Source organism: Zootoca vivipara, chromosome 4 (genome assembly GCF_963506605.1).
Source record: "Zootoca vivipara chromosome 4, rZooViv1.1, whole genome shotgun sequence".
Lineage (NCBI taxonomy): Eukaryota > Metazoa > Chordata > Lepidosauria > Squamata > Lacertidae > Zootoca > Zootoca vivipara.
In genome coordinates, this window is record NC_083279.1 from 62,753,834 (window position 1) to 62,898,012 (window position 144,179).

A 144,179-nucleotide genomic window follows, 5' to 3' on the forward strand; every position below is an offset into this window, starting at 1 on the left:
TACCCACCGACATGATCCAAATTATCCTTCGACGCATTCTTCTATGCCAGATCTTGAACCTTCTTCTACATCAGATAAAATAACATCTAACCTACAAATGAACATTCAAAGGAGCTCTCTTTCAATATCTGGCCCACCAAGGGGAACTCGGTCACCCCAACAAACACGGGATGATCCTACTACTATATTACAAGACTTTAGGGAGGATTTGATTGAAGATCCGATGGGCCATATAAATAAAATTATCCAACCTCCAAAGGAAATTCCAGTTAGTGGTACTACCTCTGCTGACCCTTTCTTCACTCCCCTGAGTAATGCCCCTTTACATCTATCAACTTTTTCTGAAAAGCTGATTATTCCAGGCCAAGGAGTTACCTCTAGTGGAACGAGCGTACCAACCTCGCAGCTAAATCATCCCAACAAATCTATTCTGCTAGGATGTTCTGCTCGGTCGCTACCCTCCCAAAGAAAAATTACAGATTATTTGGGGGCTGAAATTCCCCTCAACTCAGAGCCCCTTCCCCACCTGAATTGACTATCAAATAACCAACCTAAATACCCCCCTATGCTATTTTTATGTTGGAACATCGCAGGATGGAGAGGGAAGAAATTCGATCCTGACTTCTTGAAATTTATAAACTCATTTCAGATAATCCTCCTCCAAGAAACCTGGGAAGAGGAGGCGATTGAGATAAATGGTTACGATCTTATTTCACTTCCAGCATGCCCCTCTCCCAAAGGTGGACGTTCTAGAGGGGGCCTGACGATAGCCATCTCCCTCAAACTACAGGCAAAACTCACGCTTGTAAAATCATTTCCTCCCTACGCTATCACAGGCTTGATTTCAGGAGGAAAATTTGAGTTACTGATTACAAATGTTTACTTCCCCCCTGGGGGCCAACTGTCAGATCTCCATCTTAAATGGGAAACCCTCGAGGATCATTTATCTTCCTGTTACACCAAGTACCCGAACGTCCCCTCATTATTGGGTGGTGACTTTAATGCTCGTACAGGTGCAAATTGGGAGGCTCTAACCAAGGACAAGTGGTGGGTTCCCTCTGGCCACCAAAACCTGGACCTATTTCCACTTGCACAGAGACTATCGAAAGATGATAGAGTGAACAAAGCGGGTGTTCTTCTGTATCAACTAATAATCCGTCTAAACCTAATTATTTTAAATGGTAATTGTCCCCCTGATATTCCTGGCGAATTCACCCATTTGAGTACAATCTCAAACAGTGTTCTCGATTACTTAATAGTCTCTAGGGATTTATTCTCAAATTTAAAATAGAAAATGTTCAGCTAAGCGACCACCTCCCCTTGGTTGCCAAACTCTCCTTGGATTGGCAGCCGGTTGAGACTATGCATCCCACACATTTGGGAATAAATGCTGTCGCCCAAGTGAGAGGAATAAAATGGTCCGTAGTCCAGGCCCAAAAATATATGGAATTCTTCCAAAAAGAAATAGTTAAAATTGATATCGTTCCCACGTTAGACTCATCTGAATATAACAATACTTTGAATTTATTTTCCTCATTCATGGAAGATTTTACGTCCTTTTTTACAGTACCAGCACATCGGGTAAATCGGATTCATTTTAAGGCTGGTGCTCCTTGGTTTAATCTACAATGTAAGCAGGCTAGATCTTACCTTTGTGCCATTTATAATGATTACAAGTCATCTGGTGCTTTAGTATTGCCTCCGAATTATCAGCAAGCAAAAACTGCATATAAGCAGGTACAGAAAATTGCCAAATATGAGTGGCAAAAAAATCGATGGCAGGCGCTAATTGCTGCCTCCCGATCTCAAAGTTCACGGGAATTCTGGCATCTGGTTAATAGAAGATCAAAGAAGTACCCTTTGACAGTTATCCCTGCCCCGGTTTGGGAATTATTTCTAAAGAAATATTTTTCGTTGACAGAACCTTCTACTCATTCTTCTGATGATTTAATCAAGCACCTACCCATCTGGCCAAATACTGAACCGGATGAAATTTTAGACTTAATCTCCAAACTAAAAACTGGTAAAGCCCCCGGGCCCGATCTGGTCCCAGCGGAGGCCATAAAACTTCACCCTGCCTGGTGGGCAAAAATTCTTGCTGTTATTTTCGATGCTATAAATGCCACTGGTCTCGTACCAAAAACGTGGAAGGATGCCATCATAGTCCCAATCTATAAAAAAGGTTCCCCAGACGATCCGGGGAACTACAGAAATATCAGTCTTTTGTCAATTATTGGGAAAATATATGCACGTTTTCTTTTAACCAGACTTGTTCAATGGTCCGATGAAAACCAGCTGATTGGCCCTGAACAAGCTGGATTTAGACCAAATCATTCAACTACGGACCATGCAATAGTTCTGTATCATTTAGCTCGGAAATATTCATTCCCAACGCGAGGCCAGCTTTGTGCGGCCTTCATAGATCTAAAGGCCGCGTTTGATAGTATACCTAGAAGGTTATTATGGGAAAAACTGGCACGCTGGGGCATAGATGGAAGGCTACTGTGGCTGATGATTCAACTCCATGAAGGGTCGGCTGCCAGGGTGAGGATCACTCCTGCTGGTGACCTTACAAATCCTGTATCTATCAATAGAGGAGTCAGACAGGGGTGTATTTTAGCCCCTTTCCTGTTTAATTTATTTATCAGTGACATGAGGGCACCCTTAGCCGAATCCCAACTAGTCATCCACGCCCCCCGCCTGGCAAATTATAGATGTCCATTGCTGTTATACGCGGATGATGCCGTGATTCTCTCTTTCTCGAGAGTCGGACTTAGGAGGGCCCTTAAAATTTTTGCTTCATATTGTAAATCAAATTTCCTTACTATAAATCAAGCCAAATCAAAGGTTTTAATTTTTTCAAGAAGTCGGAAAACCTATAAGTGGGAACTGGAGGGGAAACCCATTGAACAGGTTCACAAATTTCAATATCTGGGTGTCTACTTCCAGTACAACATGGGCTGGAAGGCACATATCGCATATACCCTAAATAAGGCCAAAGCTCTTTCGTTCGCACTGTTGCGCTTTTTCTTTTCTGACGGAGCTCTTCATGTCCCATCAGCCTTAAAGGTATATAATGCTAAAGTGATCGCGACAATGGCCTATGCTGCCCCGTTATGGGGGGCCTCTGTAAACCTGATGTCCTTGGAGATAGTCCAAAATCAATTTCTGAGACACCTATTAAAACTGCCCCAGTGTGTGAGCAATTCAGCCATTCGCTTAGAATTAAAAATCCCTTCTCTAGAAAACGCCCTATGGAGGCGTATTTTTTGTTATTGGTTGTCCTTGCGACACAGACTTTCAAAACTCTATCTTATCCAATGTCTCTGGCGAGACAAATTCGCTAGCCCATGGGCAGAGAAGATACATACAAAAATCGTGTCCTATGGACTGTCTCCATCGGACCTATTGAAACTAGATCTCGCCTCGGCCAAAAGAACACTTACGCAAAAACTAGATGAGTTTGATCTCCAACAAAATGTCATAATGGGAAGTGGTACATGCTCACCGCTGAATCTTGGTATACGGCTTACACCGCAGATTCCATCTTATTTGTCATCTTTATCTGTTGCGGCCCACAGATTTGCTTTTACTAAAGCAAGATTTAACGTTTTTCCATCCAACGTTATGGGCAACAGGTTTACTAAAGGACAAATTTCAGCATTATGTGCATGTGATAACAAAACTATAGAATCTCTCCATCATATATTATTCTGTTGTCCCTTGCACACGGACTCCCGGACCAGATTTCTACTTCCCTTAATAACAGAAAGTTTGACTGAGAACTTGGAGTCTCAGTTAACATATCTGCTACAAGACAGCGACCCTAGCAGAACACTGCTAGTAGCAAGATATTTGGTTACAGTTCTCTCATACAAAAGGAAAAATGGTTTACTTCATGATTACTGAAAATCTGTTCTATTACCCGATTTATAGCGGAAACTTGTCGAAACAAACGTACTGTTCCATCTATTTTATCCAAGGAATTATTGCAAATTATATCTGTTTATATGTATTGAATTTTTAAGTCCTTTTTAAACTTTATTTACTCTTGCTTTATTTTATCCTGTCTTGCCCAGTGTTTTTTGTACATTGTGTTGCATAAGATTATATTGTGGGCCTTTGGCCGTAATAAAGATTTCATTTCATTTCATCAGTCCAATTGAAATCATTATGGAAGAGCTCCAGCATACAAGCGATTATTGTGGAGGAACTCTATATGATTCCATTTGGCCATGTGGGGAGCTGCTCTACATGTTACTCTACTGTTTTGTGGAATGGCCACCACACAAAAACTGTTGCATGTAGCTTTTGGAAGGTCGCCGTTTCTGCATCCCTGAACTACACAAACACATTTAGTCCCACACAGCTTTGCTCTTTAATAACAGACAACAATGACATAACTGTACCTACCAGGATTGGGGGTACTGCCAACAAGGGCATCTGTGGTTTCACAGTGGTCTCCATTAGGAGGACTCTTTGGTTCTTCACTGGAAATGGCAGACAGGGTTATCCCCTCATCCTTTTCATCTTCTGTTGGAAAGCATAATGAGAGACTGAAAGGGGGCAAATCAATTAATCAATTAATATGGGTGAGGTAGAGTTTCGGCTTTGTGGGTATTCCTTCACCAATGCTAATTGCTGTCTACTAAACTGTACCCGACCTCTCCATAAAACACCCAAATCACCCCCCAAAAAATTCCATGTACAATTGCATAGTTATTGTCTTCAAAGGTTGCCATGCTTCATAGAGCAAAATAGCAGGTGCCCTATTTTACATCAGAGGTGGCTAACCTGTGGCCCTCTACTGGGTGACATCTCATCCAAGAGAACATTGGCCAGGCAGGCCGAGGCTTTGGGGAGCTGAAGTTCAGCAACATCTGGAGGGTCACAGGAACCCCGCTTTCACCTGTGGGTTTGTTTAGGATTGAGGAATTGTTCACATGTAGCTAAACTGTTGATTATTTTTATGAGGATGACCCAGTAAAGGGCACTAAGAGAATAAGAATTATAGGCAAAGAGGAGAAGAAAACTACCAAAATGCATACAGTGAATAGTGGGTATAAGCAGTTTATTTCCAACTTGTATTAACTCTAGTTTAAGAAGGGCAAGGTCTCCAGGTGGTCTCCTGATGCCCCGTTGGAATAAGATCAGTAGGTCTGGGTTTTCCCCCATGTGGATTCTCCTAAACTTCAAGAGCAAATTGTGGAACAGGTGCCTCTTGTTCTGGTGATGCCAGAATTGAGTTCTTTCCAGAGGCCTAATCATGCAAGGAAACCTAAAAAAAAGTGACACTTTGATGCCAACATTGCCATCATCGTGATTTGTGGTGCCTGTAGGCAAAACTTATCATGACGAAGCCTCTGTATCCCTTCTGTTCCCATGGCATATTATGAGACCATTTCTAGTTGCAACAACTTATGCTAAGAGGAGTGTAAGAAGTTAGGGTGACGGATTTTGAAGAAATATCAGGTAGGCTTGATAAGAAATTTGGAAGATAGATCCCAGGTGCAGGGTCCCTTTCAACAGGTCTATGATTCTATGTGCCGAAGGAGCTGCATACCTAAAACATAGGTTAGGGATCATATGAATAAAATCATCTAAATGATCCTTGGTCCCTAAAACAAGAATGATGTAACCTTATGAGAAATATACCTTTGCAGAAATGCAGTCAAGTGTAAAACCTGAGAGGCAGGCTGGGATGTGGGCAAAGGAGCCATGGAAAGCAAATATGAGCTTTATTCTGGCTGGTTGCAAAATCTGCCTAACTTCAGAATTGTCACTTTTGTCACAGAGTGTAAACAACTGCAGTTATAGGAGGAGCTTAGATTCATCTATAATAACCTATTTTTTAAAAAAGAATGTAACTGTGGTTACAGGCCTATGCATTGCTTACATGGGGAGTAAATGCGGCTGGACTTAGTAGATTTCACTTCTACGTAAACATGCAATAGGATTGCGCTTCAAAATGCAATGCAAAAAAGAAGAGGGAAAACTGCTACTCACCCGCAGGCACTGGGGTGAAATGATGCTTGCTCTTCATGCAGCAGCATGTGATCAGTGAGGCAATAATGGCCAGAAGGAGAGCACCCCCTCCACACGCTACCATAATATACAGGAAGTGCGGGTGCTGCAGCAGATCTCCTGATTGAAAGAAACAAGGTTGTTCTTAAGCAGTAAAGAAACAGGAGCAACCTAAAGACAGGACTCAGGGTCACCACGATGTTAAAGGTGTCTTTGCCTATAATATGCAAGGTGTGTGGTTTTTTAATGCAAATAATGTTGGTGGGGAGAAGACCACTGTTAGTTATCAGAATCCTACCAGGCATGGAGAAGTTATGTAAGGATGCTTCTAGACTGCTACTATGGGGGGGGGGGGCAAATTCAGGTTGCAGTCACACCCATATCATACATTTATAGCACATCTAAAGCATATGACTTCCCCACAAAGAATCCTGTGAATAGTAGTTTGTTAAGGGTGCTTTAAATCACTGGTCTTCGGCTGATGGGTTGGGACCCACTAGGTAATGAGCTACCCTTTGATCCTTCACACCTCATTTTACTTGAAATAAAATTTACTTACAAAAGAACATGATTCACTCTGCCTCCCACTTCACTTAGATCAAACTTAGGGGAAAAAAACCCACTTAAGGCTGGAAACATTCCATTGATACATAATACAGTAATCCACTTTATAGCCTAGTATGCTTTGATTCCTTTTTATATTTTAGTTCCTAGGAATTGAAGCGGCTTTCAGTCACTAATATCTACATTTATTACTATTAAAAAATATTCTTCTCCCCGCCACCACTGCTTTTGGAAACCAAAAGGTTCCTGGGCTCATTCTGAATTATGGAGTGCCAACAGGATTTTCCAGACCTGGTCCACTCAGTGTGGATTGCCTGCTGTGCCCCATCTATCTAGTTGCAACAGTACCGGCCCTTCCATTAGGCAACACAATTTGAGTATCAACAAAGGGCAACAACTTATTAGTTATTTAATTTGTTGTCATTGTATTTTTACAAAGGACCGGGGTTCTGGGGTTTTCTGTCTCAGGTGACAGTATAACTTGGATGGCCTTGGGGATTATGTACCTTGCCTTGGTAGGAATTCATGGCACCATTTTCCTGGTCAGCTGCAGACAGCAAAATGTGTTGTGCTGACCCAGATATCCTCTATGCTCCATGGCTGAGGGGGGGGGGGTTGAGCTTTGGGTCTTTTGTTCTGGACCTTCCTTTTTTTGAATTTATGGGTATGTTTTTTTACATTTGTTATGTAAAAAACCATACCCATAAATTCAAAAAAAGGAAGGTCCAGAACAAAAGACCCAAAGCTCAACCCCCCCCCCCAGCCATGGAGCATAGAGGATATCATCATGAGATGCATAGAAACTTATTCAGACAGACATGTAGTGCCCATTTTAAACCTTCACCACATCAGGAGGCCACTGTTTGCTGATTCTTGCGGCTGCTGCTACACCTCTCAAATCTGTAAAGGTTGGAGAGTGCAGAAATAGTTCCCTGTGACTGAGGGGATTGAACTGCAAGGTTACTGCACCATAAATATCAAAGCCACGCACGACTGCTTGCAGTTAGCAGTCTGTGAGCAACCCATTGACTGCAATCCATTCAAAACATTCAGGGGGCAATAGGTATCCGATAAATTGCATTCTTTGTTTGCTTGTTTTTATTTCAACTGCCTGGTCCAGGACACAGACATTAAAAAGCAAAATATATTGCCAAAATGATGAATGATTTACCCTAACTATGAATGTCAGGTAAAGGAGATTTTATTGTGAGCTACTAATAATTCTGGTTATTTTGCAATGAATATCTAGGCAAGAATCACAAGATGGGGCCAAAATGGAAGCTGAGCCTTGGAGCATTCAGCTAATTATTCTGAGGACTGCTGTGTCAGATGTGGTGCTGGTAATAGAAAGATTATTGCATCAGTTTCAGATGTCTCTCAGTGATTTTTTAATGCTGACAGGCCTATCCTATGCTGTCTAAAATGTTCCTTCAGCAGCCAGTCATTTTAATGATTGCTTTGTATTGCTTTTATTTTTATTTTACTTTTATTTTGTCATACACTGCCCTGATGCTTGTGAGATGGCAATGTGTGTGTGTGTGTGTGTGTGTGTGTGTGTGTGTGTGTGTGTGTGTGTGTATTTCTGGGGTACATATTCAAATATGTTGTAAGATGTATTCAGACATGTTTTTCCCACTTTAACATTTTCATTAAGTTTTCCAATATACAGAGGAACAAGAAATAAATAAAAAAAAGTTTCCCCCCCCAAAAAAAACATCATGGCCTGCAAGAAAAAAATGAGAATGCTGTATGGAACAAAGTAAATAACAAACCATCATTTTCCAGAGGGCCTTTCACCAAAAGTCTTTAAAATAAGCATGGGGAAAAAAGGAAGAAATCCCCTCCCTTGTGTGTCTGTTAACTATTATCTATTAAGGTCCAGAAATTATATTTAATATCTGAAAGCTTTACAAAATCCCAATATTTGCGTATGTGGATGGGACCAAATGTCCATGTTCTTTCAGATTAGTGTATAATATAAAGTCATTCCACATGGCAAAGTAATGGTCACTAGTGAATTGGCCTCCCATTAGCCCCAGTCAACATGGCCAAAAGTCAGGGGTGATGGAAGGAACTGTCCAACAATGTCTGGAGAGCACCCAGTAGGCAGGGAGCTGCTTCATGAATGAAGGGAAACGATTTTGTGTTGGTGAGTCAGAGAGACAGATCTGCTGATATATAAATTCAAATAACACGTTGAAAACCCATAAGAAGAAGGTAAAATATAACTTACGATCATTACCACCATTACATGACAGCTCAATGGAGGAGCTGCTACGAGAGTCTCTTCTATGGCAAGCCAGCTTTCCCTGTACCCCTTTCCCCAAAATAATGTTCTTGCCACCATCTTTCACACAAGCATCAAAATCATTTATTCTTCTCCCATTCCGAGTCCAGTAAACTCCATAATTGAATTGGCCATCTGCTTCACAGGACAAATTTGCTCTTCCATCAGGTAGACAATTGATATAAACAGCTGGAGGCTTCTCTAGGCAGTGGAACGAGAACAACAAAACAGAGAGAAAAACGTTACCATGACAGGACAGTGGGAACCATCATCTGAACCTTTCGTTGTTGTTTTTTTCATTTAATCCCCTATTACCTCCTTCAACTATATATAACATTCAATGGATCCTAATGGATTTTTCCTGCTGTTTGCCTCCTGAGAAATTGAAAACCCCTCATGGTCCTTGTAAACAGACCTGCTCCACTACTAAAATTTACCATCTTCTAAATTGGGATTCCAGTAATCTTCAAAAGCAAATCACATGGATTGCAGGTTCCTATTAACTTTGTTTTTAGGGGTACCAGCCCAAGGGCAGGCAATTAAGGTGCAATCCTGTATTGAAAATACAGTACAGGGGACAAGCACACTTATGTTACTTCAATACGTTGCCATGCCCATGTCAATCAAACTGCTTCACCAAACCATCAACTTAATGTTGACCATCAACTTCATCATGTCAGGAGCCACTAATGGTTGTGTGAAGTTGGTTCATATTAGCTCCAGTCCAAAGAACGTGAGCCCTCTTGTGACTTGTTGAAATCAAGCATACAGGGGAAAATATGGGGTGGTGATTGTTGTTGCTGTTTTCCAGATCAGAAGAAATATATGGAAAATCTGAGTCACAATGTAGAAGCTGGGCAAAGGAATATTTCTGGCCAAAACATTCCCATACAAAATGTGATTCTCGCAATTCAAGCATGCATTTGAAGTAATGAAGGAATTGGTGTTTCCTTCTTCCTCTTTGGCAAGTTGTATCTTTGCTATTTAAATCCCACTTACGTGTGTACCCAAAACACCATTGCCTTTGCTACATCAGTTGCAGTTCTGCCTGTTTGCCTTTGGGTGGCACTTAAGAGTAATGTACTTAAACACTTGAATCATACATGCATACTTTTCTTATGGCACTTTCTTATGTTTTAACAAACTGATCCGAGAGCGAACCGTGTGCATTTATTACACTAACCAGAATAAATTAGCTCCCTCCTTTAACCTGTTGTATACCAACCCGCATCTTTGAACGAAAACCAACACTCCCATTGATCAAACCCTGTTTAAAAGGGATATGGTAGTCCCAAGTCTACGATTGCAGCATGAATGTTGGAAAGAGCCTTTGCATCACCGTAGCTCCTTGTCTGTAAAGGGTTTACTTGTCTTCTGCAGCTGTTAAAAGCCAAGGATCCTCTGTCCATACAAGATGGAGAACATACTCTCCAACATTCCTCAGATGAAAATAGGGACATTTCTCATTTACCCTCCTCAACATCCCATTTTTTGACACGCCCACCCTGGCAGAGATTTCCTATCAGAAGAAGGGCAACAGGGAGCCCATGGAGGGGCAATGGGATGCTCCCTCACTGGTGCTCGGGACAAGCACCAGCTCCTCCTCCTCAAGCTTGAAGGTGGCAGCACTGACAGGGGAAATATGGACATTCTGGGATCAAATCAGAAGTCACGGTGGCTTTCTGAACTCCATGACTATCCCTGGAAAATCTAGACACTTGGAGGGTATGTGAGAACGTCAGAGTACTTGGGTTAAAGCAGACTGGGGGCCTTATTATTTGTGGCCTTATTATTATTATTATTATTATTATTATTATTATTATTATTATTATTTTATTCACACAGTGAAATGAATTATCTGAAGCACTTGCAGCAAGCACAAATTAAAATTTGGCATGCCGCAAACCAGTTCACTTAAGGGAGATTTCTAATGCTGTGTCAAATCAGCAGGCCTGTTTGCTACATGCAGCGTCTGTCAGGTGGTGGTAGTTATGAATGCCAGATGAGTGTGAGAGGTGATGCCCATTGGCCTCTAGAATAGTCTCCAACTGCCCCGAAAATGCCGGGACAGTCACGGAAACCCTTAAGCCATCACAGCTTCTCACTTTGTCATGCCGAGTCCTGAATGAGCTACACTAACTGGAAATGGCTTCACGATGGGGGAAGCAAGAGGAAGAGAGAATTGCCAACTGAGTCACTTTCTCCTTCCCCCCCCCTCCTCTTCTGCTGCCATGCCCTTTGCTGCTGCTCCTGGGAGTCATAGAAAATGGAGTGGAGTAATAGAGAAAAGTCTTGTGCCAGGTCCAGGGGAGGGAGCCAGGTAGGTCGGCTGGCTAGCTGGTGGAGGAGCAGTAGCAGGAAGAGGAGGAAGGAGTGAGGCAATGGAGACAACAACGGCAATGTCAAAAAAAAAGTCCCCCCCCCTCCCCAACAGTGATATTGAATAGAATACCTCATTTTATCTGAGGCATGTTGGAGGGTACGCTTTGGTCATTAGGCTGTGACTCTCCAAGTATTGCTGGACTACAGCTGCCACCATACATGTTGCCTGGGACATGTTTATGGCCCTCCAACATAAGCTGGAGGGCCACAGGTTCCCCGCCTGTGTTTTAGGCTAAATGTCACTGAGTTTAAGCTTAAATTAAAGCCCACTTATTTGTAGATCACAAACTAAGGCTGCATGCTTCCTTGGAAAAAAAACTCCCATTGAACACTGGCATCTATTTTCTGAGTGAGTATGCTTAGGATCACACAGTCCGTTTGAAGCAGAACCAGCAATTAATCAACCTCTTAGATTTTGCCATTGTCGATTCCCAAATAAGGATGCTGACCGCAAGGAATGGATAGAATTTTGTCAATTTCAGTTTCTCTCAGCTACTCATTTTTCCCATCTTAAATTTAGTTCTCCATATTTTCACATCAGTTTGCCAACACTTTTCGAAAGGACCTCATGAAAATCCATTGGCATGTTGATACAAATTTCTCTTTTGGGTAAGAAATTTCTGCAAGCAATTTCCCCTGATATGCCAAGCAGTTTTGCAAAGCAATTTCCCTGAACACAAAGTAGTTTTGTATGTTGATTTCACTAAGATATGAATATATTCTGGTATATGGACTTTTGTGCATACATTACCTGGCTGAGGAACTGCTTTGCAAAATGAAAAGAAGTGCAGATTTTGAAGGATGGCTGTGTTTTGGTTCATGCATTGTTTCAGAAAGTGCAGATTCGGTATAAAATGCAAACAGGTATTAGATGTAAATGAAATCAGTTCCCATGAAAACTGATCCCAATTTATCCCCCATCCCTACTTACCACACACTTTGAGCAAGAAAATTTCGCTATCATTTCCAAAAGCAAACGTATATTTCCCCTCGTCGTTTTCTGATAAATTCGTCATCTCTACAACCCCGTTCCTCAAGCACAGCCTTTTGTCACAATCATTGCAACAGTTCACCGTAAAATTCTCCGGCTCAGAACAGTTCGTTTCTTTCATTACTTGGATGTCACTTAGATTTTTAATTTTCAAAGGGAAAGAAACATTGCCACCAGTGTCACCAAAAAGCCGTTTGAGGTTCATACAAGTCACACCTGCAACAGTAATAAAAGATTTAAGTTGATTTTTTAAAAAGCAGTTTATAAACACTATTAAATAAATAAATACATATTGAAAAACGTAAGTCTAATCAAAGAGGTAACACTGTGGTCACAAACAGAAAAAGATGAGGAACCTCTCAGTTGAAGAAAACATCTGAGAACTGTATTCTTCATCCCCCCCCCCCCCTTTAGCTCATAGCTTCATTTTATCTGAGTGAAAAGTCAGGGTGGGGGGGACGGAATCAACTTAATATTAGTTACTAAGATTGAAAGCCTTAATTCGTGAAACAGTGCAATTCATACATTTATATGAGAACTGATCATTTCGAAGGGTACTTGCTGAGCAATTGCTGTAAATAAATGACCTAAATGTAGCTTTTAATTCAGGTAACATTTAATATATTCTTGCAAGAAAGTATGCGGTTTGTCAGTTAAATAGTGTTGTTTTTCATGTAGCTTAAACTCTCACCCATAGTGTGTATGTATTTGAATTCATTACTCATTGGCCTCAGAAAACATTCAATGATTTTATATGGTCCACAGATTTATACTGATTACACTATAGAATGTGTTTAGAAATGGAAATAATTACCACCTACTTAGTTGTTTTTAAAAAGAAAGAAAGAAAGAAAGAAAGAAAGAAAGAAAGAAAGAAAGAAAGAAAGAAAGAAAGAATCTAAGCAGTGTTTGCAAAACTGGATGAATTCAGACTAGTTACTTTCCCTCGCTCCAATTCCCTGTCTCCAAAATTATGCACAGATATTGAAAATGACTTGGAGTATTGTTTTCAAAAGAATTTTAAACTGGAAACCTATGTACATGGGACTTGGGCCCCTGAATGATTTTGGGGTGTTTTCATCTAGTATTCTAAATTATTTGCTCAAGGTCACACCGAGAGACAAGAAAAAAACCCTGGAATCATTGTGTTGACCACTACCCCTCACGGAAAGCCTCACAACCTCTTATTTCTCTTGCATTTACAAATGCAGTACATCAGGAGACACGGTTGCAATTAGCTTATGAGAAAATCTGTCTTACTTTGGAGTGACTGGCCATTTTCATGCTTTGGCGGTTATGACACCAGTATTTCCCTGAGTCCCGTAGACTAGCCTTCCTTTAAAGGAGAGGGGTGGCGGGGGTGAAATCTGAACGAAGAGGATAATTTCTGCTCACCTAGGCAAACCAATGCCAATTTGATAAAAGAAAATTCCCACTTACCATCAGTAATGGTCAGAATCACCAGCACGCATGGCAAGGGAAGAGAAAAGCGGAAATCCATTTTAAGCACCTTCTTGCATCGTGTGCTGAGAAGAGGATCTGGCTTTGCTGTTAAACCAACGTACTAGTCAGGAAATGATGTCAGAAGCAGGAATTTAAAAAAAGAAAAGAAGAAGAGCATATACTGGAGGGATACAAGACTAATGTACAGTCAAAACAAAGCAGAAGGGTGTTTGGTTGACTGACCTCATGCTTTAGCCACATCACCTTGATGATCTATTTCTATGGCCCTGTATGCAGGAAGTGGGGTGTGTAAGAATAAGATTCAGAAGGAGAGATGAAATAGTGCTCTAAGCAAGTTCATCAGAGCCAACAGGACAGAGCTAGCAAGAATCCCAAGCAAATCCTGATAGTGTGCTACTTTTTCCTATTCATTGAAGCCCTTTGTTGACTGATATAAACACGGGAGTGCAAAATACAACATAAACAACCTAATCCCAATAACAGTAGTCTTAACTTAATCATACTGAGTCGTATTCAACTACTGTATGTCATACGCAGAGGATGCCCACTGAAATCAACTAACTTTTACCCAGAGTAGACCTATTGAAATTAGTGGCCATAACTAAGTTAGGACCATTCATTTCAATGGCTCCACTCTGGGCTGGTGAGGTGAATCCTGCCCAACAGAACAAGCTAGATTCAACCAACTGAATTGGATTCAGACCAAAAGCTGCAGCACATATTGGGAGTGTGTGTAATTACTCTATATGCTTTGAGCATCAATGATAGCTCAAAGAATTCTGTACCTTTACAGATGCAACCAGCAGGAACAAGCCCCAAATGCACGAGGTCTTCTTTCTGATGACAAATATTCAACCATGAATGAACTGTGCTGTATATGAAATTCATCCAAATCTTTGACCAATTTAGAAAAGATACAAATCTGTGTTAACTCAATTTGATACCGCAGCAGTATAGTAGTTGTAGCATACATGTCGCTGTGGAAGATTATCCTATGCAAATACCTCCGATAATACTTTGCAGATACTCACATATGCCTCAGTTGAGAGGGTCACAATAATGGCCCAATGCATGTGTGATCCCCACCACCCAAAAAGTGCGCTCTCACAAGAATGGCCAGGCCCAGCTTCACAGTCAGCATTCTAGAGAATTCTGCCCACCCCCCAAAAGCTACCAAACTCTGTCTCTACAGGACTGGCTGAAGGTCAGGATAACTATTCTGTCTCTACACATTCTGTAGATAACTATTCTGTCTCTGCACATACAGCGGGACGGGGGAGGGGAACCTCGCTGTGATCTAAGATGTGACAAAAATAGCCTTCTGTGAGAAAGGCAGTGATCTGAAACTTCAGACATCTGCAGGCCAGTGGAGAGAGAGAGAGAGAGAGAAGACATCTGCAATTAAGAAGTCACCCATGGGTGCACTTGCCCTTTATATTTTTAGACCAGTACCGTGCAACTGCAACCTATACGTAGACCCCACCATCCTGCCCTAAGTGAATGCACTTGATTGGGGAAAGGCTCTATATTGCATCCAATAATAATTCTGGAAAGCAACTGAGGAATGAGGAAGAAACCAGCTCTCACCATTTGGGAAATATCAGATTTATGCTACTATTTTTTCCTGGTCATTTCTATGTGTTCAATATACATTTTATTCATGTTGCAAGTCAGATGCTAAGTTGGCACTTTCTCTGAACTTTCACTTTCTCTGTCCTGGTTCTAGACTTGCCTGGTCTTCTTCCTTTAATTTCCTCCCATGGCCCAACATATCAATCTACATATGTATTTCCGCCTTCCTGGGATTGTCTCATCTTGGCATTCTTTCCAGCCTGACTTTTGCCTGGCATCCCTTTGGAGAGGAACCAGGGGAATAACCTTGAGAAGGGGGTGCTGAGTGAGATGTAGAGCAAGGGCAAGTCTCCAATCAGGATTTGAGGAATACCCATCACCCTCTGGTGAGCTTCCGTTGCAGTGGTAGCAGCGATGCTCCAAAGATGCTCCAAAACTGTCATAGTAACTAAGTGCTGACACTTTGAGCACTGGACCCAGAAGAAAAATCAAGCGGGTTCCAAGGCAGGCGAAAGCAATGGGTCCTGCCATAGTGTTGGGGCCCACAACACTAGCCCAAGGATTCCAGGGACCAGCGCTGACCATGCTTGCACTGCCTTAGGTATCCTGAATCTGGTGTCCTCCACATATTGTTGGACTACAATTCCCACCAGTCCCAGCCACTACGTGCTGGAGGACACCAAGTTGCTGTGGTGCAACACAATCCACTTTCCCCTCTCTTGCAAAGCCTTTCTCCTGTCTCACGTTCACCATCATCAGCTTGATCACCCAATCAAGTCTATCGCTTCATCCACCTCCAAGTCTAACACACACTCCCTTTGGTCTTCCTCAGCCTTGCATGAAATGGTCAAGGTGACACCACTGAGTCAGAGAAACATGAAGGAAGCAGTGTGTGGCCAATTCATCTCACAGTCTTCCTTGGTCCCTGCTGGACTACCATCCTAAGATACGTACCCTGAGCTTACTCTAGTTATTAGTGAAACCCACGTCCCCACCCCTTCACCCCCAAAACACTTCTGGGGCAGTATAATGCACCCATCTGTCAAGTTTTGAGCTCTCTTCTCCACACTTTTTTGAGTTCTTGTTCATTCACTTATTGCATTTCTATCCCACATTTTTCTCCAAGGGACTCAAGGTGGCGACTATGATTCTCCTCTCCATTTTATCCCCATGACAACCCTGTGATGTAGCTTAGGCCAGGAGGCAGCAACTCTCCCAAGGTCATGCAGTGAGTTTCATGGCCGAGTGGGGATGTGAACCCTGGTCTCCTAGGTCCTAGTCCAACCCTCTACCCACTACACCACACTGCTTCTCACAACTGTTAGAGCTCAAAAACTCAGTTGCTGCAAAATAAATCTCCACTTTATGAAACTCTTTCATAGAGAGATGCTTTATAAAAAGGAGTGGGAACTGGCAGATGCAATTCTGTTTAACACTCTGAATAGGCCTCAGCAACTGCATTTTGCATCTCCTTGTTAACTTTCCTTCTGGGAATCCTGTGTTGTTTCTCACTCTGCTGCTGAAAGGTGAGGAGGTGTTTGGATGGCAGGTTGCTTGAAAATCTGCATGAGTCTGTCTACCTGGCCAGCCAGATAACAGAAGTCGCTTTTGGGTGGATTCCAGCAAGGGAAGTGAAACAACCATGCTATCACTTTCTTTGAGATTGAAAGTGAGAAGCTACGGATGATAAGATTTCCCCAGTTGCATTTCATTATTGTGGGCTGACTCTGTCTCACACTCTGCTCTATGGTCTCATTTTGTATGGGAAATTTCTAATTAATTTTGGGAATTGCATGTGCGTAGTTTGTCCTCGTTCATTCATGTTAGTTTCTCTCTAGCCACATGATCCATGCCCATAAGTTTGTGACTGAACGTGAGTACGGATCATTTGAAAAGTTGGGAATGTGCACTGCCAGGTACATCAGAAAGGCATACTCTATATTGACCTTCTTGAACAAAGATTATGATTAAAATGAAAAAGGTGGTGAATAACCCAAGGCAGAGAGAGACATTACTTAAACACAAATAAGATTTATTGAGAAAAGAAAAACCGAAATTTGGACTTATAGGAAAATCAAAGAAACATAAATTATCTGTTTCCTAATGACTTATGATACGACCCTAAACATTTCTACTCAGACACAAGCCCTATTGAGTTTAATGGGGCTTATTCCCAAGTAACTGGGGTTAGTTAGCATTAACCATGAATTACAATGAGCTACTTAAAAAGTGTAAAATTTCACACAAAGTACTGAGTGACAAATCAGGGGTTGAAAGCTAAGAAGTGCAATCTTTTGGCATCCCCATCCAGATAGGCAAGAAGGTTCAAACTAGATTTCCAAGGACAACATTTATAGTTTCAAGATGGCGGTTATTTTGGTTCACCTACCTTTTGATCTGATGCAAATCTGACGGGCAAGTTAGCAGCTTCTACGTTCAATGTGACTATTTATACGGTCTAATGTGGCCTAAGAGCACAGTCTGCAACCATAGTTCTATATCTTGGTCATTAATGAATGATTCTGAAACACTTTATACTTATAGGTTTAGTACCTAGCAAGGGGATGTGTGTTTAGGTGTGGTTTAGGCAGGAAGCAGAGTAAAAGCCAGTCGTACACAAATCTATTTTCCATTTGGGCTGAAACTTTTGACGTGAACAAGTCAGCAGGGTTTCCTTTTTTTAAAGAAAATAAACTTTTGCTTTTTAATGCATACACTTTTAGTAACTAAATTACAATAAAACATGTTCATATGCCAATATATATATAGAAGATATATCCAGTCCAGTCCCCTTGCAAAAGCATAGCTTCAGCTTCTATAGTCTTGGATTAAAAGAAACCTGAAGAATGACAAGTCTAGCAACTCATACCAACAGCAGTTTTAATAATGCATCCCCAATAGGCATAGACAAGGATAATTAATGATCAGGGACAATGCAAGAGGGGAAGTTGGATGATACACAATACATATTAAACATTGCTTATTTTAATCAGGACAATACAGTACAGTTGGGTCTTAACAGATTACAACATAATATTGAATCTATACATAAAACTCACCCCATTTGCTATCTATGTAATGACAATTTGCTGAAAGAGCAGTTTCTCATCACCTCACGAAGAGGTAAAATGGCCTTTTATTGTTTCATATTTGCGAGATTAAAATTAGTAATAAGATTTATTTTTTTACACTTTGAAAGCCTCTGCCTAGCTACTAAATGAAAAGCATCTTCTGACAAACGAGATAGCATGTTAAATAGAATTGGGTCTCAGATGATTTCAGAATTCCATTGTCTCTTTTCCCATCATGCATGTGTGCTGGGTCACTGGAAGAAATGCATATTTATTCTCTTAATTCCATTGCATCATCAAACCTCTCACAGAACACAGTCCACAAGATCTGGAAGAACACAGCTGCCATCCCAGCAAACAGAGTTGTCACTCCTCAGTAGACTAGCACTACAACTCCTGACATTCATACACAGTGGTGGTGATAAAGTGTTTTCTTTCTCTGAACAGAAAAATAATATGTATACATCTATAAGATATTTCTCACCCTGTGGTCTCCAAACTTTCCCGGCTTTCCTGCATTGCAGGGGGTTGGACTAGATGACCCTGAGTCACTTCCAACTCTACGATTCTATGAGTCCTCCTAAAACACTAAAGTACTTATCTCCCTCTGTCTAAAACTGGGGTGAAGATCCAACAACTGAGATCCAACATCTGGATCTCCAGATGTTGGCGGAGTAGTACAACTCCTATAATTCCTGACTGCTGGCTATGCTGGTGAGATTTGATGCCCAACAACATTAGGAAGCCACACATTCACCAACCCTGGTCTAAAATAAAGAGTTCGTTTTCTCTATACAAGACTTGTCAGAGCCAGACCACAGATGCGGTGGGGTTGTGCTTTTGCCATAGCTGCCAAGTTTTCCCTTTTCTCACGAGGAAGCCTATTCAGCATAAGGGAATTTCCCTTAAAAAAGGGAGAACTTGGCAGCTATGGCTTTTGCCTCGGGTGGCAGAAGTACAAGAGGCGGCACCCCATCTGCCCCACCACTTCCACCACCACCAAATTTTAATAAGAGAGAGACATTCCAGCATGCAGTGCTGCCACTCATTGGGTGAGAGGGGGGCAGGAATTGTGCAGGGGCGTGGCAGGGGCAACAGAGGGGGGACAGGAGACAGCACATTCCCATTTCACCTCACGTGGTGAAATGAGATGCGCCACATCTGAGACTTCCCTATTTTACCACAGCTCCAATTGACATCTGGGCAGCGACCATGCTACAAATGCTGGACATTTCTGCTGCTTTCACTGTATAGAGAGAAATTCCACCTAGTCCAGCTTTCTGTTCTCGTAGTGTCCAACCAGATGCCTATGGAAGGCCCAGGAAAGTTCTGTTGTGCTCAAGTAATTCTTTCAGGCTCCCCACAGGCATCAGGTTGCACACTATGAGGAAAAAAAACTTCCAAAATTCACTTTTGTAAGTGTCCCCCAAATTTCATGGAGGCTCAATCACTTTTAGCATATTTATATTTCAGACTTAAGCTGCTTTATGTGCTAGTCATTCTCCTTCTCCAGAAACCTGATGTGCTATGAAGATGGCCAGAATAATCAGAGAATCCTCAGCACTTTTGCCTAACTACAGTTCCCAGGAGGCTGTGGGGGTGTTAAACCAATATAAAACTTAATATGTTTGCAAGATAAGTATGTCCTTAGATATTTAGCCAAGCAGTACAACCTCATCTGCCTATTGCCTTATAACTAGAAAAGTCCTCAGGATGCTCAAGAGATGCTCACAGCTAAACTATTTTAGATAAAAATGTGTCTTTCCTGTCTGCAGTGTGGTTCAGTTTTGGTCACTTACCTTGAAAACTAGAGATATTTAAAAGCATGGGGTTTCCTGTGTTGGGAGCTGCTGCTGCTGCTATTGCTGCTACTGCAGTCTCTTTTTCATTCCCAGTTGAAAACCATTGACCTTCTTCTCTGGTTTCTATAGCCTGTGGTTTTTGTAACTCTGGACTTGCAGTTGCTGAGCAAGAAAGCAAAAAGCATGGAAAGTAAATGCTGGTTCAGCACAACATTAACATATAAGCATGTTGTAACACAGGAACAAACAAAAATTACTAAGTACAGTACTCTATAGGGGGAATAGGTTTTAGCATCATTACACAAGGTTTCTGTATACTATGGGGCTCACTCCCAGGTAAGTAGCCTTTTCTGAAGACCATAAATAGAGGGTCCAAAATCTGCCTTGGGTCCTTACTGGAAAGAGAGAAAACAGATTAGAAACAACAAGAAGATGCTTGGGAAATGTAACTTGCGTAGGTGCCAAGTTCTGGATCGAAAAATTTGGGATCAGCAGTGCCACGGCACCTGAAGTCGCTTCTACGCACTTCTGGACATGCATAGAAGCGACTTCCGATGCCGCTGTGCCCATTTCCAAAATGTCCGCAGCGCCAGAAGTCGCTTCTACGCACTTCCGGACATGCGTAGAAGTGATTTCTGGCGCTTCGGACATTTTGGAAATGGGCACAGCGGCATCGGAAGTCACTTCTACTCATGTCCAGAAGTGCGTAGAAGCGACTTCCGGTGCTGGCGCGGCACCAGAAGAACATGGCCCCCGGCAGGAGCTCTGTAATCCAGGGGAATACAGGGTATTTTGCCATTCGGGACACCTGTGGGAAACGGTAAGAAAATACGGGGGTTTCCCGGAGAAAACGGGGTACTTGGCAGCTATGAACTTGTGGGACCTCCTGATAAATACAAAACCATAGTCGCATTTTTTGTGAGCATGTAGCTCAATGTGACCCAGCACACATGTATGATGGGGGGAAAAGACAATGGAATTCTGAAATAATCTGAGACCCAATTCTATTTAACACACTATCTCATTTGTCAGAAGATGCAGTTCATTTAGTAGCTAGGCCAGGGACATCTTTCCCGTTTGGGCAAGCTGGTTGAAGGCTGACTGGGAGAGATGCCTTGCACTCCAGTGCTGCATTGCTGTGGGGAACAAGTCCCTCTTGAAATGACCATGCTGTAAGAGTTGGACTCCCTCCATGCAGACGGAAGGTGTAAATATGCAAATAAAACAGATTTCTTAAAGCAGTCTCCACTACATCTTCGATTCTCCAGGGGAGCTCAAACCATCAGTGAATGCCTGAAACCCCCTGGAATCTTGCTACTGGTCGGCAGTACTTTGTTGGAGTGGAGTTTAATTTATAAGGAAGGAAAACAGGCAGAACCATCACTTCTTTGAGGTGAGTAGTCTCCAAAAAAAAAACCAAAAATCCTTGCTTCCAGAAGCTGATCTGCAGTGCTTCAGAATGTCCTACTTACTAAGTGGCACTGTTCACATGAGTATTCTGCTCGCTGAACTGTTAAATGCACTTGGTGGCAGCAGAACACAGTGTATGAATCACCCCATAATGAATAACAAACTAAACTTGGCAATGATGCACCGACACGACCTAAATGCAAGCACAGTAAAGAAGTTCTGAGAGCTTTCTGGTTTTTTATTTGTCTTTTAACTGGCATGTAAAACCATAAGAACTGCGGAAGAGTCTAGCTAGCTCCAATGAAACAGATTTATGTTATTGTCTATGTATTCTCTTCCATTTATATCCCATCTTTCTTCCACCCTGAATCCAAATATACATGTGGTTGCAGGAAGTCTCCAGTCCAGGAACTGAATCTCATATATTAATTTAGGCCTGCTTCACACATCATGCTAACACAAACTATGTGTGAGTGTGGAGGCTCCCAGAGAGGAGATCACAGCAGCTTTGCTTCTCATCAGTTGCTTGGCTGCTGCACCAAACTGGGAGAGCTAAACCATGAGCCTAGGTTTGTACAACACATCAAGCCATACCATGGAGTTGGAAAAGATTTTTCCCTCAGGCACAACTGGCCCAAGACATTTCCCTCCCCCAGCCCCAGCAGCTGTGTATTTGTGTATTTGGAAGGTCAAAACTGTTGGATCTCACACATGGCTTTGTTGGTGGCCTTGAGCAGAACCTTAGGTTGCAGGGCAGTGCCAGACTGTGGGTACTGGAGGACCCATGGCCTTCTTCTGTAACATTTGGCTTGGCTCATTTCTCTCTGTGGTCTAGAGCTAAGGATTCCCAACAGAATTTGCTGCTTTCAGCTTCTGTGGTCTGAGGTATCTCCAAAACAATTTGTTCCGGACCCGCACACCTTGATTTGCAATAGAAACATATCACACCAAAACCACCTTTGTTTGTTGTCCTCACACAATTACCAGGGAGAAAGGTCACACTCTTCCGACTTCCTCCTGTCCTGCCCTCAACTGCAACATACAGAGGTCTCTAGCAGTTGGGACTCTACAATCACAGTTTTAGATCCTATGGAAGCCTAAACACATAGAGATTAGTGTACACTGGTTTCTCAGCTGTAATACCGTGTTTCTCACATTATAAAACATCCCTACAAAATAAGGCATGGCAGGATTTTTCTGAGGTGGCAAAATATAAGGCATACCTCGAAAATAAGCCATACCGCAGGTCTGTGGCAAAGAAGAGGAAAAGGAAGGGGGCTGCTCGGAACCGGATGCTGCTGCTGCGTTAACCCCCAGGACCCGGCTGCAGCCTTTGCGCGCGGAGCGCGAAGCCCCGGGTCCCGGCAGGACCCTCAGCGCACAGTGCGCGAAGCCCCGGGACCCGGCTACAGCCTTTGTGCGCGCCGCGCGAAGCCCCGGGACCCGGCTGCAGCCTTTGCGCGCGGCGCGCGAAGCCCCGGGACCCGGCTGCAGCCTTTGCGCGCGGCGCGCGAAGCCCCGGGACCCGGCTGCAGCCTTTGCGCGCGGCGCGCGAAGCCCCGACACCCGGCTGCAGCCTTTGCGCGCGGCGCGCGAAGCCCCGACACCCGGATGCAGCCTTTCCACGCGCCGCGCGAAGCCCCGACACCCGGATGCAGCCTTTCCACGCGCCGCGCGAAGCCCCCGCTTGCAGACAGTCACCGGGCTCTAACTAAGGTATGGACTTTTTACCTCAGGCGGGGAAATGGGGTGGGGGTCGGTTGGCGGCGAGGGAGGGGCGGAAGGAATCTGAGGGGTTGCATTCTGACACGCATCTTGCCCCCGCCGCACAAAGCGGGTTGAGGATGTGCGCCCGGCTGAGGTGCAGGCATGGGGGGGGGGAGAGAGAGCAGCAAACGTTTCCTCAGGCGATCCGAAATAGCAGGGTGACTCCCTTGCCTGCCTGCCTGACTCAATCAACTCAGCAAAACCACCTCCGCTCCCCAGCTCACTGCCCGGTGTGGGAGCGAGAGGACACACACTCGCAACAGGACACACAAAACACGATAGCGGGGGGAGCTACTGCACTACCCATGTACTGTAATAAAAATAAGACATCCCTTGAAAATAAGCCATGGTGGGTTTTTTTGAGGAAAAAATAAATATAAGACATGTCTTATAATATGAGAAACACGGTACTCACGTTGGTCTTGCTTTCTCCTATAAACTACTGCATAGTCAGGCACATTCTTTCTCCAACTTGCATGGCGTTGTCTTCTTGTTTTCCAGAGAACTTAAACCATATAAAATAAAAAGTGTGGAAATGGTTTTCATTGAGAACTGAAAGCACATATTACTGGTGCCGTAGTCACTCCTAATAGCCCATCACCTCCTACTATTATTGCAGGGGTGCAGACACAATCCCATTTCTTTCTTTGCCTTTTCTTTTTCTAGAGCAAGTGAAAGGTGGGTCACATTCCTCCTGTCCATTACAGCCTTTATGAAAATTGGCACAGATTTTAAGGGAAGCTTAGAATAAAGTCTTTCCCCAGCAGTAACTGGCTTTCCGGCATATGCATACAGAAAAACCCTCAAGCTATTTTCTTTTTAACCAACTAGCTTTGCACCACTTAAAACATGGCCTGAAATATCCGTTGGCAACTTCCTCTTATCAGGGACCCTATGAAAGCTAAGAGGACAGGAGGCACATGCGAGAAAAGGTGTGGGCGTCAATTAATTGCTCACAACCCATCACGTGCTCATAGCCTTTCAATGCTGGCAGGAGGAAAGGCGATGGATCCAATTCTTTGTATTTTCCCTCTTCAGAGGTTGAGTCTTGGTGGCTAGAGATGGGGGAGTTCAGTTCACATTTAAAGGCAAATCTATTAAATTCACAGAAGCAAAATTCACAGAACCTTCCATCCAAAAGAAAAAGGTAATAAGACAGGGCAGATGGGCTTGATGATAGCATGTATCATGCTGTGTTCCTACGAACTGATACAAGAATTCCCAAAGGAATCTTCACCTCTTAAAATATATCTACAATAACTTGGTTTTTTAAAAAATAAGTGCATGCATATACTTGCTATCAGCTCAGTTTGTATGCCTACCTAGTACACTGTGATTCATGTTAGTAAGCAAACAATTCAACAATGCCAGCAATCCCAAAGGGGATCTTCAGTTGAAAATGTCTTACTTTAGACTCAAGGATGTGGCTCTCCCTGGCATGCGCCAGAGGGTGGCAAAGTCTGCATCCTGGTTTCAGCTAGTCACAGTGCAGGGAACTGGAAGTGACACACTGCCCTGACACACTCACTGCAGCCTGATAAAAGACGGCAGGTCATGCGGGAGAGTGTGATAGACGCACACACAAAGGGGGGGGGGCAAGGAGAAAGGATTATTGGCAAGTGCACAGCAACGAAGGACAGCTAAGAAGCAAGGAGGGGGAGAACCTCTGTCCCAGCAAAACTGCTAGAAAATAATATTAATTGTGAGTGGGAGATGGGGAAAACGGAGAGGAGAAATCTGCAGCTACAGAGACAAAGCAGAGGCAGATTGAGAGAGTTGTGAGAGAACAGCTGTGAAAGAAAAAGAGACAGCTGAGGTTACAAACTTCAGTAAGAAAAGCTGAGTGAAGTTGTATGGGCTGCAGTGATCGGAAACACCCATATGAACTATTCCAGGTCTTTGAGGCCTCCCGTGTATTGGGGGGGGCGCACAGGGGGCTCTTACATGGAACAGAAATCCTGACACACAATGGGTTGTTATGTCCGAACCAAGAACTGCATTCGCTTCAACAAACTACAGTTTAAACTGAGCCAAGATCAGAAACCGCTGTTTCAATAAACCATAGTTTGGCCCTACCCATAGTTTGGTCCACTTCAGATGTAACCAATTATGGTCAGCTTAACTCAGGAAGCAGATGAAGATCTCTTCCTCTGATGCATGTTGGAGGAGGAGAGAGGACAGGAGAATGCTTGAGTCCACGTCTTGAGTAGGCTCACTCCTATTATGCTAAAGTACAGTTTAGCATTATGTCCAAACAGGTGTTATATGCTGACCTCCATCTTGTGGTGTGTGTGTGTGTGTGTGTGTGTGTGTGTGTGTCAGAGAGGGGGGGGAGAGAGAGAGTGATCCCAATGTGCTTGGTGTGCTTGTAAAAAAAAAAGTGATCAGGCTGCACATGGATTTTCATCACCATGAGATGAAAAAGGTTTTATTGAGAAAGTAAAAGAAAGAGTTGCATTAGACAACCATCTGTACCTTTTGAGTGAGTTTCCCCCATTATGGTAAGCAAGGTAAGTCAAGGAAAGATTACCTGGCTTCCTCTTCCATTTTCCAACATGATATATACATGAGCCCAATAGAACAAGAAACGCTGCAACAAGAGCTCCTGCTAAGATGAAGAAGAATATACGGGGCCAACATATTGTCTTCTGTGGATTAGGTTCTAAAATTAGAATGCAATTGTGAAAATAATTACCTGTTTTAACTCACTTCTGACAGGTAGTTTTACAAAGAGCTCTGTTTGTACTTTTAATGACATGCGGCGCTGTGTAAAACATTAATATTACCCTGTCAATTTATTTAATCATTTCAATTAACTACCTTGCTCTTAACTTTTTCATCAATTAACTATGTATAATAAATGTTACATGAACTCAGCTTGACGGAGGGGGGCAGCACACAAAACTATGTATTTTCATACATTGCTTAAAAATCAGCTTCAGTCTTATACAAGCTTTCCTGGGAATAAGCCTCACTGAACTGAATGGGGCTTACCTCTGAGTAAACATGCATAAGATTCTAGACATATCCTACCAACTCTACCAATTCTAAAATCTTTTTACAAGGAGCAATCTTAGCTAAAAACAAGTGAATCTGTTATCAAACTGATAAGTATAATTGTTTAATGTACATTGAATTGGGGGGAAATCTATAATGTGCCTATATTGCACTGTTAAGGACGACTAGAAATTTCCATTGAAACTGAAGAAGAGCCTAACAGGTGGATCATGAAGTGGGGATATGTCTCTGTGCCTCGATCACAAGATGTTTAGCTCACAGTCATATGGAAAGGATTGTATTGCAGATCTAGGCATATGCTAATCTGTAGGCATCCATATTGGGTGGGGTGTTTTCTTTTTTCCAAGCTACTGAAAAGAATGGATATATGAATCTCTGTCTCCAGCAAGCAACCTGAGACTAATGGAGGCTGCAGTGGAGGAGAGACAGAGCTTTGATTTCTAGCTCAGAATACAACATATTTGTAATCTAAGATATTTTGGCTTCTGCTGGGAGAAGTGTAAAAAATATGCATCTAACTGAAAGTAACTTTTATTGTTTTAAGTTGTTTGGAATTAAGTTCTGTAAGTGAAGCTTCTGAGCTATATTTTGGCCTGGAGAATATTTATTTCAATACAAGAGTCGGTTTTTATTCATCCAGCAGATTACATATGTGCAATATTAATAATCTCAATAGGGTTTCCCGCTGAAACATAACTTGGTTTTCATTCATCAGGTTCTCCCTTATTACATGAAGCAACACCTAGCACCGGTAATTCCAGGTGCTTTTTGAAACATTGTGTAAGGAGGAAAAAATAATCTCTGCAAAACTACGGTATGAATATAGGGTTGCCAGACTCAATAGAGAACTGGACTTCTGTGCCTTTAATTGACCTGCTCTCTTTTGAGTCTGGAAACCTTAAAGAGAAAGCAGCAGACCCTTTGCTTGGAAATTAAACAAAGGGTCTGCTGGTTTCTCTTTAAGGTTTCCAGACTCAAAAGAGAGCAGGGCAATTAAAGGCACAGAAGTGCCTTTTTTTTTTAAAGGAGACATTTTGATTAAAATGCTTTGGTTGTCTATTGAGTCTATTGTCCAGTTCTCTATTGAGTCTGGCAACCCTATATGAATATCATTTTCAATTTTAGCTGCAAATCAACATTTCTAGCAGTTTCTTAACAGTGAATGAACCCAATTTCTGTTGTTCCATTTTAAGGGCAGTCTACCACACTGTGGGCACACAAAGTTAAGTGCCTGTAGGTTCTGTTGATTACAACACAGCAAGTCAGTCCAATTGGCTTAGCATGGCCTAAAGGTACATATTGTTGGCAATGGCATTAATAAAAAACATTAATGTCCTTCTATTCAGTAAAAGTACCAAGTTTCTTTTACTCAGAGGTAAGTGTTATTGTACTTTTCTAAAGTATTTGCAGCAGGCTCTGGTCAAAAGGAATGTATGAAAGATACACAGTTACAACAAAATTATGGTATAACCGTTCCAGTGGTTAGCTATTGCACAGATGAACCTTGTAAATACTTGATACTCATCTTTGAGCATGAAAATGCCCATCTAATACTCACGTATAAGTTCCAGTTGAATTGTGTGACTGTACTGATACACACCATCCTTGGTAAACACTTCTGCTGTGTACTGTCCGATATCCTGCACTTGAGTGGGGCACAAGCTCAAGCTGCCATTGTTAAGTATAAGACATCTCTTGGTGTCTATACAAGTTGTAATATTCTGGCCATCCACCTTTCCTATTGTGATATTGCCCTTCTTCCAAATCACATCATGAAGGTGGATTGATTGTTTTGTGGTCTTCATTTCAAGGAGCATACAATCACCAAGTGTTCCTTTGGTGAGACTAACCTGCAGTTTGGATCCTGAACACAGAGCAAAAATATGTGGACATACAATTCACTTCGAGCCTCAAAAATGTGTGCACTAAGTAGATTTGAACGAATTTTGAAAACTTTTATTTCACTGAATTAAAATATTTCAATTTCAGGGGTACATTTCAAATTTCAGCCATGAAACTGAAAGCAAAGTAGTAAATGCAACTCTCAGGGAGCTATTCAATTTAAAAAGTATACTAGCACAATGCCTTTTAGCTGCACAATGTAACTTCTCTGCCCTCTCCCCATCCCATGTGCCATAAATCCGCTCCTAAATGTGTTCCTCTAACTCTCCAGCTGTTCTGACTATTATACAGCTGAATGCTGCAAATGCATGGCACTTATTTTATAGGAATAACACACAGTCCCTTAGAAGAGGGCCTATCTGATACTTACGTGTAAGCAGCAGTTCCTTTCTGTTACTGTATTGAAAGCGTCCATCCTCACTATATGCTGCCACTGTATAATGCCCAATATCGTCCAACTGAGTAGGACACAAGCTCAAGGTGCCATTGTTATAGATAAAACATCTTTTGCTATGGATTGTACAGTTCTGACCATTGATCATCATCCCAATCAAGGCATTGCCTTTCTTCCAAATCACGTTGTGAATGTGGATTGCTGGGTTCCTGTTCTCCAGATCAAGGAGAATACAATCACCAAGTGTTCCATTGATGAGGCTATCCACTTTGGATCCTAAGCATGTCAATAAGATGCGATGGGAAGACATTTAATTCATTAACACCCAAATTGAACAAAGCATACCAATTCACAAAACTGTAATTTCATGAAATCAAAATGTACAGATTTCAAGAGGACATCTAAAAATTTCAGACACAAAACACAGCACAGAAGCAAATTCAAATCTCCATAGTAAGATATGGCTGGTAAAATTCATTTCCCAGCTGTAATCAACATAATTTCAGACTTTTTCAGAAGTGAAATATGACAGCTTTAAATATAGAACATCCATTTTTAGCATTGTTATCTGACATAATTAAACCCTGGGAATGTTTATATCCAATATCTCTTTTGTTTCCTTTTTTGTTTATAATATTTTATCAATTATTCCAGGGTGGTTCACAAACTGGTCTTAAAACAGTAAAGCATCAATAATTAATATCTATCCTTTCATTGTAAGTAGTTGCAGCATCACCAGGCTTTATCCAATTGGATTCAAAGAAACTAGGGGTGGATTGTTCAAAATGGTGAGTGTAGGATACCCTCTTGAACCCAGTAATTCTGTCACTGGCTGCTTCTTCCAAACAGTCACTGCATGTTGAAATAGTCAACCCAGACTCAAGTTTTCCCAAGCTTACGGGTGTGCCAGTATGGTGGGACCACCCCCATAAAATGCTGAAATCCCATTAGTATGCAGTGCTGCCCCATGTAGGCTGAAGCTGTCATGGTTGGACACAACTACATATCTACATGCTCCAGTTTGTCATGGTTGTCTTGAGCATCTGATCATGCCATAAATAAGTTTGACCATGATTCCCCTCTTTCAAATAAAGCACGTATAGAAACAGGGGCATGAGCTCTGGCCAATCCTCTTTGCCACCTGGTTAGTCAAATGATTGTGTGCACGCACTGGGAGATAGCCAACCACTGTTCCTGCAGTACACTAAATTTTTATTTTACATCGAAGCAGAGTTCTATGATAAAAGAGGTTTGCAAAATTTCAAAATGTTGGAAATGGACAAGAGCTGTCTCAGCTAAAGAGACAGGTAAAAATACTTGAAGTAAATAAATAAGAGGCCATTAAGTCCAACTCCTTGCCAGTGCTCATGATTCTCCACACACTAGCGTCCTGACCCCTGAGCTGACAACAAGCAGAGATCAGACTCAAAATGGACAAAGAGATAAATATCTAAAATATTGTTAAACAAGCTATTTACGGTGTAACATGTTCCCTTTTCCAGGCGGTCTCACCAGAGTATTGACTTTTGCGTGGAAAATCAGTAGATTCATCCAAAGCCTTATTTGCTGGCATGGCATCACCAAAAACTGGACCAGAAATATAAAAATAATAACATTAAGAAAAGCTGCATATCAACGATTCTTTCCACCATATGAATAGATAACCATGAATAATACCACAATCTTAAGGCAGAAATGTATTAGTTTTAGTACATGAACCTGGAGGGCAAAGTTCCTGTTTCCTAGTTGCTTCCTCATTTTGGAGTTGACACAAGGCTTTGGACATGGGCATCTCATGGACCAGTATGAAAGCAAGAATGCTGGATTGGATGAGAGTTTGGTCTGATCCAGCAAGGCTCTTCTGATAGTTTTCTGTAACTATTAGAGACCTTACAACCAGCTCCAGATTTTCTTCCACCCCATCACAATGACGGATGTGTAGACTTTAATCATAATTTTCGACAAAAATATGTATCCTCTCTTTCTATAAATATCTGTGCTTTTTTTAAAAAAAATGTATGTTGTTTTTTAAACATATCTGCAATCTCATTGGCTTCAGTTTCTTTCTGTGATATAAGCACCGTTTTCAAAAATACTTTAGCTTATTGTTTTTTTTTCCATTATCTTATTATATTAAAGAGATTTGGGGGAGGGGGTTGACCAATCTTGCAAAATACATTTGATTCCTCTTTTACCAAGGTACTTAATAAGCAATTTCTAACATAAATAGTAATACTGTGTATTAAACTTTTTGGAAATTTAATTATGATTCACCCCATAAAAATGTATCCCATTCATACACCACTTACAGTTCTGCTTGTTGGATTTACACTGCATTTGATGCAATTACAGCAGACGAAATCTTAGTACTCTGATATACGACAGTCACTGTCTAGTCCTACACATAAGCATGACATACCAAGTCACTGACTTCCATGAAATATTTACTTGGTTGTAGTTCATTCACATCCAAGCCAAAAAGAAACTTACCTTGAAGAACAAGTAGGCCTATATAAACCATTGATGGGACAGGAAAAATAGAAAATGCTTGAGAGTTCATTTTGGTAGGATGCTGTAGCAGATATATTAGAACACAATATCTCTCAGAAACATCCCTACAGTAACAGATCTTCCATAGCATTGCCTAGAAAAGATAAAGGGTTGTTCTATCTTGATTTTAAACTCTTCTTCCTAGGTTCAGTGTAACTTGTCAAAACAGAGAAGCATGGGAGAATTGGTTCTTCAAAACAGAAACAAGGCGGTTTCAACCACTGTAAGAAATACTCATGCAAATTTTTGCTAAATGTGTTACTCACATGCCTGAATGTACAGAAATAAATACACGTGAGAGCAAAAAACAGAGATCAAAGATAAGAGCTACAAAGAGCAGAGAGATGTGGACGACCAGTCCATGATTCAGAGTGAGGAACCTGAGGCAAGTGTTGAGTTGGGGTGTAATATTTAATGAGACTTTAGTAATTAATCCAGCCACAGCAGAGCATTTTTACAGCAAATCCAATACATGTCTATAAAGAAGTAAGTCCCACTGAGTTCAATGGGGGTTATTTCTAGGTAAGTAGATATAGCATTGATTATATAGATTCAAACTCCAATAATCCAGTGCATTGTACCCAAACCTTGTTGGCCAAATTGGAATGGTGATGTGTGAAACAGAAACCATATTGAGATAGCTAGAAAATAATGCGATAAAGTCACTGACTCTGAGCAGACCATTTATTTAATATACTTTGAACTCTTCCTTCCTCATAACCATTTTCCAGGCAATGTACAGCTATTAAAACATATTCTATTATAAAGCCCTATATGGCTTAGGTCCAAGGTATCTGAAATACCACATTCCCTCATATGAAGCTGCCTGGGTTTTGAGATCTTCAGGGGAGGTCCTTCTCTTGGCCCATCACCCTCATAGGCACACTTGGTGGGAATGGACAAAAGGGCCTTCTCAGTGGCTGCTCTGAATCTGGAGATTCTTCCTCCCTGGAGAATATAGACTGGCTTCCTCCTTGTTGTCCTTCCACCACCAGGCTTTTGAGAATTGACCGCTTTTTTAAAAGGGGCTGGTGCCATGCTGTTCCTATTGCAATTTTTTGTATATTTCAAACAAGATTTGATTATTTTAATGTTTAATTGTTTTTAATGACTGTCTTCCCCCCCCCCATGTTTTTAGAGATTTCTTGTTTTTATGTATAAGCTGCCTTGGGTCCTGTCAGGGGGGAAAAGCGGGGTATGCGTAAATAAATATTAAATAAATAAGTAGTAGTAGTAGTAGTAAACAATTCCCGTAAGAGGACCATTCAACAAGAAGAGCAGGTTAGACAACCCTAATTATGAACAAATTACTTGATATTCAATTTTTTTAAAATACAGACTTCCATACTTTCAGCAATAAACTAACCAGTTGCAATCCTGTACCCACGAGAATAAGCCCCACTGAACTCAATGGGACTTATTTTTGAGTAGACATGCAGTGAGTTGCACTAACACCAGGCATCCCCAAACTGCGGCCCTCCAGATGTTTTGGCCTACAACTCCCATGATCCCTAGCTAACAGGACCAGTGGTCAGGGATTATGGGGATTGTAGGCGAAAACATCTGGAGGGCTGAAGTTTGGGAATGCCTGCACTAACACTGTGCAAGCACCAGGGCAAACAGGAAAACCTATGAGAAGAGAATGGGTTAAATTAACCTAGGAACACATACAGTCATACCTTGGGTTAAGTACACTTCAGGTTGAGTACTTTCAGTTTACCGGTAAGTACTCCGCGGACCCATCTGGAACGGATTAATCCACTTTCCATTACTTTCCATGGGAAAGTTCGCTTCAGGTTAAGTACGGACTTCCAGAACCAATAAGTACTTAACCTGAGGTACCACTGTACAGTGGTACCTCGGTTTATGAACACAATTGGTTCCAGAAGTCTGTTCATAAACTGAAGCATTCATAAACTGAAGCGAACTTTCCCATTGAAAGTAATGGAAAGTGAATTAATCTGTTCCAGACGGTCCGCGGAGTACTTAAACTGAAGCGTTCATAAACTGAAGCGAACTTTCCCATTGAAAGTAATGGAAAGTGGATTAATCCGTTCCAGGCGGGGCCGCGGAGTACTCAACCTGGAGCGCACTTAACCCGAAGCATGGGTGTAATTGGTTCCGGAAGTCTGTTCATAAACTGAAGCGTTCATAAACTGAAGCGAACTTTCCCATTGAAAGTAATGGAAAGTGGATTAATCTGTTCCAGACGGGTCCACAGAGTACTCAACCTGGAGCGCACTTAACCCGAAGCATTGGTGTAATTGGATCCGGAAGTCTGTTCATAAACTGAAGCGTTCATAAACTGAAGCGAACTTTCCCATTGAAAGTAATGGAAAGTGAATTAATCCATTCCAGATGGGTCCGCGGTGTTCGTAAACCGAAAATTCATAAACCGAGGTGCTCATAAACCGAGGTTCCACTGTACAGTACTTTATATGAATGATGGTAAGATATGTTTACATGGTTGCCATCTAGAGGCCAGAAGGCAAAAGTGTTTTGTTTTGTTTTGAGGAAAAAGCTGGCACTGAGCATGCTCAAGGCCTGTGTTCTTGGGAGCGGTTCCAAGATGGATGCCACAGTAAAAACTGTATAAAATAAACCAAGAAATAAAAGCAGTTCTAGTTCATCTTATCACTGTAGCCTGCATTCACTGTTCTGCCCTGCTCTCCATTTTGGCATACTGCTGTGGCTGCTTCCAGAGAAGCCTTTAACACTCCCTGGCTTCCTCTTGGAATTGCCCCACTTCTGCCCAAGCTATTGCTGTAGCATTTGCTGACACAATTGATTCCTGCTCTGTGTTCATATTATTACAAATGCAGCACTTGCATCTTACTAGCGGTGTTTGGAACGAAATCTAATTTAGCTAAAGCTTAATTCTGAGCATCCCCTGGGGAACCAGCAGTAACTCTGTGTGTCCGTTACAAACGGACCTTTTCCCGTACTTCGTTACTTATTGTAAAGGAGTACAGGGCAGGCTGCCATATTTTGCTCGGCATGAAGGGCACCGTGAGGTAGATTCAGGTGTAGATCAGTCTCAGTAGTGAAGTAAACATTAAACATCTTGAATACACTGGACTAAAGTTGAACCACTAAACACCAGGGACTGAGCTCTTGTGCCTCAACACTGGGATGGTGAATCCTCATCCTGATCTCATCTGTCCTACAGCACTATCTCTTAAAAAATATTGGATTCACACTGTGCGCACACACATAGTTATGTGTATTGGGGGGGTAGTTGCTCTTTGCTTTGGGAGGGGAGCAATGGGGGGCTGGTCTTTTTTTTCTGGGCAGCAACAGCTCCCTGTCTTCTTGTGGCTGTATGGTTCAAAATACTCAGGATTAAATATGTCTTGATACTTTATTGGCCAGGAGGTGTTGGTGCAAATAAAATAACTCCTCAGGAGGGAGCCTCTGAATGCTTAAAGGGTTGTGCTACTTATCATGACTGAAAATATTTCACTGGTTCCCAATCTGGACGGTACCTACACAAACCTGAATTCTGTGTTGTGCCTGTGTGACATCACTTCAGAGCCAGGATCCAGCCTGTCCACTTGCTTGGGAAAAGGTCTTGAGAAAACTCAAGCAGGAGCAGTGTCCCAGGAGACATCAAGTTGAGAGTCTGTATGTTCCGAATATGGCAAGAGCTTTAAGTTGGAGCATCTGACTTGGCCGTGCGCCAGAGGATGCACTCTGGAGAAAAGCTCTTTTAAGTGTACTGAGAGCTCACATCTCACTTGGCCCCTGAGAATTCACACTGGACAGAAACCATATATGTGTCATGAGTGTGGGCATAGCTTCAATCAGAGACCCAATCTTACCAAACATTGGAGAATATATATGGGCCACAAGCCCTGTGTTTGCAACGTGTGGAAAAATAATCAGTGCCAGCTCCACCAGTAGCAAAGGATGCACACAGGAGAGAAGCCATAAAAGTGTCCAGAATGTGGGAAGAGCTTCAGCCAACCATCTCATGTCACTCATCACCAATGGATCCACAGTGGAAAAAAGCCATAAATGTGTGTGGAGTGTGGGGAAAGCTTTGAGCAGGGCTCAGATCTCATTAACCACAGAAGAACCCACACTGGTGAGAAGCCCTATAGCTGCAACCAGCTATACCTCAGTAGGTATTCCAGCCTTATTAAATGCCAGAGAATTCATACAGGAGCACATTTGTATATGTGTGATGATGCAGGAAATGTTTCTGGTTCCAGCCCAGGCATAGAAACACTATGCTTGACATAATTAAATCTGAATGACAAATGCCCTTTGGTGATGGGCAAGGGGTGCTCAGGAAGTATACAAAAACTAGAACTGAAACATAATCCAGACAAGGTAGAGTTGATCATGCTGGGTAGCCCAAGTACCTATAAAGGGATGGAAATGCCAGTGTTGAATGACTCCTCCACCACCACCAATAGATCGAGTTTGTAGCTTGTGAACATTCCTGGACCTAGACCTCTTGGATGGACAAGTCAAGGCAGTTTCATCAGCTTTGACTGATTTACCATCTGTACCCTTTTCTGGGACAGAGGGTCCTGCATACTGTTGGGGGCATGCCATGCCCTGCTAATTTCCCAACTGGAGTAATGTGATGTCCTCTATATGTAACTGCCTTTGAAAGCTGTGCAATTAGTTCAGCATGCGGCAGCCAGATCGATCTCTGTTGTTAAAACTGCATGTAGCACTCCAGTTCTGCAATATGCTGAGATATGACTGAACATAGCACATCTGTGATCTGAAACATTTCTTGCAGAAGAAAACAGGTGGACTAACACTGGGAAGAAACAGGAGGTCAGGCATACTCACCATACTGATCAGCTCCAACAAAAAGCTGGGTTTGTTTCTTCGTGCTAATATGCTAAGTTCTAAAGCTGTGGTGTGGAATAGAAAAATGAAGGTGATGCTCATCACCAGGGCTGCTCTTAATATTGTAAATAACAGTATTGGGGAGAGAGAGAAATTGCTTTATAACTGCTTAGCAAAACTCTTTGAAGTAAAGCCATTATTGTTTCCATTTGATAAGAGAATTATGGCTTCAAGACGGAAGGCCTTTTCACTCGTGTCTCCTCCTGCAATGTGTAGGGATGGACTGGCATCACACCCACTGATTTGCACCTGACCATGAGTTCAGGACCAGTGAGAAAGGCTGCAGACTTCATTCAATATGTGCTCTTAATATAGGTCTCTCAATCGATTTTTAAAGATTCTGTGATAAAGGCTTTCAAGCACCAAGAGAAACAGGGAAGGAGGGCAGGAGGTGGGCCAGACCCCTATCCACATCACAAACACTGGATATCAATGCCCCTCATTTTTTCACCTGGGAATTCTTTCTAATACTACCATAGTAGTAATTTAGCTCAACCCTAGGACAAAATGCTTATGCACTGCATTGTCCGGTACTGGCTTTGAAGCCACTTTAGATGCATGTAGCAATTTCCCCAGCACTTGCACCAATTTTCAGGGCCACGGTTAGCGTTTCTAAGCAACGGATGTCAGGGAAGGGGAAAGGGTAACTTATTTTACAGCTGCCTCTCTAAAAAGCAATGAAAAATGCTGGTGTGATCCAAACTATATATTTACTTATAGGAATGCCGTCTTGATTTCAATGCAATTTACTCTTAAGTAAGTAGACTTAGGATTACAACTCTGTCCGTCATGCTAGAAGCAACGTTAAGATGCCTCATATGTCCACAAGATGGTGCTGTCATCTCAAGAATGTATTCCAACTGTGTGTGATAGCCAAGGCTAGGCAGGAAGCAAAAAGCGTCTTGTGGTCACTGGATAGAAAATAGCCAACATACCTAAGGCATTTGTTGCAGTATTGTATTGGATGAGTGCTCCCTTCCCCCCTCCCCCATGAACTGTCTTTCTTGTAAGCATAGTGTTGCAATTAACGTGAAATGCGATCGCCTGCAACATGGCAGGATCTGCCATACCAAACATATTCTATCAGTTTATGACTAAACTAAATCAATCTGTGGCACAAAAAGAAGACAAGAGCTCAGTCAGGAATAGAAGTGGCAGTGCACAACTGTGTTGTGAGCAGACTCTTCAGGAGCCTGCACAGATAGCTCAGCTATTTTTGTAACATTAGGTTTTGGCAGGATTGAGAAGCTGCTGGAACAGAAACAACAAATGCATTTTATATATTTGTTTTAGATATTCTGCCTTCCTTCCACGAGCACGTTCAAAACAGCATACATAGGTTTTAAATGGTAATATCTTATTAAAGCACTGACCAGACCCAGACCTATTTAGCTTCAGCAAGGTTCCTGTATTACGGTATGTGCTTTCAGCCTATGCCTTGAGGCTAGAATGATAGGACCAGAAACATAAAATGCAACCAAAGGAACCTCCCAAATACTCCCAAACTGTTGACCAACCTGCCTTTCCTGCCTCTTATTGTAGTCACTTAAACTAAGATTGCAGTCCACTAAAAAGGGGTCACAGGTGGGAATATTTGTTTGCAGGAAGCGGACCAAGTGTTCTCAGACAGTGGCGGCCTGCCGACAGTTCCTAATTTTTAAGTACTGTACTCCTTTTCAAGCTGCTGCTGGTCTGAGCAATGCCACTTGGGACTGGCCAGCTTCAAGGCAGTATGCAATACCCTGTTCAGTTTTGTCTTCACTGCTTCCTCAGAAGTGCTAGAGCCCAGGCAGGGGTTACAGCAGTCAGACATCACGCTCAATTTTGTCTACTTAGCCCAAGCATAAAACAAGTTTTTGAGGATCACGTGCCACTTCTGAACTAGATCTGCCTTCCCAGAATTGTGGCAGATTCTTGGGCTATTAACGCTTTAGAAGAACAAAATGTGAACAATGAAGTAACTTTCAAAGCTGGTGTTTCACCCAACCTATTTATTGTTCAAATTTTCTGTTGCCTTATTGAATGGCCGCAGCCAGTTACCAGAAAAGGAGCAATCATAGAATCATAGAGTTGGAAGAGACCACAAGGGCCATCCAGTCCAACCCCCTGCCAAGCAGGAAATATTGGTCCTTGTAGAAGTATAAAAGCCATGGCTATTTTCCCCTCTTTTGCACCCTGATTTTCTCATTCTAGGTCTGTTGTTGTCTACTAGTTGGCTTTATTAAGAAGAAGAAAATCATTGTCGAGAGAGTACTGTCAGCAGAACCGAAGCTTGAGCTCTGCTTACGAAAGGGCCAATCAGCAGAACTAGCTGGAGCCTTTTATGGCTATAGTTCAACTGTAAGGCAATGCTGATACATCATATCAGACAACAGTGAAATAACATGGCACATTCTCATTACAGCAAAAATCTACTACGTTTCACTTTCAAAACAAAACATTAATCTCACTGGTGGCTCCCTTTACTGAATGAGAAGGACATTTTAAAAAAATAAAATCAGGAACTCGAATGTGTTCCTCAATATTACCCTGTCCTCCTTAGTGCAGTGCCCCCAGGTCTCAGTTTTGGATCATTTCCAGATAGGTGTAGAATTCATTTTGCAGTATTTCTTGAAAATGCCATTTCAAGAAGTCTCAGGATGAGAAGAAAGAGCAAATGGTGAGAGCCCCTTGAACCTGTGGCAACTTTCCCTGTCAAATCTAGGGTGCAGAGCAGTACAAGTGAGAAGTCAGTCATATCGGGGAGGGAATATACATCATACAAGAAAGCAGCTCCCATAATACTGTGGGTTCCAAGATGACTGAGGATAAAAATATGGAGACACCATCTTTGCTGGGAGATCAGAAGATTAGCTTGGCAAAAGAAATCTTCTCCATGTTTCATTTCCTTGTCAACTGAGCTTCCCCTTTCCAAGGTGTTGACTGGATGAGAGCAATTGGTTGGAACTAGCTTCTCTATTCACATGATGAAACAGACAAGAGTCTGACTATTATCAGGTGAGAACACACATCTTGTGACTCTGCAGTATCATTGTTTCTGTTTTCCAAGTCCATTAACACAACTCTTCTGCAACAGCATCACACCACGAGGGACATCCTTGTTGGGAACTCATTCTGAGGGGGAAAAGAGAGGCAAACACTGTGAAACATTAAATTGCAAGTCTCATAACATGAAGAGAAAAATGTATCCTCAGCAGGGAACAAAATTTGGGTGCTTGGCTTCTGCTTTCAGAAACCTTAAGAGGCCTCTTACAGTGGGGCTTCCCCACATGCTAACTAGCTTCATGGTGGCATTTTTCAGATCTTTCTATCTTTAACCACCTGCCCATCAATCGCACAACCTCAGTATGAAGGGGCAAATTCGTACGACGTTCTGAAAGCCTGCTGGAAGACCCCTTGTTTTCATTCCTGGTTCAAACCATGCCTAGGGTAATTGTTCATTTAAGTGCTTCATCATGAGCGCAGGGTGCAGTTTCACAAGGCTCCACACAACCTGCTTCAGGAAGGCTTTTGATGGCATTGTCTATATTCAAAATTAACTGCTCATCCAGATTTCCTTTTGTGCCGCACTTTCCATGCACAGCCCCACACTTTAAAGTTCTGTGTCCAAGTGGTGTGGGTTTTTTTGGGGGGGGGGAGTCCCAGTGCTTTCCCTGGGAAAATCCACATTTACCACTGAATTGGAGCAAACGGCAGTCTGCGAAAAACCTGGTTACCATTTGCTTCAATTCAGTTGTAAAACACGAGTTGTTCTGGGGGAAGCACTGGGTAAAAATGAAAAACCACTCGGACCTGGACCTGGAAAGCCAGGACCTGTACCTAGAAATGTGGCACAAAAGGAAGTCTGGATGAGTCTAGATTAAAAACCAAATATCTCACCACAAGTACAAGGGTCACAGTAGCTCCTTGTAAGCTGCCAGATGGCACTTGGGCCTTCCTTTCTCCATCACCCAAGCCAGCATAATTGCACTAACTGATCTTCCTCAGATCAATAATTCTCTAGTTATACATGTGTGCTCTCAGTACATCTTTATGGCCAGAGCTGCCATGAATGCTCTTCCTTTTACTGAGTGATCAGTGGGCAATTTTCTGACTGATCAGACACAAACTGCACCAGGCAGCCTTCTAAATTAATTTGACACATCAGTGGATTATCAGCTAGTGCAAATACACTTTTAACTACTCAACAAGTTATAAGCAACAAGTTATTAAGAAGGAAATACATAGGCCATCAACTTTCCCATCCAACAACACCAGTACACAGATAGTTAACAACTGTTCCAACTGCTCAAAAAATAAGATGAACAAATGCCACTTCCAAACGTTGTCTAGACTCTGAACTTTGGAAACTTTTAAAAGAATTGCCTTTCTACTCAGGTCACTAGGATCAAATCAAGCAACTTTTGCTTTCACCCATCATCAGTTACCCAAAATTCATTTACGATTTACTAAAATTAGATTAGTTTGCTTCCTTTCTCATTATCAGCCCCTAGCCTGACACCTTCTGCTCAAGATATTCCTCTTTGTACTCCTCAGTTCTCCTAATCAAGGCAGATTTTTTTTATAATGCATTTTGTACTCAGATTCCAAGGCCTAAGACTGAAACATGAAAGTGGCCACAATTTTCAGGCTCCCCCTGCAACAGGTGTGCAAGCAGGGCTGAGATCTTTCCCCAGTTGCAACTTGAGTAACAGAACCAGAGTACAAAAACATTGACTACGAAGCGGCCCTAAGTTGCCCCATCAGCCCAGAACCTAGCCACCCTGCCTGGTGATTCTTGCTCAGCCCATTTGGATCAGGAGTGTCAGACATGGCCTCACTGTTTTCTTGGGTTCTTTCTTCCTTTTCTTATCTGAGTTATTCAGGCTAGGTTGCTCTCTGCTTCTGTATGAAGGGCCTCGGCTCAACTCCCTTTCGCTGTATGGCGGCAGAGTGTCTTCCCCTTCCTCTTGCTGTGGAGGTTGCTGTTGTTGCTGCTGCTGGTGGTGCTGCTGCTGCCCTGGTTTGTACGTGGATGGTGGCGACCAAGCATAGTATGTCCCTCCTCTCTGGCTGGATTGTGAGCTAAACTTTGAAGGTGTCCCGCCATGATCACCACCTTCATCATAGCTTCGCGATTTCCTCTCAAGGGCGCTGGTAAGGTAGGAGTGGTCATACTTCTGACTCCCTCCCGGTGTCCGACACACTAGCCTAGGCAAGTGTTTCTCTTCGTGGGTACGCCTCCTGGGTGGGCTATACGTCCAGCCCCGATCCGAATCTGTCAACGGCTCACGATTTCCTGCCCTGTGCTTGCCATAATACTCATCGGATGAGTTTTCTGGGTGTTGCACTGCACCTCCACGTGCTCCCCTGGATCCTGTTCTCTCAAAGCGCCGGGGCTCCTGAGTGCCTTCTGTCCGACAGACGTGCTGACTGTAGGACTCGGCAAAGGCTGCAAGTTCATCCATGGAGACAGCCGGCACTCCCATGGGGAAACTCTTCCTCGAGAGCATTTCTGATTTGCATCTCTGCTGGCTGAAAGAGACGGGAAATGGTTCGTGTTTTTTGTTTCAAATCAGTAAGCCAGTCTTGTAACTGGACTTGCCTGCTCACCTAGGTTGAGCAAGCAATAAACCCCAAGTGAAGCACCTGATATCCAGCAGCCTAATATCCTTCTGCCTAGCAAATGATATATATACACATACATACATACATACATACACACACACACACACACACACACACATGTATGTGTATATATATATATATATATATATATATATATATATATATATATAATTGCTATCACACCCTTTCTCCCAAAGGAGCTTAGGAGAAGAAACAACAAAGAAGTAAAAAGAATACAATTAAAATAAAGTAAAACATATTAAAAACATTTAAGAACAATGAAGAATATTTTAAAGCATGTAAAAACAGTCATATAACCTCACAACAACTAATAATTTCAAGGTTGTTGCGAATAGGATCTTTCACCCGTTAGGTGTTTGAGTGAACAGGTTATTTCAAAAATTCCTCTTCAATGTTTATAATGAGGGAGTGGGGAAAGAGAGAGACGCCTCACCAGGGAGGGCCTTCTCTGGTTTGTTTTAATTCATGCTGGGAGAAAGTTTGGGATAGAAAGAAAATAAATAAAGGAAATTCCACAAATGGGAAACCGCTACTAAGAAGGCCCTGCTGTGGGTCAGCACCAACGAGGGAGCATCCAACGGCAACAGCATCAACCAGGCCTCCCCGCTGATTGTAGGACATTTTCAATCACTTTTTATATTAATCTCTTCTCTGGATGTAAACACACCTGAGTCCTTCAACTTTTATTCACAGGAATTTTTCTCAAAGCCCCTCACCATCTTTGTCACTTTTGACTCTTACTCTTTTCATTGTCATTCAAGCACCTCCCTCTACCCCCCCTCCTAAAAAATTTGGACCGCAATAATAAGAAAGAAAAAGGAGGGAAATCAGGAAAGCAAAAGGCATTCTCCTTCTCCCTCCCTCCCTTCCTCCCCCCCCCTTCTCCCAGGAGCTGCACTCACCTGAGCCTCAAGCTGCCCCTCTCTGCCCTGTAGTCAGAACATGTCTGTGGCCTAGATGTGCCACCTCCACTGATGACTCCTGCCCAGTATTCTGCATCACCATCCATGTCTCCTGAAGGGGGAAGCGGCTTCCTGCGCACCTGGCGGTAAGATTGGCGGAAGTTGGCATCTTCCTCATGCAAGGAGCTGAGCTCTGAGATGGTGTTATTGTCTGGGATGAAAGAAGGCACAGAAATGCTGGAAACCATGGAGATGATAAAAATAACTCAGAATAAACATTGGGAAAAATAGCAATCTAACACTCATGGATTATTGGAGACCCTTCACATACCGGAACAGAATTAATTCATATGAAGGAGTTCTTCAAGAAACACTAGATTTTGTATAGAATATCTAAATATTGTATAATCCTTTCTGGATGGATTATTATCTGTAGAATTTGTTTCTTTTATGAAAATAAACATTGTGTGTGTGTGTGTGTGTGTGTGTGTGTGTGAGAGAGAGAGAGAGAGAGAGAGAGAGAGAGAGAGAGAGAGAGAGAGAGAGAGAGAGAGAGAGAGAGAGAACTACCGGTATATTCTGTGAACCATCCCGAGACCCCCAAGTATAGGCTGGTATATAAATTCAATAAATATAATAAAAAGAAGAAGAAGAAGAAGAAGAAGAAGAAGAAGAAGAAGAAGAAGAAGAAGAAGAAGAAGAAGAAGAAGAAGAAGAAGAAGAAATAAAATAATTATCAATGCTATACAGATCAAATCTGCAATTTTAAAAAATGAGGATACATGACTAAATGACTAAATGATATTTTATTTCTGGATAGGTTTGCTGCAATAAAGGCACTAAAAAGCAGTAATCTAAGACAGTATAGGGCATCTGCCTAATAGGCAGGCAGTTCCAAAGCATTAGTGCTGCCACACAACAAGACAAACTACAGAACAAACATTAAATGGCACTTGTAAAAGCACTAATTCAGGAAAATATGAGGAAAAGAGTGGTTCCAAAGAAGGTAAAAAGGGAAAGGGAAAGGACCCCTGGATGGGTAAGTCCAGTCAAAGACGGCTATGGGATTGCGGAGCCCATCTCGCTTTTCAGGGCAAGGGAGCCAGCGTTTGTCCACAGACAGCTTTCCGGGTCATGTGGCCAGCATGACTAAACTGCTATTGGAGCATGGAGGACCATGGCAGGAGCCATAGTGCACGGAAACGCCGTTTACCTTCCTGCCGCAGCAGTACCTATTTATCTACTCGCACTGGCATGCTTTCGAACTGCTAGATTGGCAGAAGCTGGGACAGAGCAATGGGAGCTCACCCCGTCATACGGATTCGAACCGCTGACCTTCCAATCAGCAAGCCGAAGAGGCTCAGTGGTTTAGACCACAGCGCCACCCGCTCCCTTACAGACCCATAGAACCACATGGCTAGCTCTATGTGTCAGTGAGAGATGTAGTACTGTATCTCACCATCAATAGTCTTTCATGTAAGAAAGTAAGAAGTTCTTGGAAATTATTTTATTTATTTATTTATTTATTTATTTATACCCCGCCCATCTGGCTGGGTTTCCCCCGCCACTCTGGGCAGCTTCCAACAAACACCAAAATACATTAAAATATCACAGTTTAAAAACTTCCCTAAACAGGACTGCCTTTAGGTGTTTTCTAAGTGTCAGGTAGTTGTTTATCTCCTTGACCTCCGATGGGAGGGCGTTCCACAGGGTGGGCGCCACTACCAAAAAGGCCCTATGCCTGGTTCCCTGTAGCTTGGCTTCTCGCAGTGAGGGAACCGCCAGAAGGCCCTCAGCGCTGGATCTCAGTGTCCGGGCTGAATGATGGGGGTGGAGACGCTCCTTCAGGTCCGAGGCCGTTTAGGGCTTTAAAGGTCAGCACCAACACTTTGAATTGTGCTCGGAAATGTACTGGGAGCCAATGTAGGACTCTTAGGACCAGTGTTATATGGTCTCAGCGGCCACTCCCAGTCACCAGTCTAGCTGCCGCTTTCTGGATTAATTGCAGTTTCCGGGTCACCTTCAAAGGTAGCCCCACGTAGAGCGCATTGCAGTAGTCCAAGCGGGAGATAGCTAGAGCATGCACCACTCTGGTGAGACAGTCTGCGGGTAGGTAGGGTCTCAGCCTGCATACTTGATGGAGCTGATAGACAGCCGCCCTGGACACAGAATTAACCTGCACCTCCATGGACAGCTGTGAGTCCAAAATGACTCCCAGGCTGCGCATTTCTAACTTGGCGTGAGGGTCTGCTGCTCAAAAGGAAAAAGTTACAGGGAATCAACAGGACATGCTCCAGCCCCTGAGTGCACCCAAGTAGATTTTTTGGGATTCTGAATGCAAAACCAATGTGAACACTGTATTATTGCTCATAAAGATTTCCATGTGCATTTTTTCACAGGTACTCCTCCATAGCAATAAAACATAGAAGCAACCTACTGTGTGTCAGAATTAAATGCATTCTGTCTCACTCTTTCTGGAGTGGGAGAAAGACCAGCTCTGTGTGATTAACCAAACTTAGCTTTTTAAAATGACGTGTTCTTTCCCTCCCATCACCCCCATTGCCTAACCCACTGCACATAGTGACATCTGGATCCTAGGCATCCCAATCTGGAGGAAACCTTTTTATAGTATTTATTGTGGGTGGAAATGGCAGCATGTTCAGTGATGACTGCTTGAGTACACCATGTAATTTTTTAGTTTTTCCCCTCAGAGCTGTGATTAAAGCCATTCCCTGAGTCTGTCAAGTGATTGTGGCAGCTTGTATATCTCTGACAGCCAGGACCAAGTGGCACTAATGGGCTGAATCGATTGAATGTGTATGCTAAAAACAGAGGGCAGCATTTTTATCTGTATTTTTTTTTTAAAAAAAATCTGTATTAGACGTATCTGAATGGACTTGGTGAGTCAGTGACTTGGACCACCTCAGTATGTAGCAATTTATTTCCTGCCGTCTTTTGCTAGAAATGATGGATGTGTACAGACATACATAATGTGGTGGTGAGCCCTATGTGGAAATGCACTCACTGTGTTTTTCTCTCCCGGACTGAACTCAGAAGAAACCTTTCTGTGTCTTTACAGCAGAAGGCAATTGTTCACAGTGCTGGTTGGTGGAAACTGATGGCATTACTAACTCACTTCCCAGCCCTTTCCTGGAGCACTTTTTTCAATATTTTAGAAACTGTTTCCAGTTTTTTTTAAAAAAAAAATGGCAGGGAGGGAGATGAATGTGCATGTGATGCAATTAAGAAAGGTGGATATCTTGTTGAAGAAACATGTTACTTTGCATCCTGTTAGTAGCCCAGTCTTCACCAAATAGTTTATATCAGTGTGATCACCATTACAGGTTAAGGGGACAGGGGAGTTTGCATTAACATTCCATTCTATTTTGAATGAAACAATGTTGGGTTTTACGAGAAATAGCGGGACAAGTTCCATCTCTTACATCTCTCTCGCATCCTCCTCGCTGGGTCAAATTGAGCCAGTTCTTTCTCGACATAGTACAGCACCTTCATAGAATCTCTCTCTTTGTCGGCCTGGATTCGGTAGCCTTTCCGCACTGTTGGAGAAGTAGTAAATAACTGGTCAGTATGTATTCTTCCCAAAAAATAACTTTCAAGTCCTCCTAAAGCAGGCATCCCCAAACTGCAGCCCTCCAGATGTTTTGGCCTACAACTCCCACGATCCCTAGCTAACAGGACAAGTGGTTGGGGAAGATGGGAATTGTAGTCCAAAACATCTGGAGGCCCGAAGTTTGGGGATGCCTGTCCTAAAGTATCAAAACAGGATGCCTAACTAATTCCTGATCAGGGGAGAACAGAATCTTATGTGTTCGTTAACTCAAAAGCCACAGGCAAATTCATGAACAATTGCACACTTCCAAACCTTGAAGATTTCAGTGGAAAAATCAACACACTCTTCTCTGGCACTGAAATAAGTGGACCTTTAAAATATGGAACTATAAAGTGTGGGATCATGCCTAATTTGAATAACAGTAGTGAATGTGTTTCCTCAAACATTGTGTTCATTGTGTTCATTTCCCCCTGCCGACAAGAGTGTCTATGACATGGTGTTTCTTCTAATATGAATGTCTCTTTATTATTACGATAAAACTTTATTCATCTTACCCGTTTAGGAAAGTGACTTTTAAACTGCTAGTGACCTTGATGGAAATTAGAGTGGCATTATACAGTCATCATCTCTTGTAGTCCCAGAGGTTATTTTGGCCTTTGGATATCTATTTGGGTAGCTTGCATAATTTCTGTAATTGTCAGGGAAATTAGTCATCCTCCCCCCCCCCCGGCCCATTGCAACTGTGTAGTAGGAAAAATATATATCCTATTTTGTTGAATGTAGATACTAATATCAGAGTGAGTTTAGATCTGTTGACTGATCCCAAACCATTAAGGAAGACACTCCTAAAATAAAAAAATGAGCTTAATGAGGCTTACTCCCAAGTACGTGCAATATATTTGCAGCCTTAAAGAAATGTCTAGTGTGGTCAGTAAAGTTCAGCCAGCATTTGATTCCATTAGTTATTCCATATAAATCAGAGGTGATTATAGTAACCCATGCGACAGTATTTATAACAATTGCCCATGCCTAGTACCTGAGAAGTGAGAGGGTGCGAAGGATTTAGCCGTGCTTTATAATGTATGCAACCAATTTGAAGTAGTTTCAGAGAAGCAGACCCAACACCATGTCCAATAACAATGAAATGAAAAATGCAGTGGGTTGTTTGTTTGTTTTTCAAAGTATGTGTCAATTGAGCATCCTACTTCAGCATAGCGATCTCTGTGCAGTGACATTTAAAGTGTGTGCGCACACACACACACACACACACACACACAACTGTGGTCTAACATGTTGGGTTGTTTATGATACTTTTCAGTTCAATATAATTCTGCTTTTGGTCAAATGTTGATTTATCACTCCTGAATCTGCTCCAGATCTTTTCGTTAATAATGAAATAATATTTTAACAGTTCCCCTTAACTCATCCATTCTTACTTTGAGTGGAGGAGAGCAGAAATGCACAGATTATTTGAACCCTTTTTTCCAATGACTTTTCCAATGATCCCTCAAAAGGTCAGTACCCTAGTACATGGGCACAGGAGCTTTATTGCCAGCACTTGGTCATCAATTGCTTTTTCAGGAATGTCATCCCAGTGCTGTTATTACCAATTAGATTCTTCCTTCCGAAATGCCACGTGCAGTTTCAAGAGCTAGTAGTACAAGCATTTGATCCTAAAGTATTTGCACAGGACTGTTGATAAAGAACACGTGCCATTTTCTTTGGCTGCCTATCACTGATAAGCAAAAAGGCATGTTGCGCTATCCTAAGCACGTTCCACTACATTCAAGAGAACTTGCTCCTGACTAATGTCCATAGGATTGCACAACACACACACCCTTAATCACAGATCAGTACTGATTCAAGGCATGTGTGACATAATCTACCCTGAACCAAAAGCACATGGAAGTATGCACTAGGCATGCTGCCACCACACTGAACACTTGAAAGGGGGGCATGGTTTTCTTCTAAAAAGTTCCAGGCAAAATATGTGGTGGAAAACATATAAAATACCATGAGTTTTTGTTCATGAGTGGTAGAGATGAAGCAGAGGGGCAAAAAGGATTTGTGTTTTTACTTTGCATGATTATGCAAACTCACACATTTCTTAATATTGAAAGACAACTGTCCATCAAAAAACAGACAAAGAAGTTTGTACCTTATTTTTCAGGAAAAGTCAGCCTTTCCTAATCTTGAAACTTTCCCAGTTAGAATGAGGATATCCCTTGGATTTGTTAATTTAATTACATGTGAATACACTTGTATACATTTCCCTCCTATTCTGCTTCATTTGAGGGCCCTGGTGATATATTCTGACAAAGACCCAGAAAGCATCCGGATTACCACTTTGTCCTCCGGCGCTGGATTCACTTGCTGCCAAAGCAGGAAGGTGTGACTTCTCCATCAGGACAGTATGAGATGGGACTCCAGCCGCAGAGTGGACAGAGGGAATATAATAAGGCCCGGGGACTGATGTAACAGTTGAAGGGTATCCAGCCTTCGCAGCCTTTCCTGCTTCATACACTGAAGAAAAAATGTAATAATTAAAAACGAAGCATTCACCCTGTAGTGCTTCCCATTTGTAACTCCTCTTGATTTTAGCAACAGAAATTGCAACAGCCAATTGATTCTTCCAAGGTCTTTTAAATGAGATGATACTGAACCCATTTTAAACAAACAAGCTCAGCAAGTGTCATCGGAAATGTTTTCATGTTTCAGAGATACTATGGTCTAAATATCTTCAGCAGCAAAAATCAGGTTCAGGTCATAACAAGACTTTCTATCAGGTATATTTCTGCAAAGTAATCAGAGGATTTGTTTATTTAAAAAGGGGATTCATTTAAAAAAATTAAACCACCGAGTAAACAAATGCAGAACCTAAATGAAATTTGAGGGAAATTGCCCAGAAGCCTAATTAGCAAAGAGCATTCACCATGTAAATAGATTCTGTTTAATTTATCTTATAGCATCGTAGCAGTTCACCTTTAATACTATTGGAAGCCTCAAGCATGTATTAAAAGCCTGCAACTAGTTGGCCAAAGATTCCAATTTATATCAGAATGGGATTTGGCTTCTCACAGCAGACACAGATGTGCACTGAGCATTCATGTGACTGATATTTCTTTCCACACAGTCACCCTGATCCAGCAAGATCTGTGTGTGGAAGAAAACTTCTGTGCAAGCAACCAGATGGATTTAAGATGCACACCTGGCTGCTCATTTACTGTACATCTGCATTGCTATGGACATCCAGGCACCATTCAGCTGACTAGTCCATCTTTAGATTTATCTAACATATGTTCATTTGGCTTCTGCTGTTGATTGAAGTCACTCACAAACATCGAGACATCAAAATTCATCAGTAATTATGCAGTCACTTTTTTTATAAAAAACACACAACAACAACGACCTTTTCAAAGTTAACAGTAAAAACAATGGGTTGATTCCATTGCTGGCTTTTGAAAATCCCCCTATCTACTGTATTTTCTATTTTCCTTCTGTTCAGTGGGTTCACCAACCCTCATGAGGTGTTTCCCAGAAGGAAAAGGCAGCTGCAGTAGAGGATAAGACAAAAATCAAGTGCCCCAATTTGCACAAGTGTATTTGCTTACTACTGATGGAAAGCCACCACTGGATGCAAGAGACCCAAGGAAGCTGCCTTTGGTCCATCTAGTTCAGTATTGTCTACACTAACTGACAGCAGCTCTATAGGATTTAAGAAAGAGTTCTTTCCCATGCCAGAGTTTGAACCTGGGACATTTTGCATGCAAAGCAGATGCTCTACTATAGAGCTACAGCCCGACCCTATACAGATACATACAGTACTCCTCTCATTCAAACCACAGAAAGCCTGAACAAATAGATGGGCCTTAATGGGTTTTTCAAAAGGCTAGCAGGAAGGAATACTGATAATCCTCTTTCCAAAGGGCTGTTCAAAAGGTGTTTTAAAGCCTCATAAGAACTACCGGTAGCTGCTCCACTCCATCCAGAGACCACAAGTTGAACATAGCTGCTGTTGGATTACAGCCAATCTATTTTGCAGTCACCCCATGGATGATTGACATCCATATGAAACTCTGCTCTGTGAAAGGTCAACCAATACACGTTTGGCTTCTCAGTTCCCAAGGCAATTGGTCAGCCTGATTTTAATGAGCAACAATACTTCAGGGCTGACAGCTGGATCCTTCAGTTCCATGAGAAGCACAGGAGGAGAAATATCAATTTAGCAATGAATGCAGCAAGGAAGGTGGTGTATCTACACAAAAAAGTGCTTCACAATTTGGCCCACATTGTGAGCAAGTCACTCACGTGCCCGTGGACAGCAGCAGGTATCTGGGCAGCAGGGGCAGCGGACGTAGCAGCAGCAGCTATGAGGGCAACACTGGCACCAGCAGATCCCAACCAGGAGGAAGAAGAGGAAGACCCCCAGGATCACCAAGCCCACAAACACCCACTCTAGAAAGAGAGAGAGACAAATGTGTCAAAATGTTAGGACCGTTAGCCACTGCCAGTTAAGACTATTTAGATTAATTCACTCTGTGGGTGTGGGTGTGTATTTACAAAAAACCTCGGAATAAGTGTCTTTGGGGAAAACTAAAAGAGATGTAAATCAATTGAATTTGATAATTAAAAAAAAATCTATTAATGCTTAGAAGGAAAGGCCATCTTAAATATTTTTCACTCCATACAGGCAAACCCCTATTTATGCATGTTCAATAAGTACGCAACCACGCACAAAGGCATCATACCGAACCTGGAAATGACCTGGAAACGTCACGAAAACATCACCAAAAGTGCAGAATGGGGCAGGGGCCCAGCCCCCTCATAAAAAAAAACTGCCACGGCCCCTAGGAGTCAGTGCCTATGCTATGATCTATAGATTGCTTCCATTACACTTAATGTTTACCTGGGGACCCAAATAAAGCTTTAATTATCCAAATATTGTACTGCCCCAAGAAAAGAAAAGTGCTTTTGCCCATCTCTCATAGCAAAAGCCAAAAAAGCAATAGGTAGGCACAGACAGCAATCTACTAAGTAGTAAATGGCAGTGATTTTAAGAAGATAGAAGTTCTTCCATACAGCGTTGTACAGTTGTCTTGTGTTCAGTTGTATGTGCAAGTTAGGATTTTCCTGGTAGTAGCAGTCTCCAACTACACCAACATAGGGATACACACAACAGCTTTATATAAACAACACTGGAGTATCCATCGCAGCAATGGATTGAATAATACCCTAAATCTATATTGCCCATAGGGTTTTTGAAACATCAACCCACAAATGCTACCAAACCGCCTATCCATCTATGTCTGCATTCCACAGGGTAGCTTTAGCTGTGGGACGCTACTGAACAAAAAACTTAATTATTTGCCAAAGCTGCTTCTAGACTGTCACTAATTTGCGGGTAGAATGCAACATAGCAATTGTTTGATGCAACATCATACAACCTCCCTGCAAACAAATCAGAGAGAATACTCAATAAACAGCGGGCACCATAAAATCTCCCTGCAAACTTTGTGAAAACAAATCTGGATGAAAGCTCGATGGACAGGTTGGTATGGAAGTGATCCAAGTGAATGGTCCCACAAGTAACAACAAAGTCACCGTTGTCCTTGCATGCTGCATGTCACTTGCTAAAGCCCCGTTTGTTCTCCCCAATTGCTAGTTGCAAGCAGTTGCAAGCAGTTATGGAAAAGACGGGGAATCAAGGGCACATGCACAAACTAGGAACAGATGAATGCACAAGATGCTGTGGTTGAATGGGAAGATAAAGTAGAGGAAGAATGGATGAAGTGTTAGATGACTGAGTACCTGGCATAATCTCCACAGCAAAACTGGGCAAGAGATCAGCAAGCAGCCCTGTCCTGCCTAGAAAAGACAGAGGAGGGGAAAGAAGGAGAGAAGTTAGTGCAGGAAAATCACTCCCTTGCCTCAGCATGAAGCCTGCTCTTATGTTATGGGATGAGGAAGACATTTGATTCAGTTTCACATTTAGAAGTGACTTCACACTTTCCAAAACAGTACAAGAACAAACCCACAGCCATCCTGCAAAATTCGCATTATTCCGAATTTTGCAAATGAGTTTGCCAGCAAAGTAATGTGTAAAAAAATGTACCTACTGGAGTAAAGTGTGCGTAAAAAAGCATATAATAGTGAAAATAACATACAAAAATTATTCTGTTAGAGAAAACTACTACCAAAAGGGGTATATTAGGAAAGATTACGTACAAAAATATTATTAAGAGAAATTATCACTAAAATGCTGATGAATTTTCATGAGGACTTTCTTTTTTTAAAAAAAAGTTGTAAACTGATATGTAAATGTGGAGAACTGAATTTAAGATTAGAAAAATGAGAAACTAGTATGATTCATGTGTGCTTTCTCCCCTTTCTTATTTCTCAGTGAACTCTACAGGAATGGATGCAGTTCCCTTTCTGCACATCTTTAAATTGATACTGATTTAAAATAGGTAAATGGTAGATATATGCAATAGCTGCAGGAAGCACTGCTTCATGGGAAAAGTAGTAACTATACATATTACATTGTTTAGCTTCATGCATGCATATGTCTCTTAATGAAGCAAGACAAAAATAATCATTTTGGCCTAGACTTTCAGTATATATGGACTATTCCTTTTGAGACTTTATTATAGGTAGCAGCCATAAATTCTGCATTGAGCCTGCATAGATTGCTTCAAGTTGACATGGAAACAACCTGCCTCAGCAGTGCTTTACAGAAAGGAAAGGCTTGACATTGTAAAACAGTGCTGTCTGCGTACTCCACATTTGTGTTAGTAGCAACTTGGGTCATCCCAACCTTGATTGCCTCTGGTACTTTTAGAGACACCTGGGGGGGAAAACCCAGAGATGCAGGGAGTTGGGGATAAAGTCTCTTAAAGAAAACTGATATTCCTAAATTTAGCATTGTAATCTGGATTTTTTGTTGTTGCAGCTAAAATGGAAAATGCAAAGAGCTGAATGATTTTCACCATTGATCCTGGCTCTTGTGAATACCCCAGCAATACAAAACATTGGCCCAATTTCAACAAAAACATAATTTTATCAGCATGGTAAGTGGTAACCTGTACAGAGTTTAACATTTTCACCTTCTACATTTATGCATCTATATTTTGTTACAGCTCTTGATTAAATGGTTGCAATTGAACATTTTCATATCCAATTCAAGAGCCACCTCATTAGCATGATTAGATATCATCCTGAGACCTGCAGGTTTCTTAATTGGTCAAAACGTTAATCTCCACAAGGAGCCATCCCAGTGTCAAAATAATGCACAAAATTAGTGTGGATGACCTACAGTAGGATGTTCAGATAGAAATGTGTATGGATTAAGTTTCTTGGCACTCAGAAGCTCCACAAGTGCACCATGAAATGGCAAGAAAATGACAGTCATCTTGAATACAATGTTATGTTGCAACTTGCTCTTAGTAGACTTACACTGCAATCCTAATGCATCTTCATTTAGCAGTGCTATTGGATTCAATGGGATTTAATCCCAGGTAATTGGATTACAATCCAAATACTGTAGTCATTTTGCTCTACTGTATTTATTTAGAATCCATTCATGAGAAAGGGCAATATTTTATCTTCAGAAAGTTATAGGCCACTGGCTACAGGATTCTGGATACAAACTCTGTCTCCACATCAGTCAGCGAGTTCTGCATTAAGCAAAATTTAGACTAATATCACCAACTGGAATTAAATTATTTCCTACTTCTAGTTTTCCCCATTGAATAAAAAAGAGGGCTATACTTATTAAGACTACAGTGTATGTTTCTGGTCCCCTAACTATTGGCTATTGTCAAAGCAACAATAAAAGCACTGTAAAGTCTAGTAATGCTTTGCTACCTGTTACATTTCATCAAAGCTGCTGTTATATCACCACTGTAACATCATCAATCATGAGTGGCTCTTGGAGCCATAGTGGAACATGAAACTGATTCTGCAGATAATGCGCTCACATTTCCTTATAACAATAATTGTTTCTATCACCAATAGTTTTCTTACAACTATCTTTGGGCTGAACTATATGTTACACACATAACAAAAGGCCAGTGGCTCATTTTCCTAGGGAAAAGCAGTTTGCACTGGAGAAGCAACAGAACAGGGAAGAGATCTTTAACTCTTACTATTCAGAGTGCTTCTTCCTACCAAATCCTGCTCTCTTTTCTACTGCTATCCCTACAAGGTCCCAAATCCATGATTTAAGACACCTGGTGAGGATACACAGTTATGCTGGGAAAGGGTGCTACTCTTTCACAGTATAGCATTTTCTTGATCTAACTGTACCCCTCCAAAGTTCCTATTTTCCTTGCTGTGGGTAAACATATGAAAGGAAAATTGCATGGACAAAAGGCTACGAAACAACATGGCGGCCCTGATTCAATTCTCCCCTTCCCTTTAAAGAGAAACTAAACATTGGGAGATCCCATCACAAATCTCCCACATTTCATCTAGTTCGACCCTGAATGTAACACTGTACCTATTCCTTCATACACATTTAAAACAGCAACTGCACTAAACAAGTCTCAGCTGCATGTATGTTTATGACTTTCAGTCATAAGAAGCAAATATGTAGGGAGAGAAAACTTCTAAACCAATCTTTTCTGTCCTGGTGCCCTCCAATTTTATTTTATTTTTACTGCTAACCCCATTGTCCCTGGCCACTGATCATTTTGACCAGGACTGATAGCTGTGGGTCAAAACTATCAGAGAGTACCAGGTAGGAGAAGCATGCAGATACCTGGCATGTGGGATCATGTTTTCTAGTTGGGAATTGTTTGAGGCCAAGTGTGAATGCCTAAAGATCTGGAGAACTGAACATCCCGAGCACTCTCAAACTGTGATCTGGCCCCCAAAACAAAACAGATGTGGTAGCCAACCTACCAACCCCTGTATTCCACTACATCCTATCAAAACAGTCAGATCGGCCTCGATTGCCAGGGACCATGCTGCACCCTCCACACTCCCACAGAACGGTTTGCAGCCAGATTCCAGACCAAACACACACACACACCCAAAGACTGTGTGTGTTTTGTTCTCGTCTCACAGATTTCTTCTCGCCCTTCCCTCCTGCCCACCACCCTGTCTAATGTGAAGAATTCAATCTCTAAAGGAATTCACTAAGCTCTCTCCTTGGGGGCCAGTTCAAAGCACAGGGGTGAGGTGGAGGCAGGGCAGAGGCCATGCCTAGATCTGTTGAATATTCCAACAGAAATTAAACATCATTAAATAACTGTGCCATTGCCCACCTTTCAGCAATTTGATTCCCCCCTCCTTTTACACAAGCTGCATTAATTCAAAGATAACCGCTCTTCCCAATGCTGCGTAATTCCGCACCCCCCCTTTCACAGAACCTCCCCCTGATCCTAGTTTTTAATACCGGCTGTTAAGTAGGCTGCTGAAAAACACTACAGCTGACCCAGACGCTCTTGTTCATACCAGTGGTAACCACAGCAACGGTAGGGGGGAGGTAACACATGGGCTTGTCATGAATGCTTGCTAATTGAAGGCCAACTTTCCTCCCACAGGGATGAGCAACAAGTGAACCAAAAATATATAACGAACGAGGACAAAAGAACACACTGGGTGAGGAAGGAAGAGGTCTGAATACCTCTTGGAGGTTTTCAGGCAGAAAATTGAGACATTTTGCACAGTTAGAAATTTGATAATCCAGGCACAAGGCAGATGTGACATAAACAGTTATTTTTATGGGACGATATTTGGGGGGGGAATAGAAATTCGAAGGGTACAGTCAACAAATACACAAGGGCTGCCAGGATGCAGCTCTAATATTCTCAAAGGTTTTGGTTTTAGCAATCTGCTTGAGGAAACACACAAGCCTATTCCACGGCCAACATTCAGTTGCTATTTCCTTCCCAACCACAGTGATGCAGGATGAGAGCATAAGCATTCAGGCTTCCAGCCAAGGGGCCACTGACATTTTTCGGTATGCCCATTTGCAAAATGGGGAGTCTGTCATAGGTATCACACGTGCATTGCAGCCAAGCACACACTGCAACCTAATCTGTTGGCTGCAACAGAATGCCTCTTTCAAATCTAATTTCAGCAGGCAAAGGAGACCCTATTGGCACCAGGAAAGGCCTCTGCAGGTGCAGGTGTAGCCACAGGTGCCACAGTGGCAACCACTGCTCTAGCTACCAAAGTTGCTTCTGACCCTTTCCTCTGAAATTGCCATCCTTTGTACACTCACTTTTTCATGGGACACCTGCGTTGCATCATTGCTTGCCCACTGCATTCCAGAAAATGAGAGGAAATTAGTCATTAAGATCTCTGTCTCTCTCTTTTCTTCCCCTGCCCCCAAACTGTGTGAGAGCAGAAACTGACATTGGTGCAATTAAAAGAAGCTTGGGGTGGTTGTACCTTACTCCAAAAGAGGCAGTCAACCCCACCCCCACCCCACCCCATGACCATCTTCTTTAAGAGATAACTTCCTCAGGTTAAACAGTGGCCTGAGCGAACTTTCGTTCCCGTACAAAAGTAAGCAAGGACATTTATTCACCTATTCTCGTAATTGCACACTGGGAATAGATCTGAGTCTGGCACTCAGTGGAGGTGCCAAACTCAATTCAAAATCAAAAGCAGGAGAGTACAGAGGACGAACAAGCTGGCAGGGGGAAATAGCATATTAAGCGATCCAGATAACAGATCATCCATCTTGGCTTCCTGTTTATTATTGCTATTTCTTGCTGGAAAGGGAACTGCAGACATTTGATAAATCAATTGCAACAGTAGCATAGATTTCAGTGTGATTTCCCTCCCTAAAAACATATTTTCATCGGTGCGGGCTCCAAGCCCTCCTGTTTTCATATGTCAGTAACTCATAGCAACTGTCCTCCTGCTAGTCTGACTAGATGGCCCAGTTTATTAGGATTGTCCCAGATGGTTATTTCCAAATGGCAAATTTGTCCTTGTTTCAATAATAAAAAGAAAATCTAGGACATGCTGTCATTGTCTCTATTCCCGCTGCACTGCTGATTATACCTTTTGTATAAGTACATCCAGCAGCTGCCTTTCCGCCGTTCCCCTAAATGCACCTGCTGCCTCTTAAACCATCAACGGAAGTTTGAGCCAGACACATAATCAAGTTGCAAGGAGTGGGCAGCAAAGTCCACAGAGAAGTAGCAGGCACTGATTGGGCATAGCATGTACAAAGCAGAGAAAAGAGCAGATACAGGGAAGTGAGTTAACAGTGTCAAAAGCAAAGGAAAGATATACTGATCCAATGGCAGGGGAATGAATCAGAAGGGCAAACTCAAATATGGGGAAGGATGAAGATAAGCTGTAAAATTTTGACACAGGGAAAATAAACAAACGAGACAAGAGGTAAGTACCGTAGGTTATGGAAAAAGGGAAACATCCTATGAGACAAGACACACAAGAAAGGTTGAAAAAACACCATGGATGATCAAGGGGGGGGGGCAGAACATGCACAGTAAAATAGCAAGTGGAGCTAAGCACAGAATAGGAATTTATGATAACATTGTTTTTGGACATATCGGATTACGGCAGTCTGGTTCTGCAACTCTCTAATGGGAAAAAGGAACTATTGTTCTTCTAGCAGTGGCAACATGCGGCTATTTGGCAAAACCGTAGCACTCGTTGGGCCTCGACATTTAGACATGATCCCATAACAGCATAAAAATGTTGTAGAGTGGAAATGTGTCTCTTGTAAATCTGAGGAGCATCCAGGAAGCCAATGAGAGATTTATTGGGAGAGTGTGACCGTGTAATGAATTCCTCTTTCCTCCCTCTGCTAGAAATAAACTTCTACTTTTCTGCCCATCCCTCTCTTTCTTGTTTTGTCAATCAAGGGAGGAACAGCAGCAGCTATTTGCAGAGATCAAAGTTTTAACAGGCAACAGAGACCGCCAAGCAGGCTGTTACCATAGAAACCTTAGTAACAGAGGCCTTTGAATTGTGCCGGTATCCTTTGTTAGCAGCATGTGGCCGAGGCTGGCAAGTGAGAAGGAATGATGGGGAAATCTTTGGACAACAAGCACCACTTCTAAATAGCATTAAAGAAGGGGGGGGGTAGGACAGGGCAGAGGAGACTCAAAGGCTGCTAACAGTGTCATGTGGGCTTTCACAGATCATGACAAAAAATAAATAAGGAGTTAATTTGTTCTACCCCTTTCATATTACTACTATGTGTGCTATTCTGTTAGGTTTTACTCAGAGCAGGTCCATTGAAATTAATCAACATGGCAAAGTTAGGTCCATTAATTTTAATACCACCCAATGAATACCACCCACTGTTTGCTTACTGATTTGTTTATAGGTGTCAGGAGTCATGCTTGCCGCAGGATGGTAGGACCCTAAAGGTAAAGATACCCCTGACCATTAGGTCCAGTCGCGAACAACTCTGGGGTTGCAGCGCTCATCTCGCTTTACTGGCCAAGGGAGCCTGCATACAGCTTCCAGGTCATGTGGCCAGCATGACTAAGCCGCTTCTGGCAAACCAGAGCAGCGCACGGAAACGCCGTTTACCTTCCCGCTGGAGCGATACCTATTTATCTACTTGCACTTTGTGCTTTCAAACTGCTAGGTTGGCAGGAGCAGGGGCCGAGCAACGGGAGCTCACCCCGGGGTCAGGGATTAGGTATCTGACTGGAGAAGAAGCAGAGGAAGGAGTGCCTAACCTCTTCCCCTCAGGCCATTTTTGTATACTACATTTGCACTTTCCGTCATCATGCTGCTGAACAAATAAACAGTGAAGAAGAGAGCAAGCAGACAGGTGGCCCAGGCAGGCCTTTCCATGCACTTCCTGCCAGATTGGGGCAGGAAGAAGAGGGAGGGCAGACAGACACCACAGGCAGGCAGGGTAAGCAAACAGACCAGTGGAACAGACAGGCTGGTGGCCCAGGAAGTCCTTCCCAGATTCCTCCTGTTGTTGTTGCCATCACCACTGGTGTGCAGAGGGGAGGGGAAGAAAGTTGCTCTCTACTTTGTCCTGCCGCCATCACCACCCTGTCAACTTTCTCCCCTTCATCCCCCCCCCCCTCGACAGTGGCAACAGCAACAGAAGGAAAGAAGGGATGGGGTTAGGGAGCTGCGAGAGGTTGAGAGGGTTTTTGGTAGCAAGCTGTGTGGGAGGGGGTTTGGGGCCAACTACAAGGCAGATGTTGGCAGTAGGTATGTTTGCGAGCAACACAAGCAGCGTCAGAAGTCCCTAGTGCAAGTGAAAGAAGGGGCAGGGAGAAGCCATGTCGTGAGGAGAAACCCTCTTTGTATACATCCTTCCAGCTTGGACAGCTCCTTTATCAGTGGGTGTGTGATGGCGCCACTTTTGAATGGCAGACAAACTCAGCTTCCATCCACAGTGGCTGCCCACCACCTTAACTCCCCCCACGTGCAATGCCTGTCCCTGGCCTATTGAGATTGGACAGCTTCCATTCAAGAGTAGTACTGCTACCTGCTCTCTGCTCAAAGGGCCACCAAAGGTCCCAGCAGCAGGTAGCTGGGTTGGGCCAATGAAGGACCCTACTGAGTCCCTGGGGCCCTCAGCCAATGTCTGACCTGGCTGGCTGTTGGTGCTATACCTGGTAAAGGTAAAGGTAAAGGGACCCCTGACCATTACGTCCAGTCGTGACCGACTCTGGGGTTGCGCACTCATCTCGCATTATTGGCCGAGGGAGCCGGCGTATAGCTTCCAGGTCATGTGGCCAGCATGACAAAGCCGCTTCTGGCAAACCAGAGCAGCACATGGAAACACTGTTTACCTTCCTGCTGTAGCGGTTCCTATTTATCTACTTGCATTTTGAGGTGCTTTTGAACTGCTAGGTTGGCAGGAGCTGGGACCGAGCAATGGGAGCTCACCCCATCACAGGGATTCGAACCGCCAACCTTCTGATCAGCAAGCCCTAGGCTCAGTGGTTTAACCACAGCGCCACCTGGGTCATCACTACACCTGGTATTCATCACTAATCTCCGAGTCAGGATCAACATGAAGCAATAATATGGGCAGGACCTACAAACAAGGCACTTTTAATTATAGGCATCGGAGCCCCTAAAAGCTTCAATAGCACTTTGCCTGTTCACACTAGAACAGCTGGTCCTGCAATTACATGTTGTTGCAAAAACGGAAAGAAGCCCACCACTACAAATCAAGTCTGAAAGAAATATGGGAGGGTAGACAACAAAGAAAATATTTGACTGCATTTATTTAGCAACATCATCTGGAATTCTCTATAAAAAGTAAGTGGGTAGAGGATAGCAGTTCCACAGAAAAGAGTCTGTGAAGAAGCAACCTCAGGCGCTATTCATTGCAGCTGCTTAAAATGCAATTTCTTCACCCAATCTTACTTCCTCTGTCTGATCATACTCAGACCACCACTATTGATTTGGCAAGCACAGGATCAGATAATAGGCCTATAACTCTGAGGGAGCAGGCAACAAGGGTGTCTGCTGTGAAACCTTCTTCCTCAAACTACACTTTCTCCACACTAGTCTTCACTTCTGCTTTGATGACAAGGGATGAGACAAGATATCCACTCTCCAGAGAGTGCCAGTTGCTAATCTGTAGTTTAGCATTTCAGTGGACTATGTTGTGGGATAACAGCATCTCACAACATATCAAAGATACCAACACCTGTTTTAATCACAAGTAGTTGCTGAGATATGATTGGCAGATTGTTTTCAGCAAAACAATATAAAACCTGAAGAAGTGTGCATGCACACGAAAGCTCATACCAAAATAAAAACTTAGTTGGTCTTTAAGGTGCTACTGAAGGAATTTTTTTATTTTAATATAAAACCAGTGGTTCTTTTAACTATCATATCTTTATCATATTTTAAGTAGAAATTCACTTGGAGGATTCCTCTAACTTTGGCATCCATATCACCTTGTCTAATGCATTTTTGCTGAGGCAGAAGAGATCACTAAAACTGACATAAAGTAGCATGTCATCCAGAAGGGCCCTCACCTCGCGTGGAGTCAGACTTTCCTCTCCCCAGAGGCTTTTCACCCACTCTGCTTGCAGCTATTTTATTCTATCCTATTCTGTCAAATATCTATAGGGTTGTCACGTGGAAGATGGAGCAAGTCTGTTTTTTCCTGCTTTGGAGGCTAGGACCCAAACCAATGGATTCAAAGTTACAAGAAAGGAGATTCTGGATAAATATCAGGAAGAACTTTCCGACAGTATGAGCTCTTCAACAGTGGAGCAGGCTTCCATGAGAGGTAGTGGGCTCTCTTTCATTGGAGATTTTTACGCAGAAGTTGGATGGCCATCTGTCATGTATGATTTAGTTGAAATTCCTGCATTGCAGGGGGTTGGACTAGATGACCCTCGGTGTCCTTTTCAACTCTGTGATTGCAAACGTATCCCATCAACACATACACAGACAGGAGGCATGAACTGATAAAGTAAGAAGGTGTATTTCCATAGCTGGTGTTGACAAAATGATCCTTTCTGATGGTGGGGAATCTTCCCATTTCTTGTCCTAAGGGGGGTGGGGTAGATATTCTGGCCACCTCCAAACTGTCAGTATTTTGCAGGAGGTATTTAAATAACATGCTAGAAATTTAGATTTCTGCAATTAAAATGGATTAAAGCATCCTGTCACAACATATCCACTTTATAAAAAGAAAAGCAAGACTTCTGGAATAGGAAAGTGACAGGGAAATGTACTTAATTGTGTCAGATATTTAATTAATTAACAAGAAGACGTACAGTACAATCACCACATGCAAGCAGTGTGATGCCAGTGAGCAACGTTTTGATAAAGTCTTGGTTTTCTACAAATGCGCTTATGAAAAATCTTGTGAAACTGCAGGCTCACTTTTATATATTTAAATCAAAATACAGTGGTACCTCGCAAGATGAATGCCCTGCAAGACGAATTTTTCGCAAGACAAATGCGTCTTGCGATCTGATGGTGATTCGCAAGATGAATTCGTTTTGCAAAAAATTCGTCTTGCGAATCACGGTTTCCCATAGGAATGCATTGAAATTTAATTAATGCATTCCTATGGGCAAAAAAAGAAATTTCAATGCATTCCTATGGGAAACTGCAATTCGCAAGATGAATTTTTCGCTAAATGAATTGACTCGCGGAACGAATTAAATTCATCTTGCGAGGCACCACTGTATATGTGTTTCCTGCCTCAATCGGAAAGATTCAGATGTTGCTTTGTCTGTATGATTAGTTATTGTCTACTTCTACAGTTTTAAGAAATATTGCACAGAAAGAGCAAATAAAACTTTTGAAATAAAATTGTCAACAGGGCTGGTGAAGTAGGAATGAATTAAGTTACCTCAGTTATGTAGGATGACCCATAAACATCTATTTGCTCTTGAATAACCCATATTTCATGATTTTCAAGAGCTTTACTCTTGCCGCATAAAAAGCTACCCTTCTCACATAAGTCCAGGGGATAAGACAGCCCCCAAGGTGTTGCATAATTTATAGGCAGCCCCTAATCCCTTTCCTGTTCTAGTTTTGCATCCCCCTCTAAGGGAATAAGCCTCCCATCTGAATATCAGCAAACAGAAAAACAAAAGCCTCTGACTCTCCAAGAACTAAGATATTTTATCTAAGCCTTCGCTACAGTTCATTAATAGTGGGATGGGGTTTAAATGTCTCAAGAAGCTACAGAACCTTGAACAAATGAACGTTTCTAAGTGTTGTTTTCTCCTTTGAACGATGAGAAGAATGCTAAGCATTGGCAATGAAATACTACTGGGTGTGAAAAAACAAAAAACAAAAAAAATGCATATTTATAATGTATTATGCACACACACAAGAATATAAGTACAGTAGTATATGTTTCTGGTCTTGCATCAGACCAAGCTGGAGCCAATCATTTGCTTCTGAGAAGCCCAAAGCAGGGCATAGAGACCCCTGACGCTGCCCTCCCCTATAACAATGGGTGGTTAGACTGCTTCTGAAGTGGAAGTTCTAATTATACACAATCCTACGCATGTTTACTTAGAAATAAGCCCAACTGAATTTAGTTGTACTTGGTCCCGGGACTGCAGTCTCAGCCATTATGACTAACATCCTTTCATAGCCCTACTCACTCCTACTACACTGATATTTATGAAATCCCCTCTAAACCCAAGGCTATTCTGCCAACTGACTTCATTGAGCAACCTCGGGTTTTAGGATTGTGAGAGCAGAATGGGGGAGGGGAGCCTCCTATCAACTAGCATGGCCAATTTGGGATTTCTGGAGGGCACCTGAAAGAGAAGTCATGTGCAAATGAGCATACATGCTAAATGAACATGCTTGAGAATGGAGTCAGTATTGGCGCGGCATGTTTTGTCTCATCAGGGGTGCCAGAAACAGGAAACTTTCAATAAATAGGAAAGCCCTCAGAGGCCTAGCCAGCTTCTTATTTTAGAGTATGGGATCCTTCTCTCTCTCTCAATAGAGTTCAAGACTTTGTTCATCACAGGGTATCGCTACGTGACACAAACATAATCTCTCTTCCTCATCATAATCTCCCAGATAACCCCTCAAGTCCCTCAACTACTTCCCCCTCTTTCCTGAACTCCAGTGTGGCTCAGCACCGGGCTGAACCTGGCCATTCTTCCTTTCCTTCCTTCTGAATTTAGCAGGGCCTCTTTGACCTTGCCTTTGCCTTTGCCTTCTCTGAGACATGTTTCTACTCTTCCTCTTTTGCTGCTCTCCTTTTCCCCTGCCGGCCACCCAGTGGGACGAACAGAAGAGCATCAGATGTCCAAACACCACAGCACTTCAGGTCCACCCATGTTTACATCCAGTTATTTCTGATCTCCCACATGATGGTTCAAAATAGAGTTGAGCCAAAATTATCTGTAGACGTATTAACAGTAGTCTGTGAAGTGGATCTAATGGAGACTGTGGAATCCAAAAGTTACCCTTCTGCTCATGAAACAGAAGGGCTCCTTGCAGCAGAAGGTGACCTTTGGGTCCTACAAGTGACTTGTGGCTGATAGAACCAACATATGACATCCACAGTGAATCTCCTGAAAACATCTGGGAACTGATCAGGCACCACTGAAGTTGGATTTGCACAGTTCATGCTGTGGAGCTTTGCCCCAAAGTTCCCTTCTGCTGCTTCCAGGGCTGCCATTCTGCATTGTAGTTTGAAGAAAAGGGCAATAGGATACCTGGCAAACCATTTACACCATTTCAGGGGGGTGTTATTGTTTTTTTAATATTTTTTCTGAACAATTGTTATTTCTCTGCCCAATTTTTGTAAGAATTGTAGACAGCTGGCTAAATTTTGAAAACAATAGCTGTCTAAATTTTGAAAACAATGCAAAAGCTGTGTTTTTAACTTGTAGGCTATATTAATGAAATTCATTGTGCATGTAGACACTGCAACGTACCGGGTTTAGTGTAAAAGTATTTTAAATTATACACTTATTATTTTTGTTTCAATGTGAGCCATCTGGAGTTTCAAAGAAAATAGGATACAATCATTTAAGTAAACACTGATCTTGGAATACTGCTTCCATCCTTTGTTATATGTTGCCTTACAACAGTGCGTAGTGATTGCAAAACAATACTGGCTTGTATCTCTTTAGATCAGCTTCACTCTGACACAAAGCAACAATGCAAGGAGCAGAAAGAACAGAGAAGGACACCCAGGAAATGTTGCCAATCTTTTCACGTATAGACTATACCATGCATTTAAAAACAATTCCCAGAGTGGTTTACCAATAACTCTCTCTTCCCAGAGAACTCTGGCAATTGTAGCTCTAACAACTCTCAGCAGCCTTAACAAACTACACTTCCCAGGACTCTTTGGTAGGGACCATGATTGTTATAGTGGTATAACAGTGCTTTAAATCTATGGCAGGCATAGGCAAACTCGGCCCTCCAGATGTTTTGGGACTACAACTCCCATAATCCCTGACCACTGGTCCTGTTAGCTAGGGATGATGGGAGTTGTAGTCCCAAACCATCTGGAGGGCCGAGTTTGCCTATGGCGTGGATGTGACCTTAGATAGGTACATAGAAATTAGTAGAGAAGTAGGCTATGTTGAATGGAAAAGTAAGTTGAGAACATAGCTCACCCAGAACAAGCAGCTCCACTGACTCTTCCGTCTTGCCCTCCACATCATCAGGTGTGATAATGAGGCAGTAATACAACCCACTGTCTCCCCACATCAGTTTTCCAATGTGGAGGTCTGCATCTGAAAAACAATATAAGAGAAATAGTAGAGTCAGAAACACAGAGAAAAGGTGAGGGACTGAAAGCAAGGCTTTCACTAACAGTTGTTATTGGCAGGAGTGCATTTTTCTTCCTTAGGGAAATAAGCACACTCCAGTGAGCCACAGTGCACTCCAGAGAGTCAGCAAACTCTGCTGGACAGTGATTTGGATCCAGGAGACCAAATTCCTATTTATTAAGGAGCACACCAGATTGCCTTTTCCAGAATGAAAGTACGGCACATATAAACTTATCTCACAATGTCATTTGTTCCAATGTCCTTCAACACGGAAGCAAGGTACAGCCCCATTCACATCACAGGCTTCTGCCTCAATCCACATATACAACACAAACATCTGTAGGGAGGGGGCCTTCAGATATAGTTGTACATGCAATGGCTTCTTTGGAATCTAGGATCTGGGTGGTCAGGGTTCCAGAACACAGGAAAGCCTTCATGCAGTGCAAAGTGATTGTGAATAATTTTTATTTCTGTAGGAAGGGACATACACCTCACCAACACACATGAACAAAAATATCTTCTATTTTACCAAGGTTTTTACAACTTAATTTTTGCTTATTGTTTTACACAGATTTTTTTTACATCTAAGATGCCTTGTTAATTTTTATGTTTTATTGAAATTCGTACTTTAATCGTTTCACAGGGTTTTAAAATGTGAACTGCTGTGGGAATATGACTGAAGAGTGGAATATACATGCCTATAATAAATAGTATTAAATAAGCACAGTGATCCTCATAAGAGAGATCCAAAACACTGATGTAACTTTCTACCATTCATAATAGCCAAAGAAGCTTTCCCATAATTAATAAACTGCTAGGCAGGCAGTTACCATGGAGAATGGTGACATCTCTTCCCTTGTAGAATTCTCCAACTGTGACCGAAGGGCCCTGCTTGGAAGCCACAATGCGGACCGTTCTTCTGCTGTCCACGCAGTCCAAGTATGGATCCCATTCCAGGTTCCTCTTGCTCACAGCCTGTAAGCCTGCAGAGACCACTCCCAGAGCTTCTCCCATGCGGTCTTGGCAATATGATTTGAACTTCCACTGCACCACAGCTGGTTGCGTGGAGGAAGTTGAAAAGTGGCATCGAAGCACAACAGACTGAAAGAGCATGGCCACCTTTTTCTTTTCCGGCACCATGACCTGAAGCCCTTCAGTCACAGCTACAAGACAAAAAGTATGAACGTTATTGATTTGCCAGGTATCATATCAACCATCTGTTCAGTGGTTCTGATCAAGACAGAATGTTATACGGGAGATTGCCATCTGCTTTTGGTGCTAAGAAGAAAATGTGCTGGAGAAATACTGGCAGCAAGGCAATAGTGCTATATATGCATCAAAACAATACTGAGCTGGTCCAGACGTCAAGGTAAACTGCAGTTTGTCATGACAGGAACAAGCTACAGCAAAACCTGGCCTCACATACTCTCCAATTCACCTCTGGTGCAACCAAAGGAAGATCAAAAGCTTTCTCTAGGGATGGTTGAAAATGTCGCTTTGAGTTTCTGGTTATCATGTTTCCAATCTTACCGTAAGTTCAGTTCTCCATGTGAGTTTGCTTCTTCTTTTTTTAAGCCCACATTTCACCAGCATTTTAGTGCAAATTTATCCTAAGGTAAATTTGCACGGTAATTTTCCCTAATACAGTGCATTTTTGTCTGTTATTTTCACTTATATATGCATTTTTTTTACACTCCCTTCCCTAGTATATGTATTTTGGACACTTTTGTTGGCTGAAGAACACCCTTGCAGTTCAGACTTTGATTTTGCTAAACTTCCGATGTTGATGTAAATAGCTATGCTGGGAAAACTTACAGATTTCTTATGGGGAAAGGTATTACAAGCTTCAAAGGAATTAAAAGGCCTGGTCCATACACCAGTTCCAAAGTAGTTAACATGTAGGTAGTTTATTCTCACTTAAATAAATGGGATAAAATGTTGAAGCCTTTGAATAATAATGAAAATTGTGTGGAATCAAGTCAGAAATGAAGTTAATCAATAAAAAAAATAGTCTAAACCTAACTCTGCAGACTTGGGGAAATTTCACACCCTGGATTGTGTTCAAACGTAATCCTACTAAGTGGACTCAATTAAACTGATGAACACAACTAGTTTAGCTCCATTAATTGCAAGGAGTCCCCCCTGAGTAGAACTTTTTGGGATACTACCCTTTATATTTAATCCTAGCATAACCAGCTGCTGAATAGATATCATAGCATATTTATTTGCTTATATTTGCTTAAATATCATAGCATATTTATTTGCTTATATTTATATTCTGTCTCTTAATTTCAGAGATGAGGTGATCAGGGAGTGCCTGATCACCTCATCCGTCTCCTGAGAAATCTCTATGTGGGACAAGAAGCTACAGTTAGAACTGGATATGGAATAACTGATTGGTTCAAAATTGGGAAAGGAGTACGACAAGGCTGTATATTGTCTCCCTGCTTATTTAACTTATATGCAGAATCCATCATGCGAAAGGCTGGACTGGATGAATTAATTACATGCATGGAACTCCATCAATAGTTTCTACAATATCCCTCTTTATTATAGGGCAAATTTTCACAATGCAAAAAGTGCTGGTTGAAAGACAATGTGTTGCTCTTACATACATCCAAGGGAACAGCTGGACAATGCAAGCAATATCACTTGAGCTACCCCCACATGAATCTGCACCATTGGCAAAGCTATGGCTTTAAAAGCATCTAAGGCACCACTAATGCATACATGACTTTTCACAAATGAGCCCTCTGTTCCTGAAATATTTACAAGTCTAAATAAGGCAACGCAAAGAACAAGCTCACAGTTCAGAAGAAGAAAGGTGAGATTCCTCCTCATGGTGAGAAGGGATGAGGAATTGCTTGCAGAGATTGTAGCAGATTTGAAATAAAGAAAGAAAAACCAATTATAATATTAGTATGAACAGAGTGTGTTCAGGAACTGACAAAATACAGGAGGGAAGTTAATACAGAAAGTAGAAGAACTGGGGAACTGATGTGAGCAAAGAAAACAAGAAGCTCAAGTGAAGATTCAGCGGGCCTAGAAAGTTTTTAAATGTTATGTTCATGTTAGTCTCTTCATAGGCTAACCTTTCGTTTACTGATGACTACTACCTGCATTCCTGAGGTGAACAAACATATAATGGAAGCTTCAAAACACCAGACTCTAACATGATATCGGTAATTGTAATAATCAGAGGAGAACCTGACTGCATGCATCCACTCTAAATTTAGAAAAAAGTAAATTGTTGGCTTTGGCAACAGCAGTTTCTGTGCAATGGAGATAACAGAAATCAGTGCGCAGGACAGGAACAAGAGTAAAATGCACATTAGTCATAGCTTTTTGAGCCCTTATTTTGCCCATTGAACCGTTGCCCTGCTTTTAAGAAGGCTGTACAAGTTTATGTTGAAAACCTCCAACTCCTAGAGATCCCAAAATCAGAAAACTAAAACTAAAAAGCAAGGCCTGCACCTGATAGCAATGACATGAAGCACCATACCATCTTTTTATGTTTTGTTAGGGTGTCTTTCTTCACTGGGGAGCAATTACTTTAGTGTTGTCCAACAGGCGTGCCTTGAATTAGGGGTGCTGCTGCAGGCAACACTGGCCTCCATCCCTCTTTTCTACCCCCCCCCTCAATGCCTTCTCGTGTCTTTGCCACCCAAAGGTTTATGTGACTGTTTGTTGCAGCGGCCCCGACTACAAGCTCCCCAGACCAATGGTGTCTTTGGGGCTGGCCAGGGGGTGCTAGTTGCCAGGAGCTGAAGCAGCCTCGGAGTAAGCAAGCAAGTGGGTCTGCATGAGGAGGCACCTCTCTTTGGGGCAGGAGGGTGGCTGTCCGGAGGGCTCCTAAGGAAATAGAAGGGGAGAGGAGGCTGAGGGGACACGCCACAAGGGAGGGTGTTTGAAAAGGGGTGAGGGGCTGCTGGCTCTGCAGGCAAGGAGCATAGCAGGGACCCACTCCCTGAGCCTAGTGAAAAATATTATGTTTTATTCTTACAGCTTTTGAGAATAATTCTATCCCTTTTGGAATGACTGAGAAAATATTTTACATAAAATAAAACTCTCAATTAGACCCTGTTCTTTTGGTGTTTGTACGTTCTTGATATTGTGGGGTATTACAGACCCCGATAGCCTATTTGCAACTATATCATTTTACTGAAAAAGAAAAGCTCTTATGGATGGTGTAAAAAAAAAAAAAACGTGCAAATATTGTCATGCTTAACACCATTCCCTCAGGTTTTTTGTTTTTATGGCTGTCCCGGCACACATCTGACCCCAAAGCTGACTTGATGCAGTAAGTGTTTCTTATCACCAAGGGTTTAAAAAGACTCAATCAATTACTAACTGTGTGAACAACATCACGTCTAGTTTGGTTCCAATACTGAAATGAAAGAGATCACTAGAGACCACATGCAAGAAAAGTCTCCCTCCCAGCAACATAGAAAGCTGCCTTAAACCAAACTGGACCTTCTGGTTCATCTACCTCAATATTGTCTACATTGAATGTCAGCATCTCTCCAGGGTTTCAGGAATAAAGCCTTTCCCAGCCCTACTTGGAGATGCCAGGGATTGAACCTGGGACCTTCTGCGTGCAAGGCAAGCACACTACCACTAAGCTATAGCCCTCTCCCCAAACGACCTCTCTGCAGAAGCAGCAAGGTAGGCAACGTTATATAGCATGCCTGAATCAGAGACTCAGAGAATCAGAGAATTGTAGAGCTGGAAGGGACCACAAGTGTCATCTTAGTCCAACCCCCTGCAATGCAGGAATCTTTTGTCCAATGTAGGGCTTGAACCCACGACCCAGAGATTAAGAGTTCCGTGCTCTACCAGCTGAGCTATCCCAGTCTGGTTTTGTTCATCCACAGAAAAACCATAAACCCACCTCCTTTCCACCTTGCTTAATAGGGTGCAAGAAAGAACCATTCTTACAATGGGTTACTGGCTGTTGTGCATACAAAAGTGAGTAGGAAGTGTCAAATCCCCCAAGCCTGCTTCCTGTGTCTCTTCCCATAACTCCACTTGTGCACATTCAATACTGCAAAGCAGCAATTCCTAGAATCTGCTGTAGCTTAACACCAAGGCAACATCCTCCTCAATACCTTGTAAAAATGAACTGATGACACTCATAGAAATACTCATATGACACATATTACTGGGATTTCTCTCCCCATTCATTCATTAGCAGAGGATTATCTGAGGGCATCTTCATACAGGGCACCATTTCTGCATGGATGGAGGAAAGCAACTGTGTATGTTTGCATACACCATCATGTGTGAAAACTATGCACGTATCTATTTTACTGTAGGTAACCATAAATATGGAAGTCTTTGCACACTGCTTTGAATACAATAATTTTCCACAGAAAACAACCTGGAGAAAGAGATATGCGAGAAGCAAAGCTAGCTGCTGCCAAAATAACCTTACAGGAAATAGCAGCAATGAATTCTTTTTTTTCTGAGGAAGTTCTCCTGACCAAAGTAAGCAACTACTTTTCCATGAAGAAAGAGGAAATGACACTCTTTTCCCCTGAGCAAGCAGAACTGCTAATCCAACTGATACAATCTGTGTTTTCCAATGGCAAAACTTCATCTTAGCCTTTTCACTTAAGCTAGTCCTCAGCACCTACAGACACAACCTCTGGGGCTGGCCACTTCTCCCAAAATTTCAATAGACATGATGGGCATTAACAGTCAGCAAAACTGGGCATTTCCTTATGACCAAAGAGGGGCTGAAGGACCCACATGAGTGTCACCACCATAACCTGCTGGTCAACACACAGACAGCCCCATTAACATCTGCCTGATTTTTGCAGGAAGCAAAAACGGCATCCTGACTCCAGTCAGCTTAGTTCATGCATGTGCTGTGCCATGCAATGCCAGGGACAGGATCCATGGTGACTAGTGAGCTACTCAGTGCTTGCTTTAGTGTCCCAATTCTTGGTATCCCTTGGTGCAGGCTATCCTTGTGGTCTGAAAACTCAAGCAAGGCCTCTTTGGCTCCAGCTGGCATGCTGACGTTGCAGCAATCCAGAAATGGGATGGCTGGGTTACTGAGCTGCAGTGGCTCAGGAAAGGCCAGGTGTGGAAGCGAGCCCAGAATGGTTAGTAAACCAGCAAACTGCAGGCCCAAAATGATGGAGATGAAGGATTTGGGGTCTGTACTGTTTTCAGTATAGCAGGCAGATATGCTAGAAAGGAAGAAACAGAAAACTCTTCTACATAGGGCACATTTCGGATTCATACCAGGGTGGGTAGCAAGCTGGTGGGGTGGGTGGTATTAGCAAGGTCAAGGGGGGATAGGCACGTAGCTCCCTAGACTAGAAACCTCAGTTGAACAAATTCTCTGCAAATAACTCTGCTAGGGGGAATGGTGGCCTGGGACCCTCCAGGGCCTAAGGAACTGGGGGAGGGGGAAGCTAGAAAAATGAGCACCATAAGCTGAGGGTTGCTTGGTTGGTGACATTTGGGTGTTTTTTCTACACACACACCCAGCTGCAGAAGTGATCCTGGGGGCATGTTTGGCACATGTAGCCAGAGAAGAGATTTCTATCGCTTGATGGGAAAGCTGCCCGTTTAACCCTGTCAATAGAATTAGAATCTATGGAAAAAGAGAAGAACACCCCCTCCAAAAAATAAAGAAATGCATGTGTATGAGTGAAATTGGGACATTAATCAGAGTTAGTGATTCAGAACCGAAGAGAGTAGTAATGACTCTGCCTTAATTATCAATATGTCTGTGTAGGACATCTGCAGGCAGAGAGCTTTGCCTAGGAGCCCACAAAAACCTGCAGTGTACCTTGCCAATTCCGGTGCTCCAATACATTTCCAAAAGATGTTTTCCCCACATCCAACTAACTCCAAAGAAATCCAGGGGTGGCACCCTTGGGGGGGAAAGACAGCCACGCTAAAAAACCCACACCCAGACTGAGCTCGCCTGCTTCTGAATCAGATCAGGACGAAAGAGATTTGGGAGGAAAAGCGGGGGCGGGGGGGGGGGGTAAAGTAAAAAACATTTCCCCCCTTTAGAAAGAGATACGCTGTGGGGGTGTGGAGCAGTTTAGTGCCTACAACACCAATAACGGGCACCTCAATCAAACATGCTGTTTACTATTTGTTCGACATTTCTACCCCCCCCCCCTCCATGCCTCCCACTTACTGAACAAGCTTGAAACGTGCTGCAACACGACACACGCGGGGCGGGGGGAGGGAGAGGGAGAGAAGGCAGGCAACTCCTTTGGGAATCCAAAAAGTTACTCATCCCCATGAAATCCCTTACCTGTTACCCACAGGAAAGCAGTCCAGCCTAGTAAGACTCCATCCATCTTCGTGGTCTGTCCCTCCAGAAAGGAAAAGGAAAGGAAGGCGAGAGAGGGGGAGAAACTGGAGCCAGGAAAGTAAATGAGGCTCCCCGCTACGAAGCGGCTGGCACATCAAGTGTTCTTTCCCGTTATCTGCGGGTCTTCCGCTACATAACTCAGCGTGTGAAAAGACAGAGTTCTGAATGGGAGCTACCACTCTGCTCGGGGGAGGGGCGCTGCACTGCCCTCCTTCGGGAATTCTGCTCCCTACGTCGTAATTTATGCATCTCAGGCAAGACGGTGGCGGGGGAAACACCGTTAGACAGCTGTAGTCCTCAAACCAAGCTCGGATTGACAATGGGCTGAAAACCTCCAAGGTTTTAAGTCGTCTCCTCCCCCCACCCCGCAACCAGAATTCCGAGGCTGCAGGAGTTTCTAAATCACATGGCTGCCCATTGAAGCTGTCCAGGAACTGGAGAGAGTTCATCACACTGGACAGTCTTCGTGTTTAAGGACTAAGTGGAGTAACTGAATGACTAGTGAGAACAAGCAGCCAGATCTAAGAATGTGTACCAATGAAGCTGAGGGGAAAGAAAGGGCATGTGGTCCCAAGTGCAAGGACAAGATAGCCAAACACCATTCGTTAAAACGCCTCTTCCAATACTGTAAATAGTTTCTTATGTATAGTTTCTTGCGGTTTTCACATTATAGCTAGCAATAGAACAGTGCAGGCTTTTATCCCCCTGTTCTATCTTATCTTATCTCTTATCCCCTCCCCTTATCTCATTTCACTGAAGCTAATGGCAAAATCTCTTTTGTTTTATTGCAAAATTTAGCAGGAGTGGTTTTGGTATGCATTCAGATAACTATTTATATATCAATGATTTTATATTTACACAATTCTATAAAAAGATAGTGCGCAAATATAAAATATATATGATTTGAACTTTCTAGACTATCCAAGCAGTGATCAAGCCACTTGAAATACTTGCACAGAACACCTCTCCCATTCTAAATGGCATTGCACTTATCTACTACAAAATAGGAAAGGCAATAGTTACCTCAGCCTAAAAGTCTGAGTTAAATTGATTGGCACAAACAGATCCTACCACTAACAATTAAATTATCAGGCTTGGATCCAGCCTTAGAATAATAGAATTGTAGAGTTGGAAGGGACCACAAGGGATCATATAGTCCAACCCCCACCCCCACCCCACAGTGCAGGAATCTCTCACCCAATGTGGGGTTTGAGCTCACAACCCTAAGATTAAGACTCTCATGCTCTACCAACTGCTATTTGATCATACAGTACTTAAGTTGCTAACTTAATTCCTTTGATTTCAATGGGTTTACTTGATGCATGATTAAGGCTGGATTCAACCCACAGAAAATTTATGGCTCACTGAATAACAATTAAATGATAGATAGGGGGTTGCTAAATCATGTGTTACTTAAAACTGCTGTTGCCATGCATTTTACTAAAGGGCTTCAACCATAGATTTTTGCCTTCCTTGCTCTTCCCCAAATCACCGCCCTTTTCTGCCTTCATCCCCCCTCTGCTGGCAGAACAGAGATACACCCACAAAGCTTCTGCAACTAAAACGTATTTCTATAACAATGTATTTATAAGAAAAGAGTCAAAGAAGTGGTCCATTGATGGTCTACATCAGGCATCCCCAAACTGCGGCCCTCCAGATGTTTTGGCCTATAACTCCCATGATCCCTAGCTAACAGGACCGGTGGTCGGGGAAGATGGGAACTGTAGTCTAAAACATCTGGAGGGCCGAAGTTTGGGGATGCCTGGTCTACATCCAACTCGTTTTGGATCTAAGGCTTGTGGGATAAAATCCCATCTTAGTAATGGATTGTTTATGTGGCCTGCCTTGAGTTCAGCCTCCAACCCTTCCTTATAAAAGGTGTGCAACTGTGACCTATCTTGTGGATTTGCTCTGAGGATGCACAGGGTATATACTATGAAAGATTTTCCATGAATTGTTAATCGTAATATCTGCAAATGCTCAACATGAAAGTGCTGTATTAAACTTTCATCTTTTGTAGCATCTGTCAAGTAAGCGGTGGAATGAGACAGCTGTCACCGTAGAAGAAAACGAGTAACAGAATCAGTCAGCTAGTTAAGCAGTTGGTTTCAAACCTAGGGAGGGAATAAGGGCACCGATGCTGCTCAGTAGATAACTGTGTTAAGTGAATCCTTTGTTATATATTTATACAGCACTTAATATAACCAATCTCTAAGCAGTTTTCAGATGAAAAATACAAAAAATAAATACATCAAAGTAGCACACAATTAAAAATAATAATTAAAATTTCATAGTAAAATACCAATAAGAAAAAACTGATCAATATGTGATCAAAAAAATCTGTAGAGTCAGGGAAAGCTTCTCTAAACAGAAAGGTTTTCAGTTGCCTCATGAAATCACAGTTAAAATCTCCCCAATTTCCCAAGAGTATGTACAGTATTTCAGATGTTAGGTGCCACAACATAGAATACCCTCTTTCATGATGACACAGACACCCCACTGATTTCAGTACAGTCAGCAGGACCTCCTCTGAAGATTGTAGGGATCTGCTGGCACAAAGGCTGCAGCTTACGTTTTCAAATCAGATGGAAGCTGGTTTGAGGAAAAAGTCAATCAATCAACAGGATTTCTCAAGAAGCTACAGGATACATGGATTGTGGCTAACGTTGTGTGTACTTGGCTTCAGACAGTGGGTGTTGCACTGGAGCCAGAGTAAACAGTAATGTGTATGCAGCTTAAAGCTAAATTCTGCTGTTCTCCAAATACTTCAGCCTTGCTCTTTCTTTGCCATTCCTCCCAGATCCATTTTATGCATTTAACTACAAATTCCACTATGCAGTTTACCTACCACAATATCACATGTATGCAATCCCTTCACTTTCATAGCTGCCAAGTTATCCCTTTTTTAAGGGATTTTCCCTTATGCTGAATAGGCTTCCTCGCGAGAAAAGGGAAAACTTGGCAGCTATGCACTTTCTCAGCAGAGGCATGAATCATGGCACCACAGTAACACATTTCATGATAAGAATGTAGTTAGACTGATTTGTACCAGCTAAGGACTGATTCCTTATTTTATGCATAAAATATAAAATATTATCTGTGAAGTTCTGTATAGAACAGAGTCAAGTCTTCACAACACAAAGATATGGAATTAGATATTCCTTTTTTCTGCTTATTTCAACTGTTTGTTAAACAGCAAAATCTAACTCATAGCTCCTTGTTGGAACAAGTCTTCAGATGTTTTCCCAAATTATAAACACAAGTATTTGGTTAATGTTTTCTATATTTATTTTTCCCTCCAGTATTGGCAAGCAAACTTGGCAGAGACCACCTTTCTTGAAAATAAAGTTTGACTCATCGCTCAGGAAAGATATTCTCAATTCAAGGAAGTGGTATTGTTCTGTGTGCAATGCTGATTTATTCTCACTTTAAAATACCCTTGTGTTCTGAGTTTATTATTAGTTAGGCTCTGTGTGCTAAGCACAACAAACAAATTAATTCTCCCAGTAGCTCAGACCACAGAACAGAATAGACCTTTGGCCTCCTTCTCCTCCTTTCTGACATTCATGCTGATTGCTCAGCTTAAAAATTAATTTGAAAACCAGAGTTCCATAAGCCTCCCTATGGAGGTATGAACCTGTCATTTTTGTGGGAAACAGAACAAGCACCTTCCTGACACACCATTTCCCCCAGTCCTGTTGTTTTGGTTCTTGACTTAGGTCAGGAAGTGGAGTGCTAACCTTTCTCATAGCTCTATTTCCCAGCCAACAGCTGTCATCACCTGTTTGTTTGTTTGTTTGTTTGTCTATTTATCTGTATACTTGTGTGCCTTCCCTTATTTGAAAAAAGCATTTGAATGGGCCAATGGAACAGCAATACCATATTGCATATTTTTTGCTTCTGTGTGGCCCCATTCTATGGATCTTCAGTGATATTGCAGAACAGAGATTATTTTCTGTTGATCTGATAGGACTCTGTCTCAAGACGAGGGCGAAATCTCCCAGATTACCAGTGATATATTTCTTCTTCTTTTTAAATTTCAGTAGGGAAAAACATGTTGTAAAACCTCAATCTCAGTTACAGGCCAATTATTTAGTAATGCACGTATAATCGACTATTGGGCCAAGAACAACAGTTTTGCATTATCCAGCACAAGCCTGCATTGTATAATGGAGTTTAATTTTGAATCTCTCTGACCCCATCCCAGTCACCAATTGCAGTTCTTAACTGACTTTATAGGGTTTATATTTGGCTGATACAAGAAAGGGCATAATTGTTCTGGTGTGTAGCACATTCCAACTAGACACTGATACTTTTTGTGAACAAACTTCTGTTAGTCCAATAAAATACATAAATCAACTGTTGGAGATACCTTGGTCTAGCCTTTGCCAACATGGTTCCTTTCAGATGTTTTGGACTACAACTCCCATCAGGCCCAACTAGTACTGTTGAGGTGGCCAAGGCTAATGGAAGTTGTAGTCCAAAACTTCTGTAGGCCACCAAGCTGGTGGAGGTTGTCTTAGAATGAGTTGAGAAAGAATACCACACTAAATTCAATACCAAAACAAAACTGGGACTTCTGTGAACAAATGGTTTTGAACTGGTGATGCCCTTTTTGTAATAGTGTCCTAGCAATCTGCAAGAGCAAGAGTAATACAATGCTATCAAAGTGATGGTGCAGACCATAAAAGCTGCTCTTCTGCCTATTCTTCCTTTTCCCCTAATTCACCAGCTTTAATCTCTTTCACTAATTTCTTCTCACTATAGTTCCCCCCCCCCCTTCAACATGCGGCTGACTCCTGACATCTTTACATGGACACCCTCTATCTGCATAATCAGGCTTCCATATAAGCTGTCTCCATATGTTGCACTTTCCTTTTCTAAAGTTCCCACATGGCAGGAAGTTAAAAAGAAGGATGCAAGGCATCTAAGAATGCCATTCAAAACATGGACGAATGATGGCATAGGGTGGCCCAGCATCAACACTTCACCTGCATGTCTGCAAATATTAGGAGCATAGGGGCACAAGCAACTTGTCCTAGGCTACGCTATGTCAGGTATAGGAAAATGGCAGCTTGAGCTGCAAGAAAATGGTAGGACATACATCCCCTTACTTAAAATCTTCCCCTTGAATCTTTATTTGATTCACTATTTCTTTGTCTTCGTCTGCACATCCCTGCAGTTCACACTGGATTTACCTTGTAGCAATTTCCATAGAAACTGTGATTTCTATAGCTTTCTGAGACGTGAGGCAGCATTCAACAAATAGTTGCTGCTAAATTGCTTCATTATATTTGGTAAAGGCCAGCATGTCACAAAAAGCACCATTTAATACTGCAGTGACTTCATATTGAGTCAGTTTCTTTAAGACTGCCACACACTATAAAAGCTTTCCTCTGCTAGCACTCCACATTGGAATCTCTCTTTCATCACTTGCACATTCACAACAAATTGCTGCTGAAGCACTTACTTACTTTGCCTCATGAGAAATATTTTTGTTCTTGGCTGAATCTAGTCAATTTATAGTCTGCAGCCTTTCCTTTCCATAAGGCTCAGGAAAGTGGGTACAATCTGTCTGCATGTGTTTATGTGTCTTTTTCCTTCAGGGTTCTTAACGTGCTGCTGAGGTAATGTGTAGTAGAGGTGCTTCTGAATAAGGACAGCTTAATACTGACTACCATGTACTGGTGCAATCCAGGGCTCAGTGGTAGTCATTCTGAGAGCATGGATAGCATCCTTCTCCTGGCAGAGTTGCACAGCCTGATAATATTTTCAGAATAGCTGCCGCTGTTACTCAGGGCACAGCAAGCTTTCAAATTTAATTATCTATTTTAACAGCACAATATACAGGATAGGGTTGTAAGTGTTCAATCTCTGCTCCTATCTATCATCATCATATCTGGTTTTGTTTATACTTGTATTGATAAGGCGCCATCAATGTACACTGCACTTTACAGACCTATTAACAGTAGGTCCTGCCTCCAGAATATTGCAATCTAAATATAAGCAATATAGGGTATGTCAGGAAACAGTAGAGAAAGAGAAGAGAGGGAGGGATGTGTTGGAATAACAAGGCATAAACTTGAACAAATGCAGCCCACTATGCATACTTGGACTTAATTTAGGGGCGAGTCCTCCTGTGCCCAATTCAAATGGGAAACTGCAGAGATATGCATTAGGGGCACTATGTATGACAATTACATTGGCAAATGATGAGGAATTAAGAAAACTCATCTGTAACATACCTAGCATAGGTTTTACATGATGGCCAAAAATATCCTTAGTAAGTGACTCATACCCGGTCTTGCCTCTGTTGTACTTTGTTCTACATAACAGCTTTGTATGATGCCATTACATTGCACCTAACAATTATGGCTTCAGCTTCCACTTTTCTGATGCGCTGAGGCAACTAGCAATGCTAATGCACATCAGGAGATTCTGCAGCATTGGTACAGCCATGAGCACCACTTGTTAACATTCACCATAAAAACCTGTTGGAAATTCTGACTACGGTGTTCACTATGCAAAGCCCATCTGTACTGTGTGGGTACTGGGTTACAGATAAAAATAAAAACAAGAAAGAGTCAGACTAATAGCTGCATAAATTTGCTGCATAAATTTGCAATGACTAGACTCACCAGAGACATGAAAGGTTACTTTCAGATATATATAGATAGATATAGATATAGCTGCACACATACACACAACACACACACACGGCTAAAGAACCAAGGAGACGAGTGTAACTAATGGGGCCAAAAAGTCCTGAAATTCAAGAGTCTGGAGCATTTATGTGCAGAGCCAAAACAACAAAATGATCAATGCACAGCAGTAGACCCTGGTAATACTACACTATTTTTTTCCCTGTCTGGGGTTTTCTAAGTGAATATCTATAGAGTCCCAATTAAAACCAAACTGAATATACTCAAGTTGGAGCTTCTGTTACTGTCGAAGTGTGGTTCAAACAAAAGATAACATTAAGCTCTATTGGCAATCGCGACAGCTTTTTCTTTCTTAAAGAGTAAGTCATGGGATCCCAAGTTTGGATCAGGGATTCAAATATTCCCTCCCTGAAGCTATTGGCCACAGAATAGGAAAATCTTCCCCACACCATGGCTGATTGCAGCTTCAGGAGGGGGGCAATAAACATTATTTGCACAGGGGCAAAGAACTAAACTCCCGTTCTGGTATCTAAATGTTCTTGAACCACAATCTAACAATCTTGAAATAGTTTGCAGGTTCAAACCCAATGAGCCAATATGACTTTGAAATAAGAAAGGGTGGGAGGTTACCCTCCAATACCAATAATTAATCAGCCCAAATGTGTACCTCTCTCCTTTTTTGTATGTTTAATCTTTATTTGGATAGGAGTGTATTCCCACTTTTCATTTGACCTCCCCCCCCCCCAAAAAATTTGCCTGTTTCATACTATGTTTCGATCAAAATAAATATATAGCGGGACGTGCCAGGTCAAACTTAGGAAGCCAAGAACTTGAAGAATTCGATGACTCGTTTGGAGAAATTCACAAGAGACGAACCTTTGAGGAGCAAACAGGCTCCGAGGCACCGTGGTGGGTGTAGGCCTCAGATCAAGACTTGCTTATTAGAAAAGCATTTCACCCCCACAGCCCCATGAAAACACTCTACAACTGTTTACCTGAAGAATGGAGATGGCATGATTTTCTTACAAACTCTGATGTTGGACAGGGAAAAGGTTTAAACTGGATGCTGGTCGAGTACCGTAACAATAAACTAACTAACTAACTAACTCTACAACTCCCATGCGAATTAACCTCAAAGACGTGAAAAAAGAAGAAAGCGCTTGGCTCTGCCTCGGGTCACTTTAATTTTTTTAAAAAAATATCATTCTCATTCCCCTCAGCGAATCCCGGCTTTCCCCCGCCACCAAACGCGCGCACGTGGAGGCTCCGTTGTCCGTGCGGCGGGCCCCAAAGGGCGGCGCGCCGTTCGGCCTCTCCTTTATAAGAGGGGAGAAGGGGAAGGAGGCGGACGCGCTGCTCCTCTCTGCTTCGGCCGTTTGTCACGAGAGCGATGCCTAACCGCAAAGGCGCGCGCAACGCTTATTATTTCTTCGTGCTGGAGAAGCTGCCGGAGCTGAAGCGGCGAGGCCTGGCCGTAACGGGCGTGCGGGATGCCATCCCGTTCTGCTCCGACGACTGGGCGGTGAGCGGGGCGAGGCGAGGCGGGCCTCCTCTCTTGCCCTTCTTGGTCGGCGCGGGGAGCCATGTTAGACCCTACATGGAGTTGGATAACCTGTTTTTGATTCTCAAGGAGGGAGGGGAACAAGTTGTCGATAGGGGTTATAAGCTGTTTGGGGAATTTAACCCCCCCCCAAACACACATACACACCCCAGCTGAAGAATGAATGCTGTAAAGTACTTTTAAAAAAACAAATGTGAGGTCAACATTTTCATTAATTAATTAGACCCTGTTTACCTCACTTTTCTTATCGAAGACTCACGGTGGCTTAGAATGAGCAACTTTTTTTAAAAAAAAGTTTGATGCTGACTTTAATGGAGCCTTTAACTGCTATTGTAGTGATGGGACGTGACTAGCTACCCTACCACTTAGGTTTGGTTTCAGCCCTCCTTTTTTAAAAAATGTCTGCTTATAAAGAAAAGGTGGACTCTTGTAAGGTGCATTCCCCAGATGTGTCTTTTTTCCACTGCCAGACATATGCACAAAAGAGGCATCTGCCAAGGTTTGAAAAAGTACTCATGCCATGCTATTTGCAATAATCCAAAAGGTGAAAGATTGGAGAAGCTAAAAAAATGGCTAAAGTCAGTGTAAAGAAATATACAGACTGCAGGTTGCAGATATACAGGTTGCAGACTTCCCAAATCCTCCCTTAAAAGTTGAGTTACTTAACTCTGGCTTTGAATTCTTGGTATGTGAACAGGGTTTATACCCTTTAGGTACAACAGTCTTGATTCAGGTTATGCTGCAAGCACCTGGGTATATATCCAACTAAGTTGTACAAAGATTAGACCGTTTGGAATCAATGGATTGACATTTCTTAATGTCTGCTCGTGAGTATGGCTAATATCGGATACCACTCATTTACTGGTGAGTGAACCACATTGAATTCTGTAGGCTAGGGCTTGCCTCTAGACAAGCATGCAAAGTTCTGAGTGGTGGGAAAGTTGCTGAGCACAATCCACCCAAAGTTAAACACTTCTTAAAGTTAGGCTGACTTCTACGAGAGTTAAGATTGATCTTAACTTTCCCAGTGAAATTACTGAGGCTTAAACGCATAAACTGAATGCATTGTGTTCAGTATCTTTGTGGTGTAGTGATGTTTTAATTATGGTGGAGAAATAATGGCAAGCCCTTATGTTACACTGGTTTTACTTCAAGATGCTGACTGAGGAACAAAAAGAAAAGTATGCAGAAATGGCTCGTCAACGAAAAACTAAGAAATCAGAAGTAGCAACAAAAGAGGTGAATGAATGAATCTGGAATAGGGAAAATAAGTTTTATATTTTCAGAGGCAAAAGTTAGTAATGATATAATTATAGTATAAATTGGAAGAAAATCCCATTTATAGACCAGGGGAACAAAAGAAAAGTGACTTTGATGTGTTTGAAAGAAGGTTCTGAGTGAGCTGGTCAGTCACAGGTGTTGTATAGTTGTGATTATAATGAGCCCTTCCAAACAAGCCAAATAGGTTTTTATGTTGCAGCTGTTCCTGAAATAGGAGGATTGAATCGTTTGACAAAGTTCACATCCACACTATACATTTGAGACACATGAGTTCCACCAAGGAATCCTAAAAATTGTAGCTCTGTGAGGAGTAAAGTACAGTTCCCAGGATTCTTCGGCGGAAATAAATGTGTGGCGTGGATGTGACCTAATAAGCAAACATAACAATAGAATGCAGGGACCAAAGTTTATAATTAAAAAACGTGAGCCTTAAAACTCATGATTGTGTTGTATGTTACTTTTTCTTTCTTGTAAAAATAGATGGGAAGTCTGAATTGTAAGCTTTCTAGTCTTGAAAATTGTGAGTTAATATTTCCAGAGCAGATTTGCACTATGCTAACTCCCACCCACTTATAAATGGAAGGTTTATAAGTGAGGTCAGTGCTTTTTTTTTCTTTAAAAAAAGTTTAGGAGTACTCTCATTTTGACTCAGGAAAATCACCATTTTATAGTTCAAATCAGGGAAAATAAATACATTAAATGGACAGAAATACAAAGATTCACAAAATGTTTAGGGGTCTGCATCCCCCCAGAAAAAAAGTACTGGGTGAGGTTTCATCCCATCCTACTTGAGAATATATAAGGTTGCTGCTAGGATTGTCTCAAGGTGCCATTTTTGTGAGGGGCGAACTTCATTAGTATTCCATTGTGGTAATTTAGACCCCTGCTCCTATAGGGGTTGGTGTGGCTGCACATAACCTATGTGAAAGTGGGAGTTCATACAGATGTCACCTCAGTGTAAGCCCAGTAATGAGGTGACTGCATGGGGGGGGGGTGTGTGTTATGTGATCTGGCTCATAGTTTGCAGGTTCTACTGGGCCAGGACGGGGAAAGATTAGTCTTAGCAGTTTTAATTGGATACTACTGTAGTTGCTTTCCCTTCATTCATATATGATTAACTGATGGATTGTCTACACTTTTTGTAGCCGCCCAGCCAATTCCCACCACCTCTTCCCACATTTCCTTCCACACAAACTGAGAAGAGAGTTTCTGCTGCAAACCTCATCGGTCCACCTGGGAAGAGTGATAAAGGTAAATGATGGTTATATTAGTTCACCTGATCTACCCAACCTCAATGTGTTCATTCTGCTTTTTGTTGCTACCAAGAAATTGTGGGGGGCAAGATATAAGTTGACTACTTATCTCAAGAACCGCCTGTTTCTATATGAACCTACTTGGATCCTGAGGTCATCTTCTAAGGTCCTTCTTTGTCTGTCCTCTCCACAAGTCCGGAGGGTGGCAACACAAGAGCGAGCCTTTTCTGCAGTGGCTCCCTGTTTATGGAATGCTCTCACCAGGATTAATCAGCTGGCACCTTCATTATACACCTTTAGGCACCAGGCAAAAATGATCCTCTTCCACCAGGCCTTTGGCTAATCAACATCCGATACCCTTTTAAACGTGGGGGTGGGGGGGATTATTGGTTTGTTCTTATTTTTATTATGTATTTTGTGTTTTTTATATTGTAATTTTATGTTGTGAACTGCTCAGATCTATGAAGGGTGGTATGCAGATTCAATTTTTACTTTTATTATTATTAATATTATAATCAGGAGTGTGGAAGTGGGGGAATTGGTCACAAACTCAGGGGAGGCGAGAATGAATTTTAATTATCTATTATTTATATGCCACCCATCTGACTGGGTTACCCCAGACACTCTGGGTGGCTTCCAACAAATTATGAAACCACAGTAAAACACATTAAGAACTTCCCTGCCTTCAGATGTCTTCTAAAAGTCAGGTGGTTGTTTATTTCCTTGACATCTGATGGGAGGGTGTTCCACAGAGTGGTGCGATTAGAGAGATGGCCCTCTGCCTGGTTCCCTGTAACCTTACTTCTCGCAGTGAGGGAACTGCCAGAAGGCCCTCGGAGCTGTATGTCACTGTCCAGGATGAACAATGGGGGTGGAGACATGCCTTCAGGTATACAGTGGTACCTTGGGTTAAGAACTTAATTCGTTCTGGAGGTCCGCTCTTAACCTGAAACTGTTCTTAACCCGAGGTACTATTTCTGGGTTAACGGAGTCTCTAACCTGAAGCATCTGTAACCCGATGTACCACTGTACAAGGGCCCAAAGCCTGAGTGCAGGACAGAGTTCAAATAAGGAGGAGCTGAAAGTACTGAACCTGTTGAAGCCCAATGTAATCCTTAAGAGTTGTTGTTGATCAAAAAGTTCATTGGAACATTCAGGAGCAGCATTTTGTGTCCATGACATTTTGGTCCTTATGCTTATGGTACAAGCAGTGTGCTTTGGTCTGATGGTTATGGTGACCCATGAAGTATCTAGTGGAGCTCTTAACATGGGCAGGTAGTTCTAGTTCTCCCAGATGAGTTTTCTAATATTATAGGATTCACTGACTCATTTAAAGCATTAGAACTAAGACGACACTTTCCAATTCTCTTGGTATCAGCAGTGGCTTTGTGAGTTCTGAGGTTGCGACTCAACATTCCAGACAAGTTTCTGGAATGTTTTTGGTTCTCAACTCGGGGGAAATGTAGTCTCTGGTCTACCAGAAAACTATCCTTTGAGATGGCCTCAATTGTTACTCAACTGCCAAAAAACAAGCGTAATTAAACAGATAATGTCTACTACATTGTGGGAAGCGGACCACTATTGACCACCTTTTCAATGTAGACACTGTCTCCTCTTAGGTTTCTTAACCACTTTTTGTATTGTAAAGAATGATATTAGCCTTGGTTTTATGATCTGAGATTGCTGCATCCTTATAAGCAGACTGTTGTGGCTGTAGCAGGTTGGGGGTGGGACACCACATGACAATTCAAAACTTGGCTACATTACCTCTTTAAATCCCGTTTCCCCCCTCAAAGACACTAGTTTGCTAAAGGTTGCTGGGAATTATAACTGTGAGAGAGAAACTACAGTGCCCAGAATTCTTTGAGAGGGGAAATGTGCTTCAAAGTTATAATGTGCAAGCAGTCCTAGTCCGGTTGAGGGCTGTCTGGAAATTGGAGTTGCAGGTAAGTCACTTAGTTTCATGATTTTTTTTTTCAGTGCCACAGGTGTACATTTTCCTCCAAGTATTTTACTTTTTTGTTATAGTAGTAATAATAAACAAATACTCTCCACTAATATTCTTGATACAAAATCTTGTTTCAGTTGTACTTGAAACCACATTCTTCTACCTGAATATCTTCAGCCATGGAGTTCTACCCTCTCATTGCAAACAACGTTTCCTTCCTTGCGAAATTGGATGTGTGAAGTATTCACTAAAAGATGGCATAATTGCAGAGTTTCATCACTTTGTAGATCCTGGTGAGTTTTTGGAATCAGAAGAGATGAAATTTGTCTTTCATCGGGGGGGGGGGGAGAAGATATGCAGGATTCTGTTTGTCCAGGTCAGTTTATTTGTATGCATTCTTGCACTGAAAAAATAAAAATAGCTTCATATAGTGGACAAAATCCACATTGACAGCATTACATAATGAAGAAATGAAACTTAACTGGAAACATTCCCTTGGGTCAGCAGAAAACATGAACTGACCAAATCAATATGTTCGTATGTTCTGTATTTCCCCCCTCTGTGTTACGAAAGGAACATTATAAAGAAATTAAGTTGTCCTTCTAGATGAGTATTTGGACCCTGATTTCCTATTTTGTAGGAAAGCAGAAAATGGTGTATTATAACCATGAAATCCTACAAACAGCTTGGTATTGCATAATAAAGCCTGGGTTATTTTTGGTCTTTTGCAGGAGAGGTGCCAAGGGGATTTCGCTTTCATTGCCAGGCTGCAAGTAGGTATTGGGCAAGAGATGTGGAACCTACGGATTGGCAGCATTTTTTATTACCCACATATAGTCTTCCAGTTATTTTTGAATCATTTTAAAGAACTGGGTTCTTATGCCAGATTGTTGTTGTCGTTTAGTCGTGTCCGACTCTTCGTGACCCCATGGACCAGAGCACGGCAGGCACTCCTGTTTTGCACTGCCTCCCGTAGTTTGGTCAAACTCATGCCAGATATCCTATGGCATTTCATTTGTATCCTGTTTATTTTTATTGATACAAAATATTTTTATATTACCCTCATAAAATATCAGAGCAATATACAACAGTATAAAAACCCAAACTATTAAAAGAAGGACGAAGCAATCATTAAAAGGACTGGCTACTCAATAAAAAATTTAAAGGACAGTTTTAAACAACTTTATGGGCCTGTTTCCGTAACAAAACTTAGTATGCCTTCCCAAGTAACATGTTGAAGTTATGCTCTTAACTCATACATTCATTTAGGTTTCAGTCTTTCACTTGTTTCCAGATAATAGTGGTTAGACATTGCATACACCACCTTGCCCAAAATTAAAGTATCCGGACTGCAGTGCTAGTGGTGTTTGCTATCTGGTTTGCCCTAATCTCTGGTTCAGTGATATTTTACACAGAGTGGTTCAATTCTTGAATATTAGGCAATATATTACCTGCCTCGGGACTGCTGGTGATTGGCAGGCTATAAATGCATGTAAATAAATAGGATCATTGGGTAATCATTTACCGTTCTAAAACCTAAAACCATATGTTTGGTTTTTCTATGCATTGTTTATTAATGTCTTTCTTACCACTGGCTAAAATATTGAAGAGAACATTGTTGAATAGAACATTCTATTGTTAAATAGAACATCTTTCAAATCCAGCAATGTCAGCTTTTTAAGCTAGTGAAGTTCAACCATTGACAGGCCTTGACTGACCTGCACATGGTTCAACTAGACATATTGGGTCTAACAATCTTCCTTTACTTTGGTGATAAACCCCATCTCACAGCATTGTTGCAATGATAAAATACTTTAATAAAACACAGACAAGTTCTTGAATGATATATTTAGGTGTTTTTAGTGAAACTGATATATTAATCCTGCAAACTGTAACTAAAAGTACAAATGCATGTAAAATGAGATGTTTCTTCTGAAAAGCCCTGATAAGGCACTTTGATTTTCTCTTAGGTGATGCTACACATAGGATTCCCCTATCTGGCTTTGAGCTTGCAACTGCAAATCATTCCGATGTGTTACGTGAGCTATACTCATTTATTCAGCCACGATGGGGTGCCTGGCCACCTGTGTATTGTAAGGTATAATGTAACATTTTAAACTTAAATTGCTCTCTGCTTTTCAGAAGAAGTCAGAACAAAAATCTCTACCCACATGCTTCAGTTAGCCTTTTCCCTGGTTAGAGGTGTGTGCGTGTGTAAAAAAATACAGGTGACCGCACCTCAAGTAAGGTTGGAGTACACAGATGTTTTAACTTTCACTTTTAATTTGTCCAGGAACAATCTCCATAGCGTAAGGACTTCACATAAATATCCAGTTTTGCGGCCTTCCCTTAAGGATATTTCGTGGGTACAAAGTGGTGTCTACATTCAACCTAAAAGAGCGTGTAGTTGTATTCCTGAATTGTTGCTTCTCCAAGGCAGAATTCTTTTGGACAATTCTTTTGGCTTTTGGCTTTGGTCAGATTATGTATCAAACAGCTGTAGACAGGAAAATTTCCTGCTTCGGTGTTGGAGCAAATACCCTTATCAAGAATAACATAGTTTTCTCGCATATCAAGAAACCTTGGCCATAGTGGTCTTATAATAAGAATATATAGTATAGATTTATTTATTCTGTTTATTTGATTGTATAATGTATACTTAAAACTTCCTTTGCAGTCTTCTGACCAGTTTAGGGTCAACTGGTGCCTGCAGCATATGGCTAGAGAAGTGGGTAAGAAAATTTTCCTTTACAACAGGAAATAAGTTAATATTTAGATATAGTCTCTGCTGCTCCTAAAACTTACTTTTTTCAAATAGGCACAGTTAATAATCTGGAGATTCTCTGTGTAGAAGACCTTGTTGTGGAGCTGTATTATCAGAAGCTTCAAAAGGAGCCTTCTAAGGCATGGGTGTGTAACTCCCTGGATGCCTCCATGTGGGATTACTCCAGCAATACTAGGTATAATATATAGCTCTAAAAATCATAATAACTGCTGTACCTACCTGAACCACAGTGACTTAACTACTATGAGATGAGAATCTGTTATGACCAGGAAAAAATGTGATTGACAGATTCTCCATTGTTGTACATTACACAAAACTATGGCTTAGTGTCTGGGGCAACCCAGTCAGATGGATGGGGTACAAATAAATTATTATTGTTATGGTGCTATAAGCGTGCATGTTGAATGCTAATCTAAAGCCTTGCACTCATTTCAGAGAAGTGTTTGAGATATTAAACTAAGGTTTAGACTCATTGAAATTGATGAACATACATTACTAGTGTTAGGTTCATTAATTTCAGTAGGTCTGTTCTTGAGTAAAATTTGGTTGAAAACCACCCATAGAGCTAGCTATTTTGAAGTATTTAGTAAAGTCTAAACATCCAGATTTTTCTACAATGAAGGTGGGTGTCATTGAATGAGTTATTCCTCCCATTTGCTTCTATAGGCCAAGCAGCATTATGTGAGTTTCAACTGGCACCCTGTGTAGGATAGTGCCTCTACAGGTTCTAGTCCTGCCTAGCTTTGAGCAGCAGGGCTCAGAGTGCTACCAAATTTTTCACTTTGCCTATTTCTATTCTCTCCCGCCATGTAAGAAAAAGCTATTGAACATTCTTCACTACTCTCTTCCACAAAACCCCTGGATTGTCCTCATAAAGCACTTTATCTTGTGATAGTGGGTTGGGAAAATTAATGTTTCTGTCTTGAAGAAGTTTCTAATGCCAAACACTGGAGTAGATGGGGAAAATGTTGTTTGTCTAGAGCTTGAAAATGTCTTACTTTTGAAGCATATATTTGAAACTCGACATTCATGATGAAAGTATTTATACTTAGGTGCAAGTGGCATGAAGAAAATGATGTGGTGTTCTGTGCTCTTGCTACTTGCAAGAAAATTGCGTGAGTATGAAAATACAGTGAATATGTTAGAATGTTTTTGCATCTTGGAAAACTGTTTTGGACATAAGTTTCATATACAATGTCTGGTCATCTTGTTTCTTTTTCAAATATAACCTGTTGGTTCTTTTGGATATTCTTTAGTAGGCATTTTGTCGGCTGTACTTGAATGAAGGAGCAACTGATGTGATTTTGTGGCACTTCTGCTATTATAGGAAGAAAGGAATCTTAAAGATCTAAATAAAATAAAATCTATTTCTTTCTGATTAAGTTTTCAAAGTGTCACTTATTAGACAGGTCAGTTGGGGAAAACTTCAGGTTTGCATTGTTACCAAAAAGGTCTCTGAATTTTGAGTATATTTCATGAGGAAGAATTTTTTACCTTGCATTTGCAAATTTAGTTGTGGTTTAGTTATTTTGGAGGATGGTGTGCTACACATATGCAGAGACCAGTTTTAACAAACACACACCTGGTTCATCCCAGCTGGTTGCCCAAGGCCTTAAACAGAAGGGGCTTGGCAAGCAACTTTTTGTCTCTGACAGCTCAAAAGATCTTCCCCTTTCTCCTGTCTCTGATAGGCTGACACCTGCAGTTTAATAACCTGGGCCTCACTTGCAAGTAGTTCTTTAGGAGGTTATATGCGCTGCTCATGGCAGAGGGGTACTTCAGGTCCCAGTTTCTGTAGGCTCCTGCTGCTATTATCTTGGAAGCAGTTGCTAAAAGGAACAGCTTTTTATTGCCTCCTGGCTGATTTTCCTTCTTTAGCTCACCCAAGTTGGTTGCCTCCCCCCCCCCCCCCCGCCAATAGTTCAAACACTGCCTCCTATCACAAATCATGTTCCTGTATCCATGGTCTTGGTCCAGTATATTGTCAGTAGTTTGTAGTTTTTATATTTCTGCTCAGCTTGTGGATATGATAACACATCTTCATGTTGGTGTTTTCCTATCCAATATAGATACTGTATCAGCAATTCCTTAGCTACTATGTATTGTGTCCAGCTGACTGCATCTCACTTACCCTTGTGTGAGAAGGACTCCCAAAACACAGCAAATCCTAAAATGGTGGTTCTGGATGCTGGACGTTTCCAGGTCAGCCTTGTTCATTTAACAGATTTGTTCTTCTATATCATATCACTAACATTTCTGGAGTGTACTTGGAAATATAGGATGAAATCATGATATATGCTCAAAAATAATGATATAATTATATTTTTAAAACACTTTGATTTGACCAATGTCTGTTTAATATGTCTAATTATGTACAGAATATTAATAGATCAATAGGCACATTAGGCAGATATTCCTTATCCACTATATCCATCTTTTCTTTGTATACAAGGAAGTCCTGAGACCCTGGTGAATGAGTCAGTGAAAGAATATCTCTGAATGTGTGGGTGATCTTGTCTTTTTTGCATTACAGAAAAGGAGGGCTGCTGAGAGCACTGGAAATGAAAGGTACTACCGATCTCTTAATGAGGAACTAGGTGCTGCCTCTTGTACTGGTGAGTGATTATCTAGGTTGGAAAATTAAACGTAATGAAAATGAGTTCCTGTTAGAATCATTACTAGTGTTTCACACCAGCATTTCTCTGTCAAAGAAAATGTGCCTGTGTACTCTTATGTCCAACACATTCTTTCCTGATCCTTTTCTGGAGTTTGAATGTTCCTGCTCACTGTAGTCTACCACTAAAATATCTGCATGAAGGAAATGTAATGAAGCTTGTGGTAGGCTTAAACAATCACAGAATTTCTCTACAGTGATTCTGGCTATAATTTTAAGAAGGCATTCTCCTTGAGCGAGTTGCTGCTCCACTCACATGTTAACTTACTTTTATCATTTACTAGCTGACCCGGCCATGCGTTGCTGTGGTTTTTTTGAGAGAGAGTTTTGAAATCATTTGTATTTACAAAGGTAATGGTTTTGGGTTGTTGTTGTTGTTTTTTTTAAAAAAAAATTAGATGTATTCTTTTTGTCCGGATGTATTAACTTTGTTCTTGGATTTTTGGGTTTATTTTTGTTTAGTTCTTATGATTGTTGTTTGTTTTGGGTTTTTTTTAAGTGACCGTCCCCTGTTCAGAAAAAAATCAATCCGTAGTCCGAAAACACAGCAACACACACAGACACCAGCCGAGTAAAACCCGCCCCCCCTCCCAAAAAAGATCGAAGTAGACCCCGTTAAATCCACAACACTCACACACACAACACCCGAAACTCTACATCCCCAACCTTCCCCTCCCCGATTGTCCCCCGCTGGAAAAAAACCCGATCCGGAGTCCAAAAACCCAACAGGAAGCCCACAACACTCACATACACACCGACCGAAACACTACACCCCCCACCATCCCCCGCTGGGGGTAAAAACCCGATCTGGTTCCCGCAAACTGCACAACACACAAACACACACCGTACCATCTACATCCCCTCCCCGCCCGCCCCCCACTCAAAAAGAAACTGAAGATGGCGGTGTAACGTTAGAGAGGGCGATTTGAGTCGGGCGGCAGTTAAAAGGGGGGGCAGGCTTTGAGGAGGCGATGGCGGTGTGTCTTTGGTAGTTGCAGTGTGGGATCTGCCTTTGTGGTGTTTGCGGCACAGCTTTGGAGGTGGGAGTGCGCGATCAGGCTTTCTATTGGATGCTGCTTGAGTCTTCAGAGCTTCTGGTGGTAACATCTAATTTGGGTGCCACTTTTTTGTGTTGAATCATTATTTTAGGTGTGAAAGGTGTGGTTTTTTTGGGGGGGGAAATTTATGCCAGATCCCTCCCTGATGGGCATGGAATGTTGTGGCGTAAATTTGTTAAATTACAGTTCAGCGGTTATGGAAAAAGGCTGTGACCTCTGCACGTGCAATGCCTACTGTGATGACCCGTGTCCCACTCTACCTTACTATCACTGCGACACAGGAATCCAGAGGGGAAAACACCCACCCTCTGGTCCTGCCGCCTCAACAATAAACCCCTTTTACTAATGGGTTTCTAAGTAAGGAGAGCCTTCCAGCCTGCGTGACCTGGTACCTTAAGGAACTCTAGGCTGTCCCACGGAATAACCTCTTGCCTCCAGTAAAGGGTCTCCCTCAGTTGGATTCCCCACTGTAAAAGTTTGCCCTATGCACTCTGGCAACTCCTTGGCACCTCAGGTTACCCTTCTAAGCCTCCTCCGTGTAACTTAAGGACACAAACCGCCACCTCCCTGCCTGAGGTGAGTTTTGCCCTCTCTTGAGTCACCACGGCTGTGAGTCCTGGTACCTCGCTGGAAAAATACAGACGGACCTTTTTGGCAAAACAGAGATGAAGTTTTATTGTGTTAAAAACATAAGGGTTTCTTTAACGTGTCATTTATTAATTAGCTTTGTTCCAGTTGTACAAAATAAACTCAGTCAAACATTTAACTTTAAGTTTTCCTAGCCTCTTAACTGTCTTCATACAAGCCACCACATAACACCACACCACACCTTCCTCCCTCTCCCTCCTAACTGACCAAACCGACACTCCCTCCTTTCAAACCGGGCACAGTCCCGCCCCCATCAGAGTTCTATGTCCGTCAGGCTGGAGGTGGGTTAACTCATTGCCAGCCGGGCAGAAATAAACATTTTAAAAGTGCTTCAATTTGTCACATATCTCCCCCCACCACAAAGACATTGCGTCGGCATGCTCTTAACTAACTAGAGCAATGCCAAAGCAATGGGCTTGGGGTTAAAAATACATCAATGCATTCTATAACATTAATATTACAAAGTGAACTAAATTAACATCTCATAAACTTGTACACGGATAAACCATGTTTGGCATGTGTCAGATTATAACGCCTAAGCACAAATGTTCTGCTAGGGTTCCCGCCATTTCATATAAAAATTTGCACCATTCTATACCTCTCAAAAATACCTGGATAAGGCGTCCGCTATGATGTTTTCCTTCCCACTTATGTATTTACCCTGTGTCTATTATATGAGTTGCTAGGTTGGTCCTCCTTGGGATGTTTGAGAAGATCTGAGCCAACTGAGCAAGGACTCTTTTTAACTGCTCCTTTTGCTCTGGGGTCAGACTTTCATCAAATGACACCTCTGCTAGAGTTGTGCCATTACTCAGCTCTCCCCATCCAGTTAGATGAATTCCTTGTGTCACCTTCCCCTTTACTTGCAACACCAACTTATTTCTGTCAAAATAAGGCTTAAGTAAGTTTACATGAAAATTTTTACATCGGTTCCCTTCCCCATCTAACTCTACCAAATAGTTCACCGCAGATATCTTCTCGACCACTTTGAAGGGACCGTCCCACGACATCTCCAACTTCTTTCGACGTCTTGTTCTTAACACGAGCACACTGTCACCAGGCTGGAAAGATCTGTCTCTTGCGTGTGCATCATACCACTGCTTCTGTCGACGCTGTGCCTGCTGCAAGTTGTGAGCAGCCTGCTCCCGTAGCTCTTGAAGGTCGCTCTGCAGCTCCTGTAGATACGTCACAACATCAGGGCTGTCGATCTGCTCCTCCCCCGACCACGCTGCTTTCATCAAGTCTAGGGGTCCTCGTGGCTGTCGTCCAAATAGGAGTTCAAAAGGACTGAACCCTGTGCTCTCCTGCGGCACTTCGCGATAACCGAATAGGAAGTGTTGCAGCCTCTCATCCCAGTCGTTAGGATGATTGATGGAATAGGTTTTCAGCATCCGGCTCAGGGTTGAGTTAAATTTCTCCGTCAAGCCATTCGACTGCGGATGATAAGCCGTAGTTTTAACATGCTTAATCCCACAAAGAGTTAAAAGCTCTTCTATAGTCTTAGACGTGAAGGATGTCCCTAACTCTGTTATAATTTCTTTGGGGAATCCCAGCCTTAAGAACACCGACATGAGGGCTTTTGCTACAGTCTTGGAATCAATGTCCTTTAGAGGTATTGCTTCTGGATAGCGCGTAGCATAATCCACGAGGCATAAAATAAATTTATTCCCCCGTTTCGTAACTCGGGAGATAGGCCCGAGGATGTCCACTCCTACTCTGGAAAAGGGCTCAGTAATTACAGGAATAGACTGTAACAAGCCTCGCGTTTTGTCCGCTCTTTTGCCTGCTTTTTGACAGATCACACAGGACTTGAAATACTCTTTGATGTCTTTGCCCATCCCAGGCCGGTAAAATCTTGCTTGGATTCTATCACTAGTCTTTCTAATGCCTAGATGCGCTGCTGAGGGTGCGTCGTGTGCCATTTGTAGCACTTACAACCGGTAAGTTCTTGGCAACACTAACTGTTTCTTCCTTTCCCAAACAGCAGCAGTTTTCCTCCTCCTAGAAATTCTATACAGTCTTCCCTCAATGGTGGTAAATAAGCAGGGGTTCTCCACAGTTACTTCTGCAGTAGGACTTTGTGCTTTACCCCACAGCTCTTTTATAGTTTCATCCTCTTTTTGATCCCTCAAGAATTGGGCACCGTGCTCCTGGACCACTGGCACGCTAATCCGCCCTTCATCCTCACCAGGCTCTATGGGTGACTCTATAACTGCAGGAGGATTACTCTCAGTGACTTGAGACTGTGACCTAGTTATCACTTGAATACGGTGCTTCTGACTAGCTAGGTCATTCCCTATTAAAAAGGGTACCTCCAATTCATTTAGGATTCCTACTCTCCATTTGCCACAAAATCCTTTGTAGGTAATATCAACTTCAGCTAATGGTACTTCAAAATGTGGGCCCCATATGCCTTTTAAACTATAGGACTGACCCTTGAGGTACTGCTCCTTTGGAACAAATTGTGATTTGACAAGTGAGACTTCTGCTCCTGTGTCCCTCAAACCTAAACAAGACTGACCATTTAATTCAATTGGCTCCATGTAATCTTGGTTGCACTCCTGCTCAGCCCTCCAGACCTGCAAGACCTTAGAAGTAGTCTCAGCTGGACTGTCTGCTTTCTCTGAGCCTTCTGTCTGAGGCGAGCTATTTTCCTGTGACTGCATTACCAGTTTTACTTGTTTAGCTGCAGTAGGTGTAGTTTGCGACTTAACCAGCAGGGGGCACCTGGCACGTACATGGCCCTCACGATTACAGAAAAAACAAGTGATTTTCTTAGAACCTGTCTTGTCAGAAACTGATTCCCTGACAGGAAAATTTTCTTGCCTGTCTTTATTTTCTCTGTTTCTCCATGGATTACCCTTCTGTGAGTGTTTTGGGAATGCTATTTCATTGAAATCTCCTTGTAGTTCATCTAAGACCTCTGCAACCTCTGCCACAGTTTTCAGCTTTTTATCCCTCAAGAACCAACGTAAATTGCTAGGGATTTGCTTAAAAAATTGTTCTAAACAAATTAATTGTTTTAACTCATCAAAGTCCTTCACTCCACTCCCTTGAATCCATCTGTCCAGTAATTTATCTAAGCGGCTAGCTAGTTGGGCATAAGTCTCTTTATGTTCCTTTCTTGCCTCACGAAAAGCCTTTCTGCTTTGTTCAGCCGTGAGCCCACATCGAACCCTGACCCTTTGCTTAAACACTTGGTAACTTGACAGCTCTTCTTCCCTCAGGTCAGCATAAATTTCACTTAGTATCCCACAAATTTGAGGTCTTAAATAAAGCATCCAGTTCTCCTCAGGTATTTGAAATTCCACACAAACGCGTTCGAAGGTAAATAAAAACGATTCGACATTATCGTCTTTTCCAAATTTGGGGAATCTTTTTAAATTAATTGCGGTACTATCATTATTAACTGGACTCTGAGTTAATTCTGATCGCAAACGTATCTCTTCCAGCTTCATTCTGTCCTGTTCTAATTGTACCCTCAATTTTTCTGACTGCATTCTCTCCTCAGATGCCATCTTTTCCCTCTCAGCTTCAATTCTAGCTTTTTCTCTCTCACTTTCAATTCTAGCTTTTTCCCTCTCACTTTCAGCTGCTATCTTTTCCCTCTCAGCTTCAATTCGGGCCATCTCAATTCGTAGTTTCATCAGTTCTACCTCAGAACCTGGGCTTCCCTCAGCCCCTTCCGTCCTTTCATCTCCTTTTGCCTCTCTGGGTTTTCTTACGTGAGTCATTTTCCTCACAGGAAAATCCTGACAGACTCAAACCAAACTGGGCGCGTGAGCTTTGAATTTCGATCACGACGCTGCCACCAAAAATGTGACGACCCGTGTCCCACTCTCTCTTACTATCACTGCGACACAGGAATCCAGAGGGGAAAACACCCACCCTCTTCTCCTGACGCCTCAAAAATAAACCCCTTTTACTAATGGGTTTCTAAGTAAGGAGAGCCTTCCAGCCTGCGTGACCTGGTACCTTAAGGAACTCTAGGCTGTCCCACGGAATAACCTCCTGCCTCCAGTAAAGGGTCTCCCTCAGTTGGATTTCCCCACTGTAAAAGTTTGCCCTATGCACTCTGGCAACTCCTTGGCACCTCAGGTTACCCTTCTAAGCCTCCTCCGTGTAACTTAAGGACACAAACCGCCACCTCCCTGCCTGAGGTGAGTTTTGCCCTCTCTTGAGTCACCACGGCTGTGAGTCCTGGTACCTCGCTGGAAAAATACAGACGGACCTTTTTGGCAAAACAGAGATGAAGTTTTATTATGTTAAAAACATAAGGGTTTCTTTAACGTGTCATTTATTAATTAGCTTTGTTCCAGTTGTACAAAATAAACTCAGTCAAACATTTAACTTTAAGTTTTCCTAGCCTCTTAACTGTCTTCATACAAGCCACCACATAACACCACACCACACCTCCCTCCCTCTCCCTCCTAACTGACCAAACCGACACTCCCTCCTTTCAAACCGGGCACAGTCCCGCCCCCATCAGAGTTCTATGTCCGTCAGGCTGGAGGTGGGTTAACTCATTGCCAGCCGGGCAGAAATAAACATTTTAAAAGTGCTTCAATTTGTCACACCTACATTTTTATATATATAGATATACTGCCCTTTGTCTGTAGACCTCATGGCAGGTTCTGCATTGATTTTATTTAATTGAATATTAAAATCAGTTAAACCATCAAGTTACTTACCTTCCTTGATAACAAGCACATTATGCATAAAGGGCCTGACAAACATTGACATCTAAAACTTTGTAGGTTTGGCACCAAATGAATTTCCAAGGGAAGTGAATTTCAAAACTGGGATGTTAAAACTGAGAAGGGTCGCTGTCAAGTTACTAGATCTCAAGTTACAGACTTGAGGAAGAAGTTAGTCTTTCCGGTAACTGGATCCTAGGCCTTAAAATGCTTAGTCTGTGAAGACTAAGACCTTGAATTTGATTCATTCAGTAGCTAATTGGCAGCCAATGCCAATGCTTAAAAACTGGTGTTTTATGGTCCCAATACCTTGTTGATCATCACAGCAGTTACAACTTCAGAACCCTCCTCCTTCGAACTCATCAGTAGAGATGCAAGGCTCTTTCTACCCCCATATTCATCCCCCCCCCCCATTTTACCTGTTTAATTCTATAGTCTGTGCCATCTGAATACTTGCTGAATGCCATAGTGCACATTAAGTGCTCAACTTGTGGCAGCAAACTTCCTCCATTTCGACCAACCACCATGACATCCTGTGGTCACTACTGCTGTTTTTTCTGCCTAAAGCAAGTAGCACAAAGTAGACAACTGCTCCCATTGCCAGAGGCCTATGAGATGAGCATTCCAGAACAGGTCCACAAGTGCCAGCTAAGCAGTTGCACTCGATATTGGCACCCATTTCTGTTACAGACCTCTCTGTGGTGCTGCAGCTTCAATACGTGGTTGCTTGTACTATGGCAATATCCTTTAGCCATGTGAAAACACCACCCACCTTGGCTTAACCCACCTTGGTATCAATCTTGGCTTTAGCACTGAAGATGGAGATTACTAGGTGTGCATCATTGTGCCAAGGCAATTTTGAAAAATAAATAAATTGCGGCTCTTGCGAGTTTATCAGTTCATGGTTATAAAGGCCTCAGTTGAAAGCAAGAAAGGGTAGGCTTTACACGGAAGGGAGAGCAAAACCTTGTGATTCCACCTCCCCTACCAGTTTTATAGAATGCCACTTAAACTGTTGTGACTCTCCTGTGAGCTTATCTTTTGAAATTTATGATAGAAAATATCTAGTTGTTGAGTGTAAATTAGGATCGTGACTGTGTTATATATTGACACATGCATTGTTTGCTTAGGTCAGCATCCTTCAGGAGTGAAAACAACAGGTGAAACAACTGCTAGACGTGGAAGAGGAATTGCCTGGTTTCTGGAGAGCGTCTCAAAGCAGTCCAGCAGTTAGACATTTGCAGTACAGTGCTTCCCATTCACAACAGCTCTGCATGTAATGATTCCCACCATCTTTGGGAATATAAATACTTTATATTTCCTTTGTCATGTGTTAAATATTATCTTTGTTTAATGAAAAAAGCCATTCTAATCCCATTGCAAGGGGAAAATTTTAAGTTTTTAAAATAACAAATGTTATTGTGAGTTGTGAATATTATTTTTGTATGTAGGAATATTTAGTAGAAACTTGAAATAATGAAGTCAGTAGGATAAGAGATTAGATAATGAAACCAGAAGGGCAACTTTTTGAAATGATGTCTGGATTTTTAAGTTCTGTTGTGCCTTTTCTTGAGAGCAAAGCCTTACTGAAGTAAACCTTTGCTAAGGAAACAGTTACAATTATGTTTTTTTAATAAGCTATTCTAGGATTTGGTATGGTACCAATTATATATTGTTTGTGTCAGAGGGGCAAGGTTTTGGTATAAAGTCCTTAAATTAGCCAGCAATAGAAGCAACATACATTTTTGGTTGAAAACCTGCAATCAGGTAATATCTCCCCCACAAAAGAAAAAAAAACTCCTATGAAGTTCTATAAAGGTACAACAATAATGTACTTTAAAGTTTGTTTTAAAACCTTGGGTCTATCTTTTTCCTTTCTTTGGTGTTATACATACATTCAGTTATTTAGTACAGAAAGCTTCTAAATCTTAACCAGGATAGACTAGCTTTTGTGTTTAATTAAACACTTCTTTCCAATTTGATTTGGCATGTCCTGTCTGTATTTGTGGTTCCAAATGTAGTATGGTATTGTCATGTGCAGAAAAGGAAAACTCAAATGCTAAAGTTATTTAAACTGAGATGAAAACAAATTTTAAATTGAGATTGTATTGTTTGAAGGACAGTCATGCACTGAAGAAACATTCAACTAGAATATGGATCTGTAACGGTAACTTAGGGAAAATTAGATGTATGAAATGAATCCTTGCTTCCTTGCTGTGAGAAGGAACATGCTATTGGTCCAGTGGGAGTGGACATAAAATCTTCTCCCTCTGACCCCCATCCCAATTGCAGATACTGCAATTTCTGATGTCAGATTTGTGCCCTTTCATTTGCATAGAAACCAGCCTGTTGTGTGTAAAAGGCAATAGGACATTGTTGCTATAAAAATCACATTGGAAAATGAGCAGGTGAATGAACCCGTTAACTGTAGAATAAATTATTAAGTCATGTTGCAGAGTTGGCATCTGGATCTGCCACAGGGTCCGGTTTCTGGATCTGCACCTTTTCTGGCTTCTTGCTGGAGATGAGGAGCAGTTTTAGGTTAGGGGGGCATCTGTAAGCCAGTACAGGCCTGCTTCCAAGGCCGATGAGAGAGTGGGATGTAGATCATTGGTGATACATTTCAGTGGTTTCAGCTGTGAACTACAAGCCACAACAAGCGGTGGTCTGCATCTGTCCTGTAGACCAGGCATGGAGAGCCTTTGGCCTTCTAGAAGTTGTTGAACTACCTTGTTGCCAAGAATGCTTTTTCTTTTCCAAATGCTTCCGGTAATTAAAGGCACAAGCTGTTTCGATCAATGGAGGAAAAAAAATTCAAGGTTTATCTGGCAGGGAAAACCGCCAAGAATAAAACATAAATTACTAATAGATAAGAAAGAGCGAGGCGGTTTTGCACTGCCAGATTTAAGAACTTATTACGAGGCGGCATGCCTGATTTGGGCAAAGGAGTGGATAGCCTTGAAGGATACTGACTTGCTGGACCTGGAAGGGTTCAATAACAGATACGGTTGGCATGCGTACCTGTGGCATAACAAAGTTAAAGCCCATAAGGGATTTTTAAATCATATTCTGATTAAGCCACTCTTTGAGGTATGGGAAAGGTACAAAAACCTTCTTGAGAGAAAAACGCCCTTATGGCTATCGCCAACAGAAGTATTAGCTGGAAAGAAAAAAATATGGAGGCTAATTGGCTACCATATGCAGAGATGATAATAAAGACAGATAAAGGCTGGAAAATTAAGCCTTATGACCAATTAAAAAATAGGATGACAACTTTGTTACAATACCACCAGACCCAGGATTTGTTTAATGAGGGGAAAAAAGTGAACGGCTTTGAGAGTAGCAAATCAAGATTCCAAACTGAAATAATTGAAGGAAATAACAAATTGTTTTCAAAAATGTACGACTATATACTTGAATGGAATAATAAGGACGAAGAGACGAAAGATGTCATGATTAAGTGGGCCAGGGACTTTGGTTATAATATTGACATTGATTTATGGTTGAAGTTATGGAACCAAGGTTTAAAATTTACAGCGTTTACGGTACTCAAAGAAAATTTTATGAAGATGATGTACCGCTGGTATCTGACCCCGGTAAAATTGGCTAGGATCTGTAAGAAAAGAGAAAAGAAATGCTGGAAATGTAATTTGGAAGTTGGGGATATGTACCACATGTGGTGGTTATGTAAAGAAGTGAAACCATTCTGGGAACTAATTTACAATGAGCTAAAAAAGATTTTAAAATATACGTTCCCTAAGAAACCAGAAATGTTTTTGCTGGGATTATTCGGAAGGGAAATTAAAAAGGAAGACCAGAAAATATTTATGTACGCCACCACTGCGGCCAGAATGGTTCTGGCACGAAGATGGAAAACCGCAGATATCCCAACAGTAGAGGATTGGAGGGTAAAAATGGTTGAATATGTAGAGCTGGCCAAACTGACTGGGAAGTTAAGGGAACAAAGAGATCAAAAAATACAAACAGAGTGGAGTAAATTTGTGGAATATCTGGAAACGTATTGTAAAACTTTAAAGACACTAACAGGTTTGAAATAATACCTACAACAGTAAATAGAGAGTTATACATAGAATATGGATAAAGAAGGAGATTGATGGAAATAAGATAAAAGAAAAGCACAAAATTTAAGAGATAAGTTGTAAAACCAAACGTGAAGTGAAAGGGAAGCTGGGTTCGGCAGAACTAAAATTGGGTATGAAGGTAGGGGGAATGGGATTATACAGACAATTGTTTGGTGATGGCTTATATATTTTATCTGGTATAATTTGTATTTTACAAATTTATTATGTTTACGTCTGAGAAAACAATAAAAAAAATTATTTTTTAAAAAAGAAGTTGTTGAACTACCACTCCTGGTCATGCCTGCTGACGCTGATGGGATTTGTAGTTCAACAACATCTGAAGGACCAAACGTTCCCCACCCTTGCTGTAGACAACCATTGCTGGATACTAACTTGGCCTTGTTCAGCTGCTGCTGACTTTTTCCACTTCTCATGGATATTGTAGTTAGAGGACTGCCTATTATAAATTATTTAGTTCTCGCTGTCAGAGTCCGAACAGATGCAGTTGCTTCTGTAACTTCTTAAGGTCACAGTTCTTGCAACCTCGTCCATTCCTTGCTGCAGTGATGTTTCCAGTGCATTGAACTGTTTTGGACTAAAGTGGTTGCTGCAGTGCACTCATGGATACAGAAATTGGCCTTATAGATCATGGTATTCTACTACTTATCTCTGCAGCACTTGAAACAGAGTCTCAGGTATTTATCATGCGATAACTAGTCATCAGATAGATTCTTCCCTATGTTATTCTTTAGCCACCGTGCTTGCTTTGTACTTTTGTTACAAAGTGGAATATACAAAGAACAAGTTTGTTGAGGCCCTCTTCTGTGCCCTCCTGCAGCTTCCTAATTCTTACAGAAGAGAATAGGAAACTATATATGTTGAGTCAAACCAGAAGCATTGGTAGGAAGTAAAGGGACCCGGCTGCAGTTGGGCATATGCTTGCAGCAGGGGAAGGTTCGTCTCGAGGTATCGTGCCACCTCCATTCTGTCATTAGTTGGCCTACACTCATAGCTGTGTAAATAGGGAATGAGATAGATAATCAGAAACTTTTCCCTGGCAATCTCCTGAGCAGAAGGCATCATTGTCAGATGAATCTCTGAGGCACCTCTAAGGGATGCTCCACACAAGAGCTTACACTCCTGCATGTATAGATGCCTCAAACATATAGCAGCTCTTTGCTCCAAGGGTTTGCTGTACCAAATGGTTGTCGGCATGTCCAGGAGGGTGCCTAATCGAGAGTAAGGCCATGGCAGACACACATACCCGATTGGCATGTTCCCTCCCTCCTGGGAGATCGTTCGGGAGCTTCTGGAGCGGTCTTCAGCCCAAACATCACAGTGACTGGTGTGATGAAGCACCAGCACACCTTCCACATCTGCAGAGGCTTGTGCAGTTGCGTAACAGACTCAGCAGCACAGCACTCTGGCTAAGCTAGTTTATTTACATATAAACAGACTTGGAGCTCTTCATCATGGCTCCCTCTCTCTAGCATCACAGGCAGTAAAGAGAAAGAACAAAGGAACAACAGTCCCACTTAGTGATATATGAAGCAGGCCTCTGTATAGTCTCAATATTTAGCCCCATCACAACTTGTATGAAGTGCTGAGTTTGGGTACCTTCTCAAGCATCTGATAAGGAGCTTGGGGGAAATGCTTAGTGTGCCAGCTGTGCCCATTCTTGGAGATGTCTGATTTGGCCACAGTGGCACATGCCTTAGTTACACCCCATTTAGATCACAGTAATGTTGCCTAAAAGGGGCTGCCTTTGAAAAGTGCTCAGAAGCTTCAACTAACTCAAAGCCAGGCTGTTGACTGGCGCTCATAGAGAGCACACTACTCCCTTGTTACAACAGCTGTACTGGCTACCAGTCTGTTTTGGGGCACAATTCAAAGTACTGGTTTTTACCTATAAAGCCCTGTATGGCTTAGGTCCAGGCTATCTAAAAGAAACTGGGAGAGTGTTTTTGCAGTGGCAGCTCCCTAGAGAGGCTAGACTGGCTCCCTCCAGGCAAAGACTATTATTCCAGGAGGTCTTTGAGAATTGATTGATTTTAAAGTGGTCTTGATAGTGTGCTGTACTGGGAGGTGTGTATGTGTATGTAACCTGCAATTTAATAGGGTTTTTTTTTACATTTTTTAAAAAAATCCATATATAGCTTAATTACTTTTTTAAAATAACCTTTAAATGTTTTAAGCTATGTGTATTTTATATCTGTATTTGGTTTACTTTTTTGTAACCTGCTTTGAGTCCCAGTTCTAGGGGAAAGGTGCAGAATGAATGAATGAATGATTGCACACTTCTTGATTTCAGGATGCAAACTTGATGGAGCTGTAGTTTGTATCTTTAATAGTACACACTCCCTAATGCCCTGTGTGTGGTGAAGTAAATGAGTCCTTTATGTGGTTTTTATATATTCCAGGATTGAGCTGTGGCACAAATTAAGTCCTTGGGCATAAGGCATAAGGCCTAAAACGACTCAACTGGCCTGTGAACTAGTCTACGTTGCGTAATTATCAGCAGCCAAATGTATAAATAAGCTGGGTCCATGTGCACCTGAAAGCAATTACAGGCAGCATCTTTGCAAACGAGGGGATTTTATTCCTAGCTGATAGCTGAGTGTGACAAACATAGAACTAACTAGCTTGTCATCTGAAGGAAGAGTCTTCTGTGCAGCATGACAGCTGGAAACTTATTGAGAGGAGATCTGAGGAGGAAACTTTGGAAAGTGCTCATTTAGACTTTTGATTCAGTGGCTATTGCTTGCCTGCCTGCCTGCAAGGTATTGTCTGCGATATCCATGAAGCCCTGATATCCTGATAATACCCAAGCAGCTAATGAGAGTCGCTTTATAAACTTCTTTAAAGGAGAACAAAGAATGCTATTATTAACTTAACCTTGTATTATCTCTGTTCCCTCACTTTTCCCAAGCTCTGACTTAAACCCTCACAAGCTATTGTAATTGCCACTTTCAGGCAATTCCACACCCCCAGGACAGCAGGTGAAGCCAGGATGTGAGTTTCTTCCAGATCTCCTTTTAGTGGAGCAGCATGTAGTACCAATTCTCCTGGTTTGTTGTTTGTGTGCATTTGTATGACCATCAAAATTGTCTGCCCCAGAAAGTTCAAATGAAACAAGCACAATGTATTTGGGCTACAATAGAAACCTATTCCAGGCCAGAAATGCACACACATCCTATCTACACACACACATTTGTGAGGTGAACGCTTCAACAATTCTGCAGATAATTGGTTGGATTCTTGTTTAATTTGTTTAGGATTCTTGCTTAGTTTATATCCTAACAGGAAACACTTCTGCTGTTCTCTTCTGAGAACTTGGGAGGGTCTTCAGAAGCAGGAAGTGTGTGTGTCCTGTTTAGAGAGAGCTTCCCTAATGTAAAAAGTAACCTCCCATATCTCATGAGACACTGCCAGTATGACTAGCTTCCTGGATTTTGTTGGCTAAGGTTGTGCATGATATTGTGGGTGTGCAGGTACTAGATAGCAACACTATGCAATGGTGAAAAGGAGCAGGTGTTGATTTTAAAAAAGATGACTGTGATGTAATATATGACACTACTGCCTTAAATTTGGATCCTGTAAGTCTACCTCTGAACTGGCAGCTTTCCAACTTGAATTCTTCATTGGTGTGTCTGCAGCACTGGAAATTACTGTAGGGATATTGACCATGGCCATGTGATGAAGTGTAAACCATAACTGTCCCAGGGCTCAATGTTACAAGTGAAGGTGCATTCCAGTTCCAAACCCATGTAGTGGCAGCTCCTAAATAAATACCGGTAAAGTAGCAGGAATGGTCACTTGTCAGATTGGAAATAGACACAGTGGAGGAAAGGTCCCTCTCCTAGTGGGTACAACAAAGAAACCTCCAGCAGGATTGTGACCCTAAAAGTTAAGTTCATAAAGGGCAGGGCTTTTTTAACCTGGGAGGGGAAGTTCATTGCCAGGAATTTAGAGGCCTTTCCTTCTCTCCATCTGATTGATGCTTCTGTGTCATCAAATTCTCTTTTCAGTAAGACCCACCTGCACATGTGTTACTGCTTCCGGAACATAAAGCATTGACATTTTTATGTGTTACATGTTGATTCGGCAGATTTCCTATTCAGCTTTGTTCAGGCTTTCATTCCTTTTACTACTTCATGTCATCATAAAGGATTTCAAAGTTAGTAAGGGCAGCATCCCCCCCCCCTGGTATGATTCTATAAGTCTGTTTTCTGAAAAGCGCTTGGAAAAGAGTGGAGCTAAAATGGAGCAGACAACAAAGCTTGTAATCTTCCTTAGTGATGATAGGTCCTAAGCATCCTTTGTTGAAATGAAATTAATGTTTCAGTGCCCCATTGTGAGGTCTGCTCTTAATTTGTATTTGGCAATTAGGAAAAAGAGCATAAATTTACTAACTTGTTTGAATAACAAAGATAACAGTTTTTGCAGAACTGAGATATTTAGTCAAGGGCAAGAATAGTGAAGGACTACAGGGACTGCATTGCAAAGCAAGCTGTATGTTGAGGACAGAGTTCTGTGGTAGATGCCAAAATCTATCCACCCATCCACCCTTTCCGATCCTGACTCACTGCGTCTATTTCAAACTAGGTTAGTTGTTGATCAGATACTGCAGTGATACACATCTAACCTCTATAGCAGGCATCCCCAAACTTCGGCCCTCCAAATGTTTTGGACTACAATTCCCATCTTCCCCAACCACTGGTCCTGTTAGCTAGGGATCATGGGAGTTGTAGGCCAAAACATCTGGAGGGCCGCAGTTTGGGGATGCCTGCTCTACTGTTCCTTGCCTAGGCCCCACCTCTGTGTGGCCTATAGTTATAGTCATAGTGCACTCTGTTGTCTGCAGTATGTTGGTGGGACTGGGAGCTTTCCCTGTGCTGTACCTGGTGTGTACTAAAAGAAGACATCTTGCTTTGGGAAGTAAGTACTCAAAACATCAGAAGTACTGGCATGTTCTTAAAGCTTTGCTGAATTTCCCCTCCTTGGCACTTGTCACCGAAAAATAGGGTGACTATATTTCAAATATGTGATTTTCAGGATGCTCAAGGATGCACTAGTGAGCTAGATTCTACATTATCCAGTATGGCTGCAGTTATATAGGCATGTTAATATAATGTAGACTGAGCGTCAAGTACTGGACTAGAATGGGGTGGAAAGAAAGCAGCTTCATTCAATGTAATGTTTCAGTTTGAGTTCAGCTATGATAGCCAATGCTTAGAGTAGTGGTGAAGTGTCACTTTATTTTTTTTAAAAAAAAATGCAATTTCAAAAACAGCAAATTTCTAAGAAAATGGATCATTAGTAACCCATGTATTAAAGATTTTCCAAGTAGCTGAAAATTAATTTCCCCCCCACGTGATTTTTTTAAATAAAATTGTTAGCAGTATACAGTAGAACCTTGGCTTACGTTACCCTTGGGTAATGTAAACTTTGGGTTGCGAAAGCAGCAAACCCGGAAGTATTTTTCCGGGTTTCGCTGCATGCACAGAAGCACTCTACGTGCCGCGTGCATGTGCAGAACAGTCACCTCTGGTTGCAGAAACCTCGGGATCTGACCAGAGCTCCGGAACAGATCCCGTCCGCAACCGGAGGTACCACTAATTGCACTAGCAATGACAATGCTTGTAGCAAGCAATTGATATATTTTTAAAAATACATTCCAAAAGCAGGAAAAGTCTGATCCTTTCCTAACATGTGGGATGGCCATTAAGAGGGCAGAGCCATTTTAAAATAATAGAGATGGGGCATGTCTGCATTGTCCAAGAGATGTGCATGACAGTTGTATCTAACTCCATAAAGCAGAAACAATAATGCACTGACAGAGGAATCAGCAGCTTCTGGTTTGAATATTGAGGAAACTAATGCTCTGATAATAGCAACACAGTTATAGGGGGTGTTATGTAGATCCTGCACAACAAATAAGTAACAACTAGTGTCTTAAACTGCTCATCTAAAGGCTCTAGGTTTCTTTTCTTTTTTCTTGGATTGCAGTGGCCTACTTAGTGAAAAGTGAAATAAAAGAGATCCCTGTTTTCCTATATACTGGATAGTGTCAGTCCACAATAATTCAAATCGCAGCACATGAAAACTTGAATGGAACATTCAATTTGTCAATTTGACAATATAACAGTTGTCCTGGAGTCCCCCTTTTCCATTGTGAGGCGACTGATGGGCAAATTGGAAAGGAGCTTATGAGTAGATATGCACTAAATGCATATGAGGAAACAAGTCAGATTTTGCCTCCACCAGGGGTCAGCAAACTTATTCAGCAGGGGGCCAGTCCACTGTCCCTCAGACCTTGTGGGGGGCCGGACTATATTTTGAAAAAATATATGAACAAATTATTATGCCCCACAAATAACCCAGAGATACCTTTTAAATAAAAGGACACATTCTACTCATGTAAAAACATGCTGATTCCCGAACCGTCCGCGGGCCAGATTGAAAAGGCGATTGGGTCGCATCCGGCCCCCGGGCCTTAGTTTGGGGACCCCTGGCCTCCACAAACTTGCTGCCTATACTGTCTTGGAAAGCCACATGAGTTAAGGTGAAAGAGAAATATTTAACATCAACAGTCTTCCCCCCCCTCAAATGGAAATGCTCATCTCTGGGCCACAGCTTCTTAAACCTCTGGAGACACTCTGGAAATGGGTGGCTGTACTGGGTGGTGCCTGTCTTCCTCTTCTTGCTCCTCTTCTTGCTCCTCGTCCTGAATCTCCTCTTCAGCAGGTCCCCGTATTTTTACATCAGGTGGTTGATAGCCATTTTCTGTCTCCCTAATAATTTGGTGCAGAAGAAGATGGATTTTCAGTTATCTGTATTTATTCAATTTTAACTGATGACTCAATATTATAGGAAAGAGATGGGGAGTGCAGGCCTGTTGGTTCTCCTTGACCTCTCAGTGGCTTTTGACACTGTCAGTTATGGCATCCTCCTTGGAGTTGTTCTGTTCCTACCTCCGGAATTGCTACCAGAAAGTATTACTAGTAAGTTACTACTCGGTCCCATGGCTTTTGAGGTTTCATGAGTCTCCCTGTGGATATCTGTGTGGTACCACCATCATGTTATGCTTTGCCCATGTATGTAAAAATAGTAATTCAGGCACAAACCTGAAAGTGAGGAGTGAATTGGTTCTTGTTAACAACTTAACTTCAGAGACAATTGTTTAATAGTTCAGTTTGGCAAAGAGGTGTCTCTGACCTACTGGGTAGATTTCCAATTGCTTAAGCTTTCCAGAGCCCCCTCACATATGTTGTTTGTTATGCGTACTAAAAAGAGGACTAGCACAATGTAAATGTTGAAGATTCATTCCCTGTGTCTGCAGTGATGGGATTGTTGTCTATCACATGATTGTGTATGTTTTGACTCCACAGTGTGGGAAGTGACGGAGACAGGATGTTTGTGTTACTGTGTTCCATGAAGTGGGACTTTAAAAGAGAAAATCACACCCCCAAAAATCTGCATACTTTCAGCAGATTGAAATTGCTTTGGAAGTATTTACCAAGGGGTCCAAGGCCTTTCCTCATGCTTTTGTTTAAACCAGAGCTTTCCAAGCTGTGCGTCACAACACATTAATGTCTCTGCTGCAGTGTGTAGATGTGTCACACAAACGCTCCCCACACTCCTCCTGGGGCTGAAAGGGGTTCAACCTCCGGTTTGCTAGTAAAACTGAATTACTGTGTCGTGAAATGATGCATGCCCAGAAAGTGCGTCACCAACTTGAAAAGTTTGGAAAGCTTTGGTTTAAACCATTTCTACCTGCTGCTAGCAGCTAGAAAGCTCGGCACTTGCTGTGCTTGTTGGGGAAATGTTGAGTACAAAGCTATTGGAAGTGGCAGTAACAGGGACATTGTAGAGGGGTAGAGAGAGACGGCTGCCCCATTTGTGCATATGTATTTTCTCCGTGCTACTTTTATTCCACCCCATCTTCTAATGAAAGGCACTCACGTCATCTCATAGTCTTTGTCCTTCCCATTCCTGCAGCAACAACAGTAAGCCACAACAGCAATAATAATGATAACAGCAACAAGCCCACCAATGACTCCACCAAGTAGGGCAAAATTCATGGATGCTGTAAAAGAAAATACTAGCATTACTCGCCTCATAGTTGAAAAACAAAATCTCTTACTACTGAGAGCTCTTACTACTGTTCTCCCTCTATCCTGAGGGTGGCTCTGGCTAAATATAATACAACAAATAGCAACTTGTGAATGACAAGCCAGGAAAGGGACTCATCTAGGTTGGATTAGATGGTTTCTGTAGAACAGGATTAGGGAAACTGTGGCCCTCTAACTGCTGTTGGGGTCAAATGAATAAAACTGAGTTATGTGAAAATGATCACTCAAAACACACACCCCAAGGAAAATTATCTAACAGTTTCTCAGTGGTTCACTAAGGGAGTAGGGTAGTTTACTACTTAATTGGGGGGGGGGGTTTCCCAGCACCTTGGAAATGGCATCTGCCACCAAGAACAACAATAATGGGGGAGAATAGTCAAAAAATTGCAAGGGGGGGGGCTTTTCTAGGTGGTGAGAGAAAATGTTAAAGAAAATTTAAATAAATTTAAATAAATTTTCTCATAAAAATGACTGCTCTACTTAAAAGCAGAATAAAAAGGAAGTAACTTGCCTCTTGTCTAACAAACATGCTGATAAAATGGCACTGATAGAGAAAGCCGGTCTTTTAAAACATCATTTTTTAATTCACTGAAATTATTTTTTTCTTAAATTCTATTGTATTAGTATTAGAATAATTTAAAATACGTGGGAAGGCAAGTTAAAAGGTCACTTTAAAAGAAACACAGCTAAAATGTCACTTGGCCAGAAAAGTGATAAATAGTAAAGGAGGTGTGTGAGGTATAGATGAATGACAATAGACTTGCTTGATCAATATGCTATTACACACATCAAAACCAGGCCTCTTAGGGAAAATAGATAACTGAGTTTGGTGATGTACCAATGTGGTGCTGTTTTGGTTTGTTTTCAAAAAAGAGGAAGGGCCTATAGGAAATAGGGGAATGATTTGATGGTGCCATGTAGATACTCCCTAAAAAGTGAGCAAACGAAACATGGCTATTAGGCAGCAAATACCTAGGGTGGAAACACACTCGGAGCCATACATCATCACAAAATCTTGGGCTTATTCTCGACTGCAGCCACATCTAAGCTTTGCAACTATGCAAAGTGAGACGTTCTTAAAATGGGACGTGGGGTGGTTTAGGGACTTAAATGCTTTGCCCATCAGATTTCAATAACCAGGCTTTCTTCCCCCCCCCCCCACCATTGCATGTTGCAATCTTACGTGGTGTGATATTAACAGTGATGTTGCATAAACTGTCTCCAACAGAGTTTTTGGAAAGGCAGATGTAGTAGCCAGTGGTGTCTATAGAGATGTTCTTCAGCATAAGCACTCCTGATGCAAAAGAGAAGATGCAAAGGGTCATCATTATTTAGCAGGTGCGAATAGAATCAGTGTCTTCAGCCGTATCGTGGTTTTACTGTATATTCCTGCATATAAGACTACTTTTTAACCCAGGAAAATCTTCTCAAAAGTCGGGGGTCGTCTTATACACCAGGTCATATTTCTTATATGACAAGTATATCCCAAACTCTATATTTTAACTGGAAAAGTTGGGGGCCGTCTTATACACCCAGTCGTCTTATACGCCGGAATATACGGTAAATCCACCTTATGTCAGGAATCTTACGGACCCTGGATGATGACTTCATAGCAACTGGAGCATTGCCCAGTAGCCTCAGCTCTGGCAAGGATCAATTGCAGAAAAGATGCAGGCAAGCCATGCGTGTGGTTTTGCTTACTGCATCTGTCACCATGTGTTCCCAAATGCAGTCCCTTATTCTGTTTTAACGAACCAGTCAGTACAGGCGGCCATTGCGCCAAATTTATTCTCACAACAATCCATGTGATGGGTTAAAATGAAAGAGATTGACTGTCTCACTATTGAAGAGGGATTAGAATCCAGTTTAGTGCATAATGCTGGCTTTCTGATAATGCTTGTGACTGAGTTAGCAGTTCCACATTTCACACCACATAGAAACTAGGTGGGTCGTCGGAACAACATGAAACCCCATTTGTTACGTGCTTTCATGTGACTGTACCACAGTTTTCAATGCTTTATGTACTTTTTCCCATGCAATTTACATTAATCCTAACATGGATACAGATACATGCAAGAATATGCCAGGCCTATCCTCCGTCCTCTGTTATGGGCTCCAATTGCAGCGATAACTGGACCCTGCTCTTTAAGTTGCACTTTTCTGATCTTTGTAGATTTCTTGATTGACAATTTAATAGATAAAAATATGGACCAGAGCTAAATCTTTATTCTGAAGCAAAATGAGAAAAATACAATAAACTAGCCAATACCCCTAGAGATGGGGATTATGTCAGTAATTACAGTGCCTGACTGGGATCCTATTTTCTGGTGTGATGATGCCACCTATGGGCAAAACTGGTGAATGAGCACATTTTGCACACATTTTCTTTGCAAATGAGCTACCATATTTTAAGGGCTTGCTTAGACAATCAAAAGGTAGCATGTTTTGGGGGTGTGCAATCTGCATTCACAAAGGCTAGCTGAAGAACTAGTGATAAAAATATGTAGGCCACCTAAAGCAGAGTACAAAATGATATCAACAAAGCTTTTTAAAAATATCAAAGGCAGCTAAATTATATATATATATCTCCAGCAGATGCCTAAAATGTCAATAGACTGTGAATTCCAAAGCAGTGGTTTCACCACACTACCATCACTTCCCCATAAATGCACAACAAACATTACATAGTACACATAAAAGTGTAAGCAGTTGAATAGGCCCACATGGGCAAGGTGACCCCTCAACCAAACTAGTTGCTAGCTGTTATGAGCTTTATGTACTAATTGGGAAATTTTGAACTTGACCAAGTTACAAACCAGTAGACTGTGCAGAACTTTGAGGACAATATGTGGACAAGATCTCACTTCTGGTCCCCAATCATAGAGCTGCACCCTGCACCAGCAGCAGTTTCCCAATCAGGAGCAAGGGAAGCCTTACGTAGTGTGTTGTTGTAATCCAGTCTTGAAGTTACCAATACCTGGACTACTGTGGCCAGGCCATCCCAGTCATGGAACAGGCATTAAAATGGTTCAATTGTTTTGTAGGTTTTAGCTTTATTTGCAATTTTATCTGCACACCACTTAGCTCTTTGATTAAGTGGTTCAAAAATCATCTAAATAAATAAAATAAATACCAGCTAAGATGGTAAAATGTACCCCTTGCTACCAAGACCACTAAACCTCCAGGGACAAACCTGGATCCAGGAACATGCCTAGGCTTGCTCCTTCAGAAGAAATGCAGCCCTCTTCAGAGCAGGCAATTGGCCAGTTTCTCATGCACCAGAACCATAGAGCCATAGGGCCTCTGACCTGTCAGAAATTAAGCTCAATTTATTCCCCCTCATCTAGCTCATCCAGGCACCAGTTCAGCTCCTGTATGGCCTCTCCTGATTCAGGTGTTATGGAGAAATGTCATCAGCTTACTGACAGCATCCTGTCCTAAATTCCTTCATGAACAGTCCTAATGGCTTCATATAGATCGAAAATAGCATTGGGAATAAAACAGCACCCTCCAGTGTCCTCTGGCATAACTGAAAAACAATCTGCCAATGCTATTCTTCGCTCTATAAATAGGGCTAGAATACAGTGGTACCTCGCAAGACGAATGCGTCTTGCGATCTGATAGTGACTCGCAAGACGAATTGGTTTGCAAAAAATTCGTTTTGCAAATTGCGGTTTCCCATAGGAATGCATTGAAATTTAATGTGTTCCTATGGGCAAATAAGAAATTTCAATGCATTCCTATGGGAAACCGTGATTCGCAAGACGAATTTTTCGCAAAACGAATTGACTGACTCGCGGAACGAATTATATTTGTCTTGCGAGGCACCACTGTACTGTAATACTGTGCCCCTGATATCCAGGGTCAATGGTATCAAAAGCCACACATAAATTGCAAATGAAGCAAGGTCATACTCCCCTTGTCTCATTCTTGATTCAAGGCTGATTCAGTCCCGTGGCCAGGTCTGAACTCAGTCTGGAACTCGATAATCTACTACAGTAAACCATTCAAGAATGACTGTGGGTGCCCCATCATAACCCTCTCAGACACATTTCTAAAAAGTGGGCATTGGCAACTGGTCAGTAGTTAGTCCAAAGCAATAGATGGGGATGAGGCTTCATTATGAGTGGCTGCAGGAACCATCCCCTCAAGCAATGAAGCATTAACCATGTTCCCGACCCAACAAGTCGGCTACATTTAATAAACCATGAGGGACAGAGATCAAGGGGGAACAGAGGGTAGCAAGTATCTTGCTGACATCATTAGGCTGCATAAACTTCAAGTGATCTCACCGCATCTCAAAGGGTAGTGGCATTGGTCACTTCAGCCAGCACTACATCAGCGCTGGAATCAGCATCCCAATAGGAGATGGTTAGGAAGAACTAAACATTAGGAAGAACTTCCTGACAGTAAGAGCTGTTCGGCAGTGGAATTTGCTACCAAGGAGTGTGGTGGAGTCTCCTCCTTTGGAGGTCTTTAAGCAGAGGCTTGACAGGCATATGTCAAGAACGCTTTGATGGTGTTTCCTGCTTGGCAGGGGGTTGGACTGGATGGCCCTTGTGGTCTCTTCCAACTCTATGATTCTAGGTTTGTGCAATGCTGTTCAACATCAAATGCAAACAAATGTTTGTGGTTTCACATTAAGGAAACAGATATGCAGAATCTAGTGTCGTCCTCTCTTTCATCAGTGATATAATCTGTTCCAAGACAGATGGGTGTGCCGCAACCTCCCACGTACCCAGCCTGACACATGTAGGCTTAAAAAGTCTGGATCTCTTAATTGCTATACAGGAAATCTGGTTGTGTCAGTGCCACAAGGGAGAGCTTGGAACAGGCGCATCAGAGAACTGGAGAGGCAAGAGCATGATAGAGTCCTCCTTACCGTCACTTGGCAGGAGGAGGAAAGAGAAGCAACTAGATTACCCAGTAATTACAAGCCCCACTGTGGCTAATGGCCTCATGGTGAACAATTGTCTATCTTCACCCTACATTAACTAATGTATGTTTTCGAAGTAATGATTTTAATCATTGTGAGAGAATAATCAGGCAGTGGGAATGATTCTGGGTTCATTGCAATTGAGCTAGCACTAATTTTCAAGGTATCTGAAGCACCATTGAAAAAGCCTGCAATTACCCCATTTCGCCCCCACCCTGTTCCGCTCCTTTTTGTGATGTTTTTGAGTCAATTCTGGGTTCAGTGCATGTGTGTGGTTGCACACATATCAGATGTGCCTAAAACGGCTGCTGTCTGTAATCTGAATGAAATCAGGAATGAAGAAAATGGCAGAGATGACCAGTGAGAGAAGGAAAACATAAGAATGCACAAGGGAAGATCACATCTACACGGTGCTTGCTTGCTACATGACTAGATAACACTTTAAGGACTAAATTCAAATGATGGTTTTTCATTCCTATTTTTACATTAATAGTCTTCAAAATATTTGCATGCATTTAAAAACAATACAGAAAATTGATTTTCACAAAGTACCAACATCTCACTGCATACCTGGCGTTACTGTTCCTACGAGTGCTCGTGGTTTGTTTTCTGGATTGTAGCTTTGCCAGGAATATTCGGGTTTGGGGGATCCTTCGATAGAATTGCAGGTCAAGTTAATGTTTTGTCCGTATTCTGTGGTCCCTATAATTTTGCAGTCTGGCTTGGATGGAGGCACTAGATAGGGGGAAAGAATAACTTGAGCAAATTCAGCAACATAAGAATGGAAGCTGTTGTGTTGGGGAGAGCCTAAAAAATATTCTGTCTTCAGATCCCATCACCAGCAGTAATGCATCTGACCTTCACAAACAACAGTGATGCGTTACAGTTTTATCCTAAAATTTGCACATCTTCACAATTTTCTTTAGGCACATAAGCTGACTGGGTGGGGGCAATAGCTTAGCAGAAGTGCACATGCTTTGCAGAAGGTATCAAGTTCATACCTCAACTACTCAAATTAAGGATCAGTAGCAAGTCATGGAAAATATTAAAATGATTACTTATTGAATTTATACGGTGCCCTTCATCCGATGATCACGGGTCAGTTTGCAACAAGATGAAATTTGACATTTGAATTCCTGGAGAACTGCTATCAGAACACGGGGTAGTGTTATCTGCTATAAAAACAACTTCCTACCTTCCTCACTTCTTCATATTCCCATTGACTGAAAACTTGGTTAAAATATATGGCTGTCATCACCATTCTCTCCATTAGTGCAGTGGAACCTCGGTTTTCGAACATAATCTGTTCCGGAAGACTGTTTGACTTCCAAAACATTTGAAAAATGAAAACGCAATACGGAAGCCTCAATATAATGACCGTTCCCCACATAAAAGGGGAGGCGCATTTTGTGCGGTCGCGCACAGCCCCCTGGGATCCCTGAGGCAGCCCTGGAAGTTTGGAGGCCGGCGTTGCCTTCCCAGGCTGGATACTGGTGGACTCCGCCCGCGTAGTTACCTGTCCAATCCAGCTCAGGGAGGCGTTGCTGGGGAGATTGGCCAGGTAGGAGGAGGTAACCTTACCGTTCACACGACTGAAGCAGTCATTCCTGGGAAGCAGTCAACCAGAGATTTCCCACCCTCCACGCCCCCAAAAATTAATGATTGCATTACAGGTTATTTTCTTCCACAGGCATACACGCATGCAGGCGATGCTGTTGAAGGGCCGGAAAGGAATTTCCCTGCATTGGCAGGTTTCGCCTTTCCCGTAGCAATTCGTCACAACTTTGGCAGATGCAGGCCTTGGGCAGAATCCTTTAGTCATCTACATAAATGGGGGGCGTGGGGCGGTGACCCCCTGCCCCCATTGCTGCGGCGATAACAGGGTTCCTGTAAATGGGGCTAAGGGGGAGGCATTGACCATACGCAATAAGCTGTCATTGCCCTCCCCCTCCAGCGGCTGCGATCAAGGGGGGCGGGCTATCTGTTTGAACATATGTTCTCCAGAGCTAGCCCAACCCCCACACATGCTGGATAACCCTGAAATTACCCAGATCCCCTGCTGGGGGCTGGGAAGGATATAAACCCAATGTCTGAGCCAAGGTCTCCCTACATCTGAATTCTTAATAAAGTTGTGGCCAATTTTAATCTCATAGAACGTGGTCTCGTGTCATCATTCCGCTCGGGGGCTGCCTGGGGCTTTGGGGGACTCTCAAAACGGAAGCCATGTGGCATGTTTGGCTTCCAAAAATTGTTCGAAAACCGAAGCAGTTACTTTCGGGTTTTTGACGTTCGAAAGCCGAAATGTTCAACTTCCGAGAAGATCAAAACCCGAAGTTCCACTGTCATGAATACCAACAGTGTTATTTTTATAGAAAAAGAGGTGCCGGAACTCACCATGAATGCCTCCCTTGTTCCCTTACAATGACAATGGTGCCCACCTGAGAGGTGCTGGAACTGAGTTCCGGATGGGAAAAAAAGACGTGTGTACCATGTCTCTAAGATAATCTATAGCAGGTATCTTCAACCTTTTCAGACCCAGGATCCATTTTTAACCCAAATATGCATCTGGGGACCCATTTCTTAATCTTTTACCATATATTTGCATGGTGGCAGTGCTCCTATCATGACTCACCTCGGATTAGGCTACAGTTCACTAGTGGGTCCTGATCCACCAGCTGAAGTCCAGTGATCCAAGGCACAAATACTACATGATAGCATCATCTAGAACAAATGTGCAAGGCTGCCTTATGTTGCAATGGAGCACAGTTTTAGCGATCCAAGTAGCCCCTGATCATTGCAAGCAGCACTTCTTGCTTGCTGTGAGCTGCTACTGAACTAAGGTGTGAGACTGGTACCGGTATGTATACAAAGGGCAGAATGCCTTACCAAGGACCAAAAGTTCCATTCTTGAATGTGTCAAGGGAGGATCATCGCGGATTCGGACTGAGCATTCATAGGTACCATTGTCATTCAAGGTCACCTGACTGAGGATGATGCCAATGTCACGATTATTTATATTGCCAGAGAAGTTCACCCGACCTTTATAAGCATTGCTAATATATGTTCCACCATCATCAAGGTACCGGTTAATAAATTCTACCTAACAATGAGAGAAGAGTATCAATTTAAAAGACTTAATTATTGTGGCACAAATCTTTTGTTTGTCACTATAGTATTTCTAATTATGAACAATTATAAACAAACAAAACACAAGAAGACCCAACCTATCCCTGTCTCCTGAATTGTCTCATTGCTGAGGCAATTCAGTAGTTTTTTTTTCTAAAAAAAATGCATAATAGGGGAAGAAATCACTTTTTAAAGTGTGTACATTAGTCAAGAGTGTACATTAGTCAATACAAATACATGTTCATCACAAGAATTTCACATTAAATGATGAATTTTCATGAACAAAGCAAACACAAGCTGCTGGAAAAATTTGGAGAACTGAATTTAAGATTGGAAAAAATAAGAAACCAAGGAAACTGAAATTGACAGGTCCTTCCATCCCTACCTCTCAATCCTCAAGAAATACATTTTATGTACATGGTTGGCAGCAGCAGGGAAAATATGATCAGAAACTTATCTTTCATGAGCTTAGAGTTGTTTTAGGGGCCAAGTCAATCTGCTGCATTGCCTCCAAACAATCAATCAAACCAAATCCTTTCCTTTGGAGCCTTAAACATTACAGAGGTACCTTGGTTTGCAACTGTTTTGGATTACAACCATGTAAAACCTGGAAGTGTGTGTCCCTTTTTTTGGATTACAACCCATTTTTTAAAATTACAACCCTTTTTTTTTAAGGTCCCATTGGTGAAAGCACGCCTTGGGTTACAACCTGTTTTGGTTTACAACCGGACCTTTGGAACGGATTATGGTTGTAAACCAAGGTACCACTGTAGTAGGCAATGCTCCCAGTGTACAATATTCTTATTCAATGAGACTTGCCTCCATGTAGTCGTGCACAGACCTGGGGTACTGGACATTTAGTTGGGAGTTAACCCCGCTGAACATAGGCAGACTTGCTTTTAAACCATCTGAACCAGTACTGCTCATCCAGCTCACATTGAATTGAACTGGATAGGCCCTAGGGGATATCTGGAGCCACCAGTTGCTATGCATTACTGGCTGCCCCTGTCAAGTGCTGGATCAAAGACAAAGTGACAGACTGATGTTATGTGTCACAAGAGTAAAGATCTGGAATTAAAACAAAATTCAGGCTACCATCTGGCCCCATCCTCTTGCAGCCAAGACCAAAGGAACCCTCACTGACAGAGGTCAAAGAGGCTCCTCTGGTGTCTTGGCACACCTGTTTCTTCACAGGGTGCCATTTTCTCCCAGACACTCATGCATATCATATGCCTTGCACCATGGCTGCCCACCTCATCTGGCATTTTCATCCAAGCAACAATGTCCCCCTTAGCTGGATTAACGACAGAGCTTTCGTAGGTACATGGTAGGGTGATATTATCTCCTCTCTTCACTTGCATTTGCTTCTGAGGTGTGCTTACGGAGAGGGCGTGAACAGCTGCCACAACTAAAAAGAGAAAGAGAGGTCAGAAGGTCCACTGTTATCTTTGTCACTTTGACTGGAAAGCCAGCATGCATAAGTTAGGACGCCCTACTAAGATATCACACATCTGCATTGTGTCTGCGTTGTATCTGCCTTCTGTAAGAAACTCACTTTCTCGCTTGCTCTAGGACAGGGTTGGAGAAACTTTTTCCAACCCAAAGGCTGCATCCCCTTAAGACATAGGTAGGCAGGGCAATCAATGTGACCTTTGTACAGTAGGTTACCTTCTAGCTGCACGAAAACCAGAGCTTTCTTCATCCACACCCACATTCCTCCATCCAGGCAAGCAAGAAGCATTAGTTCTTTCCAGTATTAATAGACCACAGATGGTCACAAAGTGGTTTGCAGAACAATCAGTAAAACTATTAATAAAATAATAGTAATCTGTGCATATCACATCAGTTTATACAGTAAAACACCCCATGTTCTCAAATATCTTATTTGTTCCCGTTCTCCTCCCCGCCCGCCCCCCGGCTTCCAAGAGGCTGAGTTCAATGACTCATTCAGGGATGTAGAAAGAAGTATCTACAGGGGGACAAGGTCCTTTGAACATTAAGTTTTTATTGTTACCACACCCAGTTAACACATAATGCAGTTCCACTTTTTTTTTGTCTGCAACTAGTACGATAAGGGATGGCAGATGGGGGGTTCCATCCGCTGTCCCCCATAATTCAGTTTGCACACATAAAACCTATTGATGGTAAGAGCAGCTTGACAACAGAACCAGTTGCCAAGGGCAGGGTGGACTACCTCCCTGGAGGTCTTGAAATAGATGCTTCACAACCACCTACCTCTGAATTTTCTGCAATGAGCAAGTGATTAAGCTGGATGGCCCGTAAGGCTCCCTACAATTCTATGATTCTATCTATTTGCATATTATCCTATATCGTACATCCCTGAGGCACCTGTCCAACTTCCTGGACAGTCCTTCTATCTATGGAAAAAGCTAGCTTGCTGTTGATGGCCAGGGCTCTCAGATCCTCTCTCAGCTCTTGAGCAGCAGGGAGCAAACAAGTGTGCCCACAAGGCTTTTGTTTCTTGCAGTGTACATTATTATGTTCTGAGGTAACTCAATTGTGCTGGAGAAACCGGTTCCTCCAGGATGGGTTTATAATCAGGTCATAAGACCAGCTTTCAGAGAGAAAAAAGAAAGGTAGGGGGGGAAAGTGAGAGAGCCCAACCCTTTTAGAGAAACTGCAGAGAAATGCCTCACTCAGAAAACTCCGCCCCACGCACACTGAAATTTAAGTTGAGGGGAGTGTTTCTATTAAAAAATTCATATATGCTAAGAACCTATCAGAAAGCTATATTTGTTCTGTAACCAAGGTAACCTGGGAACCCCTTGAACTTCTCCCACCTGATGAGGGATTTAGCTGAGTTTAAAGAGAAGGGGTCAGGGACTAAGGAATTCCCAGTGTTTTTATTTAAAGCACATTTAAAAGACACCCCCCCAAAAAAAAGAATCCTGGGGAAATGTAGTTTACCCCTCACAGAACTACAATTCCCAATACCCTTAAATTACAGTTCCCAGAATTCTTTGGCTTAAATGTCTATGGCACTGGAATTTTCTCAAGTCTAGAGACCAGAAATTAAAACAAAACCAAGGCTACAATCCTACGTTCACATACAGGAAGCCAGTCCCATCAAACACACTTAAACTAATTCCTTTGTAAGCAAACATACAGACATTGTCACCCTAACCCCTTTTGCCACATGAAATAAGACAAGCAGCCGCTGGCAACAGGGACTGAAGCACGGTGGAAGCAGATGGCAAGGAGGCACACTCAGAGTGAACTTGGACAGCCGGTGGGGGAGAGCCCAGCCCAGTTCCTCTCCAAATCTGCTGCCTGAGACAAGTGTCTAATAATAGGGCTGGCCCTGCTTTCATAGGATCTGAAATATACTCGGAGTCGAGAGTGAATTTCATGCTCTTTATTCAGCTCATATTCATCAGGGAGAAGAAGAGAAGACGAATGGCTCTTTTCCCAAAACCATCTGCTTATATACATTATTTACACAATGGGCCTTGCGTGATTGGCTACTTCAGGGCTACACCTGTGGGCCAATTATATTGTGGATTGACTTCTGCCTGCAGCCTGATTGGCTGCTCCTACAGGCCAATCAGGTAGCAGATTCACTTCTGCCAGCCGCCTGATTGGCTGCTCCCGCAGGCCAATCAGGTTGCGGATTCACTTCCACCTGGAGTTGGATTGGGTAGCTCCCGCTGATTCTGAATCCTATTGTTCTAGGATTCAGCTCAGTACATAACACCCCTCCCCTCTAAGTTCCAGTCCTGCCCGGGAAGTTGCATTCGTAGTCCCCAAGGTCTGCTGGCCGCCTCCGTGTGCGTTGTGGCCTGGGGTGTTCCTTGGTCAGGGGTTCTGGTTCTGGCTCGTGTTCCGAGGCTGCTGGCTGTGCCGGGGCTGTCTGGTCTGGCGCCACTGAACCACTAGGTTGTGACTCTGGTTCCGGTGTCCTTCCAGCCTCGGGGCGCCCCTCTGTGCCTACTGCTTCTGCTTCCCCTGCCCACCCCTCTCGCTCTACAGGCCTCACTGCCCTGCTGTCCCCTTGGGACCCCTCTGTCCCGCTCTCCTCCCGGGTTCCTCCTGGGAATCGTCGCCGTAGCTGGTCGCAGTGGCGGCGCCAACATTGCCCCCCTTCCGTTAGTACCTCGTACGACACGGGACCGGTCACCTTGGTGACTGTGGCGGGTACCCATGCTGGGCCTGCCCCAAAATTCTTTGCATACACTGGGTCCTGGGCCACAAATGTCCGGGGGTTCCTGCCTTTCCCCACCACTACCTCATCCTGAGCTCTGTCGGGGTGAAGTCGGTCCAGTCTAGTTGCAAGGCGCCGGCCCATGAGTAGTTCAGCTGGGCTCCGGCCCGTCGTTGTGCTTGGGGTGCTGTGCTGTGCTAGAAGAAATGCGGCAAGGCGGTATTCCCAGTCCCCTTGTGTTATGCGGCGGAGGCTGTCCTTGGTGGTCCGCACCATGTGCTCCGCTTGGCCATTGGTGGCAGGGTGGAATGGTGCTGAGCGGATGTGGCGGATGGCATTCTGCGCTGTGAAGGTCTGGAACTCCTCTGACGTGAATGCGGTTCCATTGTCCGAGACGAGGGTGTCAGGGAGCCCGTGGGTTGCAAACAGCTTACGTAGTACCCGGATGGCTGCCGCCGTAGAAGTGGACGGTACCAGTGCGACCTCCAGCCATTTGGTGTAGGAATCCACCACTATGAAGAATGTTTTTCCCTGGAAGGGGCCAGCGAAGTCCACGTGCAAGCGTGACCATGGATGTCGGGCGGACTCCCAGGGCTGGACTGGGGCCCTTGGGGGATCCGGGCGGGATTCTTGACAGGTCTGGCAGTGTTGGACCCAGGCCTCTATCTCTCTGTCAATCCCCGGCCACCACACATAACTCCTGGCAAGGGCCTTCATCCTCACTACCCCTGGGTGTGTCTCGTGTAGGGCTGTGAGGACCCTTTTGCGGAGGGGCTGGGGAACAACAACCCTGCTTCCCCATAACAGGCACCCCTTGTGGGCCGACAGTTCATGTTTGCGGTTTGTGTAGCCAGCGAATTCTGGCCCGGGGCTGCTGCTGGGCCATCCTCGCCACACCCAGTCCAGGACCCGGGAGATGACCCTATCTTTTGTGGAATGGTGCGCAACTTCTTGTGCCTGAATGGGTCGGTCGGGAAGCAGCTCCAGGGTCATAACCTCTTGCGCAGGCGCTGGGTCGGGGCCTGTTTCTGGTAGTGGTAGCCTGCTGAGTGCGTCTGCGTGGCCCATCGCCTTCCCAGGGCGGTGGATTAGTGCATACTGGTAGCCGGCAAGGAAAATTGACCACCTGAGGACACGTGGAGACAACACTTGGGGGGTCTGCTTCTCGGGGGCAAACAGGCCAAGCAACGGCTTGTGGTCAGTCACTATGGTAAAGGGCCGCCCGTACAAGAAATCATGGAATTTTTTTACGCCCTTCACGATTGCCAGACCCTCCTTGTCAATCTGTGAGTAGTTTCGTTCGGCTGCAGCAAGCGTCTGGGAGAAGTATGCCACCGGCACCTCTCTTCCATCCGGGAGTTGGTGTCCCAGGACAGCGCCGATGCCATAGGGAGAGGCGTCGCATGCCAGCACCACTGGCAGCCTCTCGTCGAAGTGTGCCAAGACCGAGTTTGAGACGAGCAAGTCCTTAACTGCCTGGAATGCGGCCCTTTGTCGCTGGCCCCACACCCAAGGGGCCCTTTTATCTAGGAGTCTGTGTAGGGGCTCCGCTACCGCTGCCTTATGGGGAAGGAAGGCATGGTAAAAGTTCAATAGTCCCAAGAATGACTGAAGTTCGGGCTTGCTCTTGGGCGCTGGGGCCTCACAAATGGCCCGTACCTTGTCACCGGTTGGATGGACCCCTTCTGCGTCCACCTTAAATCCCAGAAAGTCCACCTGCGGCACTCCCAGTAAACACTTTTCCCGCTTCACCTTGAGGCCCGCCGTCTGGAAACGGTGCAGGACGGAGCGGAGGCGGTCCTCAAATTCCTCTGGTGTGGGCCCGGCGATCAGTACATCATCGAAGAAGGGGGTGACGCCAGGAATCCCTTTAAGGAGAGAGTCCATTAGATTCTGGAATATGCCTGGTGCCACGCTAACGCCAAATTGCAGCCGCTTTACTCTGAATGCCCCTCTGTGCGTCACAATCGTCTGAGCCTCTGCTGTGGCTTCGTCCACAGGCAACTGTTGATACGCTTGGGCCAAGTCCAGTTTGCCAAAGATTTTTGACCCAGCCAGGGTGGCGAGGACATGGCTGACCACTGGCACTGGGTATGCATGGGCCGTGAGAGCCTTGTTTATGGTGCATTTGTAGTCTGCACAGATGCGGACCGAACCGTTAGGCTTGACGGGTGTGACAATTTCCCAGGGGGCGTTGGGCACCGGCTCCAGCACTCCTTGCTCCACGAGCCGGTCCAATTCCTCGTCTATGCGGGGTTTCAGGGCGAACGGGACCCGGCGGGCCTTGTGCCTGATGGGTCGTACAGCGGGGTCTAGCTGTAGGGCAATGGGGGGTCCTGTATATCGTCCCAATGCCCCATCGAAAACCCCTGGAAACTCTTTGCATATGGCGTCCACGTCCACTTGTAAGCTAGTGCGGTTCACCCCGGTAACGGCTAGCCCCAGAGGTCCAAACCATGCCAGTCCCAGTAAGCTAACGTAGGGGCCCTTAACTACCAGCAAGTCCAATTGTTGCTTTCGCCCTCAATATTGCACCCTGAAGGTCCCCACCCCCATTGTAGGGACCTTACGTTTCTGGAAGTCCCGGAGGGTGAATGGGGCCGGCCTTAGTTTGGGACCCCCATTAGGGCACAGTTCCCTTAATGTTCGGGCCGAGATTATGGATAGAGTTGAACCCGTGTCCAGCTCCATGCGGCATGGGGCTCCCTCTATCTGTACCTCTATATAAATTTTCTCTGTGCTGGGATGGGGCAACTGGAATACCTGGTAGTCCGTGATCTCCGTCGAGTTGCCTTGGTGCATGGTGCCGTGTGACCTGGGGCTCCTGGGTCGGTCATCTGATGCTTGTCGACGGGTGAGTCGAGCCCGACACACCCGGGCGATGTGTCCCAATTTTCTGCACTGCCTGCACTCTGCGTTGCGGAAACGACAGGTCCTCCTCTCGTGGTTCTCCCCGCAGCTTGCACAGTTCCCTCCTTCTCGTCGAGGCTGCTGTGGTGTGTGTGCTGCTTGAGTGCGCCGCTGTACTCGGTGTACTTCCTCCCTGTCAGATTCGGATTCGTCGGTGAGGTCTTCGTGGTAGACCCTCGGTTGGGATGGCGGGGCCGGTCGTGCCTCTTGCATTGACCTCTCGGCGGCTTCGGTTGCCAGGGCTTCCTCCAGAGCAATCTGGAACGTGAGGTCTTTTTTTGCGTAGAGGCGTCGTTGCAACATCTCGTCCCTCAGGCCACCGACGAGGCGGTCACGAAGCATGTTCTCCAACTCTGAGAAGTTGCATAACCGGGCGGCTTGGCGGAGGGAGGTCACAAACCTAGTTATGGTTTCCCCCGGGGCTTGCCGCTTTGCGTAGAAGGCATTTCGGCAAGCTACTACCGAGGGCTGTGGTGAAAAGTGCTCCTTCAGCCGTTCCATTATTGTTTTGTAAGAGACGGTAGCGACATCTCTAGGTGCAAGGAGAGCCCGGGCGATTTCAAACGTCTCCTCTCCACAGACGCTGAAGAATGTCGCCCTCTTCATGGCATCGTTGGTGACTTCTTTCGCTTGCAGGAGGAAGTTGAAACGGGCGGCGTACCCTTCCCAGTCTCCTGATGCTGGTTTGAATGGCAAGAAGCTGCTGTCGGTTGCCATTCTGGGTTCCTTGGGTCCTGGAGCTGAAGCCTGGATGCACGGTGCGATGCAGCGGTGCGGCAGGTGGCGGTGCTGCGGTGCAGTGCGTGGTGGCGGTCAGCTCAGCAGGATCCCATCCTCGTCGCCAGTGAAATATACTCGGAGTCGAGAGTGAATTTCATGCTCTTTATTCAGCTCATATTCATCAGGGAGAAGAAGAGAAGACGAATGGCTCTTTTCCCAAAACCATCTGCTTATATACATTATTTACACAATGGGCCTTGCGTGATTGGCTACTTCAGGGCTACACCTGTGGGCCAATTATATTGTGGATTGACTTCTGCCTGCAGCCTGATTGGCTGCTCCTACAGGCCAATCAGGTAGCAGATTCACTTCTGCCAGCCGCCTGATTGGCTGCTCCCGCAGGCCAATCAGGTTGCGGATTCACTTCCACCTGGAGTTGGATTGGGTAGCTCCCGCTGATTCTGAATCCTATTGTTCTAGGATTCAGCTCAGTACATAACAGGATCCAAATCCCAATACAACACCGAGGATATATAAATCATGGTGGGAGAGCCATAAGCAGTATGTGGAATCTGGGGAGTACCCGGGTTAAGGTAGCAGGTGATGAGAAAAGCCCCTGCTTGAGACCCTGGGAAACTGCTGACAGCTTGTCACAATTCTATCTGGGCTAGATGGACAAATAGTCTCCCCTGGTTTACGGCCACTTCCAGTGTTTTTCTTGTGCTGTGAATAGGGATGTAGGAGAAATCAGATTCAGTTCTCATTTAAAGGCAAGCTTATCTAATTCACACTTTCTGAATGCAAACCAAACACAGAATCTTTTTAAAAAAATCATAAGCATTTTACAGTAAATGATGGCACATTTATAATACAGATATCATTTGAGATTCTCTGCATTTTGCAATGCCAACCAAGTAATGGGTACAAAAATACATACACAATGCACACACACATGCACACATATATCTATGTATATGTACACACACACACACACACACACACAGAGAGAGAGAGAGAGATGCATATATTAGTGAAAATATAAAAATGAATTCTATTAGAAGAAATTGCTTTCCAACAAAGTGTATATATTAGGCAAAATAGCATTAAAATGTCTGTAATAGGAGAAATTTAAACTAAATGCAGGTGGATTTTCTTGAGGACTTAAAAAAAAACTTCAAACTGATGTGGAAATGTGGAGCACTGATTGTAAAAATGAAAAACTGAGAGAAACCAAAATTGACCCATTGCTAGGCATGAAGGCCTCACCTTCTGGTGCCCCCCCCCAAGAATTCTGGTTGACTTGGGGTAGCTTATTTTCAGGGAGAGAGAAAAGCTTTTCCTGGCAGACCCATGGAGGGCTAGCTTTAGACATCCATGGCTGTATTGGCAAAATATTAAAATGTTGTTGTGCTCTCTATCCTCAACTCGTCTGTAACTGAGAGTTTTCTGAACTGCCTTCCCCCACTAAGCTCAGAATGTGAGTAGCTCAGGGCTCCAGCATGTAACTTGCATTCCTACCTGGCAACTGTGACACCCCCTCCAAAGGGCTATGTATTTAGCAGTGGGAATCTTTTTGGCACTTTATTTGTTCGCCATTCTTTTAGGCCCCCCTTGATTAATTACATAGGAATCGCAGGGCAGTTTCCAGCATACATATAAAACAACATAGTATATCAGATAACCACATGATTTTGGTTATCCTATAGAGATGGAAAAATGGGAAAAACTATGGAAAACAGATTTAAAATTCACCGCGTGCTATCTGATAAAAGAAAACTTTATGAAAATGATCCACAGATGGTACCTGACCCCAAGCAAATTAGTCAAAATAAATAAAAATAACAGTAATAAGTGTTAGAGATGTAAACAAAATGAAGGAACCTTATTCCACATGTGGTGGACAGGTCCCCAAATGTAAAAAATGTGGGAAATGATTTAGGAAGAACTAAAGAAAATGCTAAAACATACATTTTTAAAGAAAGCTGAAGCTTTCCTATTAGGCATTTTAACGATAAGCATCCCAAATGAATATTAAAGAGTGTTTCTTTACGTGACAACAGCAGCTAGCTAGAATATCAATAGCAAAATACTGGAAAAGTGAGTTAATACCAACAAAAGACAAGTGGCAATTGAAGTTGAATGAGTACCTCGAACTAGCCAAAATGACAGAACTAATCAGAAACCACTCAGGCGACAAGGTAAAAAAGGAATGGGTTTGCTTCAAAAACTACTTGACTAAATATGGTTCCAAGAATAATACTTGGTTGTGCTTAGATTAATTTCACAGATATAATGGAAAATAATTGATTTAAATAAAGGAATACAGATTATTGGTAACAAATGAGAAGTGTTGAAGCTGCAAAGGGATAGAGGGAAGTCAATTAGCATATCAGGGATTCAAACAAGTTTAGTGGAACAGAAAGAAAGTGTTTGTAAGGAAAGAAAGGAAAGAAGAAATATTAATGTGATTTCTTTCTGGGAGCCTTTTGTATAGAATATTCAAATTACAGTTTGTATCCTTTGAACAATTGTGTGTATCTTTTTAATTCTTTTTTTTCTTTTTTCTCTTTTCTTTTTGTGTATTCGGGTGTAACTTTTGTTTTATCCTTTTCTCTGTAACTTTCAAAAATGCAATAAAAAAGTATAAAACAACAACATAGTATATCAGATAATACAACACAATGCAATATTTAAACCATCACCTGCAAAAAGAGGGGCAATTCAGAATATACCAGGAGCTGGAGGCACCCAGTGAGATATATCCAGTGCTATTTTTCTAGAAAAAGAGGTGCTGGAACTCACCATAAATGCCTCCCTTGTTCTCCTGAGAGGTGCCAGAACTCAGTTCCGTCGAATTCTGGCTGAAAAAAAAGCCCTGGATTTATCCAAAAGCCTAAGAGAACAAGTGTGTTTTAACCATCCATTGGAACTACACGAAAGTTGTGTCCATTGAGCCTCTAAGGGGAGGTTATCCTAGTCAGGGTGCCACTACAGAGAAGGCCACACTGGAAGGAACAACAAGGAAGCAAAAGCCAACAAAAGCAGAGTCTTGCAGCAATAAGTCCAAGCAGTCATCACAAGGGCACTCAACAGTTTGGAGTGGCAACAGTGAAGTTGGCAGCCTTTAATGAAGTCATGCATTTAATAATAATAATAATAATAATAATAATAATAATAATAATAATAATAATTTATTATTTATACCTCGCCCATCTGGCTGGGTTTCCCAATTCCCATTGACATAGTCAATGAGGTAATTGCCAGAAGCAACTTTTGTTGAGGTGCTTTGGAAAGCCTGGGCTGCTCTGTGTTTTGTGAAACGCTTTTCTGATCAGATTTCTATACCTAGTTTGCTTGACAACAGGCAAGCAATGGGTTAATTTCCTAGGTGTCTATTCTTTTATCTGTTCTGTTGCGCTGAAATTCCCTGACTGGCTTGTAATCCAGTTTCAACATGGGAAGATCCTCGAGAACAAAGCAATAATCACTGCATTTTTCGCTGGGCTTTGACAACTCCCTGTTTTGTTCCATCCTGGCATGCTTCCTTCTGCATCCATTGTATTTCTTTCTCTTTTCTTCCTGCGATGTTCATCACATCGCTAACCGTCAATGCTTTTTTTAAAAAAACAACTGTCCATTGAACAAGCAAGTTAAAATAGGCTAAAAATATGAAATAATTTGGTTTTGGAAACTGATCAAATCATTTTAAGACCAGCAAATGCAGAGATAGGACTTTAACAAAATCCCACAAATATGGGGGGTCGGGAGCAGGGGTGGGGGTGCCCTATACAATTAAAATCTTAAAATATTAAGCTTATTTTATAAATTCCCATGGGTGGATCTAGGGCAGGCATAGGCAAACTCCGGCCCTCCAGATGTTTTGAGACTACTATTCCCATCACCCCTGACCACTGGTCCTGTTAGCTAGGTATGATGGGAATTGTAGTTCCAAAACATCTGGAGGGCCGGAGTTTGCCTATGCCTGCCCTAGACCCACCCATGGGAATTTATAAAATAAGCTTAATATTTTAAGATTTTAATTGTATGTGGGGCTACCTTTGAAGGTGACCCGGAAACTACAACTAACCCAGAATGCGGCAGCTAGACTGGTGACTGGGAGCAGCCGCCGAGACCACATAACACCGGTCCTGAAAGACCTACATTGGCTCCCAGTATGTTTCCGAGCACAATTCAAAGTGTTGGTGCTGACCTTTAAAGCCCTAAACGGCCTTGGTCCAGTATACCTGAAGGAGCGTCTCCACCCCCATCATTCTGCCCGGACACTGAGGTCCAGCGCCGAGGGCCTTCTGGCGGTTCCCACATTGCGAGAAGCCAAGTTACAGGGAACCAGAGGGCCTTCTCGGTAGTGGCACCCGCTCTGTGGAATGCCGCCCCATCAGAGGTCAAAGAGAACAACAATTACCAGACCTTTAGAAGGCATCTCAAGGCAGCCCCGTTTAGGGAAGCTTTTAATGTTTGATGGATTTCTGTATTTTAATATTTTGTTGGAAGCCGCCCAGAGTGGCTGGGGGAACCCGGCCAGATGGGCGGGGTATAAATAAATAAATTATTGTTGTTGTTGTTGTTGTTGTTGTTATTAGGATACCCAGGAAGCAAAGGACTGAAAAAGGCTTGCTTGCTAGCGTGATGAACTATCAAGGCATTATGAACAAATAAAAGTAACGGAGCTCCAATATAATTCTTTTTAAAAGAAAAACAGGTTTTGGGAGGGGAGAGCAGGAAAGAGAGCAGAAGGCTCAACCCTTCCCCTACCTGCTTTATCTCTACTATAAATCCTCCCCACATAGACTTCCTTATCCTGTCAGATGGGTGGGATACAGTAAATAAAAATTATTATAACTATTATGTCTAGAACAGGGCTTCAAGTCATTTTTTTTCTATTGAGGATCACATTCCCTTGGGGATATTCTTTTGGTCGCTACATGCTGGTGGCAGGTAGGAAGAGCCAAAAGGCGGGTGGTGAGAGCAAAAAATGAGTGGAGTTTATTGCAGGATTGTATGGATCGTTTGCTCCCAGTGAGAAGAGGTCCAGAAAGCAAGAGTAGCTTCACCTGCAGCATCCAGAGAGCCCTGTGAAATGTGTGTGTCTGCTATATTGTAGTTTCCCCAATATGTCACCCACTCTCCTTGCCCTTCCAATTTCTCTGTTCAAAATCCTCTCCTCTCAGAACTGTTCTTCTTTCGGAAGAAGGTCTTCACAACTCTGTTACATACCTTTGCACAAAATGCAAGTTTGGGGCTATGATCGGGCAAGTGGAAGCATGCTCATATCCGTTTGAGGATCAGCAGGATGATACGAGAGAGTGTGTCCCAGTCACAAACAGATGTCTTTCGTGAGAACTTTAAACAGAAACTTCGTACTAACTTTGTACTATTTTTTTCTGTAATGCTAGAAGGAAATCCATCATCAAGAGAGAGTCAATAAATAGAGTGCCAGGCATGTCCAAAGTCCGTTTCGGGGACCTAATCCAGCCCGCCCCTGTGGCAGTTTATTTCCTGGGGTAAAATCCTTTAAAAAAACCTCAACAACTTCAATTAAAAAAAGGTCAGCAACTTTGGTCAGCCCCCACGGCCCTTCACTTCATCAAATCTTGCCCTCTTCGGAAAAAAGTTTGGACACCACTGCTCAGATAGACAGACAGAAACTGTGTGCCAGGAATGCAGGGAGACATGTCTGTTCAGGGCTGTTCTTTCTGCTCCCATCAGCTTTCTATCTGGCCCTTGGGATTCTCCCCAGACCATACCCCCCCCCAGCCACATCCCCTTTCATCAGACCACAACCCTTCTTTGTACCCTCCTTGAGTTCTTTCGTCTGGCTGAAACTGGGACAATTGATTCTTGTTTGCCTGGATAAGCAAGAGCAGGTGTGTGGGAATGTGCATAGAAACTAGCCTGCTGTACAAAGGTAACTTTCACATTTGCTGCCGTTCCCACTTTGGCCTCTGCCTCTGCCCGCCGCTGGCCTGTGGCTCTGGAAAGATTGCCCAGAAGGGACTGTGATATTTGGGCTGAAAATAGTTTCCCACCCCTGGCATGGAAGCTACAATGGAGGACCCTACAAAAGGCAGGGCCCTGCTATTGCACAGGTTTCTGGAGAGGCAGAGGCAGCAGCTGCGGTCCAACTTCTCCTCATTGTACACTGTTTTTTGTACAGTTTCTGGGTGGATGGGGCCACGTTGCTGCTGTGTAAGCATATAAACTTTGCTCTGTTTGCTTACGACATTTTTATGCTGCCCTTCCTGCAAGGAGATCAGAGCAGCATACATCCTGACCTCCATTTTGTTGCCTCAACAACACTATAAGGCGGGTTATGATGAGAAGGGTTGGCTCGCCAAAGGTCACTTGGCAAGCTTCAGGAAGTTTGTCCCAGCTCACCCCTATGTCAAACATCCAAACTGCTGCAGTAAGCTGCCTATTTGACTCTTTCAAATCATCAGTTCGACAGTTTTAGCATCAGAGTTCAATGAGTAGTTTTCAAAAGTTGCAACAGAACGCAGGAGAAATACTTCAGCCAGTTGTTAAAATTCGAACAGAAAGAAAATGTTTAAAAAGTGAAAATATTATTCAGTTTGGGTGAACGATGGTGTTTTATCACTTGATAGCTGATTATCACAAGTTTCTCACATTCAGGTTATGGTGTTTGCTCCAATTATCACATAACTAAAGGGTTCCTGATCTACTTCTGTCTTATATTCTAGGTAAATCCACTCTTCGTGTCTTAAGAAGGTGTACAACAGGCACAAATCCCACAGTTAACATGGAGTTCATTTATTATGAAAGGTGTACCTGTTGAATTCTAAATGATCACAGTTTCTCTGTAACTTATTTTGTATGTCTTCATCCACAGATGGTGAGGCAGGCATTTCAAGCAAGAGTGCTCAAATACGCAATCGCTCTGTTTGAATCAATGTGTGCAAAATCAGCGCAAGCATATAACCTACCTTAGTTCTGCCCCCTCCCCTCCCCTCCCCACCCATTTGAACCAATCCACAAAGCAAAAAAACAAAAATCCTACTTGGGGAAGAGATGGTGGCAGGACCTCACTCCCACCCCAGTGACATGAGAAATATTTTTTTCTACCAGGGGCCATATAATCATATCCCAGGATCTTTAGGAGGAAAAGATGTCCCATGTGTTGCTGCTATCTAGTCCATTGCCTCTACCACAATCATCTCCCCTTTCCCCAAGATAAGGGTTTTTCTGCTTTAGGGAAGAGGAATGGGGTATGTCCTCAGCAGTGGCAGGCATTCCCATCAACTTGATGGAGAACCTGGGACCTGGCTAGACTTCCAGGATCTCTGGAAGGAAATGATGCATTGCTTGATGTATGGAGCACCTCTTCACACTGGGAACCTGGAACTTGACTCCAAGAAGACAAGAGATAGTGCATCAACAATTGATACATGGAACATCTTTTCCTACTAGGAATCCTGGGACTTGTAGTCAAGTCCTAGGTCCCAAATGAGAAAAGATGCTCTGCAAATCATTGGTGCTCAATGCCTCCAACAGTATCTCAATTTTCTTCACATTTCCTAACACAGGTTGTCTTGCCTTGGGGAAGCAAGAGGTGGTGAGAAGGGTGGGTCCTTGATGGAAAAGGTGACAAATGAACCCACAGATGTGCTGGGATTCCTTGCCTCCTCCCACTGTGGACCTTCAGCTGCACTGATGGGAGTGCCACTTAATCCTCAAGGTAAAGGCTTGCACTTTGGGTAATGAAGATTAGCAGAGGGGAAGTTCTTGTAGTGTTCCAGTCAAGCACTGGAAAAAGCTGAGCACTTCTAGGGTGAGCCAGTTGGTTGCTCATCCCTATTGAGGCTTGCCAGAATTCATCCCACAGTTAAATGCACTTTAGGTGCTCCTTGCCACCCTTCCTATCATCTGAGTTTCATCACCCACTATGGCAGAACAAGTCTTTATGGGCTTCCCATATGTTTGTGCCCAGGAATGGGGTACATGTTTTTACATGGGGGGGGGGAATAAAAGAAGTGACAATCTAGCTCAGAAAATACTGTAGTGTGTGCTGTGTCCCCTTCACTGCACAAACATCAGTAGCAGATTGCACAGAAAAGTGCTGTTCAGGTCATAGCCCAAGTCCCGCCAAGGTTACAAGGTATCTAATCCTGAATGAAATGAGAATATACAACACTGTCCCATCCATCACTTATTCTTTTCTCTCTCTTTTTAATGCTGATCACTTTTGTGACAAATAGCCACACAAAGAGGTGTGAGCTTGGATCCTTTATTACTGTGGATTCTTTTTAATCTATTCTACTGGGAAGCAGGGAAGGGAGAAATAATGCATAGTGTAGTGGTTAAGAGAGTAGACTATGAGTCAAGCCCCCCCCCCCTCAAATCCCATCTCCATCATAATATCCACCTGTGGCAAGCTAGGAAAGGGCCATAGCTCAGTAGTGCAGCAAATGTACAACAAGGTTCAACCTTGGCATCTCTGGATAAAGGATCTCATGTACGGATTTTGAAGCCTTAGGGATCCACTATGAATTAGAGCAATACAGTACTGGGCTCGGTGGACCAATGTCCTCACTCTGCATAAGTCAGCTTCATATGCTTAGGATTTCTCCACTTAGCCTAAGTGGAGAGACTTCATTCATTTAAGAAAACCATTTCAGAATGCTCCTTTCCTCATGTCAATGCACTGCAAACAACTTAGGATAATTAAAATCTTGGCAGAGCAGTGTGCCAGGGTAGCCTTCCTGCTTCTGTGTTTCTGTTTTAATCTAATGCTAGATGAACAGTCTGGCACTGCTGTTGCATTCTGGTAGCCCACAACATTAAGGGAATAATTTAAATTAAACATTTAAAAGTCAGCATTTATAAACTGGTATGGTCCTAGGTCCTGTGCTGCTTAACCCTGGAAATATCACAAATGTACCAATAACACTGCTTCTTCATCCACATTCTACGCAGCTGTTACAGAATACATAAGAGGTGCGAATGGAAAAAAATAACATTTTCTCAACAGCAACAAAGAATTGTATGAGTACAGGGTCAGTGCAGTATCCCAGTAACAGAAAGACTTTATGGGAGACACCTAGATCCTGCACAACAGATTGGTATCTACTATACATTTGTTGGACTGCAAGGTCTGAGATTTGTACGAAGAAATATCCATGGGCACCTAATATCTACTGACAGAGTCACTTTTCTCCCTGACCATCACACTAGCATACCACTGGTAGGCAAAAAGTACTACTCACCTGCACTGAATATAAAACATGTTACTTCCTTGTTCGCCATTATGGCGTGCTTTCCCTCTCACTCAAGCAAATATCCAGGTAATGAAAGATTAATCTGAAGTTTGAGGGAAGGACAACCTGCCTTCCTGTAGTAGCTTGGACTGTCTCTCCTTTTCTGTGTTGTATGTGCTGTTTCTGCTTCCTTCCCCTTTCACCCTTGCTCACCTTCCCACCCCTTCAAACTAGGAGGGCAGGCTGTGTGCCTGTGTCACACCACTAGGGCTGTGTTCTTATCTTTTCCCTTTCAAGCTGAAGGAAACTACCCTGCCTGTTTAAGTCACCCTATCCACACCTAAGCAAACAAACTATCATTCCTGATCCCTTCTGACAGGCGGGTACACAAAGGAAGCAATAACGTATCACAAACACCCAGGTGAAAGTGCTCATGCAAGTACCATGAGAAAAATATTGCAGTAAGAAGACCACACTGGTGTTGCTGCAGGAACTACATTTTTTATGGTGATTATTCAAGAGTGCTGCTTGCTTTAGCCATTAAAGACACCAAGACTAGGTGTTATCTGTGGCAGCCTAGCCTAATTTCTATTCATTCTGCTAACCTGACAGATGTGCTACAATATTTTGTTTGTTCAGCACTGTTTTCATGTTGTGTGCTGTTAAAACACTTTCCACTTTCTCCACCCACTGTGCTGCAGTTTACTGTCTAGGGTACATTTATAGCTAAAGCTCAGAAAATCACTATTCTGTTTCTGATGTCTTGGCTTTTCTTTACTTTCCTCAGACACCACCTGTAGTTGCCTGAAACAGGGGCCAAAGGGTTGTGTTACCTCTCACAAACCCTTGAGAGATCACTCTGTTGTTGCTATCATATATTTCTGCTTCACTCACATACAAGAGTACCAGAAATGTGGCCCTTCCACAATACATAGAAAGAGGAACTTTGGCACAAGTTTGTAACACATTCTGTGTGTATCTGGTACACACAAGACATCAAAACTATTAGAAAATTCCGGGTATGGAGTATATTCGTGTCCATTGTCTGAAACTGAGGGTACTTCCAAACTGTCTTTATTTTTAGGTAGGCTTCTGTCCATACAGAAAATTCAGGTTACAAAATTAAAGCAGGTTTGGAGTTCCTGTGCCCATTTTACCATTACATCTTTGACTTCTTCATCTTTTAGGTGCCAATTTAATAATAAATTATACATTTTAGACAGTTTATTATTATAATTTGAGAGGAGTTCTTTATCTAGTTCATAAATTATCTTGTCAACCCCATTTTCCATTTTACCTTGTTTAAAAATTCTGTTGAGTTGATGATACTGCAGCCAACTTAACACCGATATGTTTTAATGTGTCATAGTCCTTTAGTCTTAGTTCTTCTAATACTGTACTTTTGAGATAAGGAAAGTGACATGTTCCAGTACCAACCCAGTAGGGTAGCCTAGTAAATCTGGGGTTCCCATCTTATTTCTATCTCTCTCTGTTGCCACCACCCACTAATGTGTCGTCTAGGGCAAGGGGTGTGAGATTCTTACACCCTGACTCAGTATAAGGCATATTCCTATGTTCTGAGTTACCTCATGGGAATGAAAGAATATTAATCTCATGAGGTCCCCTAAGAGGACCTTTTATTCAACCATTTGTCTTGTTCTGTGGCAATCCAAGATGGCTCGGAAGAAATGGGATGTGGGGTGTGTGGGATAAATGGGTAGGAGAAGCTTAGCATAAATGACCATGCCTTGGTGTTGTAACTGGTTGCATTGCAAAGAAAGAGGAAACTCACGGTAATAAGTCAAGTTAAGAAATCACTGAGAGTAGCCGAAAGAAAATGCCTTATAAGGTACTAGGAAGGTTTCTGGGTGACCTGGAATCACGAGGAAAATGGAGAACAATTAGAAAACTATTGTGCATGCTGAAAAAGGTTATGAATATTGATCAAACCACCCCTGGTGGAGCTAGAGCTAATCAGCATGATCATGGGATGTATGTAATGGAGGAGGTACATATCAAGGGGGAAATATGAAATAGGTGGACTGGGAAGTCTGTAAACTGCAGTCTCCTAACCAATAGGAGAATGTAAGAGGGAAATTTGAACAGACTGCTGTATAGGGTATAAAGTACCTTTAATGTAAACAGGATGGGGCCCTCCCTCTTTACAGCATGAACTGGGGAGTTGCACATGTAGTGCTGTCTCGGGAATAAACAACGTTTGGTTTTGCCTGATCAGTCTGTCAGACTCCTTCTTCTCACATAGCAATATTGATTCCCTCTGGGGAAGATCCCTGGGGCAAATTTGTCCAACAGGGAGTGGGGGGGGGGAACGGGATGACAAGGACTAAAATTCTGAGGCAGGGAGGAAGCTTCCTTTCTGACCTCTGAACGGACACGGCTCAGGCACCCAATAAAAACAAACAGCATGATTGCCCTTCATATATTTGGCCTATTCCACAGCCAAGTGAGGTCCTTCGATGGGTGGGGATAGAGTTAAAAAGCCCAAGCAGGGACTGCAATTCTCTCTCGGCAACCTGACAGCCAGTGCCTGGAAGTGCTATTATTAGAAGGCTGATAAAATTTGAGGCTGACAGTTGTCCTGCCCCTTTGGGAAGAAATCACAGCGAGGGAAGGAGGGCAGCGGCCCTTGTCCTGACTGTGATCCCAGCGGCCTAATTCCCTGCTCTCTTTTTTTGACTGGGTGCTTCACTTTACTGCTAACAAGGAACATTAAACTGTCAGGAGACGTACCCTCCCAGCAGAACCGGTAAGTTGCTGTGGGGCTTTCATAGCTTCTTGCTACGTTTGGTCTTGCTGGGTCATTGTGTGGTGTCAACAACTGCCACCGCCACCCTGCCTGCGGAGGCCTAGCTGCATTCCTGACATTTGAGACAAGCTGCAAGGGGGGCGAGAAAGGGGACTGTGTAAGGGAAGAGGCATCTTCCCTCGCGGCCTGAAATGGAGCAGGTATTTTTGTTGCAGATCACACATCTCCCCTGTATGGAGAAGCCTCAGAAAACAAGTGCTGCCTCTCTAGACTCTGCCCTAACAACCCAAGAGCAGGATCCCAGGGGTGCCATTTCAGATTGCTGTGGGGTGGGGGACAAAGTGCGGTGGTAAGGCTTATAGGTCCACTCGGAAAATTAAATTGCAAAATTTAAAAAAAAACACTCTAGCCCTACTTTATTCTGAGCTGCAATCTTAGTTGGGGGGGGGGGGAAGAGTCCCACTAAACACAACTGGAGTTACTTCTGAGTAGACATAGGGCTGCCACGTTAAGAGCATTTGTTGTGATTACTTTTTATACTTCATAATAGCTATTACTTATGTGAACATTCAGGCTTAAAAAAAAACAAGCAAAAGGATTTTGCTTTTAGAAGGCATATTAAATGCATATGCATATTCCACTAATCAGGGACCATTGGCTTAGGGCTGGATGTGATGACCCTCACTTCCCGTTCTGTGTGTGTACCTGTGTGTATCTTTGGATCCACATGGCCCTGGATCGCTCTCCCCAAGTTTTGCCAAGTGGGGTGGAGGCAGGCAGACTGCTGGGGCCTGTGAACCCGGGGTATTAACACAGACTCTCCAGGCGCCCCTATTTTCCAGGGACGTCCCTGATTTAGAGAACCCAGCCCAGATTCTGATTTGGTCCTGGAATGTCTCACTTTTCCTTAGGATGTCCCTGTTTTCATTGGAGAAATGTTGGAGGGTATGGAGTTATCCGACCCCCCAAGCTGTCCGAAGGCAATCCTGTATAGGGAAGTTTTTTTTTTAATGTTTGCTGTTTTGTTTTTATATACATATTTTCGGAAGAGAGGCCTGGGGTTTAAAGTCATGTGGAATCAAATGTTTGATCTCAATTGCTTGGGGTGGTGCGTCGTGGAAAGGAAACCTCTCATACTTCATGTTCTCAGTCACCCCACCCTTTCTGAACCCCCCTTTTTGTAGCTTGGCAGATGGGTTGCTCAATGTGCCTCTGTCTTTTAGTACGTTCTGATCCTCCTAATCCCACCCTCCCCATTCCAGCGTGTTCCCACAGCAACTATGGCAAGTGGTATGGATTCAGATGGTGAGCAGGTGGTGCCTGATGGAGAAGGCCCGGATGTGAAAGCCGTGCAGGCCCACTATCTTCGCAGTCCCTCTCCTAGCCGGTGAGTCTTTTGCCAAGTACTGTAGGCCTCTATATCCCTCTGATCACACGGAACAAACTCCAGCCATTTTCTAGCCTTCCCCCTTCCTTTTTTAAAATTACCTTACGCTAACCCTGTGCATTATCCAAACCCTGAGCAAGGCAGAATTTAAAGGGTTCTTTCTTATTTCTTTTAGAAGCCAGGGTGGAGAGCTCATGCATTATTCAGCTAATCTAATTCGGTCAGCTGAGGTTTTCCAAAAATTCAAGTGTTATTGGGGGAAAGCATTATCAAAGTTAAGTGAGGCAGCACAGAGGAAACAGAGCCCACCCAAGCTGCCATCATTTGCATCAGTCTTTTCACAGTTCTTTGATTTGGTTGGATTCAAGCGTTTGATTCAGTTGATTGTACAAATTTGGAATCTTATGTGAAGCAGGATTTCTGGGTCTTGCATAGAGACATGCCCAGTAATCCCAGTTAGAAAGCAATAGTCAGCCCCTATCTATTTTTGAGGTTTTCTTTATCCAGCATGTTTTAGTCTGCAAGAGAGAGCCTTCTTCAATGCCCCAAACCAGTGTGATCTTGCCTTTTTCTCATTCAAAGGCATCGCTCAGTAGATTTTGACCCAGTGTGTGGCAACTGTTGGGGGGGGGAGTGAATTCCATGCTAGGGATCATTAAGAAAGGAATTAAAAATACAGTTGTTGATACCATAATGCTGTTTTGCAAAGCTATGGCGTGTCCGCACTTGAAATACTGTGTGCTGTTCTGGTCGCCTCACCTCAAAAAGGATATTGTAGAGCCATCAAAGGTTCAGAAAAGAGCAACCAAAGTGGTTAAGGGAGTTTGAGCAAGTCCTCTAGTTGGAAAGGTGCAACATTTCTCTGAGAAAGGAAGCAAGGAGGCAGTGAGCAAAAGCATGGTCCAGTCTATATGAGCGTCTCAGTAGAGCCTATTAATGAACATTTGTACACTTAAAGATGTAGTCGCAAGTAACCCTCACCCCATGCATTCACTGAACATGTAAAAGGGGCTCCTGTTTTCTGGCGTGTTCTTGGTTCCATTCCTTAGGGATATTAAAGGATAAATCAGGCTCTGTAGGCTGTTTCATTCTTTGTTTTATCTGTTTCTGTTCCCATGGCCGATGATGAGACTGAGTGCTGCTAGCCAAACCATCTGCCTTTCCTGCAGCTTAGATACACTTGGCCAAGTTCAGTTTTTTCTTTGCATATGGCTCATTTGCATGTACATTGTTAATATGCCCTAAACCTACTTGCAATTGCTTTAAAAACATGTTCCACAATGTTTTGAATATGTCCGTGAGCGCATTCACTTGTGCTCTAGATGTTATTGGGGTGATCTGTGCTTTCTCTTTACCACGCTGCTAGATTATTCTTTGGGGAGGAGCAAAAGGGGGAAAGCCCACCCTCTCTCTTAGAGACACACAAATCTATTTTGTGATTAAACAGCTTAATAGTTAAATTCTATTCATATCTACTCAGATTGTTGTTTTCAATGGAATTTACTCTCAGCCAGTTAAATATGCCTAAATCAGGGATGGGGAAAGTTTGGTCTTCTAGCTGTTGCTGGATTCCAACTTCCATCATTCCCGACCATTGATTATGATGACTGACACTGATGGGTGGAGAGTCCAATAAAATCTGAAGGGCTATATATCCCCTAAATTATTGTGCCTGATTTTCAACATGTGTTTTATTTTTCCTCCTGTAAAATATTGGAGGAATTCATGGTTTAAGCAACTCAAAATGCTTTTAACTAACTTTTTTTTTGTCAGCAGAGAGAGGCTTTTTATACCAGCCTGCTGCTCTTCACTATGGATCCAGCAGGCTTCAATAGAGATGGAATGGCTCTCTGTGTGTTCCTTCACTTGCTCCAATACAACAGAGCTTCCAAACCCAAAATTCCTGTTCTTATAGTTGCTATATTTTCCCTGCCACTGGCTGTGTACACCATACCTCTAAAGTTCGTTTGAGCCACATTCTTTCCTTCCAAAAATTCTGGGCACCAGTTTGTTAAGGGTTTCTGGGAATTGTTACTCTGTGAGGGGTAGACTACAGTGCCCAGAATGTGCTTTGATGTGCTTTAAAGATACACAGGCGTTAAAGGCTTCATGCTTTCTACAAATGGCATGTCAAATAGGAATTTGCCAGAGGTAGTTTTCATATCCTTAGCTTGTAGAACAACCTTTTCCAACCTGGTGCCCTTCAGATGTTTTGGTCTACAACTCCCATCAGTGCCAACCGGCTTGATCATTGCAGAACGACCGCTTGGTAGCTTCCTTCACACTTCCATGAGCAGAAAGCTAATTGGATTCTCTGCATCAACACCTCAAACAGGTGGCTTTGAAGGTAGCACTATCAGTGGAGCAAAACATTGTCTCTGCTTCAGTTTCAGCATACTCAAGAAGGCAAGGGATCTCTTAAAAGTATGAGTGCTACTTGTATGTTTGCTTGTAATGCTGGTAGAACAACACCTTGCAGTCCCTTAATTACAGATCTTAGTTTAAGTTGAGGAGGCGTAACGCAAACTGACATCCTCTGGTGCTATAAAGGAAAAAAACATCTTTGTGCTGCAGGGTATATTGTAGAGGATGGTGTGTCTAGATTCTAAGGGTGAAATTCAACATTGCACTATGTTGATTGTTCTGCCAGGGCAAGCTTTAGAACAATCAGGTGCTGTTCTGAGGGTTCTCTTGACCATTCCTAGCCAATTTGGGGGGGGGCACAGAAGGAGGAGGGGGAACCCTGTTGCACAAACTGAAGTCCTAATGCTGGCTTCTGCTGCTGGGATGCATGAGTTGAATTCTGCCCTAAGTAATCGATTTCTAGGCAAAATGGCAGCCTTAACTTTAAAAGGGCTGAAAGGGGGATGGGGCAAAAACTTTGTTTACCTTTGACAGAGGCAAAGAAAGGGCAATGCTCACACTTGCTACATAAACACCAGAGCTCCATTCCTGCTCTTTCCTCAGCCAGTCCCTCCAGCTTAATATGCATTAGCTAAAGCCCCAGCTCTCTAGTGCTTTGTGCACTTGACCCCTAGACATCACAGGCTTCTCCCGGCCTTCTCCACTGCCACTGCCTTGGGAAGCTGGCTGCCCATATAACGTTTCATGGTCGGTTGCTATGGAGACCAATTTTGATTAATGCAGCTGTCAGGCAACCCTCTGTTTACAACAGTCAGAGACATCTGGATTATCATCCACCCTCTTGTGGATGAAAAAGAAACATCTTCCTCTTCTGCAAAAAGAGACACAGGACTCCGTAACTTTACCACAGTGGTAACAAGAGTGTCACTAGAGGGCAGGAGGATTCTTGGCCTAATGCTTGGCCATTGCTCCTTCCTCTATGCTCCTCTTTATCTCCAGGGGAGAGATGTTGGGCTGATGAATCCCAGAGTCAAAGGGAGACAGCAATGCATCATTTGCCTCTGAGCTGCTTTTGAGCTGATATCAGGTTCAACAAGTTCCTTGTCCCCGCCTGCATTACTGTACATCAAAGAATATTACAAGCATTATATCACAAAATTGGTGTATCACTACAGTATCTACTATGAGAGCATTCTTGCTCTTCATTTTGGAATAGGGAATGGGAGACAGTAGATTAGTTTAATACTAACATTTTTTTGTTTTTGCTGGGAAATGCTCCCCCCCACACACACACTCATTACTCCAGTTTACAAATGTTCTTCCATATGGTAAAATCAACATACAACAAAGGGAAATGTAGTGTTAGTTTTCTGTTGATTAATTTTATGTTATAATATCTTAATTCAGCACGTTTGGGAAGAGGAACACATTGATGAGGATGAATAATAAAAGAAGCATTATGGAGAAATGTAAACTTGTCTTGACATTTTTTAAATTGCTTGTGTGTACGCAAACACGGGCTATCTCCCAGCGTCACCCCCTTCCTGTTCTGCTGTACAGTCTCCCCTCACCCTCAGGCTGCTCTGTTTTGAAATAGTTGTGGAGGCTGTCAAAGGTGAGTCAAACAACTTGTAGAAGCTTGCCTCACATCGTTGTCATTTATTAACAGATATTCGGTGTTATCGGATACAGACACTGAGAGCATCTTCATGGAGCCCATCCATCTGTCATCTGCTGTGGCTGCTAAACAGATCATCAACGAAGGTAGGAGGCAGAAATAAAAGGCAATGAAGACAATGGGTTTATGAGTAAGGGGAGGCTGGTGAGTAGGTGCCCTCATTTTTGAACAGAGGAATAGACTAGATGATTTCTGGTTCCTCCCTCTCAACTCAATTACCGTATCTTATCTTATAATATTATAATAATAATTAATAATAATAATAATAATAAAATTTCTTTATAGCTCAGGGCGGCTGACATCAACAAGATCACAACAAAATGTAAAAGAAAGAAAAACAATCGATTAAAATGCAGATTAAAATACAATCCAGATTTGAATTTTTTTTTTTAAAAAAAATGCAGCCTCCTTTTAAAATGGCCCAAATTAAAACTATAAGGGAGGAAAAACATAGTGGTCAGACTGAGTCCAGCCCAAAGTCCAGGCAGAACAGCTCCATCTTGCAGGCCCTGCAGAAGGATGTCAAATCCCGCAGGGCCCTGGTCTCCTGTGAGAGAGCGTTCCACCAAGTTGCGGCCAATACTAAAAAGGCCCTGGCCCTAGTTGAGGCCAATCTAGCCACTTTACGGCTCGGGATCTCCAAAATATTGTTATTTGTGGAACTTAAGGTCCTCCGCGGGGCATACCAGGAGAGGCGGTCCCGTAGGTACAAGGGTCCCAAGCCGCATCTGGAGACCATATATAGAACCTCTGCTGATTAAGGTTACTTCCATAATCACAGTGTACTTTTTAATTGCTGTCTTTGTGCACTCACTTTTTACAGAGATTGCATATGACATCATCATCATTACCACGCCTTTTTCCCTGACAGGGACTCAATCACAGATATCAGTACTGATCACTATTGCATTCCTGTGTTTTCCTGTATTGTTCTCATATCTTTATTAATATATTTTGGGTAGCATTGTTTAATTTAAAGCATTTGCCATTCCAGCCTATTTAGCGTGCGAACTGGCAAAGTGTCACTGAAGCTTCGCTGGGCTACTGTCCCTTGAATCAGAAGGTTTCTTCATCTTTGCCTCTAAATGCTTCCTATTTAGCGGGGTGATTGCCCCTTAATTAGTCAACTCCCGTTCAACTGGGGAGAGAGGACTTTAATGACTGGTTCTAATACAAAAAGAATAATGAATAGAGATCAATAATTAAAGCTTTCTACCATGGGTTATAGGAGCCAGCTAGTTAAGAGGCAATGCATTAGTAATGCTACTGCCAAACTGAACAAGAAGCAATCAGAGGCAAAAGACGCAAGGATAAACCTTCCGAGTACAGTTGCTGAGGACCTTTGCTGAACAGCCCTTACTTCCAAGTTAAATATTGCAGAAGAACCCTGGCCATGG

General features: G+C 42.7%; 5 protein-coding genes and 1 pseudogene across 10 annotated transcripts in view; 2 read left to right on the forward strand and 4 right to left on the reverse strand.

Moving 5' to 3' along the window:
• Window positions 1-3,168: 3,168 nt before the first annotated feature.
• On the reverse strand, window positions 3,169-16,037 carry LOC118085164 (uncharacterized; annotated as a pseudogene).
• Window positions 16,038-18,046: 2,009 nt separating this feature from the next.
• Window positions 18,047-31,352, reverse strand: LOC118085352 (uncharacterized). The gene is made up of 8 exons (XM_035115907.2): window positions 31,139-31,352; window positions 30,161-30,235; window positions 28,625-28,924; window positions 27,911-28,216; window positions 25,865-25,996; window positions 23,750-23,839; window positions 20,155-20,319; window positions 18,047-18,609 (listed from the first exon to the last, which is right to left on the reverse strand). The coding sequence occupies exons 1-8, from the start codon at window positions 31,287-31,289 to the stop codon at window positions 18,563-18,565; spliced, it is 1,266 nt and encodes a 421-aa protein (XP_034971798.2). The 5' UTR covers window positions 31,290-31,352; the 3' UTR covers window positions 18,047-18,562.
• A 3,093-nt stretch (window positions 31,353-34,445) lies between these two features.
• Window positions 34,446-73,024, reverse strand: ILDR2 (immunoglobulin like domain containing receptor 2). 4 transcript variants are annotated; one of them, XM_035115995.2, is made up of 10 exons: window positions 72,656-73,023; window positions 66,201-66,533; window positions 65,215-65,334; window positions 51,977-52,033; window positions 50,477-50,623; window positions 48,512-48,691; window positions 46,041-46,154; window positions 42,598-42,808; window positions 40,888-41,581; window positions 34,446-39,181 (listed from the first exon to the last, which is right to left on the reverse strand). In XM_035115995.2, exons 1-10 carry the CDS (start codon window positions 72,699-72,701, stop codon window positions 39,146-39,148), a joined length of 1,938 nt encoding a protein of 645 aa, XP_034971886.2. In that variant the 5' UTR covers window positions 72,702-73,023; the 3' UTR covers window positions 34,446-39,145. The 4 variants fall into 4 exon arrangements, with proteins under 4 accessions (XP_034971886.2, XP_034971885.2, XP_034971888.2 ...); XM_035115994.2 differs by having other exon boundaries at window positions 34,446-41,581; window positions 72,656-73,024; XM_035115997.2 differs by lacking the exon at window positions 51,977-52,033 and having other exon boundaries at window positions 72,656-73,021.
• A 7,695-nt stretch (window positions 73,025-80,719) lies between these two features.
• On the forward strand, window positions 80,720-99,709 carry MAEL (maelstrom spermatogenic transposon silencer). The gene is made up of 12 exons (XM_035115838.2): window positions 80,720-80,899; window positions 82,094-82,177; window positions 83,365-83,470; window positions 85,558-85,713; window positions 86,152-86,193; window positions 87,391-87,518; window positions 88,098-88,152; window positions 88,239-88,380; window positions 89,258-89,320; window positions 90,275-90,407; window positions 90,739-90,820; window positions 98,413-99,709. Exons 1-12 carry the CDS (start codon window positions 80,768-80,770, stop codon window positions 98,514-98,516), a joined length of 1,227 nt encoding a protein of 408 aa, XP_034971729.1. The 5' UTR covers window positions 80,720-80,767; the 3' UTR covers window positions 98,517-99,709.
• Window positions 99,710-103,240: 3,531 nt separating this feature from the next.
• Window positions 103,241-134,839, reverse strand: GPA33 (glycoprotein A33). 3 transcript variants are annotated; one of them, XM_060273653.1, is made up of 7 exons: window positions 119,797-121,086; window positions 118,815-118,969; window positions 117,322-117,535; window positions 115,006-115,170; window positions 110,683-110,793; window positions 109,330-109,453; window positions 103,241-108,158 (listed from the first exon to the last, which is right to left on the reverse strand). In XM_060273653.1, the coding sequence occupies exons 2-7, from the start codon at window positions 118,920-118,922 to the stop codon at window positions 108,005-108,007; spliced, it is 876 nt and encodes a 291-aa protein (XP_060129636.1). In that variant the 5' UTR covers window positions 118,923-118,969; window positions 119,797-121,086; the 3' UTR covers window positions 103,241-108,004. The 3 variants fall into 3 exon arrangements, 2 of the variants coding, with proteins under 2 accessions (XP_060129636.1, XP_034970837.1); XM_035114946.2 differs by lacking the exon at window positions 119,797-121,086 and adding an exon at window positions 134,596-134,839 and having other exon boundaries at window positions 106,056-108,158; XR_009557488.1 differs by lacking the exons at window positions 103,241-108,158; window positions 109,330-109,453; window positions 110,683-110,793; window positions 115,006-115,170; window positions 117,322-117,535 and having other exon boundaries at window positions 118,834-118,969; window positions 119,797-123,610.
• Window positions 134,840-137,149: 2,310 nt separating this feature from the next.
• The window catches only part of STYXL2 (serine/threonine/tyrosine interacting like 2), a 20,719-nt gene continuing 13,689 nt past the window's right edge, over window positions 137,150-144,179 (forward strand). The window contains exons 1-3 of the mRNA XM_035114945.2: window positions 137,150-137,353; window positions 138,616-138,740; window positions 142,774-142,868. Coding sequence (XP_034970836.2) covers window positions 138,634-138,740; window positions 142,774-142,868 — 202 coding nt within the window. The 5' untranslated portion in view covers window positions 137,150-137,353; window positions 138,616-138,633. The remainder of the gene's footprint in view (window positions 137,354-138,615; window positions 138,741-142,773; window positions 142,869-144,179) is intronic.

Bases quoted from the DNA above. Each gene is read 5' to 3' on its own strand.
- ILDR2 (XM_035115994.2), bottom strand. From the start codon at position 72,701: ATGGATGGAGTCTTACTAGGCTGGACTGCTTTCCTGTGGGTAACAG. The intron at 48,692-50,476 runs GTGAGTGACTTG...TTTTTTCTTCAG, and splicing joins CTGCTGCTGTCCACGGGCAC to TGTATGAAGCAGGAAAGGCT. The intron at 46,155-48,511 runs GTAATCCGGATG...CTTCTCCAACAG, and splicing joins CAGCGCCGGAGGACAAAGTG to TGCGGAAAGGCTACCGAATC.
- GPA33 (XM_035114946.2), bottom strand. From the start codon at position 134,635: ATGGCGAACAAGGAAGTAACATGTTTTATATTCAGTGCAG. The intron at 118,970-134,595 runs GTGAGTAGTACT...TTCTCTTTTTAG, and splicing joins ATGTTTTATATTCAGTGCAG to TTGTGGCAGCTGTTCACGCC. The intron at 117,536-118,814 runs GTGGGCAGCCAT...TCTCATTGTTAG, and splicing joins GGATGAAAATGCCAGATGAG to GTAGAATTTATTAACCGGTA.
- MAEL (XM_035115838.2), top strand. From the start codon at position 80,768: ATGCCTAACCGCAAAGGCGCGCGCAACGCTTATTATTTCTTCGTGCTG. The intron at 80,900-82,093 runs GTGAGCGGGGCG...TTTTACTTCAAG, and splicing joins TCTGCTCCGACGACTGGGCG to ATGCTGACTGAGGAACAAAA. The intron at 90,821-98,412 runs GTGAGTGATTAT...TTGTTTGCTTAG, and splicing joins AGGTGCTGCCTCTTGTACTG to GTCAGCATCCTTCAGGAGTG.
- LOC118085352 (XM_035115907.2), bottom strand. From the start codon at position 31,289: ATGCTATGGAAGATCTGTTACTGTAGGGATGTTTCTGAGAGATATTGT. The intron at 30,236-31,138 runs GTAAGTTTCTTT...TTTCTGGTCCAG, and splicing joins AGGCCTACTTGTTCTTCAAG to TTTTTGGTGATGCCATGCCA. The intron at 28,217-28,624 runs GTAAGTATCAGA...CTCTGTGTTCAG, and splicing joins AAAGGAACTGCTGCTTACAC to GATCCAAACTGCAGGTTAGT.